This window comes from Microcaecilia unicolor, chromosome 3, assembly GCF_901765095.1.
Source record: "Microcaecilia unicolor chromosome 3, aMicUni1.1, whole genome shotgun sequence".
NCBI classification, from domain to species: domain Eukaryota; kingdom Metazoa; phylum Chordata; class Amphibia; order Gymnophiona; family Siphonopidae; genus Microcaecilia; species Microcaecilia unicolor.
In genome coordinates, this window is record NC_044033.1 from 194,086,412 (window position 1) to 194,230,590 (window position 144,179).

Genomic DNA, 144,179 nt, shown 5'->3' on the forward strand with positions numbered 1-144,179 from the left:
TTGACCTAAAAAGAAACTCAACTAAGTGAGAATGCAGCCTGGAACAGAACAGAAATGGGCCTAGGAGGGTGGAGTTGGATTCTAAACCCCGAACAGATTCTGCAGCACCGACTGCCCAAACCGACAGTCATGTCGGGTATCCTGCTGAAGGCAGTAGTGAGATGTGAATGTGTGGACTGATGACCACGTTGCAGCCTTGCAAATCTCTTCAATAGAAGCTGACTTCAAGTGAGCCACTAACGCAGCCATGGCTCTGACATTATAAGCCGTGACATGGCCCTCTAGGGTCAACCCAGCTTGGGCGTAAGTAAAGGATATGCATTCCGCTGGCCAATTAGAGAGTGTGCGTTTTCCGATGGTGACTCCCCTCCTGTTGGAATCAAAAGAAACAACTGGGCGGACTGTCTATAGGGCTTTGTCCGCTCCACGTAAAAGGCCAATGCTCTCTTACAGTTCAAGGAGTGCAACTTGTCTTCACCAGGGTGGGTATGTGGATGGGGAAAAAATGTTAGCAAGACAATTGACTGGTTCAGATGGAACTCCGACACCACCTTCGGCAAGAACTTAGGGTGAGTGCGGAGGACTACTCTGTTATGATGAAACTTGATATAAGGTGCATGCACTACCAGGGCTTGGAGCTCGCTGACTCTACGAGCTGAAGTAACAGTCACCAAGAAAATGACCTTCCAGGTCAAGTACTTCAGATGGCAGGAATTCAGTGGCTCAAAAGGAGCTTTCATCAGCTGGGTGAGAACGACCCCATGAGATCCCATGACACTGGTGGAGGTTTGACAGGGGGCTTTGACAAAAGCAAACCTCTCATGGAGCGAACAACTAAAGGCTGTCCAGAGATAGGCTTACCCTCTGCACGTTGATGATAAGCACTACTTGCACTAAGGTGAACTCTTACGGAGTTCGTGTTGAGACCAGACTCTGATAAGTGTAGAAGGTATTCAAGCAGGGTCTGTGTAGGACAAGAAAAAGGATCTAGGGCCTTGCTGTCACACCAGACGGCAAACCTCCATTTGAAAGAATAACACTTTTTCGTGGAATCTTTCCTGGAAGCAAGCAAGACTCGGGAGACACCCTCTGAAAGACATAGAGAGGCAATTTCTAAGCTCTCAACATCCACGCCGTGAGAGACAGAGACTGGAGGTCGGGATGTAGAAGCGACCCCTCGTTCTGGGTGATGAGGGTCGGAAAACACTCCAAGGGTAAATTAGACCTTACCTGCTAATTTGCTTTCCTTTAGTCCCTTCGGACCGGCCCAGAATGTGACTGATGGGTTGTGTACGCCTTCCAGCAGGTGGAGACAAAGAAAAAAAGCCAATAAGAGCCCTTGCCAGCTACAGAAAGATCCAGTAATAAAGTACCAAAGCAGAAGTAAAGCCATAGAAGAAATACATAACCTGTGCATCCAAAAACCTGAGCAGCCACCGGCACGTTTCCAACAAAGGGTGAGTGCCTTCAAACATATCAGGGTCCTTCAAACAGGACATTTCAGTAAACCAGAAAACATTTCTTATCCTATATAATAATTCTCACTTCCAACGTTCTAATGTGCCTGGTACCGTGGCTCCCTTGGAGGTGGTCTGCTAGGCAGTTTAGAATGCACTGACGTCAGTGATGTCACTGACAACTGATTCCAAGGCAAGGGGAGGAGTAGGGAAACATGCGGAAACACACGGAGGAGGAGCGGCTGCAGAGATGACAGTCAATGCCAGATGGCTGTCTACGGTGCCGTGTTTCAGGTTTAAAGTCTTTTTTTGGCATTTTTCTTTTTGTACCGGCCATTGCTGCTCAACAGGAGACGCAGCAGCGGCCGGACAGCATTAGTATTGGCGGCTGCGGGTGGCGAGGGGGTTGATGTGCCCGAGGGGGGGGTAGGGGCTTGGGTGATGCGCTGGGGTGGAGGTTCGCTGGACATGGGTGGCTGGAGGGGGGCAGGGGGAGGGGAGGGTCGCTGGACATGGGTGGCTGTAGGGGGAGAGGAGGGTCGCTGGACATGGATGGTTGCGGGGGGGGGGGAAGGGAAGAGGGAGGTGGGGAGGGGATCCTGAGACCAGATGGGTGGCTGCAGGGGAGGGCAGGGGAGACAGAAGGGACACTGCAGGGGGGGGCAGGGGGAGAGAAGGGTCACTGGACATGGGTGGCTGCAGGGAGGGCAGGGGAGAGAGGTGGGTCGCTGGACATGGGTGGCTACAGGGGGGGAAGGGGAAAGGAGAGGAGGGTCGTTGGACATGGGTGGCTGCAGGGGGGGCAGGGGAGAGGAGGGTCGCTGGACATGGGTAGCTGCAGGGGGAGAGGAGGGTTGCTGGACATGGATGGCTGCAGGGGGGGCAGGGGGAGAGGAGAGTCACTGGACATGGGTGGCTGCAAGGGGAGCAGGGGAGAGAGGAGGGCCGCTGCACATGCGTGGCTGCAGGGGCAGGGGAGGGTTGGGGGGGAGGGGGTCCTGAGACCAGATGGGTGGCTGCAGGGGGGGCAGTGGAGACGGAAAGGATGCTGCAGGGGGGGGGGATTACCTTGCTAGCGCCCGTTTCATTGCCTACCGAAATGGGCCTTTTATACTAGTATATATATAAAAGGCACCTCCAACGTTCCAATGAAGCCTCAAACCGGATGATGAGGCGCCCGAGATATCCGGTTTGGCCTGCAGTCACTGTAGCTCCGCCCTCGCGTCAAAACACGATGACGTCGAGGGCGGGGCGCCGAAGGCACAACGCACGAGTTCCACGAAGTGACAGCAGCGGGGAACGGGGAGAGCAATGTGAACTTCCATCACAAACTCGCAACCAAGGGAGGGAGGGGGGGGCTGGAACTCGGAAGGGAGGGACGGAGGGGGGGATTACCCTGCTAGTGCTCGTTTCATTTTTTTCTGAAACGGGCATTTCTTACTAGTGTGTGTGTATGTATGTATATATATATATATATATATATATATATATATAGTAGAGAAATAAACTAGCAACACAGCTCCAATAAAGAACTCTTAACTTCTGAAAAAACACAGATACCTGAAGGGAGGGATCTGGGCCGGTCCGGAGGGACTAAAGGAAAGCAAATTAGCAGGTAAAGTCTAATTTACCCTTGGAGTGTTTTCCAACCCTCATCACCCAGATGGGATGGGAAGTAACAAAGCAGTGAAATTATGGGAGGGACCCTAGCAGCCCCATCGACAAAACGCGCACTCCAAAAGCAACCTGACGACAACTGAGGCCATCTAAACGGTAGTGCTTAGAAAAAGAATGCAAAGACGACCAGGTTGCCACCCTACAAATGTCTTCTGGAGGCACCAGACAACGCTCTGCCCAAGAGGCTGCCTGACCTCTTGTAGAGTGAGCCTTAATATGCTCTGGAACAGGTTTCCCAGAAAGAAGGTAAGCTGAAGCAATCGTTTCGTTAAGCCATCGAGAAATAGTGGGCTTAGAGGCCATGAACCCCTTGCGCACATCTCCGATCAGAACAAACAAACGATCAGATCGCCGGATGTCATCAGTAGACTTAATATAGTGTTTCAACACCCGTTTGACATCCAAACACTTCAAAAGCCGCTGCTCCTCGGAGCCAGAAAAAGAACCTAATGCAGCCAATACTACCGGCTGAGAAATATGAAATCGAGTTACTACCTTGGGGAGAAAGGAAGGAACAGGCCGCAACACTACACGATTGGAACAGAACTCCAAGAACGGCGATCTACACGACAACACCTGCAACTCCGAAACTCGCCTAGCCGAAGCAACAGCCACCAAAAATACTGTCTTCAGAGTTAAGTCCTTCAGAGTACAGGACGACAAAGGCTGGAAGGAAGGCTTAGTAAGGACCGTGAGCACCAAATTCAGATCCCACCGAGGAAAAGAACATTGCGAGGGGGGACGAAGGAGATTAACCCCCCTCAAAAAACGTACCACATCCGGATGATTAGCTAGAGACCTCCCTTGGATATGACCACTAAAACAAGTCAAAGCCGCAATCTGCACCTTAAGAGAAGCCAAAGCAAGGCTTTTGTCAAAGCCCCGCTGCAAAAAATCCAAAATTTGCGGAACCCAAGCACTAAAAATAGGCTAAACTCCTTACATCAGTCCTCAAATATCCTCCAAGTGCGCACATAATTTAAAGAGGTAGAACGGCGACGAGAACGAAGCATAGTAGCAATGACCTGAGCGGAATAACCTTTCTTAATCAGCTTAGCCCTTTCAAGAGCCAGGCCGTAAGACAGAATCGATCCGGATGAACGACCGGACCATGCGACAAGAGATCTTGCGTGACCGGAAGCCTGAAGGGAAGATCCACCAGAAGACGTCGAAGGTCGGCGTACCACGGCCTTCGAGGCCAATCTGGTGCCACCAAAATCAGACGTCCCTTGTGTATCTCGACCTTCTGAAGAAAACACCCTATCAGAGGCCATGGAGGAAAAGCATACATTAGACCGGCTGGCCAGGATTGAAGAAGAGCATCCATGCCCTACTACTACTACTACTATTTAACATTTCTAGAGCGCTACAAAGTGTAGGCAGCGCTGTACAAACACAGAAGAAAGACAGTCCCTACTCAAAGACCTTACAATCTAATAGACAAAAAGTAAAGCATTTAAATTTAAAATATTTAAGCAGTCAAGCACAAGAGAACAGTCACAGAAGGACTGAAGATGTTGAAGGGTGGTCAGTGTGATTAGGTGTAACTCTGGTTGGAATAGTGGGAGAAGGTGAGAGAAGAATAGAAATGGGTGAGGTAAAAGTAATGAGTGGGTTGATAGGGAGGTTATATAAGACGCCCTGCGCTTTGGGATATCCTTGCGACGACTGAAGAACAGAGGAAGTTTTGCATTGCCGGCGGAGGCAAATGGATCCATCCTGGGAGACCCCCAACGATCAACCAGCAGCTGAAATGCCACTTCGCTTAGTGACCACTCTCTGGGATCGAGCATGTGACAACTGAGAAAATCTGCTTGAACATTTAGGACCCCTGCTACGTGAGCCGCTGATAGAGCCACCAGATGGACCTCCACCCATTGAAGCAGCAGTGACTCCTCTCGCTCCAATGGCAGGCTCCTCGTCCCTCCTTGCCGATTGATATATGCTATCGCTGTGGCATTGTCTGACATTACTCATACTGCTCGGCCTCTCAGAAGATGAAGAAACCTCTGGAGTGCCAGACGAATCGCTCTGGTCTCTAACAGGTTGATTGAAAACAATGTCTCCTAATGCGACCAGAGATCCTGAGCAAACTGCCCATGACAGTGAGCTCTCCCCAGCTGTGGAGACTGGCATCTGTTGTCACTACAGTCCAGCTGGGCTGATCTAGAGGCATACCTTTGGTCAAATTGGCCTCCCGAAGCCACCATCGTAGACTGGTCTTCACTTGGAGCGAAAGTGGCAATCTTTGATGAAGCGAATCCTTCTGGGACGACCATCTCGATAGAAGCGACCTCTGAAGAGGCCTCATGTGAGCCCTGGCCCAGGGCACCGCCTCAATCGCTGCCGCCATGGATCCCAAAACCTGTAAATAGTCTCTTGCTGACGATCTTGAATTCTGCAAGAAGAGACGAATCTGAGCCTGCAACTTGAGGACCCGGGCCGGCGGAAGAAACACTCTATCGACTGAGAAGGCTGAAGATGGCTCTTCTGCACATTATTATTATTATTATTACATTTGTATCCCACATTATCCCACCTTTTTGCAGGCTCAATGTGTCTTACAATTCATCGTGGATACTGGAAATAGGAAAGAATGTACATTTGGTTTTACAGCAAGTTTTGGGTACATGATGGTGAAATACATGATAGTGTTAAAGCCATAGACATTAGATGCATGATAGTGTGAAAGCAAAAGACATTAAAGAACATTCCTGGATATCTTAAAGAATGTAGAGTTACGCGTGTTGTTCTTTATGATATATTTTGTCGAAGAGATAAGTTTTCAGGAGTTTGCGGAAATTGGTCATTTCGTAGACCGTTTTCAGGTTGCGTGGCAACCTAGGGACTGCAAGAATTCTACCACCCGAGCTGTCACCTGAACATTCTCATGGTAAGACTTTGCCCGGATCAACCAATCGTCTAAGTAAGGATGAACTAAAATGCCTTCTGTTCTGAGAGCCGCAGCTACAACTACCCTGACCTTGGTAAACATACGAGGAGCAGTCGCAAGTCCAAAGGGAAGAGCCCGAAACTGAAAATGGTGGCCTAGCACTGCAAAACAAAGGAAACGTTGATGTGCAGGACGAATAGGAATGTGGAAATAGGCTTCTGTAAGATCGAGAGAAGTCAGAAACTCCCCGGACCGCACTACAACAATGACTGACCGCAAAGTCTCCATACAAAAGGAGGGCACTTTGAGGTTTCGATTGACCGCCTTGAGATCTAAAATCGGACGGAAAGAACCCTCTTTCTTGGGTACCAGAAAGTAAATTGAGTAACGGCCTTGACACTGCTCTGCCCAAGGGACTGGACAAAATGCTCGAAAGGCCAGAAGTCTGCGGAAAGTATCTCTGACAGCTCCGGCCTTGATGCGAGAATGGCAAGGGGATTCTAGGAAAGCATCTGACAAAGGGTGAGCGAACTCTAATGTGTACCTGTCTTGAATAACCTCTAATACCCACTGATCCGAAGTAATCTGGGCCCACCTCTCCTGAAATTGTGCCAATCGTGCTCTGCGAATACCTTTGACCAGCAAATCGACCTTTGTGGGCTCCAATACCTGAAGATCCTGATCATCAAAACGCAAAGTAGAAGAAACCTGAGAAATAAGCTCCTGAAGATCATATTTATGGAAAGTCCTTACCACTGAAGGATCCTCTCCCACAGGAAGAGATTCCTCACCTTCTACTGTCTGCTCCAGCTCCTTTGAAAACTGCTCCTCAGGAAAAAATACCTTCTATTCTAAGGATGGCATGTCCTGGTCATGAGAAAAAGACAAATCCTGTTCAGCTTCTTCAGGGAACCTAAACCGTTTCCTAGCCACATAGGTCCCCTCCATAGACCGCCTCACCTGAGACTCCATAGGCGCAGCCTTGTGCAGAAGAAAAGCCTGGTACATCTGTACCACGAATTCAGGAAGGAAACCTCCTTCCCCCGCTGGCAAAGCTGGAGTTTGAAAAGCAAGCACAGGCCCAGCAGCTAGAGAGGCCTGAGAAGCAACCAACGGCATGGTATTCAAAATAAATTCGGCACCGGAGAGGGAGACGCGACCGCTGCCAAAACGATGGACTCGGACACCCTCCCCCCCCCCCCCCCCGGCGGCGCTGACAATTTACCGGATCCTGCACCCTGGTCCTCCACAGCAGTGCAGTACCGACACACACCAGCGGCCCCCAGACCCCGCCGCTGACAGACAGAACAGCGGCGGAGTTTTTTCCGACATTGCGAAGGAAAAAAATAAACAGTTGATCGCTCCGACGCGAACCGCTAAGGAGCTGCCCTGCTCGTTAATAGTGCCCAAAGATTGCTCTGCCAAGACAGCAGAACGAGAGGCCTCTTTTTTTTTTTTTTCCAGTAGCTGCCTCTCCCCACCTCTAAAGCTTCCCCCTTGAGGAGTTTGAGGTAAACCTTTATTGCTTTTAAAAGCAAAAAATGCTAGCAGACCCAACTAAACACGAAAAGTGGGAGAGCGACCAAGGCTACCAGAAACTGGAAGATGTTCTTTGATTAAAAGTTTATTGAAAATTAGAAGACTCAACAGACACAGCAGACCCAACTAGCCAGCACCTACAGCAGCCGGGGAGGATAGGGGGGGAGGGACTCGGCCTTCCGAGTGTGGCACCCCTGAGGCACTAAGAGACCCCTACGGGCCTCTAAAGAGTTTTTTTTTTAATGCACAGGGAAACAACAAAAATTTAGACAATCAAACAAACTTTAACCAAAAGAGAGAAAAGAATAGAATAGACTGAGACTGAAGGGCTCACCACCTTCCACCTGCTGGAGACTGAGATTACTGGATCTTTCTCTAGCTGGCAAGGGCTCTTATTGGCTCGCTAGAGTCACAGCTTTTTTTCTCAGTCTCCACCTGCTGGAAGGCGTACACAACCCATCAGTCACATTCTGGGCCGGTCCAGAGTGACGCTAAGGAATCTCCACAGTTCTTCAGAGGACAACTCCAGAAGAAGAGGGAACCAGATCTGACGAGGCCAAAAGTGAGCAACCAAGATCATTGTTCCGCAGTCTTGCTTGAGTTTCAGCAAAGTCTTCCCTACTAGAGGTATGGGAGGATACGCATACAGAAGGCCTGTCCCCTAATGCAGGAGAAAGGCATCTGATGCTAGTCTGTTGTGGGCCTGAAGTCTGGAACAGAATTGAGGGACTTTGTGATTGATCTGAGTGGCAAAAAGATCCACCGAGGGGCTGCCTCACACTCGGAAGATCTTGTGGACAACGTCCATGTTTAGCGACCACTCGTGAGGTTGCATGATCCTGCTCAACCTATCGGCCAGACTGTTGTTTACACCTGCCAGATACGTGGCTTGGAGAAACATGCCGTGACGGCGCACCCAAAGCCACATCTGGACAGCTTCCTGATAGGTTGAGATCCGGTGCCCCCCCCCCCCCTGCTTGTTGGTGTAATACATAGCAAACCTGATTGTCTGTCTGAATCAGAATGATTTGGTTGGACAGCCGATCTCCTAAAAGCATTTGCGAGCGTTCCGGATCGCTCATAATTCCAGGAGGTTGATCTGAAGACCCTTTTCCGGAAAAGACCAAGCCCCTTGAGTGTGAAGCCCATCCATATGGGCTCCCCACCCTAGGAGGGATGCATCAGTCGTCAACACTTTTTGTGGTTGAGGAATTTGGAATGGACGTCCCAAGGTCAAAATTGGATCGAATGGTCCACCACTGAAGGGATCTGCAAAACTCGGTGGAGAAATTGATCACATCCTCTAGATCCCCTGTGCCTGGCACCACTGGGAAGGTAGGGTCCATTGAGCTGATCTCATATGTAAGCGTGCCATGGGAGTTACATGAACTGTGGAGGCCATGAGGCTCATTTTCAAAGCACTTAGCCTCCCAAAGTTCCATAGAAACCTATGGAACTTAGCCTCCCAAAGTGCTTTGAAAATATGCCTCCATGTGTCCTAAGATTCTCAACATCTGCCGAGCTGTGATCTGTTGAGACGCTTGAGCATGGACACGAGGGCCAGGAGATGCCCTTGCCTGGGGAAGATAGCTCGAGACGTCCAACAGAGCTCCAATGAACTCAATTTTTGAACCGGGACAAGATGGGACTTGGGATAATGATCACGAACCCCAGTAGCTCTAGCACTCGAATAGTCATCCGCAGGGACTGTAAGGCGCCTTCCCTCCGAGGTGCTCTTCACCAGCCAATCGTCAACAGCCAGGCACTTTGTGAAAACCCTGGGTGCAGACCGCGAGGCCAAAGGGCAGTACACAGTACTGAAAGTGCCGAGTTCCCAACCGAAATCGAAGATACCTCCTGTGAGCTGGGAGTATCGAGATGTGGGTATAGGCATCCTTTAAGTCAGACAGCATAGCCAATCATTCTTCTGAATCATGGGAACAAGGGTGCCGAGGGAAACCATCCTGAACCTTTCTCAGACAAGGAATTTGTTAAGGGCCCTTAGGTCTAGGATGGGACACATCCCCCCCCTGTTTTCTTTTGCACAAGGAAGTACCTGGAATAGAATCCTTCCCCTGGTGGAAACGGGTTCGACCGCACTGGGCCTTTAGAATGGCGGCGAGTTCCTCTGCAAGTACCTGCTTGTGCTTGAGCTGTAAGAATGAACTCCCGGTAGACAATTGGAGGCTTGGATTCCAGACTGAGAGTGTATACTAACCGGACTATTTGAAGAACCCACCAGTTGGAGGTTATAAGAGGCCACCTTGGTGAAAAAATATTAACCTCCCCCCAACCAGTAAGTCGTCTGGAATGGACACTTGCACTGTGGCTATGCTGCACTGGAGCCAGTCAAAAGCCCGCCCCTTGCTGTTGACGAGAATGAGTACGCTGGGAGTGAGCCTGAGTAGGCTGCCGAGAAGCAGGAGTGTACCTACGCCTATTATAGGAATAGGGAGCACTCCACTTCCCTCCAAAAACCTCCTAGATGAGGAGGTGGTAGCAGAATACGCCTGGCGGAGAGAGAATCCATAGCATCATAGTGCTTTTTGATCCTGATCGACCACATCCTCTACTTTTTCCACCAAAGATTATCCCTTGGCAAGGAACATCCGCCATTCGTTGCTGGATCTTATGATCCGGTCAGAGACATGCCAGCCATGAGAGTCTGTGCATCAGTATACCTTGAGCAGCTATTCTGGATGGTCACATCAAAAGTGTCGTAAAGTACACCTGGCCAGGAATTTGACACGCCTTCTGCTGCCTGACCACCTGGTGAAAAGTTTGGCCAACTCTGGAGGAAGAGCTTTGACCAAACTAGACAGTTGCCTCAACCAAGTTCTGCCAAGTGGATGCTTGTGTAGAGCTGGTATGTCTGAATTTTGGCTGCGAGCATAGCGGCCTGATACGTCTTCCTTTCAAAGAATCAAGGTCCTAGACTCTCTGCCTGGGGGCGCTGAGGCATAGTCCCTAGTACTCTTGGCTCTCTTGAGAGCTGAGACTTCACCATAACCGGTTCTCCATGGACTCTGTACTGGGACTCAGCTTTTTGGGGACCACTGGCTTAGAGAGAGGGAAAGACCAGTTTCGCGTAAGAACTTCCCTGAGTGGTTATGCAAAGGAGCCATTGCAACCTCTGTAGGTGGAGAAGGATACTCCAAGACCTTGAGCATCTCGGCCCAGGGCTCATCCACAACCTCCATAGGGAAAGGAATATCCTTAGACATTTCCCGGACAAAGGATGAAAAAGAAAGGCGCTAAGGCGGAGACATCCTTCTTTCAATGGGTGGAGTAGGATCAGAGGAAACCCCATAGGACTCTTCTTCAGAAAAGTATCTGGGATCTTGCTGTTCCTCCCAACTAACGCTCATCCTCGGTATCGACAAAAGCTCTCTAAGAGCAGCCCGAACCCAAGCCTGTCTCGACCATCGCGGAATGACAAACCTCGAGGACCATGTCGAGACCCTTCACTGGCTCCCTATCCGTTTTCCGCATCCTGTTCAAACTTCTTATACTAACCTATAAATGTACTCACTCTGCTGCTCCCCAGTATCTCTCCACACTCGTCCTTCCCTACACCCCTTCCCGTGCACTCCCGCTCCATGGATAAATCCTTCTTATCTGTTCCCTTCTCCACTACTGCCAACTCTAGTCTTCGCGCCTTCTGTCTCGCTGCAACCCTACGCCTGGATAAACTTCCTGAGCCTCTACGTCTTGCCCATCCTTGGCCACCTTTAAATCTAGACTGAAAGCCCACCTCTTTAACATGCTTTGACTCGTAACCACTTGTAACCACTTCGCCTCCACCTACCCTCCTCTCTTCCTACCCGTTCATAGTAATTGATTTGATTTGCTTACTTTATTTATTTTTGTCTATTAGATTGTAAGCTCTTTGAGCAGGGACTGTCTTTCTTCTATGTTTGTGCAGCGCTGCGTATGCCTTGTAGCGCTATAGAAATGCTAAATAGTAGTAGTATTAGTATAGTCGACCCCTGCCTGGACTGCGCCGAAGCTTCCCCTCCGTTGAAGGAGAGTTGACCCGGGTGGCAGCTGACGTCAATGCTGCAAGCAGCACCAAGGTCGGGACCTCACCACAGGCAAGGACCAGATGCCGCTTCAACAGACGGTGCAGAAGGCGCAAGCACCCCTGGCACCGAAGTAGACTGGCGCAGCAATCCCTACAGAAGCTCTGGAAGAAGGGCCCTGATGTGCTAGTTGAGAGCCGCCATTGGAAAAGGCTGCGTGGGCCGGTGTAGGGGCCGTAGGCAGAATCTGTGGGGTTGAGAGCCCGGTACCAGGCTGCCAGAAGACCGACGCATCGGCACCTCCTTTATAGAGGGTGAGTGGTCCTCTCGGCGCCGACGCTTCTCGGGTGCTTAATCCCTCGGCTCCCCAGAGCACTCGGTACCTCGCATGGAGGAGATTGATGACGGTGCTTCTTAGCCTTCGCTCGACACCAGTCATTGAGACTCCTCAGTACCGAAGAGGAGGACGTGGAATCGTCACGCCTCCTCGGGGCCGGGTCTGATGAAGGTCGGTCCCAGAGGGCCTGCATAACAGTAGGCCTCAAGACAGGTGGAGACCCACTCGATTCCTCCGCTGCTCCCAGTGCGATGTGGTCGTTTAGCAGCCATTACCTGTGCTCTTGAAGTCGCTTCCCTCGACGTCATGCTGCTGACCTCAGAACCGATGCCAGACATCAAAGGACTGGACCAGTCCGCAAAAAGTTTTTCTTGTTGAGCCTCCCGAGAAGTTGGGTCCATTTTTCATCAAAGGACACAGCTTACAAGCAGCTGGTAGATGATCGGGTTCCAAGGCAACTGGAGACACCACTCGTGGGGGTCGGTACCGAGATGGTCCGGTTGTACCGCGTACAATGCTTAAAGCCACTGGGTGCCCTCGATGACAAGGACAGGAAAACGGCATCTGCAAAATTAAAGGACACGATTGTGCCAATTAAAAAGGCACCAAAAGGGAAACAAACCCGGCCACGCGGCCTAAAAGACGGCCACGGCAAAAAGAAAAGAAACTTAAACTTTTAGTGTCTAAAACTAAAGAAATTACTCTACCTTTTTTTTTTTTTAATTTGTAAAAAAGTGAAACAAAAGAAGAATGAAAAAAAAGAAGAAAAAAGCTATCCTATCTCACACAGACTCTTCCCTGGGCCGAAATGAACAGCGGAAACAAATGTGTACCCTCAAGACGCGGGAGAAAAAATTACTGAGGTCCTTACTCACGCGACGGGTGGGAAACCGGTCCGCGCATGCACAGTGCGCACCTCTCGCGCGCCAGAAGACTCTGGAAGATTTTGCTGGCAAACTTCTGATCCTGGCCCACGTGGACCCTGACCCAAGTGTGAGAACAAGCAGCCTGCTTGTCCCTCGGAGAATATTTTTTTCTTCCTTGGACAGTGCTGGTGCTGTGGAGGTTAAGCTTCTATATAGCAGTGTGGAGAGGGTGCAAGACACAGACGCTCTCCATGCTTATGGCAATCATGAGGGTTCGGTTGGGGTTTGCAACTATTAATAGAAGTTTGACCAGCACTTCTGGGGGGGGGGGGTAGTAGGGAGGAAGTCTTTCTGTATGCTTCACTGTTTGTGTAAGAAGGCTTGGGAGGGCAGGGATGAAAATTGTAAAAAAATGTTGAATTATTTGTTACTATTGCATATATTGTGTTTGGTTTCTTGGTCATCAATAAAAATGTTAACTAAAATATGTGAGAGTTGTATGAGCTGCTTCAGCTATATGCAAATCTAACGCATACATATTCATGATGGAGATCCTGAAAATGAGACTGACTGGGTGCATTCATATAACTACTTCTTTCAGCGTGTTAATGATTGTGTGCTCTGAAAGTTGGAATTGCTGCTTTCAAAATGCATTGAGCCGATTAATTTCTCAGGAACTCCTGGTCTGATCTTCCCATTTTTAGCTGGGGGGTTTTTTTTCCTCACAAAATTTTGGTCCTGTTACATTCATTTTTGGAGTGAATTTGTCCCCCTAGACAGGCATGTATTCTTAACCCCATTATGTGTATTTGCTTTCCAACATCCATGAGCTTAATTAGGATTTTTTAAAAAAATAAAAATGGTGCCTGTTTTCTTTTTCTTTTTTAAGAAATTCAACCAGGTGGTCAACAGTAAGTATAACCCAGTATAAACAATTACAGTATTCATACATTCAGATAACAGTTCACAGTAATACAGCATTGCTGCATTGGCCTCAGACTTGGACAGGGCTGTGTCGCTCCCTGGTGGGTTTTATGAATTTACTTTTGTCTGAATGGAATTTGGTGAGGCTTGTGGCTGAATCTGGGGAGCGGACTATGTTTTATATTTTGCCTTTTCCTAGAGTAAAATGATATCCTCACCTAATTATTGGGAGGCTATTAAACTAAAATCTACAGGTAATTACCTTGCTAGAAAAATAGCTTTTTTTCTAAGTAGTTGTTAGGATCATCAGAAGCTGATACCACAAGAATATCATTGGACAACTTGTTGTAAGATACTTGGAGAGAGGCCAAGTTACCCAGTTCTAACTCATTTATAGTTGGCTTCTTGTATGCTTGAACTTGTGTGGATTGGTTTGTGATATTGTTTTTGTCTTAAATTTATTGTTAAACTACCTTGACCTGTTCATCAGAGAAAGTGGTGTAACAAGTTTTATTAACATTTAGGGCAGTCCTGGATTTCTAATCACCCCATCCTGGTGTATTATGGGACTTGCAGCACTGATTTCAAAGGGCAGGATCAAGCACTACATAACATAGCATAGTAGATGACGGCAGAAAAAAGACCTGCACGGTCCATCCAGTCTGCCCAACAAGATAAACTCACATGTGCCATTTTTTGTGTATACCTTACCTTGATTTGTACCTGTCTTTGGAGGGCACAGACCGTAACTAGTAGATGACGGCAGAAAAAAGACCTGCATGGTCCATCCAGTCTGCCCAACAGATAAACTCACATTGCCGTTTTTGTGTATACCTTACCTTGATTTGTACCTGTCTTTTTCAAGGCACAGACCGTATAAGTCTGCCCAGCACTATCCCCGCCCCGCCTCCCACCACCGCTCTGGCACAGGACCGTATAAGTCTGCCCAACACTATCCCCCGCCTCCCACCACCGGCTCTGTAGAAATCCCACACCTGCTTTGTGATGCGAGTTCAAAACCAGGACTGGCTGAAAGGCTCTTTAGGGAACTTGGCATCTCCGTACTTGGTCCCCGTAACTTCTCATAGGTCCACTTTTGTAATTCATAAAATCAGAAAAAAGTGTTTTCTGTCTCAGTCTCTCAAGATGGTTGCTTTTCCCCATGTGATAACATCCATTAAATAAAGCTGTACTCTTTTACTTTTCTGTAAATGTGAAGCTGTATAGTGGAGGAGTAGCCTAATGGTTAGCAGCCCAGGAGCCAGTGGGGCCAGTTTCAAACGCCTACTGCAGCTCCTAGTGGCCTTGGGCAAGTTGCTGAACTTGCTGTTGTTTCGGGTCCTAACAGATTGCAGTCCTCCAGGGACAGAAAGATACCCTACTCTACCTGAACGTACACTAGCTTGTAGGCAGTATACAAAAAAAAAAAAAAAAAAATCAAACCATCCCTGTTAGTGACCAGTGTCCTGCTTACCTTGATCAACTTTCTTCCTCTTCCTGGTGGAGCTGAAGGAAATAGAGAGCATGGGAGGGATTCAGGATCAGTAAATATAAATCAGAGGCGATGAGCTTCACATGATTCAATATGAGACGCAGAGAGTAACACAAAGTTTCTCTTTCGGTGGGTGGAGGAGAATTAAAGTACTTGGGAGTGAAAATAACAAGAAACTGGAAGGACATGTTCAGAGCAAACCTGTCCTGTTATCGACCTCACAGCATAAGGATCTTGCAAAACAGAAATATGACATTTCCTGGATCAGGAGAATACGTGTGTTAACATGTATGTGTCGTGCAGTCCCAACTAAGGGCCTTGTTCCTTCTCGATTCTGGAGTCCACGGGAAGGACCTTGCCTGCAGCCATCCCTAATCCTTATGCAATCTCTGCAGGAGACTGAGGGCTTCTCCAGGCAACAGTAGCAGTGCTCTGCTTCCTTCCTCTATGACAGTTCATCCACTGAGGAAGATGATGATGGCAGAGTAGGTGTGCAGAGCTTTGAACCGTGCAGGCAGACAGGCTCCAAGTGTTAGGTGGGGAAGGATAAAACAAGAAGTGCTGCACTGTCATTATCCTCCCCCTCCTTAGCGTGAATGAGGGGATCAGATGAGGAGGAGAAAAGAGCAAGAAGGGCATTGTAGGGGAATCTGGGTAGGGAGTGATGAGATTCAGAACAGGTGAGGGGATCCAAGGTTGTTTTCTGGAAGGTCAGTGGGGACCGGAGGTGGCAGGTAAGGAGAAGGGGATCAGAAGGGTGTGAGGAACTGTTCCTCTCCTAATTCCCTTCCAGCCAGGGATCCCGCTTTCTAAGATTCACATAAAAATAAAAAAAACAGGATAAAACTTACAACGGAGTAGTAACAAAGGTACAATTTTTACATGTTTATCCACTCCTTCCCTAGCTGACATAATATTTAACCATCTCTCGACCTCATGTACAACTTCCTTTAAATCAGTCCACCTTACTTTCTAACTCTTCTTACTCTCTTACCTATCTATATGTTCCCACCTTTGCTTTACCCTTTGCTATCAATTAAAATGTTCCATTATGTATTGTGTTGACATTGTAAGTAGTATACCATGCCATACTTTGTATTGTTATTTGGAATATTTTTACTGCTGTAATTGCCTATTGCTCATGTTTGATTTATTCTTACTGTACACTGCCTTGAGTGAATTCCTTCAAAAAGGCGGCAAATAAATCCAAATAAATAATAAATGAAAACATTATAGTCTACAGAAAGGAAAATGAGAAAGGTAATTTCCAGGTTGTCGTTCCTATTGTGAGGGGTAAAGGGTCATGTATGTGATATACCATCTTTTCTGTGGTGCAAGTAAAGTGCTTTACATTATATATAGATATAGTGGTCATATTTCTTTCCATTTCCTACCCCCCCCCCCCCCCCATGAATCTTCTCTTCTTCCCTCTCCATCTGATACATTAATTTTTCCTATCCGCAATCCCTCTGCTTGTCCATTTCCATCTGAGATCATATCCCCTATTCACTATCTCTCTCCCCCCTTTCTAACACCAATCCCTAAGATCCCCCTCTCCCAAATAAAAGAATTCAAATAGATTAGGTGGACACAGAAATTATGCCATAAAATTAGACATTTACTATGCAGATGCATACAGGTGTATGAAAACCTGTGCTATATGTAAGCATATGTATGTTTATTTTTATTTATTTCACTTGTATCCCACATTTTCCCACCTATTTGCAGGCTCAATGTGGCTTAAAAAGACCTGTTGTGGCAGCGCCATACAGGATAAAGTGTACATATGATGTTACAAAGTAGTCAAGGAAGACAAAAGAATTTGATCAAGTAATTGTGGAGAGATACATTCTGCCTGAAGTTGAAAGGTGCTGTGTTGAGGTTAGCTATGGGTTCTCGTTATAGGCTTTGTCAAAGAGGTAAGTCTTCAGAGATTTGGCAGAAGTTAGTTCGTTGATCGTTCTCAGTATTTTAAATCTATTTTAGTATTTATATATCGCCTAGACCTAAGCTATTTACAAATTTCGGGTTCTGGTACTGTCCCTAATGGGTTCACAATCTAGTATTATATTGTACGCTAAGTGACTTCTCCAGGATCACACAGAGCTGTAAATAGAATTGAACCTGGATTCCCCAGGACCTGCCTTTCTCATCCGCTCCGCTGCTGCTCTTTTGTGCTATATATAAGTGTGACAGAATTTGCAAAACTTACAGTGGAATCTTGAAAAACCTGCTGGAAGAAACTGGGCTGTGCTGCAGGCAAAAGTGTTTCCTTAGTTATGGAAGAGAGTTCTGGCATGGTGAGAAAATGGTGATGTACAAGTGCAGGGATCAGTGGGTGGGGGGGGGGGGTGGGTGGGGGGGGGGGGGAGTTGGGGGTTTCCAGTTTCATGTACTAGTATATTTGCACAAGCCAGCACAGTTACCAGGCAGGAAAAGCAGTGGATGTGGACAGGGTAGGTAGGATTAATCCAAACAAAGGCATTGAGCCTTCCCATTGTAATATAAACATATTTAAAAGACCCTCGGACGTGGCCCTGCATTACATAGGAAGAAGCATAGTAAGAAGTGGCCTTCACCGATTTCTGTGTTCTGGAAGTCAATGTACATGGGATGGAGATAATAAACAGCTCTGCCAGCAGCAGTGGGTATGATCCCTCCTGCCTGCAGCTGTCTTAAGGAGAACAAACATCAGGCCTTGAGAATCCCTGATAGGGCCTAGTTGGCTTCTGCTTTAACCCTGCCCTGGATGTGGTATTTTGTCTGATGGTTAGAGCGCCTAGGACTAGGGTAAATCCCACTGATGTTCATTGTGAGCATTACTGGGGTACAGACTCCTTGAGGGGAGTGAAGGTAACTGGCCTTGGACTAGTACTGAAAAGGCTTCAGCTAAATACGAACATTATATAATATGTATAATTAGATTCAGTTTCTCTTTATATATCTTTATGTTTATTACGACACTTACTATACCACCTTATCTACTGAGCAGGTTGGAGGTGGTGTAAATCTAAGAGTTAATTTCAAAAAGGAAGGGATAAAAGAAAAACAATCAAATTAAAGTTGACACCTTTTTCAGTGGTAGTTCAAGGTGAGTTTGCTACAGGGCTCATTTACAAAAGAGAAAACAAAGTGGCATAAATCTGCATTTGGATGTTTTTTCTCACAAAAATGTCCAAAAGGGTATTTTCAAAGGCAATTTATACCCATTTTTTCAATTAAGTGTGTCAGAAGTGTGTTCTTTAGTGGAACATAGCACTTCTTTCATTGGGAGCTCACTGCTGTAATGATGTGAATGTGCTATGAGTGCTCAAAATAAAGTGCAAAACACTATAATGCTTATTTATATACTTAAAATGCACTTGTTGATGTCACAGAAGTGTGCTGGAATACTCTCTGGATGGAACAGTTAAGATATAAACACTAAATGATATGATAACTAGTAATATAAAAGTACTTATCTGGTGAGCCCGGCGTCTTTCAGTGCGATTTAGTGTCGAATGGAACAGTTATAGCATCTCACTGTTGGGAGCTTCTGGCGTCTTGGGAAAGCCGGGCTCACCAGATAAGTACTTTTATATTACTAGTTATCATATCATTTAGTGTTTATATCTTAACTGTTCCATCCAGAGAGTATTCCAGCACACTTCTGTGACATCAACAAGTGCATTTTACGTATATAAGCATTATAGTGTTTTGCACTTTATTTCGAGCACTCATAGCACATTCACATCATTACAGCAGTGAGCTCCCAATGAAAGAAGTGCTATGTTCCACTAAAGAAAGGTCTTATTTGACTTGTATGTGGCTGAACAAAGGTCTGAGGGAGCTCCTCCTATTTGAGTGTATTATAATTTACACAGTGATTTCATATACACAGTACTTTGTTCCTGGTTCTTTGATGGTGGTCTTTATGATTTACCAGTGAATTAAAGATTGATTTTGTATCCTGGATTTATGCCCTCCAGGATACAAAATCATACACTGGACCAGAAATGAAAAGAGAGGTGGAGGTATAGCACTAATCTATCGATCCCACTTTACCACCAAAACCATTACCGAGTCCATAACACCCCAACTTGAAATTGCCTCAATCAGAATCCACAACAAAACCCTGCGTGATCACTTGAACTGTGTCTTGTTTTATAGACCACCAGGTAACTGGAACGAAGGCCAGACAAGCTTCATGGACTTCATCTCAAATACTTGTGAAACCAACTCCAATATACTACTATTAGGAGACATTAACCTTCACCTAGAAGACCCAAACTCTATCAACGCACGAGAATGTAAGGAATTCCTCCACTTATGGGATCTCAAATGGCCACATATGCAAGCAACCCACATCAAAGGGCACACACTCAACCTCATTTCACACAAACTGTCAACAGACCAAAACCTAACAATAACAGATATTAAATGGACAGAAACACCATGGACCGATCACTATAAACTAAACCTATCCCTAAAATGGCGGAAGAAGGGATCATACCGTATACAAGAACACACAACTTACAGTACGAGAGGTCAAGTAGACTCAAAAATATTCTGGCAAAAAGATATGCAATAACGAATGGGTAACACTAGCGGACTCCATACACTACATCAAAGAATGGGATAAAAGATGCAGATGCATACTAGATGAAATAGCACCCCTACGTACAAGAACCTCACGTAGACATAATGAAGATACATACCTGTAGCAGGTATTCTCCAAGGACAGCAGGCTGATTATTCTCACAGCTGGGCCGTCGTCCGCAATGGCCCAGCAGACCGGCAACTAATGCAAAGCAAAAAGAAAGAGACTTCTGGAACGCCGCATTGCTCGGCCTGAACGCACTACGCATGCACGAATGGCTTCCCGCCTGCAACGCGAGCGTGCTCTACTTAGTTAAGTAAAAAGCAAACTAGAGAAAAGGAACAACTCCAAAGGGGAGGAGGGAGGGTTTGTGAGAATAATCAGCCTGCTGCCCTTGGAGAATACCTGCTACAGGTATGTATCTTCATTTTCTCAGAGGACAAGCAGGCTGTATTATACTCACAACTGGCTCACTCAAAACAATGAACATTGGTCAATTGGGCCTCGCAACAGTGAGGACATAACATAGATTGACCTAAAAAATAAACACAACTGAGAGTGCAGCCTGGAACAGAAGAAAAATGGGCCTAGGAGGGTGGAGTTAGATTCTAAACCCTGAACAGATTCTGCAGCACCGACTGTTGCGTCGGGTATCCTGCTGAAGGCAGTAGTGAGATGTGAATGTGTGGACAGATGACCACGTCGCAGCTTTGCAAATCTCTTCAATAAAGGCTGACTACAAGTGAGCCACGCTGCCGCCATAGCTCTAACATTATGGCCTTCCAGAGTCAGTCCAGCCTGGGCTTAAGTGAAAGAAATGCAATCTACTAGCCAATTAGAGATGGTGCGTTTTCCGATGGCGACTCCCCTCCTGTTGGGATTAAAAGAAACAAACAGCTGGGCGGACTGTCTATAGGGCTTAGTCCGCTCCACGTAAAAGGCCAATGCACTCTTACAATCCAAGGTGGGCTACTTGTCTTCACCAGGGCGGGTATGAGGATGGGGAAAGAATGTTGGCAAGACAACTGACTGGTTCAGATGGAACTCTGACACCACCTTCGGCAAGAACTTAGGATGAGTGCGGAGGACTACTCTGTTATGATGAAACTTGATATAAGGTGCGTGCACTACCAGGGCTTGGAGCTCACTGACTCTACGAGCTGAAGTAACAGCCACCAAGAAAATTACCTTCCAGGTCAAGTACTTCAGATGGCAGGAATTCAGTGGCTCAAAAGGAGCTTTCATCAGCTGGGTGAGAACGATGTTGAGATCCCATGACACTGGTGGAGGTTTGACAGGGGGCTTTGACAAAAGTAAACCTCTCATGAAGCGAACAACAAAAGGCTGTCCAGAGATAGGTTGACCTTCTACACGTTGATGATAGGCACTAATTGCACTAAGGTGAACCCTTACGGAGTTGGTCTTGAGACCAGACTCTGATAAATGTAAAAGGTATTCAAGCAGGGCCCGAGTAGGACAAGAGAAAGGATCTAGGGCCTTGCTGTCACACCAGACGGCAAACCTCCTCCATTTGAAAGAATAGCACCTTTTCGTGAAATCTTTCCTGGAAGCAAGCAAGACTCGGGAAACACCCTCTGAAAGACCTAAAGAGACAACTTCTAAGCTCTCAACATCCAGGCCGTGAGAGCCAGAGACTGGAGGTTGGGATGTAGAAGCGACCCCTCGTTCTGGGTGATGAGGGTCGGAAAACACTCCAATCTCCACGGTTCTTTGGAAGACAATTCCAGAAGAAGAGGGAACCAGATCTGACAGGGCCAAAAAGGCGCAATCAGAATCATGGTTCCACGGTCTTGCTTGTGTTTCAGCAAAGTCTTCCCTACTATAGGTATGGGAGGATACGCATACAGAGAAGGCCTGTCCCCCAATGAAGGAGAAAGGCATCTGACACTAGTCTGTCGTGGGCCTGAAGTCTGGAACAGAATTGAGGGACTTTGTGATTGATCTGAGTGGCAAAAAGATCTACCGAGGGGATGCCCCACTCTCGGAAGATCTTGAGGACAACGATCCTGTTCAGAGACCACTCGTGAAGTTGCATGATCCTGCTCAACCTGTCGGCCAGACTGTTTTTTACGTCTGCCAGATACATGGCCTGGAGAAGCATGCCCCCCCCCCCCCCCCGCTTGTTGGTGTAATACATAGCAACCTGATTGTCTGTCTGAATTAGAATGATTTGGTTGGACAACCGATCTCTGAAAGCCTTGAGAATGTTCCAGATCACTCATAATTCCAGGAGGTTGATCTGAAGATCCTTTTCCTGAAAGGACCAAGCTCTTTGAGTGTGAAGTCCATCTACATGAGCTCCCCACCCTAGGAGAGATGCATCCGTCGTCAGCACTTTTTGCGGCTGAGGAATTTGGAATGGACGTCCCAAGCTCAGATTAGATCGAATGGTGCACCAATGAAGGGATCTGCAAAACTCGGTGGAGAGATGGATTACATCCTCTAGATTCCCTGTGGCCTGACACCACTGGGAAGCTAGGGTCCATTGAGCTGATCTCATATGTAGATGTGCCATGGGAGTTACATGAACTGTGGAAGCCATGTGCCCTAAATGTCTCAACATCTGCCGAGCTGTGATCTGTTGAGACGCTCGAACCAAGGACACTAGGGCCAGAAGATTGTCTGCCCTTGCCTGGGGAAGATAAGCTTGAGACGTTTGTGTGTCCAACAGAGCTCCAATGAACTCCAATTTCTGTACCGGGACAAAGTGGGGCTTGGGATAATTGATTACAAACCCCAGTAGCTCTAGCAGTCGAATAGTCATCCGCATGGACCGTAGAGCCCTTGCTTCCGAGGTGCACTTCACCAGCCAATCATCGAGATAAGGGAACACATGCACTCCCAGTCTGCGTAGCAATTCTGCGACACCAGGGAAACCATTCTGAACCTTTCTCGGACCAGGTAATTGTTCAGAGCCCTTAGGTCTAGGATGGGACGCATCCCCCCTGTTTCTTGTGCACAAGGAAGTACCTGGAATAGAATCCCAGCCCTTCTTCCCCTGGTGGAACGGGTTCGACCACATTGGCCTTTAGAAGGGCGGCGAGTTCCTCTTCAAGTACCTGTTTGTGCTGGGAGCTAAAGGACTGAGCTCCCGGTGGGCAATTTGGAGGCCTGGATTCCAGACTGAGAGTGTATTCTAACTGGACTATTTGAAGAACCCACCGGTCGGAGGTTATAAGAAGCCACCTTTGGTGAAAAAATATCAACCCCCCCCCCCCCCCCAACGGGCAAGTTGTCCGGTACAGACACTTTTTCCAAGGCTATGCTGCACTGGAGCCAGTCAAAAGCCCGTCCCTTGCTTTTGCTGGGGAGCCTTAGGGGCCTTAGGCGCACGGCGTTGATGGGAACGCGCATGCTGGGGGTGAGCCTGAACCGGCTGCCGAGAAGCAGGAGTGTACCTACGCCTATTATAGGAATAGGGAGCACTCCTCTTCTCTCCAAAAAACCTCCTGGATGAGGAGGTGGTAGCAGAAGACGCCTGGCAGGAGAGAGAATCCATAGTATCATGGTGCTTTTTGATCTGATCGACCATGTCCTCAACTTTCTCTCCAAAAAGATTATGCCCCCAGCAAGGAACATTCGCCATTCGCTGCTGGGTCTTATGATCCTGGTCAGAGACACCCAGCGATGAGAGTCTGCGCATCACTATACCCTGAGCAGCTACTCGGGATGCTACATCAAAAGTGTCGTAAGTCCCCCTGGCCAGAAATTTGCAACACGCCTTCTGCTGCCTGACCACCTGGTGAAAAGGTTCAGCAAGCTCCAGAGGAAGTGCTTCAACTAAACTAGACAGTTGCCTCACTGAGTTCCATAAGTGGATGCTCATGTAGAGCTGGTAAGTTTGGATCTTGGCGGCGAGCATAGCAGCCTGATACGTTTTCCTCCCCAAAAGAATCTAAAGTCCTAGACTCTCTGTCTGGGGACACCAAGGCATAGTCTCTAGTACTTTTGGCTCTTCTGAGAGCAGAGTCCACCACCATGGAATCGTGAGGAAGTTGGGCCTTCACCATTACAGGCTCTCCATGGACTCTGTATTGGGAATCGGATTTTTTGGGGACCACTGGATTAGAAAGAGGGCACGACCAATTTCGCATAAGCACTTCCCTCAGTGTATTAAGCAAGGGGGCCGTTGCAACCTCAGCAGGCGGAGAAGGATATTTCAAGCGGACGAGTCGGAGAAACTTACTGACTTCACGGTAAACCTGGAGGACGTAATGGGGCAGTTCGGCAAACTGAAGAGTAGCAAATCTCCTGGACCGGATGGTATTCATCCTAGAGTACTGATAGAACTGAAAAATGAGCTTGCGGAGCTACTGCTAGTGATATGCAATTTATCCTTAAAATCAAGCGTGGTACCGGAAGATTGGAGGGTGGCCAATGTAATGCCCATTTTCAAAAAAGGTTCCAGGGGAGATCCGGGAAATTATAGACCGGTGAGTCGGTGCCGGGAAAAATGGTAGAGGCTATTATTAAAAACAAAATTACAGAGCACATCCGAGGACATGGATTACTGAGACCGAGTCAGCAAGGCTTTTGTGTGGGGAAATCTTGCCTGACCAATTTACTTCAATTCTTTGAAGGAGTAAACAAACATGTGGACAAAGGGGAGCCGTTTGATATTGTGTATCTGGATTTTCAAAAGGTGTTTGACAAGGTACCTCATAAAAGGCTACAGAGGAAATTGGAGGGTCATGGGATAGGAGGAAAAGTCCTACTGTGGATTAAAAACTGGTTGAAGGATAGGAAATAGAGAGTGGGGTTAAATGGGCAGTATTCACAATGGAGAAGGGTAGTTAGTGGGGTTCCTCAGGGGTCTGTGCTAGGAGTGCTGCTTTTTAATATATTTATAAATGATTTAGAGATGGGAGTAACTAGTGAGGTAATTAAATTTGCTGATGACACAAAGTTATTCAAAGTCGTTAACTCGCGACAGGATTGTGAAAAATTACAGAAGGACCTTACGAGACTGGGCAGCTAAATGGCAGATGACGTTTAATGTGAGCAAGTGCAAGGTGATGCATGTGGGAAAAAAAAAACCCAAATTATAGCTACGTCATGCAAGGTTCCACGTTAGGAGTTACGGACCAAGAAAGGGATTGTCATGTTTTCAAAGCTGGAAACTGGGTTTGTGAGCCCTTGGGCCACTGCCGAGAAGCGGCAGTGGCAGGCAAAACCACCCCACGCTAGAGACAGGGCAGATCTCTGACAAACAGTTAGGCTTCACCTGCACCTGGCCACTTTCCACCAAGAGTTGAGCTCAAGGCTTCAGGTGGCTGGCAGGACTTACTGGACAGGGCAGGACTGGCTAATAGCTAGGCAGCACAGGGACAGCAAGGCAGGGAAAGGATAGGCTAAAGGACAGGACTGAAAGCTGCGAGCAGTCACTGAAACAGGGAACAAACACAGCCAGACACAAGACTGAACTGAAACTGAACTGAAAGCTGTTAAGCAGCCACTGAAGCAGGGAACAAACACAGATAAACCCAGAACTAGGCAAGACATACAAACAAGACACAAGACTGGGAAACAAGCAATACAGGAAACAAGCAATACTCTAAGCTAAACATAGACTAACTAGAACAGGCAAGACTTCAGGCAAGAACTAGAGCAAGGAAACAAACTCAGGCTGAAGTGCAAAAGCACCAACATACTAGGGCCTTAGACGCAATGCAAAGGCAAAGCAGCAAGGTTTCAGAATGGCTAATAAGCCCAGCAGCACCTGGAGCTCAGCTGCAACAATCACCAGGAAACCATGGGTGCTGTGTAGGTTCAATCCAAGCAAGCAAGTCTGGCAGCCCGGAAGATCCGGACCGTCGTCGATAATACACTGAAACCTTCTGCTCAGTGTGCTGCTGCGGCTCGGAAAGCGAATAGAATGTTGGGTATTATTAGGAAAGGTATGGAAAACAGGTGTGAGGATGTTATAATGCCGTTATATCGCTCCATGGTGTGACCGCACCTTGAGTATTGTGTTCAATTCTGGTTGCCGCATCTCAAGAAAGATATAATGGAATTGGAAAAGGTGCAGCGAAGGGCGACTAAAATGATAGCGAGGATGGGACGACTTCCCTATGAAGAAAGACTAAGGAGGCTAGGGCTTTTCAGCTTGGAGACGAGACGGCTGAGGGAAGACATCATAGAGGTGTATAAAATAATGAGTGGAGTGGAACAGGTGGATGTGAAGCGTCTGTTTATGCTATCCAAAAATAATAGGACTAGGGGGTATGCGATGAAACTACAGTGTAGTAAATTTAAAACAAATCGGAGAAAAATTTTCTTCACCCAACGCGTAATTAAACTCTGGAATTCGTTGCCGGAGAACGTGGTGAAGGCGGTTAGCTTAGCAGAGTTTAAAAGAGGGTTAGACGGTTTCCTAAAGGACAAGTCCATAAACCGCTATTAAATGGACTTGGGAAAAATCCACAATTCCGGGAATAACATGTATAGACTGTTTGTACGTTTGGGAAGCTTGCCAGGTGCCCTTGGCCTGGATTGGCCGCTGTCATGGACAGGATGCTGGGCTCGATGGACCCTTGGTCTTTTCCCAGTGTGGCATTACTTATGTACTTACTAGTAAAAAAGGCCCGTTTCTGACACAAATGAAACGGGCGCTAGCAAGCTTTTCCTCGGAGTGTGTATGTTTGAGAGAGTGAATATGCGAGTGTGTGTGTGTGTGAGAGAGAGAGAGTGAGTCTGGGTGTGAGTGTGTCTGTGAGAAAGAGAGTGTGTGCAAGTGCGTATGTGAGACACAGTGTGAGAGAGAGAGAGTGTGTTTCACACAGATACAGTGTGCGCGAGAGAGAGAGAGTGTGTGTGAGACACAGACTCTCTGTGAGACTGAGTGTATGAGACCAAGAGAGTGTGTGAATGACTGTGTGACACATAGAGAGTGAATGAGAGACAGTGTGTGAGAGTGAGAGAGAAAGACATTGTGAGAGAGAGAGTGTGTGTGTGTGTGTGACAGAGATACCTCCCCCCCTCTCTGGTGTCAGCCCCCCCCCCCCCCCCCCCCGCTCTCTCTCTGGTGTCTGAGCGTTACTGTGCAGGACGCTGAGCTCTGGCTGTGCTTCAAGGAACTGACCAATGCTATTTAATAGAATGCACCTCCAACATTCTGAAGCCGAGAAACCTCGTGTGGTTGGTCACTTCTGCTTGTGACAAACCCAGAAGTACGTGATGTCAATTCAGGAGATGGATACAGAGAGCAGGAATGCCTCAGCCATGCAGTCAGCTTCAGAATGTTGGAGGTGCGTTTTATTATATAGGATGAAGCCCCGGGATACATGACAGACCTTATAGACCTACCAACCAGAAACACATCTGGATCAACACGAACATACCTAAATCTCCACTATCCAAACTGTAAAGGACTCAAATACAAATCAACTTATGCACCCAGTTTTTCCTACATAAGCACCCAACTGTGGAACGCACTACCAAAAGCCGTGAAAACAACCTACGACCACCTAAACTTCCGGAAATCACTAAAAACTATCCTGTTCAAAAAGGCATACCCTCCCGATCCAACTTAAATCCCTGAACTCTGCACCACAACTAAATCAAAGCACATAATTGGACATAACATAACTCTACGCTCTATGATTCCCTAATATGTCTATTCCACACGATCCTTATCTTACGACATCACCTTGTATTTGTTCATACCGGAGTCGGCGAACGCCTCTCCGGTACCATGTAAGCCACATTGAGCCTGCAAAAAAGTGGGAAAATGTGGGATACAAATGTAACAAATAAATAAATACATTTATTAATAGTTTTGGTATACCTCATAGTAACATAGCAAATATCGGGAGATAAAGACCTGCACGGTCCGTCCAGTCTACCCAACAAGGTGGCCAGAGTTGATTCTGGCACTCTGCACAGGTTCCACTACATTACTACAATTCTTATAACCCCCTGCATCCTTTACTGAGGATTATACACAAGAAGGCCTGGGCAATACCAGGGAAATATAGTGCTACATATATTAATCCCTTTTCCCCAATATCCATTAAAACCCTTAGTTATAAGGAATTAACTTTTATTAGTTAGGAAAGCAAAAAGGTCCTTGCTGCCTTTCTGAAAGTGTAACAATCACACATTACTCAAATACTATATCAGGACATATTTATCCACTCCTCCCATAGCTAAGATAATATTCAAGTACTTTTCTGACATCATTTGCAACTTTTCTTTAAACTAGTCCCTTATTTTCTTGCTCCTGTTACCCTATTTTATCTATCTATATGTTCCATCGTTACACTCAATGCTATCTGTTAAAATGTTCTATTGTGTATTGCATTGACATTGTAATGTAGCATCTTTGACATACTTTGTAGTGTTGTTTTAATATTTTTTTACTGCTATAATTGTCTATTGCTTATGTTTGACTTATTCTTGCTGTATACCGCCTTTTGTAAATTCCTTCAAAACGGCGGTAAATAAATCCTAATAAATAGAGGAAGGTAATGAGTTCAGAGCCTGATCCCTTGGTTTGATATAGACCAAGAAAAAAGGTTCTTGGATTTTTAAAATTGTTTTTATTTATCACATTATACATTTGTATAACCAAGCAGTAACACTTGTACAGCAAAGTGAAAAGAAAAAAAATAAATAAAAACTTACTCTGATATACAATATCCAATTAGATTAGGAGAACTCCACTTGGATTTATTTTATTTTTGTCAAACTGGGAAAACTTCATCATTTGATTTTGAAGACTATATTTATCGCTCCCTGATAAAACTAGTATCATAGACTTCATGTATTCTGGGACAAAACCATATAGAATTTTAAATATAATCCTGCAAACTTTAAACGCTACCCATGCCTCCACTGGCAACCAGTGTAACAGGACTAATACTGTCATACCAGGAAGCTGACAATATTAATCTGATGGCCGAGGAGTGGCCTAGTGGTTAGGGTGATGGTTTCTGGTCTTGAGGAACTGAGTTCAATTCCCACTTTAGGCACAGCTCCTTGTGACTCTGGGCAAGTCACTTAACCCTCCATTGCCCCAGGTACAAATATATGTACCTGTATATGTAAGCCGCATTGAGCCTAAAAAAACACTTAACCCTCCATTGCCCCAGGTACAAATATATGTACCTGTATATGTAAGCCGCATTGAGCCTAAAAAAAACACAACGAAAACGGAAGACCAAACTAAAATCACAAATGTAAAAAAGCCAATATCATTTATTAAGACCCTTAGTAAATGATATTGGCTTTTTTACATTTGTGATTTTAGTTTGGTCTTCCTGTGCATCTTCCGTTTTCGTTGTGTTTTTTTGGTGCTTTTTACGGGAGATTTGGACTCTCTTTGTCGTAGCCGCATTGAGCCTGCCATGAGTGGGAAAGCATGGGGTACAAATGTAACTAAAATAAAAATATTTTGTATAGTTTGCAAAGACAGATCTAGGCCATCCTGAGTAAATTATATTACAATAATCAATTTCTGAAAACAAAAGTGACTGAACTATAATTCTGAAGATATTGGATGCAAAATATTTTCTAATTACTCAGTTTCTTGACCATATAAATTAAGATTTCATGGCTTTATTTACTCACAGAATTATGGACATCTTATCTACTCGCCCCAGAATCCTTGCAGAAGATTCCATCATACAGTTAACAGCATTAATGCTAAAAGATTGAGAAAATCAAATGTTTGATGTCCAATCATCTATTAAATCTAAACTTTACTTTATCTTTGCTAGAGTATTTTCTTGATCACAGGGAAGGGAAAACATAATTGACATATCATCTGTATATATATTAACCTCCATCTCTAAGGGCCCTGGGGGTCTTCTACTTAGGCCCGCTGGTGTTTTTAGCACACGTTAAAAAGAGGCGCGCGCTAAATGTTAAAGATACCAATGCATTCCTATGGGTGTCTTTAGCATTTAGCGTGTGCCTATTTTTAATGCGTGCTAAAAATGCTAGCGCACCTAAGTAAAAGACCCTCCCTGTTTAATATGCCATGCTAAGGGTGCGCTATCATTTTTAGAATGCGCTAAAAATGCTAGCGCACCATAGTAAACAGGGCCCTAAATATTTTCCCATAGAGTTCTATTAAACATAGAACATTATATAGGACAGTTGGGGATCACTGAGGGACCCCACATTTAGCATGCATTGTTCCTGTTTTACAAGACATCTACCTTCATTCTAAAATAATTAATTAATTGATCAGCTTTAGGTGTAATCAACTCCACAGGAGATAGCAGATCTTTACTTGGTTAAACCATCAACTACTCTGATAGGAAGAGTAGATGGCAAGATTGGGCAGACTGGATAGACCATATGGTTATCTGACTTCTAGCATAGCTCAGAGACGTAGCCTACTTGTTAAAGTACTACCCTACCAACCGGGCGGGGGGGAACCTGGGTTCAAATCCCAGTGTTGAACTGTGTGAGCTTCGATAAATTCCTTAACCTTCCATTGCCTCCTATACCAACTTAGATTGTAAACCGTCCAGGAAGAGGGAATTAGTTCACCCTGAGCCAAAACATTAATAAATATCTGTGGCAACATGTGTACGATTGTCTTTGCCAATAAAGTTATCAGATTCAGCAGCAGCTCCTATGCATTGTTTCTTCATTGAAAGCAGCTTCTCAGATATTATGAATGAATCAGCTTTGCCCCTCCTTTATTGCTTCATAAGGGTGCTCCCGCCGGGCTGCGCGAGCCATCCTCACAACTGATTGGGTGGTGCTGACCTCTGGTTGACGTTGACATTCTTGTCAGAGCAGCGACTGTACTGGATTGAGTTGCTGTTATCCAATTGGGAGAAATGCGTGGGCGGTGGCTCCGCCAATGGGAACGTGGTGTGGGCGGGCCGGGCGGCGAGCCGAATAAAGTGTTGCGGCGATCATTGTTGCGGAGATTTAAAGGGACCGCGGCGGAGGAAGAAGAGAGGCACTGCCAGAACCGGCACCGGACATGGAGGCCACACCGCCCCCACCCAAGCGCCGCTGCACCGGACCCGAGCTCAGCCTGAGCCACCCGCACACGCTACTGGACCTGAGCGCCCGCAGAGTAGCCGAGAGCTGGGCCTATGAGCAGGTGAGAGCCTCCCCCGTGATGAGCATTCACCAAGAGACACCCCAGAACCCCCCCCCCCCCACACACACACACACCCCAGGAACACTGGGACACAGACTCTCCAACTCAGAAACACAGAGTCACCCTAGAGATCTCCAATACTGAGACAACCCAGAAACCCCAAGACATCCCACAGCCCCCAACACTGAGACCCCCAAACTAAAGGTACTGAGACCACCCAACCCAGAGATCCCCAAATCCAGAAACACTGAGACACCCTAGAGATCCCTCAGAGACACCTCACAGACTCCCCAACTCAGAGACACGAGACCTCCCCCAACTCGGAAATTGAGACACCCCAGAGGACCCCCCACGAATCCAGAGTTATGAGCACCTTAGTGGCCTCCCTTGAACACCCCTTTTCCTAAGGGATACGTGCCTGCATTTCTTAGCATCAAATCCCAGTTGTCAATTATCAGACATTTCTTCAAGCTTCGCAAAGTCCTTCCTCTTGTCATCCACACCCTCTGGGTGTCCACCCTATTACAGAGTTTGGTATCATCCCCCAAGAGACAAATTTTGCCAGATAGCCCTTCCACAATATCACTCCTCACAACGATCTTAAAAAGAGCAGGCCCCAGGACCGATCCCTGCGGTACACCACTGATAACATCCCTTTCCTCGGAGCAAGCTCCATTTACCACTACCCTCTGTCTCCTCCTATTTAATCAGTTTTTAACCCAGTCAGTCACTTTAGGTCCCATACCAAGGGCATTCAGTTTATTAATCAGTCGCCTGTGCGGAACTGTGTAAAAGGCTTTGCTAAAATCCAAGTACATCACATCTAGTTCCCCTCCCACATCCAATTGTTTGGTCACCCAATCAAAGAAACCAATCAGATTTGTCTGACACAACCTGCCTCTAGTGAAACCATGCTGCCTCGGGTCCTGCAGGCCATTTGATTTGAGAAACCTCACGATCCTCTGCTTTAGAAGCGTTTCCATTGGTTTACTCACCACTAAGGAAGTGTTGAAGAGGTCTGACAGCTGAGCCGCCAAATCATCTCCGAGTTTCTTGACTACCCTCGGATGTAGCCCATCAGGCCCCATTGCTTTGTCTACTTTTAGTTTAGCTAGCTCCTTACAAACACGGTCTTCTGAGAATCGGTTCCGGTCTACCATCCATCTATCCACATTAGCATTTGTTTTCTGCGGTCCTAGTCCAGGCCTTTCATCTGTGAACTCAGAACAGAAGTAATTGTTAAGCAGTTCAGCTTTATCCTTATCAGCTTTTACTCGAAGTGCTACAGTTCCAGTGACTAACAATTAGCGGAATAAATCCATGAAAAACTTCTCAGAAGACATCAAGATGTCTTTTGGCCTGGACAAATGAGCTATGGCAACTTTCCTTAGAGAAAAATTAAGCAAAACTGAAAACATCGCTTTGAGTGATGACTATGATATAAAGGAACTTGAACAAGAAGATAAATATCTAGGAGTGAAGGAAGAAACATAAATCACTGAGAGAAAAGATCAGTAAATAATATCACAAGAGCTAAAATTAATATTGGAATAAGATACGAGTCATTAATCATCTGGTAATCTCTGCACTCTCATACAGCTTTGGAATTATAGACTGGTCCCTTAAAGATCTTACTGAATGTATGAACAAGAAAACTCCTCCATGCCCACAAGGTCGTGTATAAGAACCATTGTATGCCAAGACTGTACATTCCTCGAGCTGGAGGAGGAATAGGCCTCACAGAAATAGTTATACTTGTCGAGCTACTGTCCTAGGCCTCCAGGCTTATTTAACAACATCATCAGATCCAAATTTGCAACAGGTGTTGAAATATGAAACTAAATGTCCAGACTCTATCTCCATCATTAAACTTGGACAAAAGTTCCCATGAGTAGAAGGAATGAAAGATAATCCACTGGTACTAAAAGGGAAGGAAGTGACAGCATTTGCAAAAGATGAGAAAAAGCTCTCTTCAAATAGATCGGCAAGTGCTAAGCAGGAAATACAGGAGCCATTCATTGATCAGATCTGGACGTATGAGTGATTAAGAAGAGGAGAGAACTGAAACCTAAGGATGAGCAATTAATAGCTGGAGCCCAGGGCAGTGGACAAGTTGGTTCACAGTAAACTTAGAAGAACATTGGGAAATGTGATCTCTGTAGATTCTGTAAGGAAGAGCTAGAAACAGTTGCTCATCTCATAGCTGAATGAAGTTCTTATGGTAGAACTCTCTATACAGAAAGGCACAGTAAGGTGGCAGGTCTCATCCATTGGCCAGAAAACCGCTGGGTTCATGACCCGAAGAGAGAAGAGGTTGTGATCACTGGGACATCCCCATTCCGACTGATAAATAGCTGGTTGCAAGGAAACTGGACATGCAATGAAGCTACAATGTAAATTTAAAATGAATCGGAGAAAACTTTTTTTTATCATTCAACGTGTAATTAAACTCTGGAATTCATTGCCAGAGAATGTGGTAAAGGCGGTTAGCTTAGCGGAGTTTAAAAAAGGTTTGGACGGCTTCCTAAAGGAAAAGTCTATAGACCGTTATTAAATGGACTTGGGGAAAGTCCACTATTTCTGGGATAAGCAGTATAAAATGTTATGTACATTTTTGGGATCTTGCCGGGTATTTGTGACCTGGATTGGCCACTGTTGGAAACAGGATGCTGGGCTCAATGGACCTTTGGCCTTTCCTAGTATGGCAATACTTATGTACTTATGGATAGTGATGAAGGAGAAAAACACAAGAAGCGCAATGAAGGAGAAAAACACAAGAAGCACATTGATGATAGAGGTGTCAGTGCCATGTGATTTCTGTACGTTGTGTGGAGAGAGAGAGAAGATCCTCAAATACGAAGAAATGCAGTCCGAAACCAAGACAATGTGGCAGAACGATACAGAAATATTTCTAATTGTATTGGGTACCACAGGCCCTATTGAAAGGCATTTTCAAACCCAGCTGGATAGGTTGGCTAGGGGGCTCATTTTCAAAAGAGAAAAATGTCTACAAAGTTGCATAAAGCAGCATTTGGACGTTTTTCTCTCCAAAACGTCCAAATCGGTATTTTCGAAACCCATTTTCCAGACGTTTTTCTATGCTGTTCGCCTGCAGTGCATCCAAATCTCAAGGGGCGTGTTATGGGTGGGATTTGGTCATTCCTAAGACTTGGACATTTTTCAGCCATAATGGAGCAAAACAAAAACGTCCAGGACTAAAACTAAGATGTTAAGATGTTTTGAGCTATTATGTTTTCCTTCTACTAGATGGGTTATTAAATGTATAGTGTTTGACTCCTCCCTTCATTATCAAGCTGTTTCTTTATGGAATGTGTTGCTTCGCAGATTTGGGTCCTGACAAGTTATTTGATTTTTAGAAAGGCACTTAGGACATTTTTATTTAATGAGTTAATATTTTTACTTATGAAGTTCTTAGTTGTTATGATTTCGCTTCTTTTCTGGTTAATTCTAATCTTTTGTGATCCACAGTGAACCATTTGTAGTATTTGTGGAATAAAAGTACCGTATAACATAACCGGTTTTACTCTTCCAATGATCACTGACCCCTCCCCCCCCACCACACATCAACCAAAGATGTGAAAGAAACAGTACATACCAGGCTCTATGATAGCTTCAGATGTTATAGCCAGTCCTATTAGAGCAGCAAGCAGGTCCCAGGAGTAGCCTAGTGGTCAGTATAGTGCACTGTAGAGCAGGGAACCCAGGCCCATATCCCACTCTAACTGTTACACTTGTGGTGGGGTGTGTTAGCCCTCCAAAACTCACCAAAAACCTACTGTACCCATATATAGGTGACTCCTTCACCCATCGGGGCTATTGTAGTGGTGTACAGTTGGGGGCGGTGGATTTTGGATGGCTCAGTAGACAAGATAAGGGGGTAGTGGAGAGATGTGTACCTGGGAGCAGGGTCCCATTGCTTTCCTGGGATGTCTGTGTGGCCAGTCTACTTATACTACTGGCTCCTCCTACATCCCAATGGCTTGATTTTGTGCCTTTTGCAGTTGGATTTTTTTTTAATGGTCCAAACCGATAAACACACAGAGCACAAAAACATCTAGCATGTGGCCATTTTTTAATACAAAAGATAAGACATTTTGTTGTTTTTTTTTGTAAATAGCTCTATTTGCTATTCAGATTCTGAAAGTTTTGAGCAAAATGTCCAAAGTCGGACTTAGATGTCATATCGAAAATGCCACTGCAGAGTGAAACCCTTTGTACCATTCGAGATCTACAGTGAGTGTTGTTACTTCCAGAGACACTGAGACACTCCACTCACCAGAGACACCCTCACCTGAGACACTGAGATGCCTCTCCCACTGAGACAGCCCCAATGATACCGAGAAACCTACCCCCACCCTACTGAGAGAGATTGAGAGCAGGGCCTATGAGACACACACACGCTACCTAAAGTACACCCCCAGGAGGTCTCACCCTCACTCACTGAGACATTCCCAGAGAAACTAGAGAGAGAGACACTGGTATTGCCCACAGAGACACCCTACCTTTTCTTAGAAGACCCCCCCAGAGAGATGACTCTTGGCATCCCCACTGAGACCCCCCCCCCCAGAAAGACCTCACCACATTCACGCCCCCCTCTTTCCAAGAGATCTCCACCTCACCCATGTCACTGATGCCCACCTTCACCTTCAAAATACTTCTCCCACCTCCCAATATCGAGGTACCTTATCTCATCTATATATTATCTTCCCTTCTAAGACACCTTTGTCCCTCACCAATACGAGACAGATCCTATTAAGACCTCCCCAACAGACCCAAGACACCCCACTCCCCATTGAGACCCTCCATAGAGACACATTTTTATCTTTTCTATTAATAATTTTGTATCCTGTCTTTCTCAATAAAGCTACCAAGTGGTTTACTGCAAACCTAAAACAATTATAATACAGACACTATGAACAGTTTAATCAATATAAAATATAGATAACCACGCTTTAACACTGCTTCCAAAGAGCTTTTTTATGATGTTTTTTAAACAAATCTAACGGTATTGTGGTCCTAATGAAGAAGTGACAGAAGAAAAGTCCCTCCACATACGTATTAATGCAATTCCGTCTGAGACCTACAGCAGGGCCTGTTGCAAGGAGTAATTGACAATCAGGAATATAGTATGAAAAGTGAGATGATAAATGCACAGAAACCTGCAGGCCAACAAATTGTTACATGTAAAAAATAAGATCTTAAAATAATTCTCCCCATTCCTAGCCTAAAACCCCTGTAAGATATCATCTCTCTGAGTACAAATAGAAAGTACAGATAAAAACACAGAAACAAAAAGTAGCCAATAAACTGCTAGAACAGCGCTATGAGGAGGGGGCAAATGGAGAGTGCACTGTTGGTGATATTACTGCCTGGATTGCAGCATATGGAGAGTCAGCTGTGGGAGGGGGGTGACTGCATGAGAAAGGTGGACAGGTGCCAGGTAGGGATTCATGAGCAATGCTGGTACCTAGATGTGTGCTATACAGAGATATTTTCATGGTTCAGTTGATGTCTGAAAATGCTCCCCATTAACTCTGCACAGCACACTTATCTGCATTTAGAGGTGGCGGCCTGGAGTAATATATAGATTTCTTTCAGATCTGTGCCTGTTTTCCATGAAAGGAGCACATGCACAAACATGTACCCACATGTAGCTTGAAAGCAAAATACAGTGAAAAGTGCCAGATTTTGGCTTATCACTGCACCTTGGATTAGGGGCAGAATTCAAGACCTTTTCCCAACCTGTGATAAGATAACCCATTGCTAAAGGTGCTTTTGCTCTGTTAGTAGTCATGCATATACCATTTCATTAACTCGGGAGGTACTGGTCCTGCACTGTGGCAGGGGACAGTAAAATCAGACCGAGCCTAAACAGTGAAGCATGAGCTGTCTCTTCAGAGCCCAGGGTGTTTGTTAGTGCTTAACTCCTGGCCCTGCCGTGGCAGAGCTGAGTTTGTGTGTAGTATAGAAGACTGAATGTATCGCATTTCCTCTCCCCCCGCCCCCCCCCCCCCCCCCATTTCTAGGTAGAAGAGCGCTTTTCTCGCGTCCCTGAGCCAGTGCAGAAGCAGATTGTGTTTTGGTCATTCCCTCGAAGTGAGCGTGAGATCTGTATGTATTCATCTCTGGGATACCAAGCCCCTGAGGGCGAGCGAGACTCCCGTGTCCCCTTCAACAGAGGGCTGCAGCTGCTGCAGATGGGAGCAGTCGATAAAGTGCTACAAGTTGGTGAGTATGAAGGTTTAGTACTCCCCTTTCACCCCCTGGGGTTTGATTCTCACTGGAGAGAAAAGATACTGGGAGACCAGACTGTTCTCTCTCTCTTTCTCTTCCCCCTCTACATGTCTGTCCATTAGAAAGGCAGAGTGTCCTGCATAGGGAATCCTCCACACAACACTCATTGCTTTCTACCTGGATTATAGTAGCTGGTTAGGGTACTGGGGATGGAGTTTGAGGCAGGTAGTGCCAGGAGCTGGGGGGACGTGGGTACTACCTTGGTGGAGATACCAAAACTTGGTGTGAGGGCTCTGGCTGTGGTGTAATGGGCAGGACTTGGAATGGGGAACAGCCCTGGTCTTTGAGCAGGCAGGACAGACTGCTGGCTCTGAATTTCTGACTGACCCTGCCCTATGAGGTAGTGTGCCGGAAGTCAGGGTGTTAGCAGATAAAGGTATTTTTATCTTTCTAATGCTAGGTGTCTTCTGAGTCACTGGTAGGATTGGTTCTGATTGCTTGGAATGTGCTTTCTCGGTCTTTACTGCTTTTTGGACTTGTCTGGGCAGGTTCTTGCCTTTCTGCCATGTTTTCATACTAAAGAGGTGACAGGTGGCTCCACTCCTCCCATCCCTAACACGGGTACAGAGGTGCTGGCCCCTGCATGCTAATTTCAGGCTTCTTTCTGAGAGCTTCCCTCAGACTGTTCTGTCTCTCTATTGCAAACCAATAGACGTGCAGAGTGCAGAATCTAAAGATCTCTCCATCAATAATTAAGAAATATTAAAAGGAGGAAAAGACCTCAGAGGTCCCGAACCTGCCAACACAAATGGCACTACGGGGACACCACTGTTTCTTTCATAGGTCAAAAGTCTCCCACAACTCTTTATTTCAACAATATAAAATTATTTTCTTTTGTTGTTTTTTTTAAACAATTTTAAATATTGAAAAAATACATTTTGAGCTAATGTTATAGGCACTTAAAAACAAAATGAAAGCAGCACATCTTGAAACTCAATGGGGCTGCCGTTTTGCCTTGCAGCTTCTTCTGGTGTATTAATCTGCTCTCTTCTTGCTCATATTTATGAGTACGCTAGCAACTGTGCTATTCCTGTAACATACAAGCATCGTGTTTAATATCAAACAAAATATACTCAAAGAAGAAAGATGAATACATATGTACTTGCATAAAGTGAAGATACTTACCTGTAGCAGGTATTCTCCGAGGACAGCAGGCTGATTGTTCTCGCATGTGGGTCAACGTCCGCGTCGGTCCAGGAAATGGCAAATTTTCACTAGCAAAATTTAAAAATTTGGCCAGAGTCTTCTGGTGCGAGTGTGCGGGCGACTTCCCGCCCGTCGCGTGAGCGTGCCGCCTCAGTTTAATAAAAAAGCATAAAAACAAATAATAACTCCAAAGGGGAGGTGGGCAGGTTTCTGAGAACAATCAGCCTGTTGTCCTCGGAGAATACCTGCTTCAGGTAAGTACCTTCGCTTTCTCCGAGGACAAGCAGGCTGCTTGTTCTCACATATGGGGTATCCCTAGCAACCAGGCTCACTCAAAACAATGAACATTGGTCAATTGAGCCTCGCAACGGCGAGGACATAACAGAGATTGACCTGAAACCATAAACAACTAACTGGGAGTGCAGCCTGGAACAGAACAAAAGAACAAAAATGGGTCTAGGGGGGTGGAGTTGGATTCTAAACCCCAAACAGATTCTGCAGCACTGACTGCCCAAACCGAATGTCGTGTCGGGTATCCTGCTGGAGGCAGTAGTGAGACGTGAATGTGTGGATGACCACGTTGCAGCCTTGCAGATCTCCTCAATGGAGGCTGACTTTAAGTGAGCCACTGACGCAGTCATGGCTCTAACATTATGAGCCGTGACATGGCCCTCTAAAGACTGCCCAGCTTGGGCATGTGAAGGAAATGCAATCTGCTAGCCAATTGGAGATTGTGCGTTTTCCGATGGTGACTCCCCTCCTGTTGGGATCGAAAGAAACAAACAAACAAACAACTGGGTGGACTGTCTGAAGGGCTTCATCCGCTCCATGTAAAAGGCCAATGCTCTCTTGCAGTCTAAGATATGCAAACTGCTTTCGCCAGGGCGGGTATGAGGACGGGGAAACAATGTTGACAAGACAATTGACTTCAGACACCACCTTCAGCAGGAACTTAGGGTGTGTTCAGAGGACTACTCTGTTGTGATGAAGCCTGATATAAGGTGCATGCACTGCCAAGGCCTGAAGCTCACTGACCCTACGAGCTGAAGTAACAGCCACCAAGAAAACGACCTTCCAGGTCAAGTACTTCAGATGGCAGGAATTCAGTGGCTTAAAAGGAGCTTTCATCAGCTGGGTAAGAACGATGTTGAGATCCCATGACACTGGTGGAGGTTTGACCGGGGGCTTTGACAAAAGCAAACCTGTCATGAAGCGAACAACTAAAGGCTGTCCAGAAATAGGCTTACCCTCTACACGGCGATGATAAGCACTAATCACACTAAGAACTCTTACAGAGTTGGTCTTAAGACCAGACTCTGACAAGTGTAGAAGGTATTCAAGCAGGGTCTGTGTAGGACAAGAAAGAGGATCTAGGGCCTTGCTGTCACACCAGACAGCAAACCTCCTCCATTTGAAAGAATAACACTTTTTCGTGGAATCTTTCCTGGAAGCAAGCAAGACACGGGAGACACCTTCTGAAAGACTCGAGGCAAATTCTAAGTTCTCAACATCCAGGCCGTGAGAGCCAGTGACTGGAGGTTGGGATGTAGAAGCGACCCCTCGTTCTGAGTGATGAGGGTTGGAAAACACTCCAATCTCCACGGTTCTTCGGAGGACAACTCCTGAAGAAGAGGGAACCAAATCTGACGCGGCCAGAAGGGTGCAATCAGGATCATGATTCCGCAGTCTTGCTTGAGTTTCAGCAAAGTCCTCCCCACCAGAGGTACGGGAGGATACGCATACAGAAGGCCTGTCCCCCAATTCAGGAGAAAGTCATCTGACACTAGTCTGTCATGGGCCAAGCCTGGAACAGAATTGAGGGACCTTGTGATTAATTTGAGTGGCAAAAAGATCCACTGAGGGGGTGCTCCACGCTTAGAAGATCTTGCGGATTACACCCATGTTCAGTGATCACTCGTGAGGTTGCATTATACTTCTCAGCCTGTCGGCCAGACTGTTGTTTACGCATGCCAGATAAGTGGCTTGCAAAAACATGCTGTGATGACGCGCCCAAAGCCACATCTGGACGGCTTTGTGACACAGACGGTGATATCCGGTGCCCCCCTGCTTGTTGGTGTAATACATGGCAACCTGATTGTCTGTCTGAATCAATATGATTTGGTTGGACAGCCGGTCTCTGAAAGCCTTTAGAGTGTTCCAGATCGCTTACAATTCCAGGAGATTGGATCTGTAGACCTTTTTCCTGAAAGGACCAGGCTCCTTGAGTGTGAAGCCCATCTACATGAGCTCCCCACCTCAGGAGGGATGCATCCATCGTCAGCACTTATTGTGGCTGAGGAATTTGGAATAGACGCCCCAAGGTCAGATTGGATCGAATCGTCCACCACTGCAGAGAATTCCGGAAGTCGGTGGACAGTTGGATTACATCCTCTAGACTCCCCGCAGCTTGATACCACTGGAAAGCTAGGGTCCATTGAGCCGATCTCGTGTGTAGATGTGCCATGGGAGTCACAAGAACTGTGGAGGCCATGTGCCCCAGAAGTCTCAACATCTGCCAAGCCGTGATCTGTTGAGAGGCTCGAACCATGGACACCAGGGACAGGAGGTTGTCTGCCCTTGTCTCGGGAAGATAAGCTCGAACTGTCTTTGTGTTCAACAGGGCGCCAATGAATTCCAACATTTGCACTGGAGTGAGATGGGACTTAGGGTAATTGATTACGAACCCCAGTAGTTCTAGCACCTGAATAGTCATTCGCATGGACTGCTGAGAGCCTGCCTTCGAGGTGCTCTTCACCAGCCAATCTTCAAGATAAGGGAACACATGCACTCCCAGTCTGCGTAGCGACGCTGCGACTACCGCCAGGCACTTTGTGAATACTATGGGTGCAGACGCCAGACCAAAATGCAGCACACAGTACTGGAAGTGCTGAGTTCCCAGCCGAAATCGAAGATACTTCCTGTGAGCTGGAAGTATCGAGATATGTGTGTAAGCATCCTTTAAGTCCAGAGAGCATAACCAATCGTTTTCTTGAATCATGGGAAGAAGGGTGCCCAGAGAAACCATCCTGAACTTTTCTCGAACCAGAAATTCGTTCAGGCCCCTTAGGTCTAGGATGGGACACATCCCCGCTGTCTCTTTCTGCACAAGGAAATACCTGGAATAGAATCCCAGCTCTTCTTTCCCTGGTGGAACGGGTTCGACCGCACTGGCCTTTAGAAGGGCAGAGAGTTCCTCTGCAAGTACCTGCTTGTGCTGGGAACTGTAAGAATGAGCTCCCGGTGGGCAATTTGGAGGTTTGGATTCCAGATTGGGGGTGTATCCTAACTGGACTATTTGAAGAACCCACCGATTGGAGGTTATGATAGGCCACCTTAGGTGAAAAAAACATCAACCTCCCCCCAACTGGCAAGTCGTCCGGTACGGACACTTTTATTGAGGCTATGCTGAACTAGAGCCAGTCAAAAGCCCGTCCCTTGCTGGGCCTTAGTTACACGCTGTTGATGAGAACAAGCGCGCTGGGGTTGAGCCTGGACAGGCTGCAGAGAAGCAGGAGTGTACCTATGCCTAGAATAGGTAAAGGGAGCACTCCTCCTCCTGCCAAAAAACCTCCTAGATGAGGCAGTAGCAGAAGGTGCCTTGTGGGAAAGAGAATCCATAGCATCATTACGCTTCTTGATTTGATCAACTAGATCCTTTACTTTTTCACCAAAAAGATTGTCCCCCTGGCAAGGGACATCCGCCATTCACTGCTGGACAGAATGATCCAGGTCAGAGACATGCAGCCATGAGAGTCTGCGCATCACTATACCCTGAGCAGCGACCCTGGATGCCACGTCAAAAGTGGCAAAAGTACCCCTGGCCAGGAACTTGTGACACACACACCTTCTGCTGCCTGACCACCTGGCGAAAAGGCTCGGCCAGCTCCGTAGGGAGTGCATCAACCAAGCTGGACAGTTGATGTATCGTGTCCCGCAAGTGTATGCTCGTGAAGAGCTGGTATGACTGGATCTTGGCCGCGAGCATAACGGCCTGATATGTCTTCCTTCCAAAAGAATGAAGAGTCCTAGTCTTTAATCTTTGGATCCATCCTTGTTCTCTCTTTCAGTTATAAAGTAATCTCATACATTTTATAATGACCAATGATTTTATCAGTCTGTGTACTGTATGTGACTTAAAAGCTCCTTTAAGTTTTTATTTCTAGAAAATGCTACCCTAAGCTGTGAATCTGAAAATAGAGTGTGCAATTGCTTCCATTGCTTTCTCAGTATAGCAGCCGCTTCATTACTGCCTGTTGAAAATGTCATCACATAGGTTTGTATCTGATCTTCACTACTGTGAATAATATTTTTTGTAGCAACAAATCTCTATTATATTTTGCTGTTTGATAGGCTTTCTTGTCTTCAGCTGGCCAGTTGTTTGAAATTTCTCTGATTAGTATGCCTCTTTTTGTAACTTAAAAATTGCAAATATGCTAGCAGGACTCAAGGAAAGGAAGTCAACAGATAAGGATAAATTTCGCCTTCTGGTTTTTCCCATCATTTTGGCTACCTTACGATAATCAGATGTGATCACTGATCACCCCTTATACTGTACCACTCCCTTAGGTTTTTGCAGCTCAAATGCATGAACCTGCATTTGTTTAGTTTAAATCTAGTAGCAGATTGTAAATTGCATAAATTCGCTGACACAGGTAGTTTTTGTTTATTTTCAGAGCTGTTATACCACCTACACCTAAGCAGTTTACAAACAACCAATGCAGGTTGTTTGAAAATTCCCCCAGAGCTCTCTTCCTTGTACGTGGTTTAGACGTTTCCTTCTTAAGCTCTGCCAGGTTCCTCTAGTGATGCTTTAATTGTAGTGTAATGGGACGGTGGGGGGGGGGGACCTTTATTTGAAATGTTTTATTAATACTCGTTTGTCAGTACAGAATAACAATTTTACAATAATGCAATAAACTGAAATAAAGTATTTTATTTTTAAACAAAGAATATTGTCTATATTTTTTATTTAAACCCCTCCCAAACCACACGTTTCCAACCTGAGCCACACTGTATCTGAAGTAGAGAGTTGCACGGGGACAGAAATCCTACCCATCCCCGCCCGTCCCTGCTGGAATCTTACCCGTCCCCACCCATTCTCGCTGGAATCTTACCCATCCCCACCCATCCCCGCAAAAATTTAAACCATCCCAACCCGTCCCCGCAAGAATTTAACCCATCCCCACCCATCCCCGTAAGAATTTAATAGTACATAAAAGAAAGTTCCAGTCAGCTCCCTTTCTGGATTTGAGCCACAGCACTGTAGGCAAGGAAGGAACGGAAGTTGGAACTTGGAACACTCTGGTGCGCACATGTAAGATTTGTCTCTGATTCACTGGCAGTGTGTGCTGAAAGGTCGCCACATGCACGCACCAGTAGGTCAGGTGACATCTGATTCTCGTGCCTGTGTCAGAGCTGAGGTCTGTGCACCAGCCTGGGAGCAAAGAGGATTAATAGTAACATAGTAAGTGACAGCAAATAGACCTGAACGGTCCATCCACTCTGCCCAATAGTCACACTCATGATCAATTCATCATTAAATCAACGAGTGTGATATTATATACTTGATTATGGTCTTTCTTTCGTGTTTCTGGAACAAAGACCACAGGAGTCTATCTGGCCCCATCCTTATGTTCCAACTGCTGGAGTTGCCATCAAAGCCCACTCCAGCCTATTCATGTTCTCATTTCTGGAACACAGACCGTAAAAGTCTGTCCAGCACTGTCCTCATGTTCCAGCCACTGAAGTTGCTGTCTAAGCCCTTTCCAGCCCATCTTACACCAGATTGCCATGTATGAGACACAGAACATACAAGTCTGTCAGGTATCAGCTCTAGTTCATCACAGCCAGAGTCGCCATCTAAGTGTCACTTGACATATCCACACACATGCAGCCATTTAAAGTTAGTTTTTATATAACTTCCATTTTCTAATTAGAGATCCTCTGTGTTCATCCCACGCCTTTTTGAATTCCGTCATCATTTGTGACTCTACCACCTCCTTAATGGAAGACTTTCCACATTTATGCTGTTAAAGCAAGGAAGAAGAGGAGGAGGAGACAGCACTCAAATAAATTGGTATTCGGTAGATGAGAGGCTAGTGCAGGTGCAGCTTACACTTCCACGGGAACCCCGCAGAACTGCTTCCATCCCCGCGGGAACCCCGCAGGAACTGCCTCCGTCCCCGCGGGAACCCCGCAGAACCGCTTCCATCCCCGCGGGAACCCCGCAGGAACTGCCTCCGTCCTCGCGGGGGGGACGGAAGCCGTGCAGCTCTCTAATCTGAAGCAAGATTGTGTGGTTTAGAGAGGAAAACTTTAAGTATAAAGCTGAGAAATGTCCAAATTACCCAACAAAAGATTACAAATACTTTCTATAGCTTCAGCTGCCACACACATAAGTACTCTTACAGATTCTTGTGTGTCGTTATAGCCAGCTTAAAATAGAAACATTGAAAAATGTAGGCAGATAAAGACCAGTCGGCCCATCCATGCCATCTACTCTCCCTTTCACTCCCTTACAGATGCAATGGACTTGTTCCAAGTTCTCTTGAATTCAGATTGTTTTCGTATCCGCTACTTCCACCGGGAGGCCGTTCCACAAATTCACCACCCTTTCCGTGAAGAAGTATTTCCTCAGGTTACTTCTGAGTCTACCCCTTTCACCTTCATCCTATGCCCCCTTGTTTCAGAGGTATTTAAATGTCTCTATCGTATCTCCCCTCTCCCTTCTCTTGTGCATTTATACCACGGAGGTATTTAAATGTCTCGTATCTTCCCTATCCCTCCTCCTGTGTATTTATACCATAGAGGTATGTAAATGTCTCTACCACATCTCCCTTCTCGCTCCTCCTGTGCATTTATTCCATGTAGCTATTTAAAAATTTCTATCCTATACTCTCCTGCCTTTCTTCCAAAGTATGCGTATTGAGATATTTAAGTCTGGCCCCATATGCTTTATGACGAAGACCACAGACTATTTTAGTAGCTGCCCTCTGAGCCGCTTCCATCCTATTTATCTTTTTGAAGGTGCATCTCCAAAATTGTACATAATATTATAAATGAGGTCTTCATCTCAGGTCAACACCTGAATAGTCTGATGTCTGCTTGACTTAGGAAAATTATGACCTTCTGCTTTGCATTTTCAACAGAATTTGCTTGTAGGGTCCGTGATTTGCAGTTGGTCTTCAGCAGGATCAGGATTTCTTGCAGACCACCAGGGATAAGAGTTAAAGGATTAATAGTCAAAGCCATTTACATGGATGGCATAGTGCTTTTTACCTGGCGTGTAAAAGTGCACATGAAGTACTGTCTTCCCCGTGCTTTCACGAGCTGTGGCCTCCTGGAACTATATGCATGCTGCTTGAAGTTTGGAAGTAAATGTGTATCTTTACAAATTAGCAGATGTTATTGTGTGCAGGTACTTTTTCTGGGTCAGTTTTCAGTAAAAATGTGCATTTAATTACTTTGGAACTACTAGAGGATATGATAGTGCCCCACAGTGCCCAGTGTCAGTCCTGAGGCTGTGTCGGGCTGTCTCTGATGTAGGGTGGAGTTCACCCTCACAGCTTGTTTGCTCTCTCCCTACGGAAGAGTTTCTCATTACTGTTTCTTTTCCAGGATTTCACCTCAGTGGGACTGTCTCAGAACCGCCAGGCCCCGGTGAGCAGGAGAAGAATTACCAGGTGTCGGTCAGCTTTGATCGCTGCAAGATCACCTCAGTCAGCTGTGCTTGTGACAACCGAGACCTCTTCTACTGTGCACACGTGGTGGCGCTCTCATTGTACCGCATTCGCAATCCTCGGCTGGTGGAGCTGCGGCTGCCCATTTCAGAGACTCTTTCACAGATGAACCGTGACCAGTTGCAGAAGTTTGTGCAGTACCTGATCAGCGCCCATCACACAGAGGTGCTGCCCACAGCCCAGCGACTAGCTGACCAGATCCTTATGCTTGGCTCCGAGATCAACAGAGTGCATGGTGAGTTGGGTGCTAAGTGTACCACATTCTACTACCCCAGGGCTGGGTGTAGAAGAGGCCCTGGAGAAGAGTCTCCATGAGACATGGACTTCCTTCAGCAGAGGGCAATGCATCATCGAAGAGGAATGTTATATTTAGAGGAAAGTCTGATTAAATCCCCTTCCTCCCAATTCTCCAGTCACTCTACTGCCTGAGCTACTCCCAGGGAGAGATGGAGGCTCACTTCCTTCCCAGTACATGAGTCCTCCGAGAAGGAGAATACTAGCAGCTTCTCAGTGAGCGATTTGGAAGTTTATATTGCTGGGTGATTACTCTCAGTAACGAGAGATTGGGCCGTCTTTCTTGCTGCAGGTGCTCCTGACCCTACGGCAGGTGCTGGCATTGAGGATGACAACTGCTGGCATTTGGATGGAGAACAGATCCAGGAGCAAGTGAAACAGCTGCTCTCCAACGGAGGTTACTATGGTGCCAGTAAACAACTGCAATCCATGTTTAACAAGGTAACGCCTGGCTCTGCTTGGGTGGGGGCTCACGCCAGGCTTTGGGACCTGAATAACAGGGCGACATTTGTCTTGGCCTGATGAAGGAGGGACTTAATGTTGACCTCCGCCCCCTATCACATACCATATTCACGTTCCTCACCAGTCACGTGACACTGCATTTTTAATCCTGCTTAGCCCTCATGTATCCATTTGCTACACTACAGGTGCGTGAGATGCTACGTATGAGAGATTCAAATGGTGCCCGGATGCTGATTCTCATGACTGAGCAGTTCCTGGAGGACCCACGACTTGCACTCTGGAGGCAGCAGGGAGCAGGAATGACAGACAAGTGTCGCCAGTTGTGGGATGAGCTGGGTAGGTATATCCCTTAGCTCTGGAGGCTGCAGGTTGGTTGGGGGTTGGGCTGTAAGATGAAGACATTTAGCTTGTGAATTATTTATGTTGTGAAGTGGTGGGATTTGGTATGTATGTGGGCTTTACCACATGGTTTGGTTATGAGGCGAGAGGGCATGGTATGGTGAATCTTGGGGGTTGGGTGCCTGCAGGGGTGGTCAGCTGATGAGGAAGACTGGTTCTGGGTTGTGCTGACGTATTGTTTTTTTTTTTTTTGGCTTTCTTGCTGAGTTCTGTTGATGCCTTCCAGGTGCCCTCTGGGTCTGTGTTGTCCTGAGCCCACATTGTAAACCAGAGGAGCAGAGTACCTGGTTGGAATTGCTGAGGAAGTGGAACAATATGGACGTCTGCCCCCTGGAGGAGGGTAACTATTCCTTCGATACCCCAGGAGCTACGCCAGGCTCGCAGCCTCCCTCCAGCCAGAGCCAAGGTGGGTGAACTGTGTGTACATCTGTAGAGAGGGAGCTTCAGGCTGTCCCTCAGTCTAATAGCTCCCAGAGGGGTTACTGCAGGGAAAGAAACAAAGAAAAATGCAGGCAGATAAAGACCATATGGCCTATCCAGTATGCCCATCCATGCCATCTACTCTCCCTGTCACTCCCTTAGAGATCCTATGGACATGTCCCAAGCTGTCTTGAATTTATACCACCACTTTCACTGGGAGGCTATTCCACGTATTCACCACCCTTTCCCTGAAGGATGGTCCGTCCTTGCAGTCCATGCTCTTATCCAATTTCTGACCATCATTAGACTTTACATTGACTTAGGTTCCTCTAAGTGATTGAAGTGGTTCCATCCTGCAGCTGCCACACACAGCTTAGTCTGTTACAAGCAACAAGCCTGGCAGGTAAAACCAGGGCTGTCTCTGAGAGATGGCCAAATTAGACACAAAAATACAAGTCTGCAGTGTGAAAAACTATCTTGGATGCAGTCTGTCTGCCTGTCAGCATACTTAGAGAGTCTCACCTTTTTGCTTAGTGCAGTGAGTGACGTGAATTTGTGTTTTATTTTGGTAGCAGGCTTCCGGAGAACGGTATTTGGACGTGCCATAAAGGCAGGAGAGCTGCACTGGGGGGATCCACACCTGCAGAAGATAATTAGCAGTGACTTCTACAGTGCCAGTGAGAGGGACATTGGTGATAAGCTCTTCTTTGACCTCCAGGGCCGCCCACTCTGGCTTGGGGACAACTTCCCTACTGCCTGCGCACGGGTAGATGCACTGCGCTCTCATGGCTATCCCCGAGAGGCGCTGAGGCTGGCTGTGGCAGTGATGAATACCATCAGAGTGCAGTATGTCCACCAGCTGGAAGCCTACAAGCAGCAGAAAAAAGGTGGGTGGCAGAGCATTGAGAGGGGATGGCAGGGGCATGGGGTAACCTGAGAAGGGGCTAGAAGCCAGGAAAAGTGGGACCAGTGGTGACTTTCAGCTGTGTCAAGCCAGGCCATTGCCTGGAACTTTAGTGAACTACAGCAGATTCGCTTTTTACAGATTTACCGTGACTCAGGAGACAAGGGAGAAGCATTAAGATTTTAAATACCTGAGGGCTGCTACTTCCTAGGGGCTGACCTCACGAGATCAGCATTTCAGGATGTGCTGGTGTCTAGCCTATGGAATCACATTGTAGGAATGGGGCAGGTGTTGGAGCTAATTCCACTAGCCAGTGAAGGAAAGGCTCACACTACCAGTAAAGAATTGGGGTGTGTGGGGGGACTCGTGCATGCTGCGAGTTCAACATTCCACTGTAAATTTTAAAAATCCATTAAAACATGGTAGTTCCAAATGTTTTTTTTTTCTACCTCCTAGACAGTCATTGGGAGCTGTATTTACTTTCCTTCCTCACCCCCCTGTACTCTCACTCTTCTTACCACCCCATAAACTTCACTTCTTTTGCCTGTCTTGTTTTTTCATTAACCTTTTCTCCCACATGCAAATCTCTCCCATTTTTTTGATATTCTATAGTAAATCACCTTGCTATGCCTTTGGGAGGGAGGGTGGGATAGGGATGTTTGTCAGCAGTTTCCGGGAGGGGTACCTGTGACAGGTTGCTAGTCCTCTGCCATTTGAATAGGCTGAAGTCCTTACAGGGTAGGACAGCAGTGAAAAGATATATAATTTCTGTGTTTCACCTTCAGAATTGCTACAGAAAGCCACAACAACCATCACCAATTTGGAAGGCTGGGTGGGTCATCCACTGGACCCCATTGGTTGCCTCTGTCGCACTTTTCTAGAGGCGTGTCGGGCAGATGAGGAAGGGCTGTTGCCCACTGCAGGTAAGTTGGGGGGGGGGGGGGGCTTAAGGGAATTATTTTGTAGTTACTGAGGTGAGGCTTGTCTAGTTGTGTACAGGGGTGGGGGGGCAGGATACTGGTGGGATAGTGACTAGGAGGGGCATAATCGAACGTCGCCGGCGATCTATTTTGGCAGTGGCGCTACAGCTGGCCGGAACCGTATTATCAAAAAAGATGGCCGGCCATCTTTTTGTTTCGATAATACGGTTTAGCCCGGCCAAATGCCAGAGTTCGCCGGGTTTGAGGTGGCCGGTCTTGTTTTTCAGCGATAATGGAAAAAAATGCTGGCGATATCCAAGGCATTTGGTCATGGGAGGAGCCAACATTTGTAGTGCACTGGTCCCCCCTACATGCCAGGACACCAACTGGGCACCCTAGGGGTCAGTGCGGTGGACTTCAGAAAACACTCCCACATGCATAGCTCCCTTACTTTGGGTACTGAGCCCCCCAACCCCCCCCCCCCAAAAAAAAAAAAAAAACCCACTACCCACAAATGTACACCACTACCGTTGCTCTTAGGGTGAAGGGGGCAACTACATGTGGATACAGTGGGTTGTGGAGGGCTCCCATTTACCAGCACAAGTGTTACAGGTAGGGGGGAATGGGCCTGGGTCCTCCTGCCTTAAGTGCACTGCGGTACCCACTAAAAGTGCTCCAGGGACCTGCATACACGCAGGCCTCTAAGACTTGTTGCTGCTGTATAACCTTGGCACACCAGTTGAGACCTGAAGACTAATCTCTTTGAAAAAGTCCTTTATTTGAATAAGCGCGTTTACTCACAGTTAACTGCAGATCAGAGGTTGTGCCCCACTGGCAAAGAGTCTCCCTGGTACTGAGATTAGCAGTAGGTCAGAGCTGGCACAATGGTGTACAATGCCCTCTTTCAGCAACATTCAAGGTAATAACTAAGTTCTCTAACTTGGGTAACACATGAAAGGGATCTAAAACTGGCTTACAAAAATGGCCACTACCTCATGGACTACCAGAAACAAAACTGGACACACTCTGACCCAGTTAGGGGGAAAAGCACCATGGGAGTAGAGCCTACTACCCTACACCCACCACAATGCATTGCTCTGCAGTACGCCTAACAGAAAAGGTGTCATACTCACCTGAGAGCCACATCACAACCAGGGAAAGGCTGTCAGAGGATAGAACACATTCTGCTGTCATGGAGGTGGGTACGGCATTTGAGGCTGGCATACAGGCTGGCAAAAAAGGTTTTTAGTTTTAGTGTGGGAGGGGGTTGGTGACCACTGGGGGAGTACGGGAAGGTCATCCCCGATTCCTTCCGGTGGTCATCTGGTCAGGTGGGGCACCTTTTTGAGGCTTGGTCGTGAAAATAAAAGGACCAAGTAAACCTGGCAAAATACTGCTGAACGCCGGGTTTTTTTTTCCACTGTCCGTGAAAGCCGGCCATCTGGTAGCCATGCCCATGTCCCGCCTTCGCTTCGCTGCCGACATGCCCCCTTGAACTTTCGCCGGCAAGGTGACGGGAAAGTGGCGATGCTGTCAAAAAAGCCGCTTTCGATTATACCGATTTGGCCGCTTTTGCGAGATCGCCGGCCATATGTCGGAAGATGGCCGGCGATTACTTTAGAAAATAAGCTGGTAGGTCTCTCTGAGTTGCTCGCTTGGCTGTTTGGTAGGCGTTATTTGTGGTGCAGTTGCTGTGGGGGGGGGGGGGGGTTTGTGGCCTGGTTCATGGGTGTCTAGGCTGATTAGTGATTCAGTTCTTGAGCAGGTAGTTTTTTTCTTTTTCGCTCTCTGTCTTAGCCGGTGGATGTCTTGTTTTGATCTTTCTCTGCAGATTATGCTATTGAAGCAAGGAAGGCTGGATACCAGCATGCCCCGGTGTTTGGCAGCCATGGTTCAGCAGAGTTCTATTGCATGCTGGCCCTAGAGGTGGCGCTGTTGGGCCTTGGGCAGCAACGGGCCATGCCAGAGGGACTGTATGCCCAGGATAAAATGGTGCGCAATGAAGAGCAGATTATCGGGCTCCTGACAGAGGTGCAACTGGATGAGAAGATGGCTGAGGTCTTGCGGAAGCAGGTGCAACTGCTGCTGGAAGGTAGGTCTCTCAGAAGGGAGAGATGAGTATTGTGTTGCTGTATGTCTCTTTGGTGGGAGTTGCTAGATGGCATACACTAAGAACCTAAGACTGTGCCAGTGCTGACATAAAGGGATTCTTATAGCTGAACTTCTGTTTTTGGTCTGATATCCCCTTGGAAAAGATGCCAGGTGTTGGGGTTGTGGTGAGTTGGTTGATTGGAGCAGAAGGGGTCCAGTTACAGTACAGTCTTACCCCCCCTCCCCCCACACACACACACCCTTACCTTACCTTTATACCAATATTCTCATTAGGATAGGAGTTGGTTCAGTCTAAACTGTTTGTGTGTGATACTGCAACAACAGAATTTTTAGCTGTTGGCTTGTATAATGTTTCCTTGGGAATACAATTTGCAGCGTTCAGTTCATCTTAGAGAAAGAGACCTAACCTGATAGTGCAAAATCCTTTCTAAGCTTTGATTAGTAAAGGAAACTTCGACCAATTTTAGATTTGATATCACTAAGACAGCAGCTTGCATGTTGATTAAATGTCCATGATGCCACCCTATGCCCCCAGTACTGAAAGCTCTGCATTCATTAGCAAAGGCAGTTTAAGATCTTAAGCCTCAAGTTTAAGGTCATGTTAGGGGGAGGAAGGCAGTATCCAGAGTTCGAAGGGAATGTTATGAGGTAGATATTCAGCCGGTGATGGTCAGTGGATTTTTTTTTTTTTTGGGGGGGGGGGGAGGCCACCAGCTGCATTCTGCCTGGATATTCAATGGCGGGTTGTATCCACATACCGGCACTGAATATCTGTTGTTTATTTATTTATTTATTTGTTGCATTTGTATCCCACATTTTCCCATCTATTTGCAGGCTCAATGTGGCTTACATAGTACCGTAAAGGTGTTCGCCAATTCCGGTATAGCGAACATACATACCTTTAGCAGGTATTCTCTGAGGACAGCAGGCTGATTGTTCTCACAATTTTTGGTCGACGTCCATGGCGGCCCAGGAACGGTAATTTTCCACAGCAAAATTAAACAGAAGTTTTGCCAGAGCCTTCCAGTGCGTGGAGTGCACACACCGCGCATGCGCGGCCGTCTTCCCACCTGTCGCGCTAGAGTTCCACTCAATTATATCAAAAAGCAAAAAAACAAACAACAACAACTCCAAAGGGGAGGTGGGCGGGTTTGTGAGAACAATCAGCCTGCTGTCCTCCGAGAATACCTGCTACAGGTATGTATCTTCGCTTTCTCCAAGGACAAGCAGGCTACTTGTTCTCACGATTGGGGTATCCCTAGCAACCAGGCTCACTCAAAACAACAAAGAAAAGTCAAATGGGCCTTGCAACGGCGAAGACATAACAAGGAATGGGCCTAGGGGGGTGGAGTTGGATTCTAGACCCCGAACAGATTCTGCAGCACTGACTGCCTGAACCGACTGTCGCGTCAGGTATCCTGCTGAAGGCAGTAGTGAAATGTGAATGTGTGGATTGATGACCATGTCGCAGCCTTGCAAATCTCTTCTATAGTGGCTGACTTCAAGTGGGCCACTGACGCTGCCATGGCTCTAACACTATGAGCCATGACATGACCCTCAAGATTCAGCCCAGCTTGGGCATAAGTGAAGGAAATGCAATCTGCTAGCCAATTGGAAATGGTGCGTTTCCCGACTGCGACTCCCCTTCTGTTGGGATCAAAAGCAACAAACATTTGAGCGGACTGTCTGAAGGGGCTTGTCCGCTCCATGTAAAAGGCCAATGCTCTCTTGTAGTCCAAGGTGTGCAACTGACGTTCAGCAGGGCGGGTATGACAACGGGGAAAGAATATTGGCAAGACAATTGACTGGTTCAGATGGAACTCCGATACCACCTTCAGCAACAACTTAGGATGCGTGCGGAGGACTACTCTGTTGTGATGAAACTTGAGATAAGGAGCATGCACTACCAAGGCTTGAAGCTCACTGACTCTACAAGTTGAAGTAACAGCTACCAAGAAAATGACCTTCCAGGTCAAGTACTTCAAATGGCAGGTATTCAGTGGCCCAAAAGGAGGTTTCATCAGCTGGGTGAGAACGACGTTGAGATCCCAAGACACTGGTGGAGGTTTGACAGGGGGCTTTGACAAAAGCAAACCTCTTATGAAGCGAACAACTAAAGGCTGTCCAGAGATAGGCTTACCTTCAACACGACAATGAAAAGCACTAATTGCACTAAGATGAACCCTTACGGAGCTGGTCTTTAGACCAGACTCTACAAGTGTAGAAGGTATTCAAGCAGGGTCTGTGTAGGACAAGAGCGAGGATCTAGGGCCTTGCTATCACACCAGACGGCAAACTTCCTCCATTTGAAAAAGTAACACCTCTTCGTGGAATCTTTCCTGGAAGCAAGCAGAACCCGGAAGACACCCTCAGAAAGACCCAAGGAAGCGAACTCTACGCTCCCAACAGGCCATGAGAGCCAGAGACTGGAGGGTGGGATGCAGAAGTGCCCCCTTGTTCTGAGTTATTTATTCATTTATTTATTTATTTATTTATTTCACTTGTATCCCACATTTTCCCACCTTTTTGCAGGCTCAGTGTGGCTTACAAAGACATGTTGTGGCATCGCCATACAGGATGGAGTATACATTTGGTGATACAGAAAGGTAAACATTTGGTGTTACAAAGAAGTCAAGGAAGACAAGAGAATTTGATCAGTTAGTTGTAGAGAGATACATTCTGCCTAAAGTCGGAAGGGTGTTGTGTTATGGGTTCTCGTGGTAAGCTTTGTCAAAGAGGTATGTCTTCAGAGATTTGCGGAAGTTAGTTAATTCTTTGATCCATTCTCAGGTGAGTTGGAAGTGCGTTTCACAGCTGTGTGCCCATATAAGAAAAGCTGGTTGCGTGAGTTAGTTTGTATTTTAATCCTTTACAACTGGGGAAATGTTGGTTGAGAAAGGTGCGGGAAGATTTTTCTGCGTTTCTGGGTGGTAGGTCCACTAGGTCTAGCATGTAGGTCGGGGCATCTCCGTAAATGATTTTATGAACAATCATGCAAATCTTGAACGTGGTACGTTCTTTAAGTGTGAGCCAGTGTAATGTCTTCCTTTTTTTAAAATTTGTCGAAGTCTTTATTGAGCAATATAAACAGAACACATTGTATGCAAAGTACGGCTCGTTACATCTTATTCCAAGTGAGCCAACCATAGTACAAGTTTTAATCAAGGGATACCTTATACAATCCTCGGTCCCACTATAAACACATGTTTTACTTCAAAAATTGTTTCCATTTTGTGGAAACCCTCCCCTCCCCCCCCCCACCTTATTAGCCTACTCCCCCTTCTCCCTCCCCCGTCAGACCAACCTTCTACTATCACAAACATTCATTCAAAAATGGCAGCCACACCTTTTCCCGTAATTTATTTCTTAAGGGTTTTGCACTTTCATATTTTGTTTTCCCGAATATGAGTCTAGCTGCGGTATTCTGGGCTGTTTGAAGTTTTTTGATGGTCTGTTCTTTACATCCAACATAAAGTGCATTGCAGTAATCCAGGTGACTTAATACCATTGACTGTACCAGGTTCCAGAAGATGGTTCTTGGGAAGTAAGGTTTTACTCTTTTGAGTTTCCACATGGAATGGAACATTTTCTTAGTTGTATTCTTCACGTGGTTTGCAAGTGTAAGATTTCGGTCAATGGTCACACCCAGAATTTTCAAATTGTTTGAGCCGGGGAGGGAGAAGTTTGGGGTGGTTATGGTGGAGAATTTATTTGTATTGTGTTGTGAGGTGATTATAAGACATTGTGTTTTTTCTGCATTGAGTTTTAGTTGGAATGCATCCGCCCATGAGTGCATGATTTGGAAGCTTTGGTTGATTTCGTTGGTGATTTCCTTTAGGTCGTGTTTGAATGGGATGTAAATCGTGACATCGTCTGCATATATGTATGGGTTGAGATTTTGGTTTTCTAGTAGCTTGGCTAGTGGTGTCATCATTAGGTTAAAGAGGGTTGGTGAGAGGGGGGATCCTTGGGGAACTCCACATTCGGGTATCCATGGGGCTGATATCTCCGCATTAGTTGTTACTTGATAGGATCTTGTTGTTAGGAATCCTCTAAACCAGTTAAGCACATTGCCTCCCACTCCAAAGTATTCCAGGATGTGTAATAATATACCATGGTTGACCATGTCGAAGGCACTGGACATGTCAAATTGTGAGAGAAGTATGTTTTTGCCAGTAGCAATTGTTTGTTTAAATTTATTCATTAAAGTTACTAGTACTGTTTCTGTGCTGTAGTTCGATCGAAATCCTGATTGTGATTCTTGCAGTATTGAGTGTTTATTTAGGTGGTTAGTGAGTTGTTTCATCACTATGCCTTCCATAAGTTTGGTTATCAGCGGGATAGATGCTACTGGGCGATAGTTGGTTAAGTCATTAGTGCTTTTCTTAGCGTCCTTAGGTAAGGGAGTAAGTAGTATAATTCCCTTATCTTTTGGGAAGAGGCCATTTTGTAGCATGTAGTTTAGGTGCCTCGTGAGGTCTGTTATGAATTGTTGGGGGGGGGCAGATCTTATCAGATTGCTAGGACAGATGTCCAGTTTGCATAGCGATTTGGCGTATCTTTTGAGTGATTGAGAGATATTTTCGATCGATAGTGAGTCATCAAAGTTAGTCCATGATCGTTCTGCTGGATATTCTTCATGTGTTGGGTCTAAGCATTCAAGGAGGTCTACATAATCAATTGTGTTGCTGGGTATCATATTTCGTAGCATTGTGATTTTCTCTTTGACGTAGTTCACAAGGTTGTTTGCTGATGAGGTATCATTATTGTTAGAAGTGATCGGTGTAGTATTTAGTAGATTATTTACGAGTTGGAAGAGTTTATGTGTATCCTTGTAACCTGGTCCGATTTTCCGATTTTATGTTTAAAGTAGGATCTTTTGGTCTGTCTAATGGTGTATTTGTATTTTCTTTGTAGTTGTTTCCATTCATTGTCAGTCGTCTTTTTTCTTATACCATGTTCGTTCTAATCTTCTGACTTGCGTTTTTAGTTCTTTCAGTTCTTCATTAAACCATGGTATAGCGAAATTTCTTAGGTATTCTCCGAGGACAGCAGGCTGGATATTCTCACGTGTGGGTGACATCACGTCGGCCCCCGGAGGATTTACAGCAAAATCTGTAGAAATCTCTTCTGGAGCGTTCTACCGCACTACGCACGCGCGCACGTAATTTCCCGCCCTACGTGCGGTCACGCTCCTCAGTTTCTTCTTTTCCGCATCTGAGGAGACACGGAGTTCTTTTCAGCGCTTTGCGTTTCCTTGCTCCCGGAGTGAAGTTTCTTCTCTTCGTCGAAGACCGTTTGACTTGTTCCTCCATACGAGGACTAATTTAAAAAAAAAAAAAAAAAAAAGTTTTTTTCTTTTATTTTCTAGTTTTTTCGAATTTCTAAGTTTCCTTTATTTTTTCGTTGCGACCGCTGTTAGGTCGCTCGGTTGGGATTCTTTTCCTTCCTTTGTGTCTATTTTTCTGACACAATCGCGTCTTTTGATTTCGCAGAGGCTATTTTCCCCGCCATGTCATCGAAGATGCCCAGCGGCTTCAAGCCATGCGCCCGCTGCAACCGGACCATCTCTGGCACTGATCCGCACTCCTGGTGCCTTCAGTGCCTTGGGCCCGACCATCTTCCGGAGACCTGTAAGTTGTGCCTTAAAATGAAGAAACGCACTCAGCTCTCCAGAGAGGCCCAGAGAGAAAAGCTTTTTGGGTTCGGTACCTCGGCGTTGACATTGGTACCGTCGACGTCGAGGGCAGCTTTGGCGTCGGGAGACCAGGTAAAGACTGCCAAAAGACCGATGCACGCTGGGAGCAGTGATGCATCGAGCGGGTCTCCACCCGCCTCGGCACCTCCTGCTTTGTAGGCCCCCCAGGACCGACCTGTATCGGACCTGGCCCCGAGGAGGCATGTGGATTCCACGTCCTCCTCACCGGTACCGAGGAGTCTCGATGTCGGGCGAAGGCCAAGAAGCACCGTCATCGTTCTCCTTCTCGACATGGTACCGGGAGCTCCGGGTCATCGAAGCATTCGGCACCCGAGAAGCGTCGACACCGAGAGGATCGCTCTCCCTCTGTGATGGAGGTGTCGACGCAATGGTTGTCTAGCAGCCCGGTACCGAGCTTGTCCTCGGAGAATGAGTTTTTTTCTATGTGAGGTTCTGGTTTGGAATGGTGCTATGTTGTCTAATATGATTCTGCATCTATTGTCCCAGACATGGAGAAATTGGGGTGAGTCTGTTATTGTTGACCATTCGTTGTCATAGAATTGTTGCCAGAATTTTAGTGGGTCTATTTTGCCTCTCATGGTATAGGTTGATTTTTCTTGTTTGTGTTGTGAGTGTTTTGTTCGCCAGTGAAGGGATAGGTTCGCTTTGTAGTGATCAGACCATGGTATGGCTGTCCATTTTGTGTCTTTTAGTGTGATATTTAGTTACTTTGAGAATTTGTATGTAATTATGTCCAGTGTATGTCCTTTAATATGGGTGGGTTGCATGTTTGGCCACTGGAGCTCCCATAGTTGGAGGAAGTCTTTGCATTCATTCACATTTGTTAGGTTAGTATCCTCAAGGTGGAGGTTGATGTTGCCTGCTATAATAAGGTTTTGGGTAGTGACACATGTATTTGATATGAAATCCATGAAGAGTGTTTGGCTGTCTTGCCAGTTGCCTGGCGGTCTGTAGAAAAGGATAAGGTTTAGGTGATCCTGTAGGGTTGAGTGGTTGATTCTGACTGAGGCGATTTCAAGTTGGGGAAGTATGGATTCAGCTGCTGTTGTAACGGTGAATTGGGATTTGTAGATTATAGCTAAGCCACCTCCTCTTTTTCCGTTCCTTGTCCAGTGAGTGATTTTGTACCCTGGAGGGCATAATTCTAGGATTATGGAGTCTTTGAGGTCGTGAGGGTTGGAAAACACTCCAATCTCCACGGTTCTCTAGAGGATAACTCCAGAAGAAGAGGGAACCAAATCTGCCGCGGCCAGAAGGGAGCAATCAGAATCATGGTTCCGCGGTCTTGCTTGAGTTTCAGCAAAGTCTTCCCCAGCAGAGGTATGGGAGGATATGCGTACAGAAGGCCCTTCCCCCAATGAAGGAGAAAGGCATCTGACGCTAGTCTGTTGTGGGCCTGAAGTTTGGAACAGAACTGAGGGACCTTGTGATTGACTTGAGTGGCAAAAGATCCAACAAGGGGGTGCCCCACGCTCGGAAGATCTTGCGTACAATGCCCGAATTGAGTGACCACTCGTGAGGTTGCATAATCCTGCTCAGTCTATCGGCCAGACTGTTGTTTATGCCTGCCAGATACGTGGCCTGCAGAAACATGCTGTGACGGCGAGCCCAAAGCCACATTTGGACGGCTTCCCGACAAGGGGGCGAGATCCGGTGCCCCCCTGCTTGTTGATGTAGTACATGGCAACCTGATTGTCTGTCTGAATTTGGATGATTTGATTGGATAGCCGATCTCTGAAAGCCTTTAGAGCGTTCCAGACCACTCGCAACTCCAGGAGATTGATCTGAAGACCTGTTTCCTGGAGGGACCAAACTCCTTGAGTGTGAAGCCCGTTGACATGAGCTCCCCACCCCAGGTGGACGCATCTGTGGTCAACACTTTTTGTGGCTGAGGAATTTGAAAAGGATGTCCCAAGGTCAAATTGGATCGAATTGTCCACCACTGAAGGGAATTGTTAAAATCGGTGGACAGATGGATTGTATCCTCTAGATCCCCTGCAGCTTGATACCACTGGGAAGCTAGGGTCCATTGAGATGATCTCATATGAAGATGGGCCATGGGTGTCACATGGACTGTGGAGGTCATATGGCCTAGAAGTCTCAACATCTGCCGAGCTGTGATCTGCTGAGACGCTCTGGCCATGGAAATTAGAGACAGAAGATTGGCTGCTCTCGCCTCAGGAAGATAGGCACGTGCCGTCTGTGAGTCCAGCAGAGCTCCTATAAATTCCAGTTGCTGAACAGGGAGAAGATGGGACTTGGGGTAATTTATAACAAACCCGAGTAGCTCCAACAGTTGAATAGTCATCTGCATGGACTGTAGAGCTCCTGCCTCTGAGGTGTTCTTCACCAGCCAATCGTCGCGATAAGGGAACACATGCACTCCCAGACTGCGTAGCGACGCTGCAACTACTGCCAGGCAATTTGTAAAGACCCTGGGCGCAGATGCCAGACCAAAGGACAGCACACAATACTGGAAGTGCTGCGCTCCCAGACGGAATCGAAGATACCTCCTGTGAGCTGGAAGTATCGGGATATGTATATAAGCATCCTTTAAGTCCAGAGAGCATAGCCAATCGTTTTCCTGAATCATGGGAAGAAGGGTGCCCAGGGAAACCATCCTGAACATTTCTCGGACTGGGAATTTGTTCAGGGCCCTTAGGTCTAGGATTGGACGCATCCCCCCTGTTTTCTTTTGCACAAGGAAGTACCTGGAATAGAATCCCAGATCTTCTTGCCCTGGTGGAACGGGCTCGACCGCATTGGCACTGACAAGGGCGGAGAGTTCCTCTGCAAGTACCTGCCTGTGCTGGAAGCTGAAGGACTGAGCTCCCAGTGGGCAATTTGGAGGTCTGGAGATCAAATTGAGGGAGTATCCTAACCGGACTATTTGAAGAACCCACCGATCGGAGGTTATGAGAGGCCACCTTTGGTGAAAAAATTTTAACCTCCCCCCAACCAGCAAGTCGTCCGGCACGGACACCTTTTATAGCAGCTATGCTTAGCTGGAGCCAGTCAAAAGCCCGTCCCTTGCTTTTGCTGAGGAGCTACAGGGGCCTGCCTTGGCGCACGCTGTTGATGAGAACTAGCGCACTGGGGATGAGCCTGAGAAGGCTGTCAAGAAGGAGGATTGTACCTACGCTTGTTATAAGCATAGAGAGCGTTCTTCCTTCCCCGGAAAAATCGTCTACCTGATGAGGTAGTAGCAGAAGGCGCCTGGCGGGAGAGATTGTCCATAGCGGTTTCCCGCTGCGTGATCTGATCAACCACTTGCTCGACTTTCTCACCAAAAATATTATCCCCCCGGCAAGGGACATCCGCAATCCGCTGCTGGACTCGATTGTCCAGGTCAGAGGCATGCAGCCATGAGAGTCTGCGCATCACTATACCTTGGGCAGCGATTCTGGATGTAACATCAAAAGTATCATAAGCACCCCTGGACAGGAATTTACGATACGCTTTCTGCTGCGTGACCACCTCCTGAAAAGGCTTGGCCTGCTCTGGAGGGAGCTTATCAACCAAGTCTGTCAGTTGCTTCACCGTGTTCCTCAAGTGGATGCTCGTGTAGAGCTGGTAAGATTGAATTTTGGCTGCGAGCATAGAGGACTGATACGCCTTCCTCCCAAAAGAGTCCAGGGTTCTAGATTCTCTTCTCGGGGGCGCCAAGGCAAAGTCTCTAGAACTCCTGGCTCTCTTGATAGCGGAATCCACAACCATGGAGTCGTGAGGTAACTGCGACTTCATGAGCTCAGGTTTTCCGTGAATCCGATATTGGGACTCAGCTTTCTTGGGAATGGTGAGATTACTTAGTGATTTCATCCAGTTCCGCATAAGTGTCTCCTTGAGCACATTATGCAAAGGAACCGTGGATGACTCCTTAGGTGGGGAAGGATAGTCAAGGACCTCGAGCATCTCAGTCCTGGGCTTATCCTCAGATACCACAGGGAAGGGAATAGCCACAGACATTTCCCCGACAAATGAAGAGAAAGAAAGACTCTCTGGGGGAGAAAGCTTTCTTTCTGGTGAAGGAGTAGGATCAGAGGGAAGACTACAAGACTCCTCAGAAGAGAAATACCTGGGATCCTCCTCTTCATCCCACGAGGCATCCTCATCAGTATTGGACAAGAGTTCTTTAACTGTTTTAAACCAGGCCTACCTCGACGCCGAGGAACCATGTCCTCTATGGCGATGTCGAGAAGTTGACTCCCATGCCGGCGGTGATGAAGCTCTCTCCAGTGATGTCGATGGGGAGTCGACTTGGGTGGCAGCTGATGCCGCAGGCGGCACCGGCGTCGGAGACCTCACCACAGGCATAGAGCCAGCTGCCGCTTCCACCGACAGTACGGAGGGCGCAAGCACCCCCGGTACCGGAGCAGCCTGACGCAGCAGCCTTTCCAAAAGACTTGGAAGAATGGCTCTGATGCGCTCGTCTAGAGTCGCTGTCGAGCAAGGCTGTGGGGTTGGTGCAGGACTCTGTCAGAATCTGTTGAGGTCGAGGAGGCGGTACTGGGCTGTCCGGAGACCGATGCACCGACACTTCCTGAATGGAGGGTGAGTGCTCCTCCCAGCGTCGGCGCTTCACGGGTGCCGAATCCTTCGATGCCCCGGAGCTTCCAGTACCGTGCTTGGAAGGAGACCAATGATGATGCTTCTTCGCCTTCTCTTGATGCACATCATCGATACTCCTCGGTACCGACGAGGAGGACGTGGAATCCACATGCCTCCTCGGGGTCGGGTCCAAGAGTGGTCGGTCCCGGGGGGCCTGCACAGCAGGAGACTTCGAGGCAGGTGGAGACCTACTTGACGGCTCACTGCTCCCAGCGTGTGGTGGGCTCCAGACAGCCATTACCTACGCTCTGAAGTCGATGCCATCTCCGGTGCCGATATCGACGCTGCCGACCTTGGTACCAATGTCAATGTCAACGCCGAAGAACCGGTCAAAGCTCCAAAAAGACGGTCCTGAAGAGCTTTCCTCGACGCCTGTGTCCGCTTTTTCAAGCTAAGACACAACTTACATGCGTCTGGGCGATGGTCGGGCCCAAGGCACTGAAGACACCACGCGTGGGGATGAGTACCTGAGATCGACCAGTTGCACCGAGTACACATCTTGAAGCCGCTGGGAGTCCTCGATGACATGGACGGAAAAATAGCGGCAGCGAAGTCAAAACTCGCGATTGTGCCAAAGAAAAAGGCACAAAAATGAGAAAAACGCGTACGCACGGCCTAAGAAGACCACGCCGAAAACGAAAGGAAACTTAAAGGTTTTTTTTTTTTTTTTTTTTTTTTTAGTTTTGAAGGCAGGAGTAAGAGGGAAAAGAAACCAAAAAGAGAGAGAATATCTCTCAAAAACACAAAGGCTCTTTTCTCTGGGCTCGAAGAGAGAGACTGACAAGCAGGCACTCTCCACCGCGGTAAAGAAAAAAACTGAGTGAGACTCTCGTGCGATGAGCGAGAAGACGGCCGCGCATGCGCGGTGTGTGCACCCCACATGCTGGAAGGCTCTGGCAAAACTTCTGTTTAATTTTGCTGTGGAAAATTACCGTTCCTAGGCCGCCATGGACGTCGACCCAGTCGTGAGAACAAGCAGCCTGCTTGTCCTCAGAGAAAAACAGTTGCACAGTGATGTTATGGTAGAATAAGGTTCATGTGGAACAGCCATAATTATGGAATCGTATAGAGGAAGAGTTAAGTTATATTCATTACATTCTTTGGTTTCGTAGTGTTGCAGGGTTCAGGTATTTAAGTGGGGTCGGTAGGGTATGCCTTCTTGAACAAGTAGGTTTTTAGTGATTTCCGGAAATTTAGGTGGTTATAGGTTGTTTTCACGGCTTTTGGTAGTTTGTTCCATAGTTGTGTGCTTATGTTATCCAATTAAATACCGATATTCAGCACTTAACTAACTAGGACAGAGTTTTATGTGATCTGATTTGTCCAGTTAACTTAAGTGATTAAATGCTGAATGTTGACACTTGACTCTGCCCCTGGACCACCCACTAACAGTGATCTACGGCTTCAGTGGTTATTGCAGAAATTCAGTGGCTATCGGAGCATAGTGCCACAGAAGCGATTTAGCCGACCAGGAGCCTCTCCTGCCCAGTGAAATTGCTTTGAATATTGACACCTAAGCTTATAAATTAAAGACCTACCATTTGTTTGGTTAGATTAATGAGCGTAGTGCTGAGCTCCTAATTTTTTTTCCCTGCCCTAAATCCGTCTCTGTTGCCAGCCACCTTTTTAATAATTTTGAGTATAACCCTAATAAATTTTCAAAGAGGCCAGTTTAGAAGCCTAACTCTCAAAGTTAGGAGAGGATATTTCAGTATTGGGCTACATTAAATGGCACAGTCCCAGTACAGATTCTTGCCTTTGTTGAGGGAATTGTCCATTTAACCCTATTCTCTGTTTTCTACCTTTTAATCAGTTCGCAAACCATGACAGGACATTGCTTCCTATCCCCTGACTTTCTAATTTCCTCAGGAGTCTCTCACGATTGACTTTGTCAAATACCTGGTGAAAATCAAGATATATTATATTGACCAGCTGACCCTTATTCATTTGTCTAACCCTTTCAAAGAAAAATCTAAACACTCTGTAAGGCAAGTCTTCCCTCTGCTAAATGCAGGTTAGCTCTCTCTCATTACTCTGCTTCCATTTCTACACCCAGTAATTCTGTTAAGAGTTTCTACAACTTTACCCAGCACCAGTGATCTGTGGCTGTCTAGACTGCCATGGAGCCCTTAAAAATTTATACTGGCTCCTTTTCAGTCTCCTGTCAGTATCTGCAGTGGATTTTGTTTTTTGTTTTGACAGGGGGACCCTTCAGCGGTCTCGGTGAGGTAGTATTTAGGGAGACTGTCCCCATGCACACCTTTGCCTGTTTCCTGTTTACTGCTCTGCTGCCGTACGACACCGAGCTGGCATACAGAACTGGCCTGAGAGCTATGAGGTGCGTGTTTTATTTGGGAGTGGGATGGGAAAGGGCAGGGTTGTAGTGAAGGATCAGGGGCATTTGATGTGTAGGAATGGAAAAGAGGATGGTGAGTGCATCTTGGGCAGAATACATGAGGGTGGGTGTGTAGTGGAAAGGAGTGTAGGTGATGCAGGAAGTGGGGGGATGTGGTGGTTGCATTTTGGGGAGGAGGTGTTGTGAGAGTGGGGGGGGGTGTAATGGAAGGAGAGAGTAGGGTTGATGCAGGAGGTGAGGATGTGGTTGGTGCATTTTGGGGAGGAGGCATGAGGGTGAGTTGGGTACTGCACGAGGAGGGCGCTGATGGGTGGAGGGAGCATGTGCTGCTTTCTTGGCCCCTATTTAGGATGGGTGGGACAGTGCTAGTTACTAATATTTATTTCTCTAGTGACTGTGGTTGCACATTGGCCAGTCTCGGATATCCCTTACCAGTTCCTGTTTCCCGTGCATTAGGCTGCCAGTGTTAGAGACAGTGCTGTCGGCTACAGATCTCTTACAGCAGAACTTGCTGGACTCTATGATGGCTCATCGCTTCCCCCGCTGGTTCATCCTGGGACATCTGGAAACAAGGCAGTGTGAGCTGGCCTCTGCCATGCTCACCACAGCAAAAGGTAAAGCATGCATCAGTGACTGCCTAAAGCCAGACACTATGGGGAGCTGGGTGTCCTGCTCACTCATTTATTTATTTATTTATTTATTGGGGGTTACCATCAAGGTGATGGGCAGCAGGTACAATTTAACATAAGACTTACAATTTTAAAGTAACCAAATGTAAGCTTAAATACACTTAATAAGGTAATCGTCAGATTACAAATTGAATCTAGAAATAGGAGAGAGATGATACAGTATCAGAAATGTAACCATTTAACAGCACTGCAGAAGAATTACATAATAGAAAGATAACATACATCTACTATAATAAAACGCATCCTCAACGTTCTGAGGACACTGACGTCACTGCAGGCACTCAGACACCGGTTTGTAAGTTCATGGTGGTGAAGCCACAACACTCACCATTCCTTCATGCCCCGCCCTTGCGTCACACGTGATGACATCGAGGGCGGAACACGTACACAACAAGGCAAATGAACGCATGGGGAGCAGTACCTACTCCTCCCCTTCCAACAAATCGCAGCCGCCGAGGACATGCCCATCACCCCACCCCTTTCGCCCCATTGCCCTGCCCCTTTAAAGGTACCGCCCCGCCCCCGGTCGCCCCCTCTTCCCCTCATCACCTTCTCTCCCCCCTGTCACCTCCCCTTCCCTTACGCCACTATCCCTGGTGGTCTAGCGGTACCTGTTCGCTCAGGCAGGAACGAAACAGCCCCCGCTTTCCAGCCCGGAGCGCTGCTACTAGCTGCCCGGCTGCATCGTGTGTGAGTCCGGCTCTCGGCGTTTCAAAATGGCCGCCGAGAGTTGAAGCTGCCTCGCGAGACTTCAACTCTCGGCGGTCATTTTGAAACACCGAGAGCCGGACTCCCACACGATGCAGCAGGGCAGCTAGCAGCACTGCTAAGGGCAGGAAAGAGGGCGCTCTTTCTTTCCTGCCCCGACCGAACAGGTACCTCTAGACCACCAGGGAGACTAGCGTAAGGGGGAGGGGAAGGGAGTCCCGTGCCCGCTAGCGCCCGTTTCATCACAGGCAGAAACGGGCCTTTTTTACTAGTAGTAGATAAATGGCAGTACAATACATATAATACCAAAGTTATCATGGAAGAACATTCAAATACCATGGATATAATACACTGTCAGCATAACACCAATGAAACACCTAAGAAGCACACATTAGAACATTCAAATAACATAGATATAATATGTATATAGGGCACTCCCTTCTTGCCTCTAAAAGGGAGCTGAACAGAAGAGACTAAAAAAAGCAAGCCCTTCTGGCAAAGGAAAAACATTTTAGAGTTCAGTTTTTCTCTTTTGTAACAATGCTAAAATTTATTAGAGTAAATAAATGGTTACAATAAAAATTATTTTATCCCAGTATTACAGAAAATTGAATTCTTATTTATATCAGTCCATACTGAAGCTTAATTTTGTCCAGTCACTTAATGCCTTAAAGATTGGGGTTTAAAGGAGGAATTGTAGGTTAGTGTTAGGCAAAATAAAACTAATCTCCATAGTCTTTTCCACTTAGTTTTAAAAATTTTGTACCACAGCATTAACAGAATCTAGCAGGCACTTCAGGATCCAGTTTAGTCTTCCCACCCCTAGGACAACTCTTCATTTATAGTCAGTTATTGTAATTAGGGTAATAAGCAGTGGCAGTGGGGGTGGTCCGCCCTGGGTGCACGCGGCTGGGGAGGGGGGTGCCGCGTGCCTGTCAGCTCTTCGTTTTCATGCTCCCTCTGCCCCGGAACAGGTTACTTCCTGTTCCGGGGCAGAGGGAGCATGAAAACGAAGAGCCGGCAGGCGTGCGGCACCCCCCCCCCCCAGCAGCGTGCACCCGGGGGGGGGGGGGCGTCGTGCTGTTCCGGGGGGAGTGCTGCACCCGGGGGGCGGGGCGCATCGGCGGTCCGCCCCGGGTGTCAGCCCCCCTAGGAACGCCACTGGTAATAAGCAAGGAGTGCTCTTACAGAGTTTTAAATACATTTCATTACCATCTAAGATGGAAACACTAAATAAATCATGCAATATACTATATAATCTAAAAGACACTTTTTTATATTAGGCTGATATCCTTAATACTGTAGCAAGTTTTAAATTATTGAAAAACTCAAAAACACTAAGATGGAGTCAGCAGTCCAGCAGCAAGAGGGGTGCTATCCAGTCTTTTGCATTGAGTGTCACATGTATGATTATCTCCCAGTTGGTGAGATGTCATATGTGTGTGCCCGATGCAAATAGGTTCTAGCTGTCAGAGAACATGTCCGTTCCATATCATCAAGCTGATCAATCCATAGACTGGTGGGTTGTGTCCATCTACCAGCAGGTGGAGATAGAGAGCAAACTTTTGCCTCCCTATATGTGGTCATGTGCTGCCGGAAACTCCTCAGTATGTTCTCTATCTCAGCAGGTGGTGGTCACACACAGCAGCAGCTCTGGCTAGGCCTCCAAGCCTAATTTTTAGGTTTTGTTGAGTGCCTGGGGTTGAGGGCTCTTTTGAGCAAGTGCAAACCTGGTGGTGCCAGGTCCCTCCTTTTCTCCCCCCTCCCGCTGGCTCCGTTAAAAAAAAAAAAAAAAAAAATTTTAAACGTCCTTAAAGGCGTTTATTTCGACGTTTATTTAAACGTTCATTGCAGCTACTCACTGGGACACCAGTTCGTTACAGCTCGGAGCGGACAGCAGGTAATTTTTACCTTTTTATAGCGGGCAGGGGGTTCCCCGATTCTTCTCCTCGTGGCATATGGCGTCGGAGGGCAAGGGCGCAAAGGGTCGCTCCCCGGATCGCTTGAGCGCTTCTAGAGGGGATGCGGGGGTCTTACAGCCTGATTCGCCCTTGTTGGGTGACAGTTTCGTGACCGATGAATGTCCCGGTCCTTCCTCCGGCGTGGCGGTTTTTCCCGCCATAAACGCCCATCCCCCGCTCCTCGCCTCCGCCATCTTGGCCGGCCACGCGGCTCGGACGGCTTCTTCGTGGGCCGCCCTTGAGGTTGGAGACATTAATGCCATGAACGCCCTTAATTTGGGCGACGGCACAAAAGCGGCTAAAGTTAAGCGCCGTTCTTCCCGCGCGGCTCCTTCGCGGAGTGTCGCGCCGGACGCCATTTTGGATGCGCAGCATGTCTCTCCCCCGCTCTTGCGAGCGCCGGTTGAGGGTGCGTCTAGGGCTGTTGCCCAGGCTGCGGAAGTGCACAGTCTGGGGGGTTTCTCCCCCGAGTTTGTTTTGCTGCTGCATCAGGCTTTCCTCATGCAAAACGCTGCCCCTGCTCCCTCGTCTGGTAAAGAGGTTGAGGTTCCCAGAGGTAAACGCCCTCGGGTTGATTCCCAGGCCTTGGAGGAATTTGTCTCCTCCGATGTAGATGAGGGCAGCGTGTCTGAGATCTCCCAACGGTCCTTTGCGGATTCCTTGGAGGAGACGGATCCCCGCTCGGATGGAGCGGATGACCCCTCTGCAGCGCGGCTTTTTAGCCCAGGGGATTTGCCCAACCTGTTGTTACAGGCCATGGACACTTTGAAGATTTCCTCTCTGGAGGACGTCTCTCCCTCAGCCCCTGTTGGCTCTGCCATTATGCTGGGGACGAAGCGCCCGCCTAGAACCTTCCACGTGCATGATGCCATGCACACCCTAATTTCGGCTCAATGGGATGTCCCAGAAGCGAGCCTTAAAGTGGCTAGGGCTATGTCCCGCCTCTATCCTTTGGCTGTGAGTGAACGTGAGGCCTATCTGTGGCCTACCGTGGATTCTTTAATCACTGCGGTGACTAAGAAAACGGCGTTGCCGGTGGAAGGTGGCACGGCCCTAAAGGACGCCCAAGACAGAAGATTGGAGGCGGCCTTAAGGTCGTCCTTTGAGGCGGCTGCTTTAAGTTTGCAGGCCTCAGTTTGCGGCTCCTATGTGGCCAGGGCGTGCCTGACTATGGTGCAGCGGGCTTCCCCCTCGGATCATTCCTTGAGGGCTGATTGGCCGGCCCTGGAATCGGGCTTAGCCTATTTGGCAGACTTGCTGTATGATGTCTTGAGGGCCTCAGCGACAGGCATGGCTCAGTCAATCTCTGCGCGGCGGTGGCTTTGGCTGAAACATTGGTCTGCTGACCATGCCTCTAAATCCCGCCTGGCTAGGTTGCCTTTTAAAGGCAAGCTGCTCTTTGGGGTCGAGCTGGACAAAATCGTGACCGATCTCGGCACGTCTAAGGGCAAGAAATTACCAGAGGTCAGGGCTCGGGCTAGTTCTCGTCCCGGTACCTCCAGAGGACGGTTGCAGGAAGCCCGTCGGTACCGCCCGGGCAAGTCGGGTTCCTCTGCCCCCTCTTCCTTCAAGAGGAATTTCTCCCCCAAGCAGCATTCCTTTCGCAGAGACCGCCGTCCCGGAGGTGCTCCCTCCGGTCCTCCCCCAGGGTCTCGTACCCAATGACGGGGTCTTGGTCCACGACCCAGTGCAGATTGGAGGACGGCTGTCCTCGTTTCTGGGCGAGTGGACCACAATAACTTCAGACGCGTGGGTGCTGGAAGTCATCAGAGACGGCTACAAACTAGAGTTCTGCCGACCCTTAAAAGACGGGTTTGTACTCTCTCCCTGCAAGTCTCCGGTCAAAGCTGTGGCAGTGCAGCAGACCTTGGACAATCTGATCCGCCTGGGCGCGGTCGTTCCGGTGCCAGAAAGTCAGCTTGGCAAGGGACGTTACTCCATTTACTTTGTGGTACCAAAGAAAGGAGGTTCTGTCCGGCCTATCCTCGACCTCAAAGGGGTCAATCGGGCCTTGAAAGTGCGGCACTTTCGCATGGAGACTCTCCGCTCTGTTATAGCGGCAGTGAAGGCAGGAGAGTTCCTGGCATCCTTGGACATCAAGGAAGCGTACCTGCATATTCCCATCTGGCCTCCTCATCAACGCTTTCTGCGTTTTGCAGTCCTGGGACGACACTTCCAGTTCAGAGCCCTCCCTTTCGGGTTGGCTACTGCTGCGCGGACCTTTTCCAAAGTAATGGTGGTCATCGTGGCCTTCCTACGAAAGGAAGGGGTACAAGTCCATCCTTATCTGGACGACTGGTTGATCCGAGCCCCCTCTTATGCAGAGTGCGGCAAAGCTGTGGACCGGGTAGTTGCTCTTTTGAGCTCCTTGGGATGGATCATCAACTGGGAGAAGAGCCAGCTGCGCCCGACTCAGTCCCTGGAGTACCTGGGAGTTCGATTCGACACCCAAGTGGGCAGAGTTTTCCTGCCAGACAATCGGATTGTCAAACTTCAGGCTCAGGTGGACCAGTTCCTAGTAGCCTCTCCCCTTCGGGCTTGGGACTATGTGCAGCTGTTGGGCTCTATGACGGCCACGATGGAAGTTGTGCCCTGGGCCAGGGCTCATATGAGACCACTTCAACACTCTTTGCTGCAGCGCTGGACTCCGATGTCGGAGGATTATGCTGTGCGCCTTCCCTTGGACCCAGCAGTGCGCAAGGCGCTGAGCTGGTGGATGCAGACAGACAAGTTGTCTGCGGGAATGCCTCTGGTGACCCCAGAGTGGATTGTCGTCACGACGGACGCCTCGTTGTCGGGCTGGGGAGCCCACTGCTTGGGAAGGACAGCGCAGGGGCTCTGGTCTCCTGCAGAGGCAAAGTGGTCTATCAACCTCCTGGAACTCAGAGCCATTCGGTTGGCGCTTTTGGAGTTCATCCCGGTACTGGTGTTGAAGCCTGTACGGGTCCTGTCGGACAATGCCACGGCTGTGGCCTATGTCAACCGCCAGGGAGGTACCAAGAGCGCCCCTCTAGCCAAGGAGGCTATGAATCTTTGCCAGTGGGCGGAAGCGAACCTGGAGCAGCTTTCAGCGGCCCACATTGCCGGAGTCATGAATGTCAAGGCGGACTTTCTCAGTCGCCATACCTTGGAGCCCGGAGAGTGGCAGCTATCTGCTCAGGCGTTCTTGGACATCACGAAGCGCTGGGGCCAGCCGAGCCTAGATCTGATGGCGTCATCGGCCAATTGCCAAGTGCCGCGCTTTTTCAGCAGAGGACGGGACCCTCGATCCCTGGGAGTAGATGCTCTTCTCCAACAGTGGCCGACACAAGAGCTTCTCTATGTGTTCCCGCCCTGGCCCATGTTGGGCAGGGTGCTAGACCGGGTGGCAAAGCATCCCGGCAGGGTAATCCTGGTGAGTCCGGATTGGCCCAGGCGTCCCTGGTATGCGTACTTGATCAGGCTCTCAGTCGACGATCCTCTGCGGCTGCCAGTGGAGCAGGGCCTGTTACATCAGGGTCCCGTGGTGATGGAGGATCCCTCCCCCTTTGGTCTTACGGCCTGGCTATTGAGCGGCAGCGTCTGAGGAAGAAGGGCTTCTCAAACAAGGTCATCGCCACTATGCTGAGAGCGAGGAAGCGCTCTACTTCTACTGCTTACGCCAGGGTTTGGCGTATCTTTGCAGCGTGGTGTGAAGCAGGCTCACTTTCTCCCTTCACTGCTCCAATTTCTTCAGTGTTGGCGTTCCTGCAAGAAGGTCTGTAGAAAGGCCTGTCGCTCAGTTCCCTTAAAGTCCAGGTAGCGGCTCTGGCTTGCTTCAGGGGCCGCCTGAAGGGTGCTTCCCTGGCTTCGCAGCCAGATGTGGTGCGCTTTCTCAAGGGAGTTAATCACCTGCGCCCTCCTCTGCACTCAGTGGTGCCTGCGTGGAATCTCAACCTGGTGCTAAGAGCATTGCAGAAGCCGCCTTTTGAACCCTTGTCGAGGGCATCTCTGAAAGACCTGACGTTGAAAGCAGTCTTTTTGGTGGCTATCACTTCAGCCAGAAGAGTTTCCGAGCTCCAGGCGCTCTCATGTCGAGAGCCTTTTCTGCAGTTCACTGAGGCAGGAGTGACTATTCGCACAGTGCCTTCCTTCCTGCCCAAGATTGTTTCTCGCTTCCATGTGAATCAGCAGCTCTGTCTCCCTTCCTTTCGTAGGGAGGACTACCCAGAGGAGTACTCTGCTCTTAAATATCTGGATGTGAGACGAGTCATCATCAGATACTTGGAAGTGACCAATGATTTCCGGAAATCGGATCATCTGTTTGTCCTGTTTGCAGGTCCTCGTAAGGGTCTGCAGGCTGCTAAGCCTACAGTGGCAAGATGGGTCAAGGAAGCCATTGCAGCGGCTTATGTGGCCGCGGGGAAGGTGCCGCCTATCCAGCTGAAGGCTCACTCCACGAGAGCTCAGGCGGCCTCGATGGCAGAGGCCGGATCCGTCTCCTTGGAAGAGATATGCAAGGCGGCAACTTGGGCTTCGGCTCATACATTCTCCAAGCATTACCGTTTGACTGTGGCTGCACGGGCGGAGGCCCGGTTTGGAGCTTCAGTGTTGAGGTCAGGGATTTCAATGTCCCGCCCTGGGTGAGTACTGCTTCGGTACATCCCACCAGTCTATGGATTGATCAGCTTGATGATATGGAAGGTAAAATTATGTATAATCATACCTGATAATTTTCTTTCCATTAATCATAGCTGATCAATCCATAGCCCCTCCCAGATATCTGTACTGTTTTTATTCTGGTTGCATTTCAGGTTCAAGTTTAGTCTTCAGTTACTTCAGAAAGACTTCGTGTTCAAGTTTTTTCACTTGGATTCTTCAAGAGTTAAGACGAGTTTGTGTTACAGTGAGCTGCTGCATTCCTCTCCCCTCCGTTTTACGGGGCTGGATTGAGACTTAAAATTCTGCCGGCACTCCCTCCCGCTTCGTGCGGCTGTAGGGCAGCTTTGTACCCCTCCCGCTTCGGCGGTGTTAGGGTCAGTCAGCTCCTCCCGCGGTTGCGGTTGCAGGATAAGCCAGATCCCCCCGCATCGGCGGGTGTGGTGTCCCTCCCCCGCTCCGCGGGGATGAGCTGGACGGATTCCCCTCCCCCACTTGTGTGGGGATGAGCTGGGTTAATTCCCCTCCCCCGTTTCGGCGGTGGTGAGCTGGGCAGAGTGTCCCTTCGTGGGTGTAATTCTCTAAGTGCTGAGTCCTGCGGATGGAGCTTTGATATCGACATACTGAGGAGTTTCCGGCAGCACATGACCACATATAGGGAGGCAAAAGTTTGCTCTCTATCTCCACCTGCTGGTAGATGGACACAACCCACCAGTCTATGGATTGATCAGCTATGATTAATGGAAAGAAAATTATCAGGTATGATTATACATAATTTTACCTTCTCTTGAGGCTAGAGTAGCAGACTTGATGGAGCTGAGGGAGACAGAGAGGTACATAGAGGAGACCTACAGGGATGTTGTAGAGAAGTCCCACCTCCAGTCTGGTAGCCTTTGTGCTACCTTGGAGGAGGGAGGCCTCCTAGAAGGAGAGCATCACCCTGGTGAAGTAGGAAGTACTCCTGTAGCCAGGACCTGTCCCACCAGGGGATGTACTATCCTCTCGCACCGAGGAGGGAAAGGTTAGGACAGCTGTTGTAGTTGGTGATTCGATCATTAGGCATATAGATAGCTGGGTGGCTGGTGGACATGAGGATCGCCTGGTGACTTGCCTGCCTGGTGCGAAGGTTGCGAACCTCACGCCTCACCTAGATAGGATTTTAGATAGTGCTGGGTAGGAGTCGGCTGTCTTGGTACATGTGGGTACCAATGATATAGGAAAATGTGGGAGAGAAGTTCTGGAAGCCAAATTTAGGCTCTTAGGTTTTCTGAAATGCTACCCGTTCCATGTGCAGGGCCCAAGAGACAGGCAGAGATCCGGAGTCTCAATGTATGGATGAGACAATGGTGCAGGGAGGAGGGTTTTAGATTTGTTAGAACTGGGCAACATTCTGGGGAAGGGGGAACTTATTCCGAAAGGATGGGCTCCACCTTAACCAGGGTGGGACCAGGCTGCTGGCATCGGCATTTAAAAAGGAGATAGAGCAGCTTTTAAACTAGAAATGGGGGGAAGGCCGACAGTCGCTCAGAAGCGCATGGTTCGGGATAAGGTATCTTTCAAAGATATCACCAAAACAGGGAAGATAGGGTATCCTGATAGTGAGGTTGCAAAAGAGACCGTAGTAGATCAGGTGTCCTTAAATAAAAATCAGACAAAAGATTGCAAATTAATACTAACACAAAACCTTGTAAGAATAGATATAATTTTAACAAAATCCACTCTTTATTAATATTAATTACTCATCATTATTTTAAAAATCATATTTTACATAGTCCATTCCAGTTGTACTCATGTTCTTCCAAAAGTCCAAAAGTCTATATCGTAAATTGAAGCTGTTTTAACTTGTTATCCATCAGTTCTTTATACAGAAAAATCCTTTCTTGCAGCTCTACACAGTGCTGTGTTTCACCAACGGCGTCCTCAGGAGCTGTTTAAACATCGCATTAGCATAGCGATATATCACTCTAATTCATTCTTTGTGCATATGACAACTGCAATGGCTGCAAATATATGTTACACCATCAATCTCATGTCTATTAATTTCATCATTCTAATTCATACACATCAAATTTACTTACAATAACAAATTGTTCCCTTGTGGTAGTTCATATCTGTATAGAATTGGTAAGATAATTGTTCCCTTGTGGTAGTTCATATCTGCAAATTAATACTGTCAAGTACTGAGCATGATGTAATAGGAACAACAAACATAGTTTGAAATGTCTATATGCGAATGCCAGGAGCCTAAGAAATAAGTTGGGAGAGAATATATTGCACTAAATGAAAAATTAGATATAATAGGCATCTCTGAGACCTGGTGGAAGGAGGATAGCCAGTGGGACACTGTCATACCGGGGTACAAATTATATCGTAGTGATAGGGTGGATCGAATTATTAACGAGAGCCTTGAATCAAATAGATTGAAAATTCTGCAGGAAACAAAACACTTCTTGGAATCACTGTGGATTGAAATTCCATGTGTAAAGGGGAAAAGGATAGTGATAGGAGTGTACTACCGTCCGCCTGGCCAGGATGAACAGATGGATGCAGAAATGTTAAAGGAAATTATGGACGCAAACAAACTGGGCAACACAATAATAATGGGTGATTTCAATTACCCCGTTATTGACTGGGTAAATGTAACATCGGGACACGCTAGGGAGGTAAAATTCCTTGATGAAATCAAGGACAGCTTTATGGAACAGCTGGTACAGGAGCCGATGAGAGAAGGAAAAATTCTAAACCTAGTCCTTAGTGGCGCGCATGATCTGGTGCGGGAGGTAATGGTGCTGGGGCCGCTTGATAACAGTGATCATAATATGATCGGATTTGGTATTAGCTTTGAAGTAAGTAAAAAAGGAGTGTGATAAAATGAGAAGAACAGTGAAAAGAAAACTTAGAGGAGCGACTGCGAGGGTCAAAAATTTACATCAGGCGTGGATGCTGTTCAAAAACACCATCCTGGAAGCCCAGGCCAAATATATTCCACGTATTAAGGAGGACGGAAGACCAAATGACAGCCGGCGTGGTTAAAAAGTGAGGTGAAGGAAGCTGTTAGAGCTAAAAGAAAATCCTTCAGAAAATGGAAGAAGGAACCAACTGAAAATAATAAGAAACGGCATAAGGAATGTCAAGTCAATGCAAAGGCTAAGAGGGACTTCGGAAAAAAAGATTGCATTGGAGGCAAGAACACATAGTAAAAATGTTTTTAGGTATATTAGAACCAGGAAGCCGGCAAAAGAATCGGTTGGACCGCTAGATGACCGAGGAGTAAAAGGGGCGATCAGGGAAGACAAAGCCATAGCGGAGAGATTAAATTAATTCTTTGCTTCGGTCTTCACAGAGGAAGATTTGGGAGTGATTCCGGTGCCAGAAATAGTATTCGAAACTGACGAGTTGGAGAAACTTAATGAATTCTCTGTAAACCTGGAGGATGTAATGGGACAGTTCTAGAAACTTAAGAGTAGCAAATCTGGACCGGATGGTATTCATCCCAGAGTACTGATAGAACTGAAAAATGAGCTTGCAGAGCTATTGTTAGAAATATGTAATTTATCCTTAAAATCGGGTGTGGTACCGGAAGACTGGAGGGTGGCCAATGTAACGCCGATTTTTTAAAAAAGGTTCCAGAGGAGATCAGGGAAATTATAGACTGGTGAGTCTGATGTCGATGCCGGGCAAAATGGTAGAGACTATTATTAAGAACAAAATTACAGAGCATATTCAAAAGCATGGATTAATGAGACAAAGTCAACATGGATTTGGTGAAGAGAAATCTTGCCTCACTGATCTACTACATTTCTTTGAAGGGGTCAACAAATGTGGATAAAGGTGAGCTGGTTGATATTGTGTATCTGGGTTTTCAGAAGGCGTTTGACAAAGTACCTCATGAAAGACTCCAGAGGAAATGGGAGAGTCATGGGATAGGTGGTAGTGTTCTATTGTGGATTAAAAACTGGTTAAAAGAAAACGGAGAGTAGGGTTAAAAGGTTAGTGGGTAGTTAGTGGGGTTCCCCAGGGGTCTGTGCTGGGACCGCTGCTTTTTAACATATTTATAAATGACCTAGAGATGGGAGTAACTAGTGAGGTAATTAAATTTGCTGATGACACAAAGTTATTCAAAGTCGTTAAATCGCGGGAGGATTATGAAAAATTACAAGAGGACCTTACAAGACTGGGCATCTAAATGGCTGATGACGTTTAATGTGAGCAAGTGCAAAGTGATGCATGTGGGAAAGAGGAACCCGAATTATATGCAAGGTTCCACGTTAGGAGTCACGGACCAAGAAAGGGATCTAGGTGTCGTCGTTGATACGTTGAAACCATTTGCTCAGTGTGCTGCTGAGGCTAAGAAAGCAAATAGAATGTTAGGTATTATTAGGAAAGGAATGGAAAACAAAAATGAGGATGTTATGCCTTTGTATTGCTCCATGGTGCGACCGCACCTCGAATATTGTGTTTAATTCTAGTCGCCGTATCTCAAAAAAGATATAGTGGAATTAGAAAAGGTGCAGAGAAGGGCGACGAAAATGATAAAGGGGATGGGACGACTTCCCTATGAGGAAAGGCTAAAGCGGCTAGGGCTCTTCAGCTTGGAGAAAAGGTGTCAGAGGGAAGATATGATAGAGGTCTATAAAATAATGAGTGGAGTCGAACAGGTAGATGTGAAGCGTCTGTTCACGCATTCCAAAAATGCTAGGACTAGGGGGCATGCGATGAAGCTACAATGTAGTAAATTTAAAAGGAATCAGAGAAAATGTTTTTTCACTCAACGTGTAATTAAACTCTGGAATTCGTTGCCAGAGAATGTGGTAAAGGCGGTTAGGTTAGCGGAGTTTAAAAAAGGTTTGGACGGCTTCCTAAAGGAAAAGTCCATAGACTGTTATTAAATAGACTTGGGGAAAATCCATTATTTCTGGGATAAGCGGTATAAAATGTTTTGTACTTTTTTGGGATCTTGCCAGTTATTTGTGATCTGGATTGGCCACAGTTGGAAACAGGATGCTGGACTTGATGGACCTTTGGTCTTTCCCAGTATGGCAATACTTATGTACTTATGTAATTTCTCTCTTACTTATCTGGTATTCTTTAACTCTGACCTCTAAGGTCACCTTCACATAATTCTGTTTCTTTGCTATTTTTCTCAAATATTCATCATTTGCCCTTTGTAATCTCTGTCCCTTGAATACCTATCATTCATTCTGATCCTTCACTGAAAATGGCTCTGTGTTAATTCAGAGTCTGTTTTAAGCAAACAGACACTTGTTAAAGTTTATGGCCCATTACTAGGACTAAGCAAGCCTGTCTATGGTCTGTGAGAAAACCAAGACACAAGCTAGCTAATTGCCCTACTAGATCAAAAATAAAAGAATGTTATATATATATACAAAGCTGACTGATCTGAAAGACCAAACAACTCTATCCAAATACAATGTCAGCATGATGCCAATGAAACACACAGAACATTTAAATAACAAAGATTCTCCGAGGACAAGCAGGCTGCTTGTTCTCACTGATGGGTGACGTCCACGGCAGCCCCTCCAATCGGAAACTTCACTAGCAAAGTCCTTTGCTAGCGGCTCGAGCCGGCCAGTCTTCTTTTGTCCGCACTCGGTACGGTCGTGTTTTCGCCGTGTCGAGCCCCGGAAAGTCGACCTCGCGCGTCCAATTTGTTTTGAACGTGTTTTTTTCCTTCGGGAAAGCTTTGTCCTAGTCGGGAAGTGCTCCGGAAACCCCTCGCCGGGTTTCGTGTAAATCCTCCCCGTACTTCTAGCTTTTTTGCCCCGGTAAGTTTTCTTTCGTCGTCGGGGTAGGCCTCTTTTCGGCCTCGGTCGAGATTTTTTTTCTCCCTCTAAATTTTGGTGCTCCAAATTTCGCCATTTCGGCTTTTGATTTCGCCGGCGTGATTTTTCCGCCCATGACATCGAAGCCTTCCAGCGGCTTCAAGAAGTGCACCCAGTGCGCCCGGGTTATCTCGCTCACTGATCGACACTCGTCGTGTCTTCAGTGTCTGGGGGCCGAGCACCGCCCTCAGAACTGTAGTCTGTGTTCCCTGCTTCAAAGGCGGACTCAGGTAGCGAGACTAGCCCAGTGGAACGTGTTGTTCTCGGGCTCTTCGTCGGCATCGGCACCGGGATCTTCGAGTGCATCGACGTCGTCAGCGTCCAGACCATCTTCCTCGGCCGCCCCTGCATCGAGTGCATCGAGGCATCGGGCCTCTGCATCGGCGCCGAGACATCGGATAGCTGCATCGACGTCGGTGGTACCAGGACCTCGTCTGCTGATGTCGTCGGACGGTGGTGCATCGGGTGGAGTGCAGGTGAGGGCTGTCCATTCCCCTGCTGGTGGCGGTGAGCCCTCGGGTGGGTCTCCTCCTACCCTGAGGGCTCCTGCGGTACAGCCCCCCCGAGATCGACCTTCTTCAGTCTCGGCCCCGAGGAAGCGACGGATGGATTCGACGTCCTCCTCGTCGGTGCCGGGGAGCTCCGGTGACATGCTTCGGAAGAAATCGAAGAAGCATCGACACCGGTCTCCTCCCCGTGTCGGCACCGAGAGCTCTGGGTCGCCGAGGGATTCGGCACCCAGCAGGCATCGGCACCGAGAGGACCGCTCACCCTCTGTTCAGGAGGTGTCGATGCGCTCCGCTCTGGACAGCCCGGAACAGCCTCCACGCCCGGAACAGGTTCTGACGTCGACGCCTGCATCGACCTCTCAGCCTTTCTCCGCAGCCACTCTAAACGAGAGCCTCCGGGCCGTTCTCCCAGAGATTCTGGGAGAGCTGTTGCGCCCTACCCCTCCGGTACCGGCGGTGCTTGCGCCTCCGGTACCGTCGAGCGTGGCGCCGGCTGGCCCATCGCCCAGGTTGAGGTCCCCGACGTCGGTACCGCGTGCGGTGCCGACCGCGGCCACCTCCCAGGAAGGCTCCCCGACTACGTCGGCGGAGGGAGCTTCGCCGATGCGGGCCAGGGAGTCTACCTCTCGACGCCCCCATCGTGGACGTGGCTCCACAGAGTCGAGCAGGGCGAGGTTGCAGACACAGGTCCGTGAACTTGTGTCTGACACCGAGGGTGAGGCCTCGTGGGAGGAAGAGGAAGATCCCAGATATTTCTCTGACGAGGAGTCTGAGGGTCTTCCGTCTGATCCCACTCCCTCTCCTGAGAGACAGCTTTCTCCTCCCGAGAGTCTGTCTTTTGCCTCCTTTGTCCGGGAGATGTCTACGGCCATCCCCTTCCCGTGGTTGTGGAGGACGAGCCCAGGGCTGAAATGTTTGAGCTCCTGGACTATCCTTCTCCACCTAAGGAAGCGTCCACTGTTCCCTTGCACCATGTCCTGAAAAAGACATTGCTTGCGAACTGGACCAAGCCATTAAGTAATCCCCACATCCCCAAGAAGATCGAGTCCCAGTACCGGATCCATGGGGACCCAGAGCTGATGCGCACGCAGTTGCCTCATGATTCTGGAGTTGTGGATCTGGCCCTAAAGAAGGCTAAGAGTTCTAGGGAACATGCTTCGGCGCCCCCGGGCAAAGACGCTAGAACCTTAGACTCCTTTGGGAGGAAGGCCTACCATTCCTCTATGCTCGTGTCCAAGATCCAGTCTTACCAGCTCTACACGAGCATCCACATGCGGAACAATGTGCGGCAGTTGGCGGGCTTGGTTGATGCTCTTCCCCCCGAGCAAGCCAAGCCTTTTCAGGAGGTGGTCAGGCAGCTGAAGGCGTGCAGAAAATTCCTGGCCAGAGGAGTTTATGACACTTTTGATGTTGCGTCCAGGGCCGCTGCTCAAGGTGTGGTGATGCGCAGGCTCTCATGGCTGCGTGCCGCCGACATGGAGAATAGACTCCAGCAGCGGATTGCGGACTCGCCTTGCCGTGCGGACAACATTTTTGGCGAAAAAGTCGAACAGGTGGTAGAGTCTCTCCACCAGCGGGACACCGCATTCGACAAGTTCGCCCGCCGGCAGCCTTCAGCTTCTACCTCTACAGGTAGACGATTTTTCGGGGGAAGGAAGACTGTTCCCTATACTTCTGGCAAGCGTAGGTACAATCCTCCTTCCCGACAGCCTGTGGCCCAGGCTAAGCCCCAGCGCGCTCGCTCTCGTCAGCAGCGTGCGCCTCAGCAAGGCCCCGCGGCTCCCCAGCAAAAGCAAGGGACGAGCTTTTGACTGGCTCCAGCAGAGCATAGCCGACATCCAAGTGTCCGTGCGGGGCGACCTGCCAGTCGGGGGGAGGTTGAAAGCTTTTCACCAAAGGTGGCCTCTCATAACCTCCGACCAGTGGGTTCTGCAAATAGTCCGGCAGGGATACACCCTCAATTTGGCCTTAAAACCTCCAAATTGTCCACCGGGAGCTCAGTCTTACAGCTTCCAGCACAAGAAGGTACTTGCAGAGGAACTCTCCGCCCTTCTCAGCGCCAATGCGGTCGAGCCCGTGCCATCCGGGCAAGAAGGGCTGGGATTCTATTCCAGGTACTTCCTTGTGGAAAAGAAAACAGGGGGGATGCGTCCCATCCTAGACCTAAGGGCCCTGAACAAATATCTCGTAAAAGAAAAGTTCAGGATGCTTTCCCTGGGCACCCTTCTCCCCATGATTCAGCAAAACGATTGGCTATGCTCTCTGGACTTGAAGGATGCCTACACACACATCCCGATACTGCCAGATCACAGACAGTATCTGCGATTTCAGCTGGGCACACGCCACTTCCAGTACTGTGTGCTACCCTTTGGGCTCGCCTCTGCGCCCAGGGTGTTCACAAAGTGCCTAGCTGTGGTAGCAGCGGCGCTTCGCAGGCTGGGGGTGCACGTGTTCCCATATCTCGACGATTGGCTGGTGAAGAACACATCCGAGGCAGGAGCCCTGCAGTCCATGCAGATGACTATTCGCCTCCTGGAGCTACTGGGGTTTGTGATAAATTACCCAAAGTCCCATCTTCTCCCAGTGCAGAAACTCGAATTCATCGGAGCCCTGCTGGATTCTTGGACGGCTCGCGCCTATCTCCCAGAGGCGAGAGCCAACAACTTGTTGTCCCTCGTCTCGCGGGTGCGAGCGTCCCAGCAGATCACAGCTCGGCAGATGTTGAGATTGCTGGGCCACATGGCCTCCACAGTTCATGTGACTCCCATGGCCCGCCTTCACATGAGATCTGCTCAATGGACCCTAGCCTCCCAGTGGTATCAGGCCGCTGGGGGTCTAGAGGACGTGATCCACCTGTCCACGAGTTTTCTCGAATCCCTGTATTGGTGGACGATTTGCTCCAATTTGACTCTGGGACGTCCCTTCCAAATTCCTCAGCCACAAAAAGTGCTGACCACGGATGCGTCTCTCCTGGGATGGGGAGCTCATGTCGATGGGCTTCACACCCAAGGAAGGTGGTCCCTCCAAGAAAGCGATCTACAGATCAATCTTCTGGAGTTGCGAGCGATCTGGAACGCTCTGAAGGCTTTCAGAGATCGGCTGTCCCACCAAATTATCCAAATTCAGACAGACAACCAGGTTGCCATGTACTATGTCAACAAGCAGGGGGGCACCGGATCTCGCCCCCTGTGTCAGGAAGCCGTCAGCATGTGGCTCTGGGCTCGCCGTCAAGGCATGGTGCTCCAAGCCACATATCTGGCAGGCGTAAACAACAGTCTGGCCGACAGGTTGAGCAGGATTATGCAACCTCACGAGTGGTCGCTCAATTCCCGTGTAGTGCGACAGATCTTCCAGGCGTGGGGCACCCCCCTGGTGGATCTCTTCGCATCTCAAGTGAACCACAAGGTCCCTCAGTTCTGTTCCAGGCTTCAGGCCCACGGCAGACTGGCGTCGGATGCCTTCCTCCTGGATTGGGGGGAGGGCCTCCTGTATGCTTATCCTCCCATCCCTCTGGTGGGGAAGACTTTGTTGAAACTCAAGCAAGACCGAGGCACCATGATTCTGATTGCTCCTTTTTGGCCGCGTCAGATCTGGTTCCCCCTTCTTCTGGAGTTATCCTCCGAAGAACCGTGGAGATTGGAGTGTTTTCCGACCCTCATCACGCAGGACGAAGGGGCTCTTCTGCATCCCAACCTCCAGTCCCTGGCTCTCACGGCCTGGATGTTGAGGGCGTAGACTTTGCCTCTTTGGGTCTGCCAGAGGGTGTCTCCCGCATCTTGCTTGCTTCCAGGAAAGACTCCACCAAGAGAAGTTACTTCTTTCATTGGAGGAGGTTTGCCGTCTGGTGTGACAGCAAGGCCCTAGATCCTCGCTCTTGTCCTACACAGACCCTGCTTGAATACCTTCTGCACTTGTCTGAGTCTGGTCTGAAGACCAACTCCGTAAGAGTTCACCTTAGTGCAATCAGTGCATACCATTACCAAGTGGAAGGTAAGCCGATCTCAGGACAGCCTTTAGTTGTTCGCTTTATGAGAGGTTTGCTTTTGTCAAAGCCCCCTGTCAAGCCTCCTACAGTGTCATGGGATCTCAATGTCGTTCTCACCCAGCTGATGAAACCTCCTTTTGAGCCACTGGATTCATGCCATCCGAAGTACTTGACCTGGAAGGTCATTTTCTGGGTGGCAGTTACTTCGGCTCGTAGAGTCAGTGAGCTTCAGGCCCTGGTAGCCCAGGCCCCTTACACTAAATTTCATCACAACAGAGTAGTCCTCCGCACTCACCCTAAGTTCCTGCCAAAGGTCGTGTCGGAGTTCCATCTGAACCAGTCAATTGTCTTGCCAACATTCTTTCCCCGTCCTCATTCCTGCCCTGCTGAACGTCAGCTGCACACATTGGACTGCAAGAGAGCATTGGCCTTCTACCTGGAGCGGACACAGCCCCACAGACAGTCCGCCCAATTGTTTGTTTCTTTTGATCCCAATAGGAGGGGAGTGGCTGTAGGGAAACGCACCATATCCAATTGGCTAGCAGATTGCATTTCCTTCACTTACGCCCAGGCGGGGCTGGCTCTTGAGGGTCATGTCACGGCTCATAATGTTAGAGCCATGGCTGCGTCGGTAGCCCACTTGAAGTCAGCCTCCATTGAAGAAATTTGCAAAGCTGCGACGTGGGCTTCTGTCCACACATTCACATCCCATTACTGCCTGCAGCAGGATACCCGACGCGACAGTCGGTTCGGGCAGTCAGTTCTTCAGAACCTGTTTGGGCTTTAGGATCCAACTCCACCCCCCGAGGGCCCTGTTTGTTCTGTTCCAGGCTACACTCCCAGTTAGTTGGTAAATTTTTTAGGTCAATCTCTGTTATGTCCTCGCCGTTGCGAGGCCCAATTGACCATGGTTGTTGTTTTGAGTGAGCCTGGGGGCTAGGGATACCCCATCAGTGAGAACAAGCAGCCTGCTTGTCCTCGGAGAAAGCGAATGCTACATACCTGTAGAAGGTATTCTCCGAGGACAGCAGGCTGATTGTTCTCACCAACCCGCCCGCCTCCCCTTTGGAGTTGTGTCTTCCCTTGAAGTGTATTGTCTTGCTACATACTGGACTGGCCGGCTCGAGCCGGTTTCGGGTGGGAAGACGGCCGCGCATGCGCGCGAGGGCTAGCAAAGGACTTTGCTAGTGAAGTTTCCGATTGGAGGGGCTGCCGTGGACGTCACCCATCAGTGAGAACAATCAGCCTGCTGTCCTCGGAGAATACCTTCTACAGGTATGTAGCATTCGCTTCAGTGTCACATAATACCAGTGAAACACCTAATAAGCAGCATTAGAACATTCAAATAACACAGATACAATACACTGTCAGCATATTACCAATGAAACACCTAACAGGGCCGGTTTTAGACAGAGGGGGTCCCCCTCCCCACTACTGCTGCCACATACGAAACAACTTTAAATGACTTCTTCGCACACAAAACAAAGACAGGCCTTCACCAAATACAGAACAAGGGATCAGAAATTAGAAAAATGGAAATATGAACACCAAAACTGAAACCTGGCAATACTGTAACACTAAAGAAATAAAAACAGAAATGCACTTCCTTTTTTATTGAACATAATTGGTAGTATCACTACGGGGGAGGGGGGGGCTGTGTCATTCCCTCACTTTGGGCTCAGACTCCCCAAAATTAGCCATCACCCATGCTGTGGCTGGCAGGGATCCCCAAACTGTGCCAGCTGAAGACCACCTCCTCTGGTCCGGCAGCCAGAGCTCTGCAGCTGGTGGCTTATGTTCTCAAGCTGCTGCTGCCGCCATTGCTACCCCCCCATACAGGCTCAGTTTTCATGTATGCAGAAAAACCAAGTATTTACAGGTGTGGGTCAGCAGTGGTAGCAACAGCTCAAGGACACTGCCACTGGCTACAGAGCTTGGAAGAGTTCTGGCTGTCAGAGCAGCAAAGGAAGAAGAAGTCTTCACCTGCTAGTTCAGCAGTTCCCTATCAGTTAGTAGCACACATGAGTGCACATCTCCCACAGAACCAGAGGAATGTCAGATGGTGGGGACAGGTGTAAAACACTGAAATACATGAAAGTGTCCCTTCCTTAATGAAAATGCCCAAGGCTGGTTTACATAAACACTCAGACATTAGTGTGATGGAGACGGCAGCCAAACAGCACAGAGAGAACAAAATCAGGTCATCGAGCTGTGGCCCTGTTAAATGGAAGCTTCTGTTGTGGAGAGGGAGGAGGGAAGAGGGCAGCATGGCAGTTAATGCTGGAAGACACCTGCAGGTGGAAATTTAATGTTAGCATGAAGCTGTGAGTGTGACAGGCCTTTGAACTGAACTCTGGAAGAGGTAAGCTTCTTCCCACTTTTTAGATTACAATGTAAATCACCGTGAATCCCTACTGGAACAAGTATGTAAAACCCAGATTAGATTAGGTGTAGATTCTCTTTCAATCATAGTGAGTTAAGGGGGGGGTCTTGGAAGAGCAGATCCTATGTCTGTGCAGAGAGCACTGGGGGCTGGGCATGGAAGAACAGGTCCTGCCTAGGGGACTCTGAAGAGAAGACCCTGGGAGAGTTAAGTCTCCAAAGATTCTTTTGGGCAGTAGCTGATGAGAAGCCCATCCTTCCTGCAGGAGCACTGAACTAATTGCCCCCCTGCCCTTTCTTCCCCTTCCTGCAGGAGACCCTGAGTGGTTGCACACTGTGCTGGCATCGATTCAGCAGAACATACATTCACCAGCACTGCTCTTTAAGCTTGCGCAGGATGCTTGTAAGACAGCTACGCCTGCCAACGCCCCACCAGACAGCACCCTGCTGAATCTGTCCTTGGAGCTGGGCCTACAGGTAAGACCCTGAGCAAGAGGTGAGAGACGGAGATCTGATAAACAGGGCTCATTCAAGACTTGTCTGCTTAACTATGATGTTTAATTTTCACACCCCTCGCAGCAGCTAAATTATATTTGCATAACTCAAAAGCTGTGTGTCAAATAGGTGTACATAAGTTCAGAGGAGGTTGGAGGTGTCCCGGTTGTGTTCATAAGTTTGTGCGCTCCGTGCTTGTACGCCATGTAACATTAATCGCATAATTGTAGACCATCCTGAGTCATCGGAATAAGCTACCTACTTGTTAGCTTCTTGTGTTTGAAACCTTCACCCCCTCCAATTTTTTTGGCTGCACAAAATTTAGCTGAATCCAGAATGTTTTTGCAGTAGCACAGTTAAGAGTTTTAGCCAGACAACTCTGGTCATGTCCTGCACCTATTCTAAAATAAAGTGGATATCGTCATGCAGTTGGATTTATTCACTTTTACCCAGGTAAATGCTGCCGAGCTTTGTTCAGCAAGATTTACCTGTATGTTCAGTGGCAGACTAAAATTGGATTAGATAGAAACATAGAAACCATACAGCCTATCCATGCCATCTACTCTCCCTTCCAGATCCTGTGTACCTGTCCCAAGCTTTCTTGAATTCAGATAGTCAGTCATAGAAACTAGATTAATGTTCCTCCCCTCTATGAAGATGGTGAGGTGTGGGTGGCACAGGGAGGTGCACACTTTGGGGGCGTAGTATGGCATGAGGCAGAAATACTGTTTAATACACAGAATATTTGGGGTCTCTCTTTACAGGTAGTGCGAATGACACTGACCACCATGACCTGGCGGCGGCGGGAGATGGTCCGGTGGCTTGTCAGCTGTGCCACAGAGATCGGTAAGAGCTGAAAGGACTCCTACAGGGACATCCCCACCACTCCTCCCATCCAGCAGTTGCTCCTTGCACTCTTGTGCTGCATCTAAACCTTCACTGGGGAAAGATCAGCGTTCTCCCTCCTCCTCCCCCCCCCCCCCCCCCCAGTGGGTGTTGGGAGGCTGGTCTTTTCTTTCCTATTCCCATCATGCCTTTGGCTGGTGTCATGAATATTCACAATCATACAGGAATTATATTCTTACAGCAGACACTGTCTCATTTAACAAGAGGCAATGTGGGCAGGTGTGTTTCTGTGATTTGGATCCTGTTCACTGCTCTGCATACAGGTCTTGCAAGTATCTGTCTTGTCTCCCATAACTGAAGACAGTAGTCCAGACTGCAATTACACTTAGAGGCAGATGCACTAAAGCTAAATGAGCCTTTAATGACCCTCCAACGAGGAAAATTTGATCCGTTGCATGCATCAAAGGGCTTTTACCGAGGAAGCCAGCAGCTAACGAAAACGGAATGGAGATGAGCAATTAGTGTGAAAATCCCATTGAAACGACATGCACTAACCTTTTCCGATTGGCTTTACGCAGGAAAAAGGCAGGAAATCTAACGAGAGGTCTGGACCTCTCGTTAGGACAGCTCTGTGCCAGGAAAAATAGAAAAGTGAAAAAATAAACAAACTTTGAGCCAATCCCAGCGCATTAGCAGAGCTAAAAGCGCTGTGATTGGTCCAAAGGACGTCAGAAAACACATCAAATAAAAAAAGGATCGGGAGGGGGCAAGGGCGCTCATCAGGAGCGTCCTGTATGGACGGCCTTGCCCCCCCCCCCCCCGCTGCTCCCCACTTTCCGCCGCCCCCCCCCCCCCCCCGAAAAAGCAAAATGCTAGCTGCCCCGGTCCCCCTCCCTTCCCTTCCTGTTCCTGTGTTCTGCAGAGCTAACTCCGCCTCCCGTCATTCTTTCGCACCGTGCCCCGCCCCCGCTGCCCCCCCTGAGGTCGACTACGCTGCTCCCCCCCTCCACCGAGACCCCCCTCCCTATTAACGACCCGAGCAGCGCCTCTCACCTCTTTCAGAAGCGCTGCACGGGCAGGAAGATCTATTGTGTTGGTTGTAGAGTCTCCATGACGTCTCTTCTAACCTGGCCCAGGCCCCACCTCCTTCTGACGTACTGGGCCAGGTTAGAAGAGACGTCATGGAGACTCTACAACCAACACAATAGATCTTCCTGCCCGTGCAGCGCTTCTGAAAGAGGTGAGAGGCGCTGCTCGGGTCGTTAATAGGGAGGGGGGTCTCGGTGGAGGGGGGGAGCGGCGTAGTCGACCTCAGGGGGGGCAGCGGGGACGGGGCACGGTGCGAAAGAATGACGGGAGGCGGAGTTAGCTCTGCAGAACACAGGAACAGGAAGGGAGGGGGACCGGGGCAGCCAGCTAGCATTTTGCTTTTTCGGGGGGGGGGGGGGGAGCGGCGGAAAGTGGGGAGCAGCGGGGGGGGGGGGGGGGGCAAGGCCGTCCATACAGGACGCTCCTGATGAGCGCCCTTGCCCCCTCCCGATCCTTTGTTTTTGGATTTTGCTGACCGGGTAGCCACGTGTATGTGTTGTGGCTTTTTTTTTTTGTTTGTTTTTACGTTTGCAGCATGCGCAGAGCAGCCAGCAAAACGCTTGGCTGCTCTGCGCATGATTTAGGGGCCGATTACCGATGTGTATTGTGATTCTTTGATACATTGTACGTTTGAATACCGATCTGAGCATGTGTGACTTTTTTTTGGTGCATTCTTCGTTTTTTAAAAATCATTAGGGACTTTAACGATTTCGATTTTTTTACGTTTGGTTGCTGCATCTGCCCCTTAGTACATTTCTTAAATCTACCTCTGGGATCTCCTGAACAGAAAAGGGAAGGAACTGATCTCAGATATCAGTGTGATGACACATTCATACTTCTGCTCTCACTGCCGGCCACACAGAGAACAAATGAGCATAAAGAATCGAGCATTAGTGAAAGAAAATGGAATAGACAAGGTTTGTGTCTATTTAAGACTCCCGAGTGGCCCTCAGCAGTTTATTTGTGTACCCCTCCCCCCTCCCTCTATGATGTAATGCCTTTGGTTCATTTCTCACCCTGCTGTTTCTTTGCAGGAGTCCAGGCTCTGATGAACATTATGCAGAACTGGTGCTCGCTCTTTACCCCCATCGAAGCCACTACGATAGTGGCAGTGACGGGCACCACCCATGCTACACTACTGCGGCTGAATCTAGACTTTGCGCAGCGGGAAGAGATCTGTAGCTGTGCCCGAACTGTCGCTGTGCAGTGCGCAAGGAGGGACCCTCAGAACTGTGCTCTGTCTGCCCTGACGCTATGTGAGAAGAACCACGCTGCCTTCGAGGCTGCCTACCAGATTGTACTTGAGTCGGCGAATGCTGGCATGGGCCACTCGCACCTCTTCACAGTGGCACGATACATGGAGCATCGTGGTCTGCTTCTGCGTGCCTACAAACTAGCCACCCTGGCACTCTCCCACCTCAATATCGCCTTCAACCAGGACACGCATCCAGCTGTGAATGATGTGCTGTGGGCCTGCTCCCTCAGCCAGTCGTTGGGAAAGAGTGAGCTGGCCGCACTAGTACCACTGGTGATCCAGAGTGTGCAGTGTGCACCAGTGCTCTCAGACATCCTGCGACGCTGGACCTTGCCTTCTTTGCCCAGCCGCAGGAGCGCCGGCAAGATTCTGAGCACGGACAAAGCCCCGCTCTGCCAGCTGCTGGATGCGGCTATTGCTGCCTACATCAGCACCACCCACTCACGGCTCACTCACATCAGCCCACGACACTACACAGATTTCATTGATTTCCTGTGCAAAGCACACGAAACCTTCCTCCTGGCTCCCAATGGCCACCTGCAGTTCAGCCAGTTCCTGGAGAACTTGAAGCAGACTTACAAGGGCAAAAAGAAGTTACTGCTGTTGGTACGAGAGCGCTTCGGCTGAGCTCACCTCACTTTATCATTAACCTTTACTAGATGGGTTTTATTGTCTACTATTTATTTATTTAAATGACCTGAAGAGGAGCACAGAGGACGTAGATTTACTTGTTTTTAAACTGCAGTGAGAAATCTTCAGTGTTAACTATCCACAGGACACTTCGACAACTTGAAGGAGCACAAAGGAGGAAAAAGGTGGGAATTCCTGGTCTCTGTTCACAGGAAAAGAACAGGGGCCTGGGGAATCCCAGCAGTCGGTGGAGGGAGGAGGAGGAAACAGATCCTCAGTGTATAGGGTGGGGAGAGAGAAGAGGAATCGCCCAGCCACCTCCTCGCTGGCCCTCTCCTCCTAATCGGCTGTGATACCGAGGTCATTTCTGCCTAAGTGCATTCCTCTGCCCTGCAGCCCTCAAGCAATAAAATGTCTTTTCCTCGAAGGGCGAGGGTTAGGGGTTGGCAGGATCTTTAATGCTCATAACATGAAGTTTATTATCCTAAGCATAGCAATGTGTATGTATGAAGAAAGATGTGAATTCTTCCGTGTCCTTTCTCTCTCCTTTTTGTAAAGGAATGGGGGAGCTCTCTGTCCCCACCCCATGAGCAAAACTCTTGTCCTTAGCAGCAGGTATTCCCACCCTGCCACTCTCCCGCCTGATTCTGGAGAGAGTGTCCAGTTTCAACAATACACCTCACTCCCCTGGGCCCTCCAGCTTATACCTCACACTGCAACCAGTCGGAGGACCCTGAGCCCCAACACCCTACCCCTCAGCCTGTACTCAGGAACACTGCTCTGCTTTTGACTCTTCCCATCGTCCTGATCGATGGAGGACCTGATATCGGAGCATCCAGTGAAATAGGAAGGAAATGTCTGCTGATACTTAGAAGCGTTTGGGTTCATGTGCTGTTTGAAAAATCTGCTAGCCAGTTTTTATTTTCTGCTTTTTTGCTTTCTGATTCCAATACAATGTGTTTTGTTTTTCTATTTAATTTTGTGTTTTTGTAAAGTAAAAGTATAAGATAAAAGACAGTTTCTGGAATTTTTCCAGTGTCTTGTAATGGGTGGAATAGTCTTCATTCAGGCATTGGTGACAGTGAGCATTTACATGTGTGATGATGTCTATTGATTACCAGTGACTTCAAAGTAGAGCACGTGGAGATGGGGATTTAATGAGACACCTACACCTAATTCCTATTAGTTGGTGAAAGATAGGCTGATGTGTTGGATGTTTTTTTTTTTTTTTATTTGTACCCCGCACTTTTTCCCACTCATTGCAGGCTCAATGTGGCAGGCAATGGAGGGTTAAGTGACTTGCCCAGAGTCACAAGGAGCTGCCTGGGCCGGGAATCGAACTCAGTTTCTCAGTTCCCCAGGACCAAAGTCCACCACCCATTATTCTCTCACTTCAGAAACTGCTGTGGGAGAGACTCTGGGCCAGATGCACTAAACTTAACGAGCCATTAACGAGCAAGTAGTAAACCCTGGCATGAACTAAAGACTTTTTTCTGACGACGGTAGCAGCTAACGAAAACGGAGTGCAGATGAGCAAATTGTGTAGAAACCCTATTGTAATGAGATGCACTAACCTTTTCCGATTGCCTTAACGCTGGAAAATCTAATGAGAGGTCTGTACAGGATAAAACTTGGCCCAAAGTAACAAAAAAAAAAAATTGGGGAACAAAAAACGCTCTGCTTAAAAAAAAAAACGTCATCCCCCCCCCCCCCCCCAGTCTTTAACCCTGCTGCTGAACCCTGAAAAGAAGAGGTTTCCCTGCTCATCATCCCCCCCCCCCCCCACCCTGCAATAATAAAAACGTCTTTTTTGGCAATGCTTCACTCAGCTGAGAGACCTGGAAGTCTCTGAGCTAATTACAGCACGTTTAGCTCGGCTAAATGCGTTGTGATTGGCTCAGGGACTTCCAGGTCTCAGCTGAGTGAAGCACTGCCAAAAAAGACGTTTTTATTATTGCAAGGGGGGAATGACGGCCAAAATGGACGTTTTTTTTGGATGGGCATCCATTTTGGCTATCATTCCCCCCTTGCAATAATAAAAACGTCTTTTTTGGCAGTGCTTCTCTCAGCTGAGAGACCAGGAAGTCTCTGAGCCAATCACAGCGCCTTTAACTCGGCCAAACGTGTTGTGATTGGCTCAGGGACTTCCAGGTCTCAGCTGAGTGAAGCACTGCTAAAAAAGACGTTTTTATTATTGGAGGGGGGGGGGGGGGATGACGGCCAAAATGGACGCCCATCCAAAAAAAACGTCCATTTTGGCTGTCATTCCCCCCTGCAATAATAAAAACGTATTTTTTGGCAGTGCTTCACTCAGCTGAGACCTGGAAGTCCCTGAGCCAATCACAACGCGTTTAGCCGAGCTAAATGCACTGTGATTGGCTCAGAGACTTCCTGGTCTTTCAGCTGAGTGAAGCACTGCCAAAAAAGACGTTTTTATTATTGCAAGGGGGGAATGACGGCCAAAATGGATGTCTTTTTTGATGGGCGTCAACTGCAATGTCCTCTGGATCAAGCCGCATCGGAGGGGGTGAACAGCGCAGCGTCTTTGGGCGGCACAGGGAGGCGTATTTTGCATGCACAGAGCAGACAGCATAACGCTTGGCTGCTCTGCACATACTCGACCGGCCGCTTGGCCGACTGTTTAACGATGGAATAGAGAATGCAAGTGAGCTACAACGAGCAGCTCATTTGCATTCCCTTTCCTTAATGCATGCCCGTTCCTTACTGATTCGCTAAGGGAATCGGTAAGGGAAGGGCTCTAAGGATTGTTCAGTTCATCTGGCCCTGTGTTATTCACCCTAGGCACTGGGAATTGTTTGGATGAGATTGGGAACTTCCCATGAGATGACGAGTAATTTTCAGTTTTCATAAGGGTGTAGAGCAGGGGTTCTCAACCCAGTCCTTGGGACATACCTAGCCAGTTGGGTTTTCAGGATCTCCATAATGAATATGCATGATATTAATTTGCATACAGTGGAGGTAGGGCATGTTGGTCTATAAAAGTTCAGTTCACATCATGTAAGTTTGCCACATGGATTTTTCACATCATGAAATACAGAAGCCTTTTTCAACCATCAGGCACTATTTTATATTTAAGTACTTATAGTACATCTAAAATGTTAAGTGAATTACAAAAATACATGTATAATGTGGATTTAAACAATGTGTAACAGTCTGATGAACATATGGCAGCTGTCACCCTTCAAAATGTTAAAGACAAACATAAATAGGAATGGAGGGGTGGTAGTCACGGAATTATATTCAGAAAACTGTGTTTGTGAGGAGCTGACTAAACTAAAGGTGGACAAAGTGATGGGACCGGATGGCTTACATCCAAGGGTACTGCAGGAACTTAGGGAACTTCTAGTGACTCTACTGGCTAAGCTTTTCAATGCTTCTCTAGAGTGAGGAGTAGTGCCGGGGGACTGGAACAAAACAGATATGGTCCCTCTCCACAAAAGCTGAAGTAAGGACGAAGTTGGGAACAACATTTTGGCAAGTCTGATTTCTGTGGTAAGTAAATTAATGGAAATGCTTTTAACACAAAGAACAGTAAATTTTTTGGAATCCTACAGGGCTAGAGGCAGGTCTTGTCAGACAAATCTGATTAATTTCTTTGGGTGACCAAGTAGTGTGTTGGATTGAGGGATAGCACTAGATACGGTGTATTTAAATTTTAGCAAAGCCTTTGACATGGTCTGCATAACACAGATGACTACACTAATAAATCTGGGGGGGGGGGGGGGGGGGTTATTCAAAGTTGAAAAATTACAGGAGGACCTTACAAGATTGGGAGACCGGGCATCGAAATGGCAGATGACATTTAATGTGAGCATGGCGCCATCTTGGATCTCCCAGATTTTCAAAGTGCTGAAAGAATCCCGATATTCTGTTAATCTGATGTGGTTGAAAAGAAGGAATATCAAGCAGTAAATATCTGCACAATGCAAGTTCTGAGAGGGACGATAGGTTCTCAAGGAGCTGGCAACAATGATAAGAGCATCATTTATTCAGTGCCTTGAAAATCAGTGCCATAAGATCCTCAACTGGAGTGACCCAGTTGTTCCAGATCATGGCTAGACTCAGTTTATCATATTTACTGCTTCTATTGAAATCAAAATGGTTCACAATACATTAAAACAGAATAATAGAAAAGCTAATACTGAGAAAGGAATGCCATCATATGAATAGGAAAGCACCTAAAGAGAACAGGTACAAATCAAGGTAGGGTATACACAAAAAGTAGCACATATGAGTTTATCTTGTTGGGCAGACTGGATGGACCGTGCAGGTCTTTTTCTGCCGTCATCTACTATGTTACTATCCAGCTTATTTTTGAAAGTTATCGCCGGCCATTTCCCATAAATCGGGAGATGGCCGGCGATTTCGGAAAAGCGGCAAAATCGGTATAATGGAAAGCGGCATTTTTGACAGCATCGCTGCTTTCCTGTTGCTTCGCCGGCGAAAGTTCAAGGGGGCGTGTCGGTAGATTAGCGAAGGCGGCCATGGGCGTGGCTACCAGATGGCCGGCTTTCGCCGATAATGGAAAAAAAAAAGCGGCGTTAAGCAGTATTTTGCCGGCTTTACTTGGTCCTTTTATTTTCACGACCAAGCCTCAAAAAGGTGCCCCAACTGACCAAATGACCATTGGAGGGAATTGGCGATGACCTCCCCATACTCCCCCAGTGGTCACCAACCCCCTTCCAAACTAAAAAAATAAAACTAAAAACCTTTTTTGCTAGCCTGTATGCCAGCCTCAAATGCCGTACCCACCTCCATGACAGCAGAATGTGTTGTATCCTCCGACAGCCTTTCCCTGGTTGTGATGTGGCTCTCCGGTGAGTGTGACACCTTTTCTGTTAGGTGCACTGCAGAGTCACATTTCCAATGCATTGTGTTGGGTGTAGGGTTCTGGGTTCTACTCCCATGGTGCTTTTCCCCCCTGCCAACCAGGTCAGAGTGTGCCCTGTTTTGTTTCCTGTTGTAGTCCATGCGGTAGTGGCCATTTTTGTAAGCCAGTTTTAGTTCCCTTTCCTGTGTTACCCACGTTAGAGAACATAGTTCTTACCTTGCATAGTGCTGAAAGAGGGCATTGTACACCATTGTGCCAGCTCTGGCCTACTTCTAATCTTAGTACCAGGGGACTCTTTGCCAGTGGGGCACAACCTCTGATCTGCAGTTAACTGTGAGTAAACGTGCTTATTTCAAGAAAGGACTTTTTCAGAGAGATAAGTCTTCAGGTGTGAACTGGTGTGCCAAAGTTATACAGCAGCAATAAGTCCTAGAGGCTGTATGCAGGTCCCTGGAGCAATTTTAGTGGGTGCAGTACATTTGTGGGTAGTGGGTTTGGAGGGCTCAGCTCCCAAAGTAAGGGAGCTATGCATGAGGGAGCTTTTCTGAAGTCCACCGCAGTGACCCCTAGGGTGGCTGGTTGGTGTCCTGGCATGTCAGGGGGCCAGTGCACTAAAAATGCTGGCTCCTCCCACGGCCAAATGCCTTGAATTTGGCCGGGGTTTGAGATGGCCGACATAACTTTCCATTATCGCTAAAAAACGAAGCCGGCCATCTCAAACCCCGGCCAAATTCAAGGCATTTGGCTAGCCGGAACCGTATTGTCGAAACAAAAGATGGCCGGCCATCTTTTTTGAAAATACGGGTCTGGCCAGCTGTTTGCGGCGCTGCCAAAATACATCGCCGGCCATGTATTTCGCCGGCGTCGTTCGATTATGCCCCTCTATGTTACTTGGTACAGGTCCTAAAGTGACTGACTGGGTTAGGAGCTTGTTGACTGGAAGGCGACAGAGAGTAGTGGTACATGGAGCTCAATCAGAGGAAAACTGATGTGTTTCAAGGTTCGGTTCTTGGGCCAGTTCTTTTTAACAGTTTTGTATAGTCAATCTCTTAACCCCCTCAGAGGTGAAATGTTTTTGGGAAAGTGATGATTGTAAAACAGAATTCAGTTTCTTTCTAAACAATTTACTATGTTTTATTGGAGAAAAACACCTTGCTAGTTAATCTCTAATAACAGTTCCACAGACCTCTCAACAGAGAAATCTGAATAAAAAAATGATACCCATACTAGGTGTACAACCTCTGGAACTATAAAAATGGGCAAGTAAAAACATTAGATCCAGAATATGACAATGAGTAGCAGACAGTAATTCATTTGAAATCTAACACATATTTATGGACTCCTGGTCTAAAAAAACCCAAACACACACACTATCGAGCTGCACATTAAAATCCTTGAGCATTGTAGTCACAGTTATATCATAATTAGCGGTACAAGTAGTTCTGGAATACAATAAGTTGCCAAGTGAGGAGGCTGAAACAGACACTTAAATTCTTTGACCATAAAAGTAATCCATCAATAGCCCTTATTTCTCCAGGTCAAATGTGAGAAAATGTAAGACCAGATTTAAATATCACCAAAACCCCACAACCTCTGCAATCTTTATGTGATTAATGGAGGGCTGCTCTATATTTTATTGATTGATTGGGATTTATTAACGTCTTTTATGAAGAGATTCACCCAAGATGATGTACAGCAAGTACAGTTTAACATTAAATGTACAATTTTGTTAACAGTATATCTATCCTACTGGATAAATTTGGTAGAATTTGACACCCTCAGAACTAGTCAACCACAGCTCATTAAATATTAAGTAATTATTTTGAGGCTTTCATTCAGTTTGTTTGCAAGCTTCTGTTTCTAGACTGTAGTCCCTTATTCTGTATCTGGTAAGGGTCTATCTATGATTGAGATGAAAGTGCAGTTTCTATGGAGGGATCTGTCTGTCCAGCTTGCTGTTTTCCCAAGAGGTGGCCTGTTGATGTTCCAGGATCAGTCTGATGTTTGCAGGGCTGCCTTTTCATAGGTAGGGTTGTTGCTGTGTGAATTCTGCCAGTTAATGCTATTATAGTGTGAAGTATGGAGTGTTGCCATGATTTGCCAGGTACTTGTGACCTGGCTTGGCCACTGTTTGGAAAACAGGATACTGGGCTAGATGGACCATTGGTCTGACCCACTATGGCTACTCTTATGTTCTTCTATTTGCTCCATATGATCTGAGCATGTGTTTTTCAGGGTTTTGTATTGGGTCATAGTGCCTGGCAATAGAAAATGTGTGTGTGTGTGTGTATTACTCAGATGATGCTGAAATTTGAATCCATTCCTGTGAGGATGTCAGAGAATACTTTGAAGGCGTGCTATGAGACTTGGAGGTGTTGTTAAATTATTTCTTTTCCCCTGACGCAGCCATATAGTGGCAAAACAGGGCTTCCCTGTCGGGAATCGGGGAGTGAGGAGAGTGCAGGAACGGACTTTGAGAGACACTGCACTGACCCGAAGAAAACTACTTTGGTTTCACTATCCAAGCTAAGTAACTGCTTGTTGCCGAATTTGTTTTGTCTTCATTAATGAGTGTTTGAAAGGGTGTTAAGGCACACACAGTATGAAAGAAGTTTATGTGGAGTTTATTTTTTTTAGACTGATGATTAAGGAGGTCCCCTCTCTATCTAAAAGGCGTGTCCTTTAAATAAGAGGAGTGTCCGGTTTCACTGAGGTCTTTTTTTCTCCACCAACTTTCATGTTTGCAAGCCTATATTCACCCTTGATCACTGGTGTAGTGTAGAATTTTTGAAGTAGCAGTGATTATATTCTACAAATTCCAGATATTGCAGTGAAATTTGAATCCTCTCATTTTGTCCTCTGAAAATCTTCCTCATAGTAACACAAACATCGATGGCTGTTTTTCACTCTGCTAGCCAGTCAGCTGGCTAGATTTAAACAATTTGCCTAGCCTGGCTTCCTAAATTCCATTCCAATGCACACAGCCCAATTTTAGGCACCTATTTAGTCACAGAGCCTGTGTTTTTAAGAGCAATGGCTCAGCAAAGCCTTAGAGATCTTGTGTGTGGTCCTGTGAGGAACATCCCTATTCCTTCTATTTCTCCTCACTAGAGGGTGCAATTGATTTAATAAAAGACTCGCAGCAAAAACTCATATCAAAACAATATAACATTTTCCAATTGATAATGTTTAAAAAAAACCTCCCTTACTCCAAAGCTTTATACAGTCTACATCCTCCCTCCTTCACTTTCTTCCTGAACTCACTTTAGCCTACTTCCTCACAACTAGCTCCTGCTAATAGGCTTCAAGGCGAAGGCCACTGATACAAATACATTAGCCACTGAGTGCTTTCGAAATGTATCACTGACACTGGCAGTAGTGTCAAATACTTCATCTGGGAAGAACGCAATATCCTGACAGGAATGGGCTAGGTCAGCAATGCACACAGATATACAGAGCAAGAGTTCCGCACAGACTCGTAGGTTAAACACAACAACTTCAATCAAATTTGCTTCTCTAGCGATAACCAATATAGAGCTGCCAATAATGGTTAATATCCCAATAATTTCCAGGCAGCAAAATGCTTATAAAGTCCAAGGTGTAGAGCAGCTGTCCAAAAACCACACACACAGCCAAAGGTATCCGGTTCAAATCCTGCTTTTTCACCTGTTCAGCACCCATGTTTCTGTAAGTAATTCCCTTATCTCATATTTGGCCTGTTTGTCTGTCTTGATTAGATTGTAAACTCGGTCAAGCACTGCATACGTCTTGTAGCGCTATAGAAATAAATAGTAGTAGTACGATCGCAATTCTGTGCAATTAAAGTTGAATAAGAATACAAAAATGCCAACACCATGTATTGATGGAAAAACAGTGGAAGTGAGCAGTTTGTTGGCTCGCTTTAATATGACCACTTCAAATGGTCTTTAATATAAATATTAATGATATTATAGAAATATACATAGTGTTTGTTATTTTTGTATTGTTATTCAACTTAGTTGCACAGAATTATGATCTTAATTCTTTTAAATATTATAAGCATTTTGTGCCAGGTAATTATTGGGATGTGACTTTAAACCCTGCAAACTATAATTTTTACCCACTGAATTTGACTAATAGTAACGTCATCTCTATTGCATGGGCAGGTTAAAATCCTAGCTGCTGTATTTTGTACAATTTGCATCCTATCTACTTGATTCGTTGTGAAGGCTACAGTACAGGGAATTACAGTAATTCCAATTTAGACTCAGACTAAAGCATATGCAGATGACAGATGGCTTGGCTTGGGGGGGGGGGGGAAGAATACTTTAGCAACATCTATGGTATACAGCTACACTACGAAGCTGGTTACTTTAGTTGCTTCCCTTTGGGGGGGGGGGGGGGTTCACCTGTTTAATTTTTAAAGGTGGACTTCTAGCACTTACTGCTGTAGAAGGACCTGGGGTAAAAGGAGATGGATTCAAGGAAGAGACTTATAGCACTCTGAGAAAGTGATGGAACATAAGGCTTTCTAGACTGGGACAGACCAGAGGTCCATCAAGCCCAGTATCCTGTTTCCAAGCGTGGCCAATACAGGTTACTACCTACCAAGACCATTACAAGATCCCATGTGCATGCAAGATCTGGATAAACGAATTAGAACCAGTTTTAAGCAAATGCCCCAAATACGTAATACTTGGTAGCAATAATGAAACAGTGATGGAATATTCATATAGCAGGCAGCAAACAGATTTTCCACTGAAAATAATTAACTTTGTATGAACTTGGTGGCTAATAGTGTGCTGCTTGCATTTCCAGCCAAACATACTAAGTAGAAATAAATTTATACAACTGAACTGGTACATTTAAACTGAGTCTGGACTAGAGAAAGACGTGGGGACAAAGGCCGTCCCCATCCAGTCCCCCATCTCCTAGATGTGAAGGGAAAGCCAGGGATTAACTAGGGTCTGTGTGAAGTAGGTCTATGAGAACTGGGGAGACCAGATGGAATTATCATACTCTATGGCAGTGTTTAGGGACGGTCCTAAGGTGGATTGGGGATGCGCTAGAGCAACCAGAAGTACCCTGTGCTTTATGCTTGTAGCAGCAGATTTTCAGGGATGGCTGGACTTGGGATGGGACAGGATCAGCTTCTCAGGGATCACTGGGCACAGGATGGTGCTCGCCTTTGTGGGAGTAGCCGAGCTGTACTTTACACATGCATGCAGGATTAGATTTACATGGATATTCTGGATAAGGGTGGGGGTGAACAGGTTGTATACAGAGATAATGCTTGCATGGTCAGGTTTCCATGGATATCCTGGGTCAGGGTAAGGGTTAGCAGGTTTTATTCAGAGCTAATACTTGTAGGCTCAGGTTTTCCAGGTGGCCTAACATGGGAACTCAGATTTGCAGGGCTAGCTTGGCTGTAACAGTTGGTGAGGCTTTCAGGATTGGACTGTCAGGGCTGGCCAGGCTGTACTCAGAGCTTGTGTTCATGGGGTCAGATTTTCAGGGGTGGCTGGGTTTGAGGTGGGTGACATCCTGGGTTGGGATGGGAGTAGTGGGGATATATTTGGCACTTGTTTATAGGGGTCATATTTTTAGGGGTGGCTGGTGATGATGCCTGGCTGGGAGTAGTGGAGGTGTATGCGGTGCTCATGTTTATGGTGGGGAGGGTTAGATTTTCAAGGGGGCTAGGTTTTGAGGTGCTGATGGCCTGACATGGGATGGGAGTATATTCAGTGTTTATGGGAGAGGGAGTCATATTTTCAGGGATGGCTGGGTTTGAGATGGTGATAACCTGGCTTGGGATGGGAGTAGTAGGGGTGTTTTCAGGGGTGGCTGAGTTTGAGGTGGTGATTGCCTGGCTAGGGATGGGCGTATTAGGGGTAAATTTGGTTCTTGTGTTTATTGGGGGGGGGGTCATATTTTCAGGGGGGCTGGGTTTGATGTGGTGATGGCCTGGCTTGGGAGGGGAGTATTGGGGGTATACGCAGTGCTTATGTTTATGGGGGGGGAGGGTCACACTTTCAGAGGGGCTGGCTTGGGAATTAGCTAGGCTTCAGTTGGTGGGATGGGAGTAGCAGGGCTGTACTCAATGCTCCTGCTTTTGCAGGATCACTTTTTTTTTTTTAGCAGACTCATTTTCCGGCCTAGATATTTATAGCTGACATTTCAGATCAAAATGCTCAAGACAGACCAGAACTTCCTGAAACTCTGCCACTGTGCGCCATACGTCACTCTGTCTCCACATCCTTTCTACGCTCTGTACAACTAGCTTGAAGATAGGGCTGCTGGAGGTGTGTGTGTGTGGGGGGGGGGGGGGGTACCACCCCTCCCTGTGTCTTGCGCACATGCAGCAAAGTATTATGGCTGCTTTTGATATGCATGAAGGGCAATGAAGCTGCAGCTCTGTAGCACACAGGGCCTAAGTCTATTTACATCTGTCTATCCTAGTGGCATTTGCTCATGCTGTCTCTCTATTTCAAAACCAGGGGAAAGGAGTAACGTTCTGCTGAAACTCTGAGGTGAAGGGTGCTGGGAAAAATGTTCATGATGGTCAGACACTCATCTTAATATATTATTCAGTGTATAGTAAAATATGCCTCCCTGGGGTTAAGGAAGCTGTGCCTGAGGATCAGGTGAGGTGTGAAGGGCCAAAGATGGGCTGAGCTCATCTCTCTCTGACCAGGACCCTTTCACTGCTGGGCATAGACCTGAAGTTTTTGCTTTACTTCTGCTATCAGGTTTAAGGCCACACATTCCATAAGAAGCAAGTAAATATCTTTAGGGAGAGATTTCTTCAGCGTAGCTGCATGCAGTGACATCACAGAGCACACACTGCTATCTTGAAACAGCTTTGAGGTTGACAGGGTGGAACCAGGCCCATCTATGCAAGCTCTTACAGTAAATGTGCTGTAATTCCTGGCAGGGAATGTGAATATATAGATATACCCTTTCAGTCCCTTGTCCATGCTTGCTTTTGAACCAAGAAACCATGATGCTGCCTTAGCAGGGCAGCAGCACTGGACTGCACCCATGTGCCATTCTCAGTCACCACTTGTGGATCTGTGTTCAGAAGGGTTTATATGTGAGGTGACTTACATTTAGAGGCCGCTGCCAAATTATGATTTTGCAGTGTCGGCAGCAAGAGAATGCCACTGAAAACTCTGGCTCTACGCAGTTGGTAGCAGGGCAGAGTGAGGGTGTTCTGCTTTGCTATTTCTTCAGTGGTGACTACTCAGCTACTCTCAAGTGCTTTCATGTAGGCCAGAAAAAAAAAAGACTGTCCTAAATCAAACAGCTTAGCTCTATGTACAGTGGCAAGCAGCTAGTGATTCTCACTTTGGATGCAATGCTGTCACCTGTCCCTGTAGCAGCACTGAATTTACTTATTCTTAAAATGCTCTCGTTGGTGATTCTTTCTTTTTCTTTCAAACAAAGGCTTCCACTTGGGTCTGAATATTTTTACCTTTTACACATGAATTTTCAAAGCCATCTACCAGCAATTAATAGGGGCCGTAGAGACACTGCTTCTCTAACCCTTACCCCTCTGCCATGGGGCTAAACGCAGGCTTCTACCTTTCAGCAGAATTTCAATGCGGTTCACAGAGAGAAAACAACCCATGGTGCTTGTACTTTGAAATCTAGGCCTGATTTTTATGAAGAATTACAGAAAAAGCAAGGGGGTACTGGGAAAGTAAATGAGCCTGGAAACTGAATTTTGTCTTGCTCCAGCTGATTTGAAATTTACCCTTTCCTTGGGGGTGAGAAATAAGGCCGTGCCCTCTTGTTCCTGTTGAAAAATGCCATCTGTGTCACAGTGTGGGAACAGGGAGACACACACTGCTGCAATTTCTATCTGCAAATCGTGGCTAGCTGTGTGTGTATGTGATTCGTATGCCACACCGTTCTCCTGGCAGTTTAGTACATTGTACAACACCCTCCACCATGGCTAAAATCAGAGAGCGGTTTTACACAAGAAAACACATTTAACCAATGCTTATAACCTATTCCACACACTCCTTGAATCCTTTGTAGCATGCTGAATGCCCCTACCGTTGCTTGTAGCTGCTGGAAGACTGGTTGCCTAGGGCAGATGCCCTCTCCCAGATGCAGCCCTATGGCAGAGAGCAAAGGGGCCCCAACCAGCACCCGCTTGCTCTAGCCCTATAGTGCCAGGTGCTAGTGTTAGACCTTTACCAGGGCGTGATGCAGTGTTTCCACCACTGCTTCCTCAGTGTTAGTCCTGGTACTTTAATGCAAGGCTAAGATTAGTGTTTCCTTTTCAGTAAGTGTTGGGCGCCTTATGCCATGGGTGGTATCCTGGAGGAAACTCCCTTCCTTATGGTTCTTGTACTGACAAGGAGCATCTGACTCCTGTTCCTGCTGAACTGAGCCAGTTTTAGCATAGTGACTGCCTTTCAGTTCAGTAGGCACGGGAGGCAGAACCCAGCCAGGGGCCCCCACTCAACCTTCCTGGCTGAGGAGACAACAGCTGGATGCACTTTCTGCCACGATAGTAGCTTCCAGAAGGCCTCACTGTAGTTGACTTCAGCACAGCTGGGTAAGGGACGCACAGGTGCGGAACTTAGCCACTGTGAACACGACAGCAATCTCACTGTTCACTTGTGAGCTAAGTCCTGCAGCCCAGAGCCAAGTGAAAAATGGGCAGGGGTCACTGCACCCTAAACAGACATGTTGGTCTCTGGATCTCGGTCAAACAGTTGCCTCCAGAGCAAGGTTCCAGGTTTGTTGCCCTCCTGTGCCAGTATTTTCTTCCTGCTGGTGCTCCACAGCGTCTCTGGAACAATGCCTCTTCCAGGCCCCTACAATGTGCTGCTTGCTAGTAATTGGAAATCCCTGGCAATGTGATTTTCAGTGTTGAAAAAAAATCGCATCACCAGGAACCCCAGCCACCCGCAGCAGGAGGGAGTCAGGAACCCAGTGAGGGTGAAAAGGGGGTGACAACAGTCCGCTGTCCTCCATGTTTCAGTGACTAGCGTGGGGCAGGTTGGGGTAGTGTATCTGCAACACAGGAGAGAAAAGAAAGGTGTTAAAAAATAAAACAGCATCTCCTGTTCTGTTTCACCGTCCGTGCTACAACTGGGGCTTCCATTTCCACTAAGCCCAGGTCTAAAAAGGGGTCGTGGATCATAGCAGAGAGAGAAGCCAGCTGTGTAACCTCTCTTAGCTTGGTGCTCTCCTATAGCAAGTGGGGTGAGGAAAAGGGTAGCCAGACACTGGCATTTAATCTTGCATCCTTATGAACTTGTTTGCTGGCTGTCCTGCCCCAGAGGCACAAGAACAGTATCCCATCCCACCCTCAGTCTCTAAGGAAGTATCAGGCTTGGTCCATCTACATAAGTATTGCAATACTGGGACAGACCAATCAAGCCCAGCATCCCTGTTTCCAACAGTAGCCAATCCAGGTCACAAATACCTGGCAAGATCCCAAAAAAATAACAAAATATTTTATACTGCTTATCCCAGAAATAGTGGATTTTCCCCAAGTCCAATTTAATAATGGTCTATGGACGTTTCCTTTAGGAAGCAGTCCAAACCTTTTTTAAACTCCGCTAAACTAACCGCATCGCTATAGCATCACTATTTACTTTATGCCCTGTTCTTTAAATTAAAGAAAATGAATTCTGCCCTGTGTCGTAAGAGTTCCTAGGACCCAAAAGACAGAAAATGAGCTGCTTTTAAGCAAGAAGCTACTTTTCCAGCTCTCTGCCCTCAGTAAGCTCTGAGCCTTGGGCTGGCAGTGGTACCTTCTGGCCAGGGGCGTAGCCAGACAACAGATTTTGGGTGGGCCTCGGCAAGAATTCGGTGGGCATCAAGTGTTCTCACCCCCTCCAAAAAAAAAAAAAATCTCAGCTGGAAGGAAAACGCTTCTTTCCACCTTGGCAGCAGTAATGCACTGAAAACTGAGCATGCGCTGGTGCCGGTGTCGTGGAGAGTAGCATTTTTGTTACCATCAGGGGGAAATCTTCAGTTGGCAGAGCTTGGGATTCCCACCAGCTACCACTAAACATGTGCTACTGTTGGGTGGGCCTGAGCCATACCTAAGCCCACCTGTGGCTACGCCACTGCTTCTGGCCCCTGGCTGGGTGGGCTAAGCAGCGCTCAGGTAGTAGAGGATAGTTCAATGTAAAGGAATGCGATGTATTCAGCCTGAGTCCTGCCTTCCCCCTCCCCACCTATCCTGAAAAAGAAACAGAGAAACATGACGGCAGATAAAGTCTGCCCATCCTCTGTAACCCCTAATTCTTCCTGTTCCTAAGCGATCCCACCACTCAGGCCCATCCAAAATTGTGACACTCTTGCTATGGCTGGTGGGTATTCCCAAACCTTGCCAGCTGAAGATTTTCTGTCCTTGGGCAGCCAGTTTTCTTCCAAAAGTCAGCCAGCAGCACTTGCCTTGAGCTGACTCTAAGACCGGCCCTTCTGCATATGCTCAGTTTTCACACATGCAAAAGCCTGGCAGCAGCAGCATCAGTTTGAGGCAAGTGCTGCTGTCTGCCATTTGGAAGAGTGCTGGCTGCCCAAGTAGTAGGCGGAAATCTTCAGCTGGCAGAGTTTAGGGACCCCACCAGCTCAAGTATTTAATATTTGGGGTTTGTGGGCAGGGAGGGGTGGAGAGAAGAGCAAACTGGAGGGGCTGGGGGGGGGGGGAAATTCCATGCCCACCCACCTTGGGCTCAGGCCCACCCAAAATTGGCTATCTGGCTATGCCCCTGGATCCCACATGCTTATCCCATGCCTTTTTAAATTCTGGAACAGTCCTCGACTCCACCACCCTTTCTGTGAAATAATACCTCCTAAGCCTCTTAACTTTGTCGTATGCCCCCTCATTCCAGAGCTCTCCATTTGAAAAAGGCTCTCTTCCTGTACATAAATGCCCTTGAGATATTTAAACTTCTCTATTATATCTCCTCTCTCCCTCCTCTCTGCCAGCGTATACATGTTGAGGTTCATAAGCCTGTCCCTATAATTTTTGCATTCAAGATGGAGCCTGATGCTTTAATGCCTCAAGACAAAACAAGTGGAGTAAGAGTCAAAGTCCCCCACAGGACTACAGTGTTTCATCACCTTTCCTTTCTACTGGTTCCAGTTGTGGTCCCTCCAGAGGTCTGGCGAAGACTGGTAACTGTCCAGAGGCACCCAGAGGAGGGGAGGGGGGAATGATATTTCAGGGTCGGTCCCTCATAACAGACAAAAAGGAGAAACCAGGTGTACCTGGTACTGCAGAAGCATCACCCGTTTTCTGCCAAGATGGGGTTTAGCCTGGCCCAGTCTATGGGAGAAAGGGGACAACCAATGCTGCACCTACCACCCCCTCTCCCCCGCCAATGCAGAGGGAGGGATCAGCAACAACAAATAATTAGGAAACAGCTGAGGTGGGGGTGTCTGTCCCACTATTACCTGCTTTTGGGAAGATGGGGGTAAGCTCCATGCCCTCAGAAAGGCCAGCCCCTCCCCTCCCCCCATGTAGGGAGAAACAGGCCCCATGGTCAAATTGTGCTATCTGAAGGTCCTCTCGATGTTTATAAGGGGGGAGGAAGAGCATGGGAGTCAGTCTGTATCCACCAGCCCCATCCATGTACAGCACCAGCTATGAAGATGAAAAGCCATGTCCTAGAGCAGAAAGCAGGAGAGAAGGAGAGCAGATCCTGGCAGTAAACCGCAGGGCAGCCGAGAGGTGGGGGACAGGGGGACAAAATTCCCCGGGCCCGGGCCTCCAAGGGGGGGCCCGGCGCCAGGGTCTCTCTCCTGCTCCCAGGCCACCGGTGCCACAGTCCCCAGTCTCCACCTGCCTACCCTCAGCACCGTCAACAGCCCCCTTCTGTCTGCCACCGGGCCCCCTGCGTTTAAAAAAAAAACATCTCTAATTGGCAGCGCAGCGCCTTGTGTCTGTGTGAAAGTGGCAGATCACCTCGGGCCTTCCCTCACTGTGTCCCGCCCTCGTCTGATGTAACTTCCTATTTCCGCGAAGGCGGAGCATAGTGAGGAAAGGCCCGAGGAGAGGCGATCTGCCACTTTCACACAGAGGTGAGGTGCTGCTCTGCCAATTTAGAGATTTTTTTTTTAATGCTGGGAGCCCAGTGGCAGACAGAAAGGGGCTGTTGACGGAGCTGAGGGTAGGCAGGTGGAGACGGAACTGTGGCGCCGGCAGCCTGGGAGCAGGAGAGGGAGACGACAGTAGTAGTGATTGGGAGGGGCAGTGGCGGGGGCCCTGGGGGTGAGGTGGCCTTGCCCGAGCCCGGCTCAGTCTCTTGGCGGCCCTGGTAAACCGGGCCCTTCCTGTAGGCCCATGCCACCTCTCTATCAGCTTCCTGCACAGAGAAAGGCATAAACAGCAGAAAAAAGGAGGTGTTGTTGACCCTGCACAAGTTGTTGATGAGGCCTCACTTGAAGTATTGTGGTCAGGTCCTAAGACAGCCAGTGAAAATAGCCAAAGGTATTAATTGTTCTGGTGGAACACTATGAGAGAAGTCCTTCAATTCTGCATATAGGTAATACCCAACAAGGGCCGTGTTTCGGCATCCAGGCCTTTGTCGGGGGTCCTGTAAAGCAGTGACTACAGTTTAAGATGAAAAGGCTCAAATGAATAAGCCCGTACACAAACTAATCTAAACAGCAGTACAGCACACTTTTATTTATTTATTTATTTATTAATAAAACTGAGCTGAGCCGCTATGCATTTGTGGAGTATGACATTTTAAGTGTGCTGTACTGCTGTTTTGATTAGTTTGTATGTCCATGAGGTGTTATTATTTGAGCCTTTCCATTTCAGTCACTGCTTTATAGGAACCCTGACGAAGGCCTGGATGCTGAAATACAGCCTATGTTGCGTATTACCTGTATGCAGAATTGAAGGACTTGTCTCATAGTGTTACAACTGAAGAATAAATACCTTTGGATATTTTCACTGGCTGTCTTGCATTTTTTGATTACTTCCGCTCTTGTTTCTGCTTGCACCAGAGGAAAGCGACAAAAGTGGTATAGGGTATGCACCATAAGACGTATGGGAAGAGACCTGAATATGTATGCACTAGAGGAACGGGGAGAGGAGATATAATACAGATATTCAAGTACTTGCAAGGTATTAATATATAAACAAACCTCTTCCAGAGATTTGGAGGTGGTAGAACTAGAGAAAATGAATGGAGATTGCAGGGTGGTAGACTAAGGGGTAATTCCTCCTACTTTTTTACTCATCTATATGTTACAACTTTGCCTTACCCGTCACTACCAATTATAATGTTCTATTACGTATTGTGTAGTCATTGCAAGTAGTATACCATGCCATATTTTGTATTGTTACTTGAATATTTTTACTGCTGTAATTGCCTATTGCTCATGTTTGATCTATTCTTACTGTACACCGCCTTGAGTGAATTCCTTCAAAAAGGTGGTAAATAAATCCTAATAAATAAATTACAGAAAATACTGTTCCAGTGATAGGGTAGTAGATACCTGAAACACTCTTCCAGGAGAGGTGGTAGAGTTAAAAACCGTGAAGGAATTAAAACATACTTGAGAGAAGCACAAAGGTTGCCTATGTAGAAGGACAGAAACAAAACACAGCTGTTGAGGTACGATGTTGGACAAGAGGAGTTGGGAACTAAGGCCAATGCCAGACAGACTTTTACAGTCTGTGTCTGGCAAATGGCAGATGAAGATCATGTCTGAGAATTGTATATCACTTTATTATCAAATGGTACGAGTGAGGGTGCTGTGCGTATTAAGGGGGAGGGAAAATATCACCCCGGTGCACAACAGAAGTCTCAAATGCAGAATTTGCTCAGTAAAACAGTCATGGCCATGCTCCACAACCACACTGCAGAGATGCACGTGCAATACTATTCTGTCTCACAACATATGTGGAGATCTGTGTCTGCTTCCAGATGATGGCTGTGGTACCCAGGTTATGAGAAGCACACACTGGCGGTAACAAATCCTTTCTGCTCACCTCAATCATTTCTTCTCTAGTCCAGTCCTGTATTTTGGTGCAGCAAGAGCTGAGCAGAAACAGAAGCTCTGGGCTTTGGTCACTGAATGTGTCACTCAAAAGCTGCTACTGCTACATGTGATGCCTGCACTTGCCCTTCCTCACTGTGATAGCTCTAGTCCAGCCCAAGATACAAAAGGCCTGGCAGGATGTTTTGATGCCATTTCTTAAGTGTTCTCAGAAGAGCCTGAGAAAGGGAATGAATCCATCCAGTAAAGAAGAGGCTTGGTCAGGAAATGCACAAGGTTAAAGAAGAAAATTCCCAGAAGAGACCTTTGTCAAGCCTTGACAAACCCTACTTCTAGCAAAGTTTCCCTTCTCCATACTGAAGCCCCTTTCAGAAGGATTTGAGAGGGACAGGGCACCACCTTCAACTCATTCTCCAGCACAAGTTACTGCACAATCATCTTACTGTTTCCATCACCCCAGAAATGGGCCCAGTTGTGCACAGCCAGAGGTGCCCCTCTCATCACACACATAGTGCCACTCCCATCACATCCACCAGTGTATCACAGCCCCCACTGTGCACAACTCCCTCACACACACAATAATGACATGAGGGTGCCACTCCCATCCCATCCCCTATTGTACATAGCCCCAACATACACACAGTAATACGACCAGGGTGCCACTCCTATCACATCCACCAGTGTATCCACAGCTCCATCCCACACACAGTAATACCTGCAAGGATGCCACTCCCATCACATCCCCCACTGTGCCCAGCCCCATCACACACAATAATACAATAAGGGTGGCACTTCTACACCACCCCCACTGTGCACAGCCTTATCAGGAACATGGCAGCACCTATAGGGTGTCAATGCAGAAGTTATAGGAGCTGAATGCCACTCACTCCCTCAATGTGATCCGCCTGCAGGGCTTGCAGCCCTCCACTAACTGATGAACTGATTGCCACAGAACTAAGAGCCTGACTGTCAAATTACTTCAAAGTCATCCACAGGCCTCATATTTTGCTAGTCTTATAGCCACATCCCTCCTTCTTACTGGGTAAAGACAAAATCTGGTCACTCTTACAAACAGGCCATAAAATCAAATGAACAGCAAGAAAAAAAAAAAAACCGTATATAAAGTCTGCAGAGTGAGTAAAGGTATTTTCCCAAATTGGTGCACATCCTCAGAAGACAGAAATCCCTCTGCTGCTTTCTTTTTCTCTAAATGGTTATGGGTACTCAGCATTTACTATTGTATATAGTGATCATGAGCATTTATATTGGATAGCTGGTTTTTAATTCTGACTAGATTCCACTTCAGGAAAAGCAGTTCTCTGTCACTTCCTGACTTTGTAATTTGTGTTTCCTGGGGACACAGGCAGGCAGTGATGGGACCTCAAGAGCAGAGAGCTGTCCCATAACCAATGATGTCACAGAGTGCTGGTGGGGCAGCTGTATTAATCTCCTAAATTCCAGGAGAGTGTTTATTTCAGACACAGGAACAGTAAGCAATGGGGGTGAAGCAATAGTCACCTTCCAGCCTCTGGGCTAATCCACCGAGACCCCATCCAGCATACAAACAGATTATTCCTAAATCTCTCCTCTTTCACCTTCATTCTCTGGTCCGTCATTCCAGATCTTCCATTCAATTGAAAGAGACTTGCCTCTTGTGCATTTATACTACAAAATTATTAAATGTCTCTATCCTATCTCCCATCTTTCCAATACATATTGAGATCTTTAAGTCTGTGCCCATATACTTTATCTTACAGGAAGGCATCCAGTCAGTGCATTTTGTCTGCGAGGTTGCTCGTGATATCAATCAACATAGACCAATCAGTTTTCAACACGGGGCAATTTCTAATTCATGCAAGATATGTCTCGTGCAAGACAAACACAGCATCACCCCAAGAGTGCACAAGCTTCCCACTGATCCAGGTCACTCTGCATGCATACACATCAGAAACACTGTGCGCCCCCTCATCACAACCCATAACATCTCTCAGGAAAGGGCACAGAGTTACCACTTCCAATTGATGCAACTGGATATCTCAAGGGATATCTCACCTATCCAGGCCTTCTGAACCCAATCAGGAAGGCCATTTCTGGGGACAGCTGGACAAAATTGGGTGCTGACTGACTGGTCAATTTTTCTCAAGGTCCCTGTGTAAGGTCTGTGATTCACAGCTCCTCAGACGCCCATGATTCTAGCTGGGGCTGGCATAAGGGGAAAGATTTGCAAATAATCCTAGTAGACACTATCTAAAGATTAGGATTTTAATTAACCATGTTGCTGAGGTGGAGGGTTTATGTATATCTAAAGGTGCTAGAAGCATGGAGAGTCAAGGCCAACTTAACAGATGTTGGACATTTAATTGAGCTCAGGCAGGATAGCACTGGGCAAGCTTCACAGCAAATTTAATTCTCATGCACGTTACATGCTTGCGCATGCTCTGAGAAGGTACTATGCAACTGAATGCCACTACAGGTTTGTAGTGCAGCAGTAGAGGTAGGCAAATCCCAGAATTCAGCATCATTTCTCAGTAAGTCAATGAAGAAACAGCAGTCACGCTGCCAAACCCCAAGAGCATCCCACAAACTGACAAAAGGCTATGGATGGCCTCCTAGAGGCCATGCCACTCTATAGGTGGGTCTGGGCGTGGATGAAGAAACATTTGGATTAATGTCATCCTCTATATGCACACACCTGAGCCTTCAGAAACGTGTGGGATGTGGTAAGCAAACTGAAGAAAGTGCTCTCCCTGATGAAATGGTTTAGATAAAGGATTTCCATTTTCCATGGCCCTCATTCACCTACTGTCCCAGAATTAATCATTTTACTGCACACAATGTACGTCACTCTGCCTTTCTCTAGAATATCCATCACCTACATCCACTTAACTCAGCAGTGGTTATTCACCCGTCTAGACAGTAAAATTCCTGAGCTGCAGAAAGAGCTGACTAGCTACAGTATTTGCAGGCCCCGGCTCGGGAGAGATAGTTATATGATAGCCTATCTATTAATAGAGACTTATTATGCCTACCTGATCTAATTGTTTACAGTTTTATAAACTGATCTGTTCTCTGCTTTGATTTTTGTTTTTTTTTTTTAAAGTAGGTTCTAAGTAAATTAAATTAATGCATGCAATGTCTATTACAGGTTTTTTTCCCTCACCAGTCACACCTTTTCAGACACCAGCTGACTGTAGACAATGTCTGAACAGTGCTAAGGACCTGCAAGAAAGGCCCTCTCTAATGTCCAAAAGAGGCAACCAGGACCATCCCACCACACCCTTCTTCTGCCCTCTTTCCCTCATCCACAACAGATCCAAGAGGATCTGAGGGACAGAAGTGTCAACTCTCAGCCTGAGCCATGGGGGTCACCCATGAAGGTGTGTGAGAAAAAGAATACACCTCAAATTGCAAGAACAAGATGTCCACTTTCTGTATGTCCTATACCTGTCTCCACCTGATGACAGATGCTTCCAATGTCCTCCTTTAACAAGCACAACTTTAACAAGTTCTGGCAGAGCCTGAAAGACTTTGCTCCACCTCATGGTTTACTGGATATACTTTGCAGTCTGTAAATTAAAATAAAGCAGCCGCTCAATGAGAGGTGGGGGCTTCCAACTCCCTCATCATGTAATTTTGTGGTGTGAAGAATGGGTTGTAATCTTGTATAAAAGTGAAGGGGGGGGAAAGGGTAATGGGACTTGATATACTGTCTTTCTGAGGTTTTTGCAACTTCATTCAAAGCGATTTACATATATTCAGGTACTTATTATGTACCAGGGGCAATGGAGGGTTAAGTGACTTGCCTGGAGTCACAAGGAGCTGCAGTGGGACTTGAACTGAGTTCCCCAGGATCAAAGTCCATTGCACTAACCACTAGGCTACTCTTCCACAAAGATTAGTTAACTTCTTGGTTGAATGTTTGAATATTGTCTTTCATTTTTTGACGTTCCTTTCTGTTTTAATTCTGTATTGTAAACCACTCTGGTCATGTGAAGAGTGGTATATCAAATACTGAACTATTACTTAGGGGAACAGCCTCACCCCAATCCCTCCTTGGGACCAGCCTCATTGCCCAGCTGTGGCCTCCTGTACCCACCCCAGCACCTGTCCTACAGTCTCCATTTTCCTGGAGTACCTGTGTCCTCAGTCCATATCATATATACAGTTGTGTGGTGGATTACATGAACTGCTCAAGTACTTGCTCAGCTCTGTGGCTGGGGGCTCCTGGTTCTTGCAACAAATATATAAGAATGGAAGGGAATTGAGAGACGTGAAGGGGCATAATCGAACGGAAACGTTTATCTCCGAGAACGGGTCCGTGAATGGGCGGACCGAACTGTATTTTCGCAAAAAATAGACGTCCATGTTTTATTCGACAATTTGTGAGCTGGGCGTTTTTGTTTTTCAGCGATAATGGAAAATGAAAGCGCCCAGCTCAAAAACGAATAACTCCAAGACATTTATTCGTGGGAGGGGCCAGGATTCGTAGTGCACTGGTCCCCCTCACATGCCAGGACACTAACTGGGCACCCTAGGGGGCACTTCTACAAAAACAAAAAAAAAAGGTAAAAGAGCTCCCAGGTGCATAGCACCCTTCCCTTGTGTGTTGAGCCCCCCAAATCCCCCTCAAAACCCACTGCCCACAAGTCTACACCATTACTATAGCCCTAAGGGGTGAAGGGGGGCACCAACATGTGGGTACAGTGGGTTTGGGGGGGCCGTTTGGAGGGCTCCCATTTACCAGCACAAGTGTAACAGGTGGGGGGGGGATGGGCCTGGGTCCACCTGCCTGAAGTCCACTGCACCCCCTAATAACTGCTCCAGTGACATGCATACTGCTGCCAGGGAGGTGGGTATGACATTTGAGAGTGAAAATAAAAAGTTGTGAAACGGCATATTTTGTGGTGGGAGGGGGTTTGTGACCACTGGGGGAGTCAGGGGAGGTCATCCCCGATTCCCTCTGGGGGTAATCTGGTCATTTAGGGCACTTATTGGGGCCTTATTCGTGGAAAAACAGGGTCCAGGAAAAGTGCCCTAAATTCTCGCTACAAACGCATATTTTTTTTCCATTATCGGCGAAAGGTGCCCATCTCTGATCGGCCGATAACCACGCCTCAGTTCCGCCTTCACCACGCCTTCAACACGCCCCCATCAACTTTGTCCGCATCCGCGACGGAGTGCAGTTGAAAACGTCCAAATTCGTCTTTTGATTATACCGCTTTATTCGTTTTTGTGAGCTAAACGTCTATCTCCCGATTTGGGTCACAATATAGGCGTTTTTCTATTTCGATTATAAGCAGGATAATCTCTTTTCTCTCACATGGCTTCTTGAAGCATTGTCAAACTTATTCCACTGTTCCAACCCCATTAATATTCTACATCTTCTGTCCCCCAGCACTTCTGGCCTGTCAGGTTCCCATGCTGATCCAGACCAGCTCTTCTATGCAAGAACCAGTCACCAACTTGGGCCCTACAGAACGTATCCCCCCTCCCCCAATTCTCTGCATATCTCTGGTGTCCTTGTGATCTTCATGAACCAAATCTCTCTGAAAGATTATGAACCATGGGGGAACCATGCATGCTCATCCTACCAGGTCAATAAGTGCAGAGAACCTTCCATAGCAGTCACGATCATGCCCAAATGTTCACACCAATCTATTTCAGCTCCTCCTGGAATCCAACTAACGTCATCACCTCTCAACACTTTTTCAAAGTGACATGCTTCTATTATAAATATAAAAGTCCTATATCCACGCTGGTCCTAGTGATGTGCTGGCAGCCAGGCTTCTCTGGAGATTGCAAGGTCTTTCAGGGAACCAACATGGAGACACCCTGAAACTCACAAGCAGAATTTCTCCGCTGTATCTCAGTCAGAGATGAGATCTGAGGCATTTCCTGCCCTTATGTTCAATGTGCTGACACAGATTCACCACACTCGATGGTGGCACTGCCCTGCGGAAGGATCTGGACTTGCTTTTCATCTCAGGTTCTCCAAGGCTGGAGAATTTGTGACGTGTGTACTCAAAGTCTCTGGGCAGTGTTGTATAGTAACTAAGTATGTGCAACTAATTACTGTATTTAAGTAAAAGTTTTTTTTCACTTTTACTTGTAAAGAAGTACAGGATAACATTTGTTACTTTTACTGAATTAATAATTTCGCCAATGTTTACTACTTTTACACAGTTACATCTTATGCTTGCAGTTAAAAGTAAAAGCAAGATGTAAATGATGATTCCTCAGTAAACTAAATAAAATAGCAAAACTGGGAACAGGATTTTGCTATGCAAACCTCGTCACACAAACAGTGGATCATCTCATTTAAAAATTTTCTGTTTAGTGCATATAGTCTATAGGAACAGTGGAGTTGCTTGCGATTATTGAACTGGTTACTGGTCTCCAGCCAAACAGAACAGTGATGAGTTCAGTCACTTTAAAGTGGCGATGAAGCTGAAGCTGGTTGCAATTCTTTATGTCTCTATCACAACATGGAAAATTTTACACTGGGGTGACTGCCCACTAGATTGATAAAGTCTTTACAGTCTGCTTGTCTGGCCTTAAGACTGAAGGACTTGCACACATTTGAAGTTCTTGCATCAGTTCTCGAAGATATTCAAACAGAGTTTACCATCAGATGAAAAAATGTTAGAAAACATCATGATTCCAACTTTGTGAAAGCCTTCTCTGTAATTGGACAGCATGACAATGATACCGAAGATAAAGATGAAGATACAAGTGATGAATTAGCACTACTTCTAATACAAATGATATTGTCAATAATGATGATAGAGTATTTTTTGCTATATGGAAATCAAGTGTTTCAGAGATTCCCTTGATCAATACCTACAGACTCAGTCAGAAGGCTGATACAAAAGAACATTTTATGAGACTGACCAATCCACTTCCTGTTAGTGCAGTTGTTGGACTCCTTTTTAGCTGTGCCGGATTAATGACTCACAAGTGCACTCACATGAGTGACAGTCATTTTCAAAATTTAGTTTTACTAAAAGCAAAGTGGATTGAAGAGCAATAAAGTTGTTGACAAAAAAAACGTTAACAATTGTTGCATCCATTGTAGTTATGGTAGGTTTACTTTTAACTCAAAAAGTAACTTTTGCATTCTTCACTGTACTTTTACTTAAAGTACTTTGACCTAATATTTTGAACAACATTGTCCCTGGGGGCACAGGATTCATTGCCCATGTGCAATAGTGACACCCAGTGGCTGGATTAACTGCCCATGGTTGCAGGATTCCAGGAGTCTTGAGGCATAGTGCCCCCTCCAAGTGGCTGTATTCCCCCCTTCCCTGGACAGATGAGGCAGCTCCCTCTAACACCTGTCCTTCATTCAGGCTTGAATCACTTGGGGACTTTGTGGGCTCCCAATTTGCATGTGCTCAGGGCTTCTAGTGATATCCCCCTCTGATACAGTGCCCTGCTCATCCTCTCACCCTACCTAAACTGCTCCAGGTGCGAGTCCCCTAGCCAAGGAGTTCTACTATTATTAAAGTTAGGAGAACATACAAAGAAGAAAAATCCTCTCAGCAAAGGAGTCTGTGGATCCAGCCTCAGTTACAACTGAATGAGACACCAAAATGAGCAGAAGGAATCCAGATCAAATCAGATCCCTTCTGCCCCAAAGGATGCACCTAACACTGCTAGTGACACCCACACACTGCTACCAGAGTGCCTGGGGACTAAGGGTGGGGTTGTGAACATGAAAACAGAGAGGGAGGTGGGGATTGTACCCACCTCACTCTCAGGGGTCCTCTCTACTCAACACCCCCAGCAGGAATACCAGTGAGGAAATCAGAGGGCTTTATGACAGTGCCAGACAGCAGGTGTGTGTGGTACATGGCCCTGTACTGCCCTCCACCATGGTCACACTGGGTCACTTATATGTGGCACTGGATTCCAGAATAGCACAACCAGTGGCATTTGAGTCTCCCTTATCCAACTGGTAGAGTGACAAGAACCGAGACAACCAGTAGGCTAGGCCATGCTATATCTCCACTGTGGGAGGCTTCTCCCTTCAAAGAGAAGAGTGGGAGTTATTTTTGCTGCCCTTTCCTCAGCAAACATGAAACCAAACTAGTCCTAGGCCAAAGGCCCTCATCTTCCCTGTAGAAGAGCATGCACCTCCACCCCGCTGCTACACCAAGAGGGTCTTTGAGAAACACTGAAGCTCTTTCCTCTTAGGTTGTACATTACTAGTTCACTATGCCACATCTTCAACAGGCTATTAAACCACCCACATTGAGCTAATACCCTACCACACCCTGAGCACCCTCTGGAGGAGAGACCCACCCCCACATCATAGAGCACTGAGAATAAAAGCTTACAGGCTCTGGCACTCCCTCTTTTCTGGGTGGATCAGGAGGGAGGAGAGAGAAAGGAGGCCACATTCTGGACTCTTGAAAAGTCTCCCTCCTTTTCTGGATGAATCAGGAGGGAGGAGAGAGGTGGTAAGCCATTTTCTGGAACTCTGGAAGTGTCTCCCTCCTTTTCTGGGTGGATCAGGAGAGAGGTAGGGGGCCACGTTCTGAGTATTTCCCTTCTTTTCTGGATGGATTGGGGAGAGACAGAAGAGGGGTAGAGGATTGCATTCTGAGTTTCTGTGAGTCTCTCCCTCCCTTTCTGGATGGATTAGAAGGGACAGGAGAAAAGTAGGGGCCAGCGTTACTGGGGCTTTCAGAGAGTCTAGATGGCTAAAGAGAGAGGAGGAACGTAAGAGACCATGCCACAGGGCTGCGGGATTCTCTGGCAAAAAAAAAGACTAAAAGTTGTGTCAGAGCCCCGGCCGACAGCTCAGAGCTAAACTTTAGGAGAGTGAGAAATGAAGATTCCCCTTTTCACTGTCCCTGGGTAACTGATGCCCCCCCCCCCCCTCTAAATAACTCCAATTAAATACATTCTATATCGTCTGTACCCGGTACTTACCCGCAGCTCGGGACATCATGAAGCCTCGGAAACCTTTTCTGCTACATATCCAGGGAGTAAAAGAGCCCTGACTGCAACCGAGAACTTTAGCTGCCAAACTGTGCGCCTTGTAGTGAAGGGAAATCCTTTTAAAGACGGTCCTCTCCCACCCTGTAATTACTGACGGACTCGGCGGGGCGGAGCCGGGCAGCGCCCGTACTGCTGTGTATAGCAGGGCAATGCTGAGCTCTGCCCCTCTCTCCATCCCCAATCTCTTTCCTCTCCTCCTCCTTTTCTCTAACCCTCTCCATCCCCAGCCCCTCTCCTCCACATCCCTAATTCCTCTCCTCCTCTTCCATATCCATTCCTTCTCTTTTTCTCCTCTAACCCCTCCTTCGCAATCCCCAGCTCCCTCTCTCCCCCTCCTCCCTAACCCTTTCCCTCTACATCCCAAATTCGTCTGCTCTCCTCTTCCCTTTCTCTATCCCCCCTCATCTCCATCCCCAGTCCCTCTCCTGTCCTCCTCCACATCCCTAATTCCTCTCCTTCTCTTCCATAGCCATTCCTTCCCTATCTTCAGTCCATCCTCAGCTTTTCCCCACCCCATCCCTTCTTTCTCTTCCTCTTCTCCTGTAACCCCTCCCTCTCAATCCCCAGCACCCTCCCTCTTTCCCTCATCCCTAACCCCTTTCCTCTACATCCCAAATTCCTCTGCTTTCTGGCTCCCTTTCTGTAATCCCCCTCCTCTCCATCCCCAATTCCTCTCCTTTTCATCTTTAATTCCTATCTTCTCCTCCTTAACCCCTTCCCTATCCATCCCCAGCCCCTCTCCTCCTCTCCCCTGCACTAACCCCCTCATTATCCCCAGGTCCTCTCCTCCCTTTCTCCTCTCTTCCACTCTTTTAGCCACCCCCCCCCCCCACTCTCTCTATCCCCAACACTCCCCTCCTTCTCCATTCCTCTTATCTCTTTCCATCCTCCCTCTCCATGCCCAGATCTTACCCTCCCACTCCGGTCCCCAACCCTCCAAGCTTGAAGAGTGGCCTAATGGTTAGAACAGCAGGTTGAGGATCAGGAAAATTAGGGTTTAAATCCCACCACAGCTCTTTACAACTTGGGCAAGTCACTTAACCCTTAACTGTGAGCCCTCTGGGAAATACATACTGTACCTGAATGTAACTTCCCTGAGCTACTAGCGAAAAGGCCTGAGCTAAATCCAAATAGACACCATCATACCTCTCCATAGCTGTTATCCTTCCTTTCCTGTAAATAGCAACTCTCCCATCCATAACCACTTGCCTCTGGTGACATCCATACTTCCTCTGCCTCCTTTCTTTTCCTTCTCTTCATACTTTCCAGGTTCCTCTTTGCTCCTCCCTATAACTACTGTACTCTCTTCCAGTCACACTCTCCGCTCAGTTTTCCATTCCTGGCTCTTTTCCCCATACACCCTAATTGCTCTTTTCTGCCCGTCCCGGGTTCTTTTCCACTCATCTCCTGCTTCTCGGCATGCTCTTATTCAGAGTTGTGAATGGAGGAGTAGAGAGGGCCTGAGCTGCTAGTCATGAACTCAGCACATGTCCCTGACAGAGGAAAACAGAAAGCAATATTCTCTTTCTTACTGGTATATATTTATCCATTTACAAACAGTGTGTACAGAATTATTTATGATTGCTAATCTGAGCTGCATTAAGGCACGAGTGAGCGCACATTGCTTGGAAGGGAAACCATACAATATTCAAGGTCACAATGGTAGATTTGCAGAAAGTTGACTGACAGCTAGGTCTGCACATGGGATTGGGACTGGAGTCAAGTCTGCAGATGTCAGCTCTGTGACTATGCTGAAGTTCACAAAGTGCAAGATGGTAGTAGAGATGGGATTAGGGACCTGGGTCTGCAGGTGTCAGATCTCTGAGAGACTCCCTGCTGAAGAAATGAACTAGCTTCCTGTCTTTCTAGGTACAGTACTGACACAAACTGTTGCACCCTAAAAAGTCTTTACAAAAGAGTAAAATGCTAGAAACCAGGGGAGGCAAACAGCAACCACGTTTTGAGTTTTACAAGCACCTGAGGCATGTTCTTCTCTGCACCCAGCTGTTTTCCTGGCATGGCTGGGTTGTGGATATTAGGATTTGTACGGCAGCGTTGGGTTCCTCTTCCGTCCCAGCCACTCCTCTGCAATTCAGCCTTTACTGGGATAGTATACACAGACAACAGACTGAAAACAGTAGCTGAAGACAACACTGCCTCCAGGCTGGGCAGACAACACACCCAAACGTCACACACTTCTTAACACGTAAGGCAGAACAGTGGTTCCCCAGCAACCCAGCAATACAAACTCAGCAAAATCCATTCTGGGAAAGGAAACAACCCTGCTGAGAAAAGAAGTGAATGAAAGTCTGGGGGCCCCTTTACGCAGATGAGGTCAGTGGTAACACCTTCTGCTATGCAGAGATGGTGATGCCTGTTTTTAAAGTGTGTTCATGTGTTCAGTACAGGGGCATAGCTAAAAGTGGGCCTGAGACCATTCACTTTTGGCTAAGGCCCACCCAGCTGCAGCACATATCATCAGTGGATCTGGTGGGGATCCCCAAGCCCTGCCAACTGAAGACGTCCTCTTTCAGAACCCCTGGGCTGTCATGGGATTGTAGCAGTTGGTGGCCAGGCTCCCAGCCACTAACACCGGCACTCCAAACATGTTTCGTTTTTGCATATGTTCAGTTCATGCACGAAAACTGAGCAAGCACAGGGTGCTGTCACTGGCGGTTGGGAGTGCGGCCACCAACAGCAACAGTGTTGTGACGACCTGGGGTTTTCATGGAGGATGTCTTCAGCGGGCAGGGTCTAGGGATCCCTACAGCCAAGGTATTATTTTTTAATGTTTGGTGGTGGTGCTGGGAGGTGGGGGGGGGGGGGAAAGAAATTAATGCGCCCACCCAGAACCTGCCTTCTAGCTATGCCACTATTCTAGTAGGAAGTCATATGGCCTGGAAAGGTCATGTACAGTACCATCTCTGGAAAATTCTCCTAAAGGTTCAATCAAAAACGTCACAGCAGAGTGTGAAACTGATCTGGCCAGGAGAAACCTACCCTGATAACAAAGAAGCATCAGAACATTGAGGGGTCAATAGTCAAACGTTTAAAGAATCTAATCTAAGCCAGATATACCGCAAAATCCACAGAGGTCCTAAGCAATTAATAATATTATAAAACTATATATATTCAACATCACTGTCTGGATGGGCAACAGTACAACATATACACAGAAAGCATTCACTGCGAATGACTATGCATAATGCAGTCAGATTCAGCTGCCATACATAGAGTTAACTAGTTTGATATAGGACTGCTCTGTTGCGGACTTATATTAAACCACTTGACTATATATATAGTGGCTGAATAGAGCCACTTTATGTACAACTGGGTGGAATATCCTCTACTACTACTACTACTACTTAGCATTTCTATAGCGCTGCCAGGGTTACACAGCGCTGTACAAGTTTAAACATGGGGAAGGACGGTCCCTGCTCAAGAGAGCTTACAATCTAAAGGTAACAAACTATGTAGTCAGTGTAGGTATCATGAATGGGGAAGGTGGTTAGGCACCAAAAGCAAGGGAGAAGAGATGGGCTTTGAGTAAGGACTTGAAAATGGGCAGGGAGGGCGCATGTCGTATGGGCTCGGGAAGTCTGTTCCAGGCATAAGGTGATGCGAGGCAGAAGGGGCGGAGTCTGGAGTTAGCGGTGGTGGAGAAGGGTACAGATAGGAGTGATTTGTTCTGAGAGCGGAGGTTACGGGTGGGAACATACGGGAGAGGAGGGTAGAGAGGTAATGGGGGGCTGCAGATTGAGTGCACTTGAAGGTCAATAGGAGAAGCTTGAACTGTATACGGAATATCCTCTCTCCTTTGTAATTCTGCTCTGGCACTATCTGGATAATAAAATAAAAATATACAATATACATAAAAATAGAAAATATACAGATAGTACAACGGTTTCTAAAACAAAGTAGTCAACATAAATACTGAAACCAGAAGGGAAAGATACGCCATTGAAAGGTCTTAAGAGACTATCTGGATAATGCCAGGACATTTACATGGTTTTTCAGTGGTTTAACCATATAGTGCCACTGAAAATCAGACCACAGGGGATTTATATGTTTAGTGATGGCCTTTCAACTCACAACTCCATTTGAATGCTAGGCTGTCTGTGTTTAATGTGGGGAGAGCTGATGAGCCCAGGCCCCGGCAGTGTGCTATGCAGCAGGAGATCCCTGCCTGGATGTCCCAACTGCCAGAACCAGAAAGGAATGGTAATGCCGCAGACTGCACAGCGTGGGCTATGTGTACATTGTACAGGTGATGTCACAGACTGCGCAGTGTGAACATACTGCGTCAGACCAATGGTCCATCTAGCCCAGTATCCTGTTTCCAAGAGTGGCCAATCCAGGTCACGTGTCCAATCCCAGGGCAAGCAGTGGCTTCCCCATGTCTGTCTCAATAGCAGACTATGGACTTTTTCCTCCAGGGACTTGTCCAAACCTTTTTAAAACCCAGATATGCTAACCGCTGTTGTACATCCTCCAGCAAAGAGTTCCAGATCTTAATTATTTATTTGTGAAAAAATATTTCCTCCTATTTGTTTTAAAGGTATTTCCATCTAAGTTCCTTGAGTGTCCCCTAGTCTTTGTACTTTTGGAATGAGTAAAATATCAATTTACTTCTACTCATTTTACACCATTCAGGATTTTGTAGACCTCAGTCAAATCTCCCTTCATCCATCTCCTTTCCAAGCTGAAGAGCCCTAACCTCTTTAGCAGGGCCGGTCTTAGGGCGAGGCAACCGCATAGGGCCTCGCGCTCAAGGGGGCCCCGCGCGATGCGCCTGAAGTCGCCCCACCCCGACCGCCCAAGCTCCAGTCCCCCCGCCCTCTGAATTTTAAGTTACCTCGTCGTCGACGTCGGAGCAGCCGGCAGGTAGCAGAAGCCGTGAAAAGCGTGCGAGCTGCTGGGCGGCACTTCGGGAGCCTTCCTTTCCCTTCCCTCGTTCAGCTCTGGTCCCGCCCTCATTTTGAGGGCGGGACCAGAGCTGAGTGAGGGAAAGGAAGGCTCCCGAAGCGCCGCCCAGCAGCTTGCATGCTTTTCACGGCTGAGGCTACCTGCTGGCCGCTCCGACGTCGACGATGAGGTAACTTAAAATTCAGAGGGAGGGGGGCCTTGGAGCTGGGTGGGAGCTGTGTGTGGGGCCTTGGAGCTGGTGGGTGGGAGGGAGGGGGGCCTTGGAGCTGGTGGGTGGGAGGGAGGGGGGCCTTAGAGCTGGTGGGTGGGAGGGAGAGAGAGAGGAAAGCGGCCAGCCGGCTTTGGAGCTGGGAGGGAGGGGGGCCTTGGAGCTGGGTGGGGGGCCTTGGAGCTGGGTGGGCGGGAGGGAGAGAGAGACAGGCCTTGGAGCAGGGAGGGAGAGAGAGAGAGAGAGAGACCGGCCAGCCGGCCTTGGAGCTGGGAGGGAGCTGGGGAGCCCAGCCCTGGAGCTGGGGAGCCCTGGGAATGGCCCGGGAGCTCGGAGGGAGGGGTGGCCGCCCTGGAGCTCAGAGGGAGGGGTGGCCGGCCTTGGAGCTAGGGTGGGGGCGGGGCTAGGATGGGGCCCCATCAGATTGGTCTGCATAGGGCCCCGCACTTGCTAAGACTGACCCTGCTCTTTAGCTTTTCCTCATATGTGAGCTGGATGTTGGTGATGCCAAAGACTGAGCAGTGTGGGCTGGATGTTGCATGGGTGATGTCATAGACTACATAGTGTGGGCTGGATGTTGCATGGGTGATGTCACAGACCTCACAATGTGGGTTGTGGTATACATCTGTGATATCTTAACACATTCTGAGGCTGATTGCTATCCTATAAGTACTCAGTTTTACCTCGAAATGGCTGCATGTTTTCCATATAATGGCCTGGATGTAGAAATTGCTATGCTGGCACTATTCCTCATTGGGAGAGAAGGGAGTTCCTTTTTTTCCTCCCAGTTTCCCTTCTGAAGTTCCTGTAATTTTCCCTAAATAGCAGAAAGCTAGATGTGTGTACACGTAGCTACACACAGAGAGTCGGCACCGGTGTTTGCATGTGATTTGTTTCCATGGCAGCAGAGGGATTGTAGGAGGAGGTTGTCAGACTGGAAGTGGGAGGGTGGACAGGCAGCCAAAGGCAAGGACAGTACTTCCTCTAGTGGAGATGAGGGAATACCTGGGAACTCCTTCCCTGAAAGCAGCAGACCATCCCAGCAGTCCTTCCCCCCCCCCCCCCCCCCAGTCCCTCTGACTTAAATTTTCCATAGAGCAGGTCAGATACTCAAAGATACAGACATACATGCAAACACACAAAAATATACAGACATTTACAACTATACACCCTCACACATATATATACAGACACCCACAAATACACACATGGAAATGCATAGTGATCCACAAACCTAGTACAAAAGGGAGATCTCACACACACACACACACATCACCATAGCAACCCTAGACACAGGCATATTACATTCGGCAGTGGATGGGAAGCAGAGATGTCCCAGCACGTCACTGTGGTTTATTCAGCTATGTGCTGTTATAACGTAACACTTAATTCACTGCAGATTACCAGGGTTGAGCTTCAGGAGGTTCCCAGTATGATCTTAGTTCGTTCCACTGTCTAAAGAATGCTACCCCCCAGGACATAGGCATCAACATTTCAAAATGATCGAAGGGGGGGGGGAGGGTGACAAACAGAATCCTCCTGATATTCAATGCTATTTAACTGGACAGAATGGCTGCGTTTAACTGGCTACCTGCCGATATTCAGCGAAGGATAACTAGCTATATTCCCTGTTGAATATCTGTGGCTAGCAGATAGCCAGTTATATCGCCTAATATAACCAGCTGTCGATTTTTAAAGCTGGTTTAGCAACCATATTTGGCCGCGTGAAAACATGGGATATCTTTGGCCAGTTTAAAGAATATCTGAATATCGATTTAGCCAGTTATCTTTTAAAATAGCCAAAAATAAACCAGATATTCAATGCCGTCACTGGAAACAGCCCGGCATTGAATATCCATGCTCAGCACAGACCATGGCAGTGAGCCAGTCTAACTCCCACGGTTTGAATATCGGCCCCAATACAAATTATTCCTCCCTGCTCAATATTGGGGGGGGGGGGGGTCAGCACCCACAGAGCTGGGTCCTATGTGCTAGGGCACAGATCTCCTGTTTCCATGTCAACCACCTCTGGATGTCCTTTATAGATTATAGAACCCACCTCTGGGTCTCTTTTACAGATAATATGACTCACCTCTGGGTCTCCTTACAGATTATATGACTCACCTCTGGGTCTCCTTTACAGATTACAGAACCCACCTTTACAGATTATATGACTCACCTCTGGATCTCCTATACAAATTATAGAACCCACCTGTGGGTCTCCTTTACAGATTATATGACTCATCTCTGGGTCTCCTTTACAGATTATGGAACCCACCTCTGGATCTGCTTTACAGATTATAGGATCCACCTCTGGATCTCCTATACAGATTATAGAACCCACCTCTGGATGTCCTTTACAGATTATGGAACCCACCTCTGGATCTCCTTTACAGTTTAAAGAACCTATCTCTGGATCTCCTTTATAAATTACAGGACCCACCTCTGGATCTCCTTTACAGATTATAGGATCCACCTCTGGATCTCCTTTACAGATTATATTTGTTGCATTTGTATCCCACATTTTCCCACCTTTTTGCAGGCTCATTATAGAACCCACTTCTGGATCTGCTTTACAGATTATACGATTTACCTCTGTGTCTCCTTTACAGATTATAGAACCCACCTGTGGGTCTCCTTTACAGATTATAGAACCCACCTGTGGGTCTCCTTTTCAGATTATAAAACCCACCTCTGGATCTCCTTTACAGATTATTGAACCCATATCTGGATCTGCTTTACAGATAATAGAACCCACTTCTGGATCTGCTTTACAGATAATAGGATCCACCCCCGGATCTCCTATACAGATTATAGAACCCACCTCTGGATGTCCTTTACAGATTATGGAACCCACCTCTGGATCTCCTTTACAGATTATAAAACCCACCTGTGGGTCTCCTTTTCAGATTATAAAACCCACCTCTGGATCTCCTTTACAGATTACAGAACTCTCCTCTGGTTTTACTTTACAGATTATAGAACCCAGCTCTGGATTTCCTTTACAGATTATAGGACCCCTATAGCCCTTCAAATTTAATGGAGAGATCAGAAACCAAACCTTTGAAATCATGCTCCAGTGAAAGTCTGACGATAGTTGTGTGTTAGGATGGGATTGAGTGACCTAGCGATACGTTTGGGTGCAGTTCCCCTTCTTATTTGCCATGAATTAGCCTCTCAGATTGATCACATATCATCAGTGGATTTATTATAAAAAGGAACCACAGGAATTGTATGAGTGGAAGGCGACAGACAGTAGTGGTAAATGGAGCTCATTTTGAGGAAAAGGATGTTACCAGAGGTGTGCTGCAAGGTTTGGTTCTTGGGTAGGTTCTTTTTAACATTTTTGTAAGCAATATTGCTGAAGGGCTGTCTGGTAAGGTTTGACTCTTTGCGGATGATACAAAAATCTGTAATAGAGTAGACACTCATCTGCTCCAGCCTTCGGTCCTACTGTTCCAGTCCTGCTCGTCTTCAGCCTCAGCTGCTCCAGCCTTCGGTCCTACTGTTCCAGCCTGTTCCAGTCCTGCTTGTCTTCAATCTCGTTTCCATCCTCCCTCCTTCAGTTATTGATATTTCAATTGCTGTTTCTACTTAGCATCTGAAAATTCAATTGCTTTTCCTGCCTAGCACCTGAAAGTACCTCATACTTTATTTATGGCCCCTATACACATTTTCTTCCTAGCCCTGTCCCTCACCCCCTACCACTGTCCTTTACAGGAACTCACTGCCCATCCTTTGATTTCATCACCTCACCTTCTCTTTTACCCCCTTCCTCCTTCTCAGTTTTTAATCTTCATCTCTTTCTTCCCTCCATTGTGCCTTCCCCATTCTACCTAAGTACCTCTCGCCTTCGACGCCTTCATGGCCACACCTCTCCTACTCTCCTCTGCTCTTTTACTCCTTCTCTTACTCTCAGCTGGTGACATTAATCCCAATCCCGGTCCTCCACTTCTGCCTTCTTCTTACCTATGCAGGCCACATCGTGATGTCTCTAATCTCATCTCTATTCCTCTTCTTCCCCCTTCCTCCTTCCCCTTCTCTTGTGCCCTATGGAATGCCCGCTCCATCTGCAATAAACTTCCCTACATTCATGACCTCTTCATTTCTCATTCCCTCCATCTACTTGCCTTAACTGAAACTTGGCTCTCCCCTGATGACTCTACTTCTGTCGCGGCCCTTTGCCATGGTGGTTATCTTTTTTCTCATACCCCTCGCCCTGCCGGCAGTGGCATTGGATTGCTGCTCTCTCCCTCCTGCAAATTCCAACCTCTTCTTCCAGCCCAATCTCACTGCTTCTTGTCCTTTGATGTCCATTCCATCTGCCTTTTCACTCCTCTGCCTCTCCGACTAGCAGTCATTTATCGACCCCCTGATAAATCTCTTTCATCCTTTCTCACTGACTTTGACGCCTGGCTTTCCTTCTTTTATGAACCTACATCCCCCTCCATCATCCTTGGTGACTTCAACAACCACGTTGATGATTCCTCTGACTCTTATGCTTCCCAATTCCTTGCCTTAATGTCCTCATTCAATCTTCAGTTGTGTTCCTCTGCACCCACTCACCAAAATGGTCACTGTCTCGACCTTATCCTCTCCTCTAACTGCTTTCCCTCTAGCTTCTGTTCCTCAGATCTCCCCCTTTCTGACCATCACCTATTAACCTTCACACTTAAGCACCCTCCTCCCCAGTCCCACCCAATCTCAACCCCCACATCTAGGAATCTTCAGGCTATTGACCCCCTTACTCTATCCTCTTGTGTCTCTAACCTTTTCTCTACCACCACTCTATCTAAGTCTGTCAATGAAGTAGTTTCCTCCTATGATATTATTCTCTCCTCTGTACTGGACACTCTTGCCCCCCCCCCCCATGCCCCGTCCTACTAGGTGTACCAAACCCCAGCCTTGGCTGACCTCTAAAATCCGCTACTTTTGTTCCTGTGTCCGCTCTGCTGAACGTTCTTGGCTTAAATCCCGCACCCTTGCCGACTTCATTCATTTCAAATTCATGCTTAACTCCTTCCAATCTGCCCTTTCACTTGCCAAACAAGATTACTTCACCCAATTGACAAAATCCCTTGGCTCCAACCCTCGACTTCTCTTCGCCACACTGAACTCTCTTCTCAAGGTACTTCCGCCCCCAATTCTCCCATCTCTTTCTCCTCAGACCCTAGCTGAGCACTTCCACGATAAAATCCGTAAGATTAACCTTGAATTTTCATCCAAACCCTCCCCACCTCTCTCTCCCTTAGTCCTCACCCCCTACTCTCCTTCTCCTTCCTTTTCCTCCTTCTCAGAAGTTTCTACTGAGGAAACTGCCCTTCTTCTTTCCTCCTCTAAATGTACTACCTGTTCTCTGTATCATATCACCCCTGTTTCTCCTTTCCTCCAGAGTGTACATGTTCAGGTCAGCAAGTCTGTCCTCATACGTCTTGTAACACAAATCCCATACCATTCTCGTACCTTTTCTTTGCACCACTTCAATTCTTTTTACATCCTTAACAAGATGCGGCCTCCAAAACTGAACACAATACTCCAGATGGGGCCTCACCAACGACTTATACAGGGGCATCAACACTTCCTTTCTTCTGCTGGTCACACCTCTCTCTATACAGCCTAGCAACCTTCTAGCTATGGCCACCGCCTTGTCACACTGTTTCATCGCCTTCAGATCCTCAGATACTATCACCCCAAGATCCCTCTCCCTGTCCATATACAGTATATCAGACTCTCACCGCCTAACACATACGTCTCCCATGGATTTTTATTCCCTAAGTGCATCACTTTGCATTTCTTCGCATTGAATTTTAATTGCCAAACCTTAGACCATTCTTCTAGCTTCCTTAGATTCTTTTTCATGTTTTCCACTCCCTCCCGGGTGTCCACTCTGTTACAAATCTTAGTATCGTCCGCAAAAAGGCAAACTTTACCTTCTAACCCTTTGGCAACGTCACTCACAAATATATTGAACAGAATCGGCCCCAGCACCGATCCCTGAGGCACTCCACTACTCACCTTTCCCTCATCAGAGCGAATTCCATTAACCACCACCCTCTGGCGTCTGTCCGTCAACCAGTTCCTAATCCAGTTCACCACGTCAGGTCCTATCTTCAGCCTGTCCAGTTTATTTAAGAGCCTCCTCTGGGGAACCGTGTCAAAAGCTTTGCTGAAATCTAAGTAGATTACGTCTATAGCATGTCCCTGATTCAATTCTCTGGTCACCCAGTCAAAGAATTCAATGAGATTCGTTTGGCACGATTTCCCTTTGGTAAAACCATGTTGTCTCGGATCTTGCAACTTATTGGCTTCCAGGAAATTCACTATCCTTTCCTTCAGCATCACTTCCATTACTTTTCCAATAACCGAAGTGAGGCTTACCAGCCTGTAGTTTCCAGCTTCTTCCCTATCACCACTTTTGTGAAGAAGGGACCACCTCTGCCGTTCTCCAATCCCATGGAACCTCTCCTGTCTCCAAGGATTTATTAAACAAATCTTTAAGAGGACCCGCCAGAACCGCTCTGAGCTCCCTCAATATCCTGGGGTGGATCACGTCCGGTCCCATGGCTTTGTCCACCTTTAGATTTCCTAGTTGTTCATACACACTCTCTTCCGTAAATGGTGTTCTATCCACTCCATTCTCATATAGAAGTACATAAGTAATGCCACACTGGGAAAAGACCAAGGGTCCATCGAGCCCAGCATCCTGTCCACGACAGCGGCCAATCCAGGCCAAGGGCACCTGGCAAGCTTCCCAAACGTACATTCTATACATGTTATTCCCGTAATTGTGGATTTTTCCCAAGTCCATTTAGTAGTGGTTTATGGACTTGTCCTTTAGGAAACCGTCTAACCCTTTTTTAAACTCTGCCAAGCTAACCGCCTTCACCACGTTCTCCGGCAACGAATTCCAGAGTTTAATTATGCGTTGGGTGAAGAAACATTTTCTCCGATTTGTTTTAAATTTACTACACTGTACTTTCATCGCATGCCCCCTAGTCCTAGTATTTTTGGAAAGCGTGAACAGACGCTTCACATTCACCTGTTCCACTCCACTCATTATTTATATACCTCTATCATGTCTCCCTTCAGCCGTCTCTTCTCCAAGCTGAAAAGTCCTAGCCTCCTTAGTCTTTCTTCATAGGGAAGTCGTCTTATCACCGCTATCATTTTAGTCGCCCTTCGCTGCACCTTTTCCAATTCCACTATATCTTTCTTGAGATGCGGCAACCAGAATTGAACACAATACTCAAGGTGCGGTCGCACCATGGAGCGATATAACGGCATTATAACATCCTCATACCTGTTTTCCATTCCTTTCCTAATAATACCCAACATTCTATTCGCTTTCTGAGCCGCAGCAGCACACTGAGCAGAAGGTTTCAGTGTATTATCGACGATGACACCCAGATCCCTTTCTTGGTCCGTAACTCCTAACATGGAACCTTGCATGACGTAGCTATAATTCGGGTTCTTTTTTCCCACATGCATCACCTTGCACTTGCTCACATTAAACGTCATCTGCCATTTAGCCGCCCAGTCTCCCAGTCTCGTTAGGTCCTTCTGTAATTTTTCACAATCCTGTCGCGAGTTAACGACTTTGAATAACTTTGTGTCATCAGCAAATTTAATTACCTCGCTAGTTACTCCCATCTCTAAATCATTTATAAATATATTAAAAAGCAGCGGTCCTAGCACAGACCCCTGAGGAACCCCACTAACTACCCTTCTCCATTGTGAATACTGCCCATTTAACCCCACTCTCTGTTTCCTATCCTTCAACAAGTTTTAATCCACAATAGGACTTTTCCTCCTATCCATGACCATCCAATTTCCTCTGTAACCTTTCATGATGTACCTTGTCAAACGCCTTTTGAAAATCCAGAGACACAATATCAACCGGCTCCCCTTTGTCCACATGTTTGTTTACTCCTTCAAAGAATTGAAGTAAATTGGTCAGGCAAGATTTCCCCACACAAAAGCTGTGCTGACTCGGTCTCAGTAATCCATGTCCTCGGATGTGCTCTGTAATTTTGTTTTTAATAATAGCCTCTACCATTTTCCCCGGAACTGACGTCAGACTCACTGGTCTATAATTTCCCAGATCTTCCCTGGAACCTTTTTAAAAAATGGGTGTTACATTAGCCACCCTCCAATCTTCCGGTACCACGCTCGATTTTAAGGATAAATTGCATAACACTAGCAGTAGCTCCGCAAGCTCATTTTTTAGTTCTATCAATACTCTAGGATGAATACCATCCGGTCCAGGAGATTTGCTACTCTTCAGTTTGCTGAACTGCCCCATTACGTCCTCCAGGTTTACCGTGAAATCAGTAAGTTTCTCCGACTTGTCCGCCTGAAATATCATTTCCGACACTGGTATCCCACCCAAATCTTCCTTGGTGAAGACCGAAGCAAAGAATTCATTAAATCTCTCCACTACGTCTTTGTCTTCCTTGATCGCCCCTTTTACCCCTCGGTCATCCAGCGGCCCAACCGATTCTTTTGCCGGCTTCCTGCTTTTAATATACCGAAAAATTTTTTACTATGCTTTTTTGCCTCTAATGCTATCTTTTTTTTTCGTAATCCCTCTTGGCCTTCTTTATCTACGCCTTGCATTTGCTTTGATACTCCTTATGCTGCTTCTTGTTATTTTCAGACGGTTCCTTCTTCCATTTTCTGAAGGCATTTCTTTTAGCCCTATTAGCTTCCTTCACCTCACTTTTCAACTAGGCCGGATGTCTTTTGGAGTTCCGTCTTTCTTTTCTAATTTGTGGAATATGTTTGGCCTGGGCCTCTAGGATGGTATTTTTGAACAGCGTCCATGCCTGTTGTACAGTTTTTAGCCTCTCAGTTGTCTCCCTAAGTTTTTTTCCCACCATTCTTCTAATTTTATCATAGTCTCCTTAGTCTCCTTTTGCCAGTCAATCGCGGGTCCTTCTCCAGGATTTTCTTCTGTGAAAACAGAACAAAAGTATCTATTTAGCAAATTTGCCTTTCTTCATCATTATCTACATAGCAGTTCGCAGCATCTTTCAGTCTCACAATTCCCTTTTTAGTCATTCTCCTTTCACTTATATACCTGAAGATATTTTTGTCACCCCTCCTAACCTTTCTAGCCATTTGTTCTTCCACTTGCGCTTTCACCAGACGTATCTCTCTCTTGGCTTCTTTCAGTTTCATCCGGTATTCCTCTCCGTGTTCCTCTTCTTGAGTTTTTCTGTGTTATGATTGGGGTCAGAACCCCTCTCAAACTACCTCTTCCTGGGGGTCAGCTTCTTAGCTGGCTTCTGTTTCTTTTCTCTGTCCTTTCTGAGCTGGCTCTGTCTCTCTGTGCTGGCAGCTTCCAGCAGCATGGGGTTAATTGTTTTACTTTACTACAGCTGTGTGGGTGGACTGAGTTAGCTCTACCTCTCTTTGGGTGTACTGGCTTCAAGTGCTTCACGGTGTTGCATTGGTGTGGGTTGGGCCTCTCTGGGTCAGTGTGCTTTTGCCTAGGTCTAGGGAGTGTGACATCATCAGGGAGGGCCTTGATAAGGAAGTGGTGTTGTTTCCTTCAGGGCCTTGCAACGGTGGTGTTTGCTTTAGGTAGGGTGGTGCAGTGCGCACTTCTGACTTTGTGTCTAGTTTCCCTGCTTGCTTTTGCTAAGGTCCAGGTTAGTGTTAGTGCAGTGTGCACTGGTGACTGTTGTGTTAGCTTTCCTGCTTTTCCCTTATGGTTCCCCTGCTTTTACCCTCTTGGTTTTGGAAGCATTGCTATGTGTAGGGCTTGGAAGCTCTGTTGCTGATAGAAGTACTTCAGGGTTTGGTGTTGTTAGGAACACTGCAGAGTTTGCTGTTAGAAGTACTTCTGGTGTTTGCTGCTATTGGGAGCATTGCAGTCTTTGCTGTTGGTGTTTGGTGATTTAGAATCACTTTTGGCTTATGTGTTAGCTTCCCTGCTTTTTTCCTTGTGGCTCCCCTGTCTTCCCTTTAAATGCTAGGAGCTATTCTGGTTGCTTGCCAGAGTAGTGCTTAGGAAGCTCCTTGTTAGTTTTGTATCTAGCTTGCTAGAGCAGTGCTTAGGTAGCTTGTTAGTTTTGTGTTTAGCTTGTTAGTGTAGAGCTCTGCTTGTAGCTTGGTGCTTAGTAGCACCTGTGTTAGCTTGTGTTTAGTTCCCTGCTCTGTTAGTTTAGGGCTTAGGAAGTCCCTTTCTTGAGCAGGGCTTAGGAGCTCCTGTTTAGTATAGGGCTTAGGAAGTCCTTTTGTCAGTTTACTGGTAGGAACACTCCTGCTGGTTTAGGGCTGGGAGCAGGTAGATCAGTTTAGTGTTTAGGAGCACTTCTGTTTCCAGTCCTGGCCCTGTGTCAATCCGGTATCCAGTAAGTCCTGCCGACTACTCGAACCCAGGAGCTCAACTCCTGGGGGACTTAGCTAAGTGCAGGTGAAGCTGTGTGGACCAGTCCAGTGTTCCAGTCCCATGTCCTCCAGTCCGGGGATTCCAGTCCAGTGTTCCAGTCCGGGGGGTTCCAGTCCTGGTCCTCCAGTCTGGGGAATTCTAGTCCAGTGTTCCAGTCCATGTGTTCCGGCTCGCTGGGGCGGTGCCTGCAGTACCCTGCTGGTGTCGGTGTGCTTGCCCAGCGTTGGTTGGTGGGTTTTGGCCTGCTGCTGTCACTCCTCGGCAGCAGCCCAAGGGCTCACGTTTGCTCCAGAGCCCGGCCCCGCGGGCTCTGAACCTGAGAACCTGACATTCTGTATTTCTGGAACACCAACTCTTTAGCCTTTATTTTCTCAGGCCACTTGCTTGGAGAACCATATCGGTTTCCTCTTTCTCTTGCTTTTATGTACTTTCCTTACATAAAGGTTTGTGGCCCTATTTATAGTTTCTTTCAGCCTGGGCCACTGCCTTTCCACTTCTCGTACGTCCTCCCAGCCCATCAGCTCCTTCCTCAGGTATTCCCCCATTTTACTAAAGTCAGCATGCTTGAAATCCAGGACTTTGAGTTTTGAGTGGCTGCCCTCCACTTTAGCTGTCATATCAAACCAAAACCGTTCGATGGTCATCCACTCGGACATTTGACACACTATCCCCATTTGTGAGCACCAGATCCAACGTCGCTCCCTCCCTCGTGGGTTCCGTCACCATTTGTCTGAGCAGAGCACTTTGGAAAGCATCCACGATCTCTCTACTTCTTTCCAATCCGCAGACGGAACCTTCCAATCTACATCCGGCAGATTGAAATCTCCCAGCAACAGCACCTCTCTCTTCTTTCCCAACTTTTGAATATCGCGATCAGATCTTTATCTAATTACTCCAATTGTGTCGGCGGTCTGGAGACAACACCACGTGGACAGAGGTTCTATCATCTCTTTTTAAGGTGATCCATATCGCTTCTTCCTTTCTCCAGGCCCTTGTCCATTTCAGTCGCTGCAATATCATTTTCTCACATACAGAGCTACTCCTCCACCTTTACGCCCATCTCTATCCTTGCTAAATAGATTATAGCCTGGTATGTTTGCATCCCATTCATGGGAATCAGTGAGCCACGTCTCCGTGATTGCAACGGACGTCTAAGTCTGCCCGTCCAGGGTTTGAAGGTCATTAACTTATTGCTTAGACTGCGAGCATTTGTGGTCATCGCTTTCCATCTACATTTCCTGGTATGTGTTTCAACATTAGTGATTTGGGGGTGTCTTTTCTATTTGTGTACCTTCATATCTTTTGTTCCACCTTCATTGCTTTTCTTCCGCCCTCAGTTCTATTTTCAGGAACATCACAGTGCTGTAATGGAGCAAAGAATTCTGTAGGGGCGACACTTTTTTTTTGTTACATTTGTACCCTGTGCTTTCCCACTCTGCGGCTTACATATTATATACAGGTACTTTTGTACCTGGGCAATGGAGGGTTAAGTGACTTGTCCAGAATCACAAGGAGCTGCCTGTGCCCTGAAGTGGGAATTGAACTCAGTTCGCAGGACCAAAGTCCACCACCCTAACCATTAGGCCACTCCTCCACTCACTTGTGAGGGCAGATGCTTCTGTGTCTGCCTGAGCCTACCATGAACCATCTATACTTAGGTGGTTTTATCCTTTGAGGCAGTGGTGAGAATTTGATATGATTCTGTGCAGTATGATTTTGTGCAGTCCTAGAAGCTGCTTTAAGTGCATCCAATTCCTGCTTTACTTCACTGAGCTCCTGTTTTAAACTAGCGAGCTGAAGACAGATAGAACAAGCTTTAAGTCTCCAGATGATTGGCCTTGAAACTAAAGCACTACAATTATTACAGAGAATAAAAGTCATCCTGACTGTTGAAATGGGTATGAACAGGTGTACTATGATGGGGTTAACAGTCTGCAAGATTGCCTGTGTGTGACTGAGGAGTAAAGTTAATGAGTTTTGGCTTGTCTATTATGACTGGAAAACCATGGGGTGGGTGGGATTATAAGTCCCAGTGACTCAGCCAAGTGCTGTATCAAAAATGTTATCTAGGTATGATGACCAGAACTGATACAGTCTGATCAAAGAATTTCCAGTTGATTTAACTTTCAAATTCCACTAGAATATAACTAGGATTGGCAGAACCTATCCACAAAGTTAGAATGTTACAGGATCCAGAAGCAGTTAGAAAAGCATATCCTCTATCATAGCTAGGCAGGAAAGGAAAGAGGGTAAATCTATGGGTATAGTTAATTAATAATGATTTTTATTATCCTGCCAATGTGGTACTGCCAACAGTGAGAGAAGCTTGATGAACAATTTTAAGGAAGAGAAGGTAAAATGGTAACCTATGTGATATATAATGAGAATAGCAGCCAATGGATATGTCACCCTATGCTTGGAACAACCTTCCTGAACCCTTACGCCAAGCCCCCTCCCTGCCCGTCTTCAAGTCTTTGCTTAAAGCCCACCTCTTCAATGCTGCGTTCGGCACCTAACCCTTACCGTTCAGTGAATCCAGAATGCCCCAATTTGACTGCCCCTATCGGACCGACCGTTCACTTGTCTATTAGATTGTAAGCTCTTTGAGCAGGGACTGTCTCTCTTGTTAAATTGTACAGCGCTGCGTAACCCTAGTAGCGCTCTAGAAATGTTAAGTAGTAGTAGTAGTAATAGAGGTCCTTTTATCTAGAGCATTAAGCTCTGATGTGAGCTGAAGACTGGGGATTCCTGTGATAATGAAGGGTTTACTTTTCAGAGACAGTTGTAAATAGGGTGGAGTAATTTGTGATAAGGAGTGTATTTAGGAAAGTTATTTAGGAAGTGTCAGTCTTGGGGTGGGTGGGCTTAAACTTAAAACCTGTGGAATGTGTTTGCTGTAAAACCTCTCTCTAGAACTGTATTAAGCCTATTATCTACACAGCTGGTTGGGATACATCAGCTACATGGACACCTGAATGCGGAGTCCCACAGGGATCCCCCCTCTCACCGACCATATTCAACCTAATGATGACACCATTGGCCAAACTACTATCGAATCAGAATCTAAACCCTTACATATACGCTGATGATGTAACGATCTTTATCCCATTCAAACAAGACCTAAGGGAAATCTCTAATGAATCAACCAAAGCCTACACATCATGAATTCATGGGCAGATGCATTCCAGCTGAAACTAAATGCAGAAAAACCCCAATGCCTAATACTCACCTCGCAATACAATAAGAATAAATTTACCACCATCAACACACCCAAACTAAGTCTACCAGTCTCAGATACCCTACAAATTCTTGGAGTTACCACTGACCGACACCTAACGTTTGAGAATCATGTGAACAACATAACTAAAAAGATGTTCCATTCAATGTGGAAACTAAAAAGAATTAGACCATTTTTTCCAAGGAACATCTTCCGCAACCTGGTACAATCATTGGTACTCAGCCACTTGGACTACTGTAATTCACTCTATGCCGGCTCTAAAGAGCAAATACTCAAAAAACTCCAGACAGCTCAAAACACAGCAGCCAGACTAATATTCGGCAAATCAAAATACGAAAGTGCAAAACCCTTATGAGAAAAACTATACTGGCTCCCACTCAAAGAACGCATCACATTTAAACTCTGTACTTTAGTCCATAAAATCATCCATGGTGACGCCCCAGCCAACATGTCAGACCTAATAGAACTTCCACCCAGGAACGCAAAAAAATCTTCTCGCACTTTCCTCAACCTTCACCCACCAAATTGCAAAGGCCTAAAATACAAATTAATGCACGCATCTACCTTCTCCTATATGAGCACGCAGCTCTGGAACGCGTTGCCACGCAACTTGAGAACTGTCTATGAACTGGCAAACGTCCGCAAACTATTGAAAACCTATCTCTTCGACAAGATATACAACAAAGAGCAACACATGTAACTGTATAACCTCTGACTTACCCAGAAATGCTTTATACTATCTTTTGCATTATTACTATCATTTAATCCAAAACGCTCTGTTAATAATAAATGTATGTTCCCCTCTATTTCCCATATCCACGATGAATTGTAAGCCACATTGTGGGATACAAATGCAATAAATAAATAAAAATAAATAAGGGGAAGTCAAGGTTAAGAGATGCACAAGAAATGTCCAAACCCACAGCTCTGAGTAGGGATAGCCAGAAATAAAGCCAGAACAAGTCTTATCTGTGTGAGTTTCCTTCAGGCAGGAGACAAGCAGAGACCTACCTGGTGGTTAAATTGCCCAGCTCTCTCAGCAGAAGCTTTAGACACACCTTAACTTACAATTGTCTACAGAAAACCCAGGTCGGGGAGGGGAAGAGCCCAGCACACTTTAAGGAAAAGATAAAGAGATCTAATACTTCCTGGCAGTTTTTAAATTTTGAAATTTAGTTCTCATAGATCTAATACTTTCTGGCAGTTATTAAATTTAATTCTCAGATTAACAGATATCAATAAACCAGTTTGAAACACAGCAATCAGATCACAATATCAGCAGAGCAGATAAAACAGTTTTTTATTTTCTTTTTTGGAAAGATATGAATGCAGTGACAAGGACAGACAAGGACTGAAGGGAGAGATGCCCAAACCCACAGCTCTGAGTAGGGATAGCCAGAAATAAAGCCACAAATAAAGCCAGAACAAGTCTTATTTGGGCTTCAAAAACTGGAGGGAATGGTGCAGTTTAGGGACTAAAGAACTTTTGTACATGAAAGAGGAGCTGGATTTGGGTGTGATCACATGTGATGATCTTAAGGTGACCAAACAGGTAGAAAAGGTGATGGCAAAAGCTAGAAGGACGCTTGGGTGCATAGGGATAGAAATGGCCAGTAAGCAAAAGGAGGTGATGATACCTTACCCCCTGGTGAGACCTCATTTAGAATATTGTGTACAATTCTGAAGACCTTCAAAAAGATATAAACAAGATGGAGTCGGTCCAAAGGGCGGCTACTAAAATGGTCAGCGGTCTTTGTCATAAAACATATGGGGACAGACTTAAAGATCTGAATATGTATACTTTGGAAGAAAGGTGGGAGAGGACATTTAAATACCTATGTGGCATAAATGCACAAGAGATGAGTCTCTTTCAATTGAAAGGAAGCTCTGGAACCATGGGGCATAGGATGAAGATGAAAGGGGTTAGACTCAGAAATACTTCTTCATGGAAAGGGTGGTAAATTCGTGGAACAGCCTCCCAGTGGAAGTGGTGAAGATGAAAACAGTATCTGTAAAGTTTGCCTATTTGCGGATTATACTAAGATCTGTAACAGAGTGGACATTCGGGAGGGAGTGGAAAACATGAAAAAGGATCTGAGGAAGCTAGAAGAATGGTCTAAGGTTTGGCAAATAAAATTCAATGCGAAGAAATGCAAAGTGATGCACTTAGGGAATAGAAATCCACGGGAGACGTATGTGTTAGGCAGCAAGAGTCTGATAGGTACGGACGGAGAGAGGGATCTTGGGGTGATAGTATCTGAGGATTTGAAGGTGACGAAACAGTGTGACAAGGTGGTGGCCGTAGCTAGAAGGTTGTTAGGCTGTATAGAGAGAGGTGTGACCAGCAGAAGAAAGGGGGTGTTGATACCCCTGTATAAGTCATTGGTGAGGCCCCACCTGGAGTATTGTGTTCAGTTTTGGAGGCCGTATCTTGTTAAGGATGTAAAAAGAATTGAAGCGGTGCAAAGAAAAGCTACGAGAATGGTATGGGATTTGCGTTACAAAACGTATGAGGAGAGACTTTCTGAACTAAACATGTATACTCTGGAGGAAAGGAGAAGTAGGGGTGATATGATACAAACGTTCAAATATTTGAAAGGTATTAATCCGCAAACAAACCTTTTCCGGAGATGGGAAGGTGGTAGAACGAGAGGACATGAAATGAGATTGAAGGGAGGCAGACTCAAGAAAAATGTTAGGAAGTATTTTTCACGGAGAGAGTAGTGGATGCTTGGAATGCTCTCCCGCGGGAGGTGGTGGAAATGAAAACGGTAATGGAATTCAAACATGCGTGGGATAAGCATAAAGGAATCCTGTGCAGAAGGAATGGATCCTCAGGAGCTTAGTCAAGATCAGGAGGCGGGGCTGGTGGTTGGGAGGCGGGGATAGTGCTGGGCAGACTTATACGGTCTGTGCCCTGAAGAACACAGGTACAAATCAAAGTAGGGTATACACAAAATTAGCACATATGAGTTATCTTGTTGGGCAGACTGGATGGACCGTGCAGGTCTTTTTCTGCCGTCATCTACTATGTTACTATGTAAGAGAGCATAAGAACATAGCTGAGATCATATTTAATCACCTCTCTGACTTCATGTGCACCGTTCTTTAAATGAGTCACCTTATTTTCTAACTCCTCTTATTTTCTTACCTATCTATATGTTCCATCTTTGCTTATACCCTACACTGTCGATTAAAATGTTCTATTACGTATTGTGTTGGCATTGTAAGTAGTAACTATGCCATATTTTGTATTGTTGTTTGAATATTTTTACTGCTGTAATTGTCTACCACTCACGTTTATTCTTACTGTACACCGCCTTGAGTGAATTCCTTCAAAAAGGTAGTAAATAAATCCTAATAAATAAATAAATAAGCGTTGCCATACTGAGACAGACTAAAGGTCTAAAGGATACAAGTACCTGGCAAGATCCCAAAACAGTACCTTACATTTTATGCTGATCCTAGAAATAAGCAGCGGATTTTCCCCAAGCCCATCTTAATAATGGCTTAAGGACATTTATTTTAGGAAGTTATCCAAATCTTTTTTTAAACACTGCTAAACTAACTGCTTTTACCACATTCTCTGGCAATGAATTCAAGAGTTTAATTACACACTGAGTGAAGAAATATGTTCTCTGATTTGTTTTAAATTTAGTACTTTGCAGTTTCATTGCATGACCCTAGTCCTAGTATTTTTGGAAAGGGTAAACAAGCGATTCACGTCTACCTGTTCCACGCCACTCATTATTTTATATAACTCTATCTCCCCTCAGCCGTCTTTTCTCTAAGCTGAAGAACCCTACCCACTCTAGCCTTTCCTCATAGGGGGCTTGGGACAAATACATAGAATCTCTAAGGGAGTGATAGGGAAAGTAAGTGGCATGGATGGGTAGACTGGATAGGCAATATGGTCTTTATCTGCCTACATTTTTCTCTGTTTCTGTGACCTAAAGAAACCTTATACAGATGAGACTCCACTGCCACTCCAAGAGCAGGGACTGCTGCTGCTAGACAGGAGACAGCTGCAGACAGAAACCTCTGACAGTCTGTCTGTTTCTGTTACAGACTGGCATCTCTTTTTCAATGTTTCTTTTGATATGCTCTGGCAGTGTCCCTCAAATACATTCTGTCTCTCTCACTCTCCCCTGTAAACTTTTTCCTGCTGATTGAATCCAGCTTATAAGGAAGTGGTGAGAAAGATTTTCTGATCATTTTTTTTAAGCTGCTGATGAGCTGAAAAAAGCAGTTTGCAGGAACTCTGGCAGCACCGCAGGGCACCTCCTGCTTTCATGGACTGGACAGGTACAAGCAAACTCCCCTGAACTCAGCAGAGGTCAGATAGATGTGCACAGAGAGTCTGTTCGTAAGTACTTCTTTCTTTCAATTGCCAGTCTTTCACTCTCTGCTGCTTGTCTCTCTCTCTCTCTGTTCCCAGCCACCAGGCATTAAACATCTGGATCCATCTCTAACACTCTTCCTGTTGGCTCACAGAGGATGAGAGCTGGAGGTAAAAATAAAATATTGCCTTGGAAAAGTTAATGTGGACAGACCACATTCTCCCGAGAGCCTGTACTGCTGCAGAGACATGTGCTAGCACTTAGCATTGACTTACTTTCCATTTACTAGTTTAAAATATATTTAAAAAAAAGCATACATCCTGTCACACAGACCTATACAAACAGTCAAATACCAATCACACATATTCAAAGACACCAGAGAGGCTGGGAAGGGGCAGTGGCACATGTGAGGCAATGGTCTAGGAAACCCTGGGAAGAGGCAGTAGTACAGGAGAAGCAGTGGTACAAAAGAAGCTGGGAAGGGGCAGTGGCACAGGAGAGGCAATGGTCCATATGAGGCTGAGAAGGGGCAGTAGTATAGCAGAGGCAATGGTCCAGAACAGGCTGGGAAGGGGCAGTGATCCAGGAGAAGTTGGGAAAGGGCAGTGGCACATGAGAGGTAATGGTCCAGGAGAGGCTGGGAAGGGGCAATAGTATAGGAAAGGCAGAGGTCCAGGAGAAGCTGGGAAGGGACAGTGGTCCAGGGGAGGCTGGGAAGGGGTAGTAGCATAGTACATAAGTATTGCTATACTGGGACAGACCGAAAATCCATCAAGCCTAGCATCTTGTTTCCAATAGTGGCCAATTTAGGTCACAAGACCTGGCAAGATCTCAAAACAGTACAATACATTTTATGCTGCTTATCCTAGAAATAAACAGTGGATTTTCCCCAAGTCCATTTTAATAATGGCTTATCGACTTTTCTTTTAGGAATGATATCCAAACCTAAACCCTGCTAAGCTAACCGCTTTTACTACATTCTCTGGTAACAAATTCCAGAGTTTAATTACATGTTGAGTGAAGAAATATTTTCTCTGATTCATTTTAAATATACTGCTTTGTAGCTTCATTGCGTGCCCCCCAGTCCTAGTATTTTTGGAAAGAGTAAACAAGCGATTCAAGTCTACCCGTTCCACTCTGCTCATTAGTTTATAGACCTCTATCATATCTCCCCTCAGCTGTCTTTTCTCCAAGCTGAAGAGCCCCAGCCGCTTTAGCCTTTCCTCATAGGGAAGACGTCCCATCCACTTTATCATTTTTGTCGCCCTTCTCTGTACCTTTTCTAATTCCACTATATCTTTTTGAGATGCAGTGATCAGAATGGCACATAATATTTGAGGTGCGGTCACTCCATGGAGCGATACAAAGGGATTATAACATACTCATTTTTGTTTTCCATGCCTTTCCTAAAAATACCTAACATTTTATTAGCTTTCTTAGCCACCACCACACACTGAGCAGAGGGTTTCAACGTATCATTGACGACGCCTAGATCCCTTTCCTTGTCAGTGACTCCTAATATGGAACCTTGCATTACGTAGTTATAGTTCAGGTTCCTCTTTCTCACATGCATCACTTTGCACTTGCTCATGTCACCTGCCATTTGGATGTCCAGTCTTCTATACAAGAGTATAGGAGAGGCACTGGTACAAAAGAGACTGTGAAGGGGTAGTTGTACAGGAGAGGCTGGGAAGGGGCAGTGAGACAGGACAAGCAGGTTGCTGGCCCTGCAGAAGAGGTATACAAGTGACACAAAGTGTATTTTTCTTGGTCATAGCAACTGTATTTATAAAGAAGAGTATTTCTGTCCTGAGGCAATAGTGCCTCCTCTGTCATGTTCTACACTGATTGATAACTCTGTGGAGACAAAGCTCTATAAATCCTTACAGTCTATATTTTGGCATAGAACTATCCTGCACTGTCATATATCTTATTATGAAATTAGAGTTCAGACTGACATAGTCACTGAAATTCACACATCCTCGTACTTCCCACTGTACACAACACAAGGCATTTTTTTCTGCCATTACTGGGTAAGTGTGACACAGACATGTAGTGATCTCCCACTCCTCCCTGTTCCCAGTCTCTCTCACCTCCCTTCCTGTCCTTCAAACCACTCAACCTGGTCTCTTTAAGCATCATTTTATTACCCTCACAGAATAGAGTCTTACACTGGAATAAACAGGCCAGAGCATAAAATGTAAATATATAAAGTACATTTAGCTTGTTTCATTCCGTCCTATTGGCTGTTGTTATTATTTTTCTCCACACCGTGGAGAACCATGCTCTCTTTAAATACATCTCCAATATCCTGGTTTTTAGACTGTGCTTATAATGTTACCAGCCAGATCCTTCGTGGTCTGAGTACTAGGAGGCATTTTGTAACCATTTCTAGCCCAGGTGCTAGAAATTCGCCCCTTCCTGTCTGAGCTCACCACCCGAACTCTCATCCACTCTCTCATTACCTCTCGCCTTGACTACTGCAACCTACTCCTCACTGGCCTCCCACTTTGCCATCTATCCCCTCTTCAGTCCGTTCAAAACTCTGCTGCACGTCTTATCTTCCGCCTGAACTGGTACACTCATATCACCCCTCTCCTCAAGTCACTTCACTGGCTTCCGATCAGGTACCGCATACAGTTTAAGCTTCTCCTTTTAACCTACAAATGCACTCGATCTACAGCCCCTCCCTACCTCTCTACCCTAATCTCCCCTTACATTCCTACCCGTAACCTCCGTTCTCAAGACAAATCCCTCCTGTCAGTACCCTTCTCCACCACCGCCAACTCCAGGCTCCGCCCTTTCTGCCTCACCTCACCCCATGCCTGGAATAAACTCCCTGAGCCCATACGCCAGGCCTCCTCCCTGCCCATCTTCAAAGCCTTGCTCAAAGCCCACCTCTCAATGTCGCCTCGGCACCTAACCATCATACCTCTATTCAGGAAATCTGGACTGCCCCTACTTGACATTTTGCCCATTAGATCGTAAGCTCCTGGAGCAGGGACTGTCCTTTTTGTTAATCTGTACAGTGCTGGCGTAACCCTAGTAGCGCTCTAGAAATGTAAGTAGTATAGTAGTAGGTGCTCCCCCTCCAATGCAACATGATAGTGCTCACTGCTTCCATCTTTCCTTCTGGCTGGTGAGCTGCCGTCTGTTGCTGTGGTGGGTTCCTCTCCATGATTCTGCCATATGAAGCTTCTTCTCACTACCTTTTCTGCTCAATAGGTATCAAGGTGCTGGTGGTGGTGTTAGTAGGATTCTCTACTATCCATTAAAATTACCTCTCCCCCTTGCAGTCTCTCCATTGTTCCCTCTTTTCTTCCACAACCAGTTGGCTTTGGGTATTTTAAATGCTGCTGGACCCTTGGTAACCTGATTCCTGCCCCCTTTTTGCATTCTACATGTCCGTGGCCCTTTTTAGAGTCAAACAAAACAAAAAAGAACAATCGGGTAGAAAAATTGCTCTAACCGGGCGTGTGAAGAGCAAGTAGAAAAGCAGCTCCTTCTCACGTGGAAAAAAACAAAATTAAGCCGGTGCATTCGTGCAGCAGGTGGGAAGGCACTCACTCATGCACGCTAGAATATGGCGCATGCTTCAAAAAGCTCTGGATTTGTCTTTGGCATTTTTGCCAAGCTGGGTGACATGGGATAGCATCTACCCACTTGTGAGAATAAGTAAACCTGCTTGTCCTCAGAGAATAATAAGTACTTAAGTATTGCCACACTGCTGTATCTCCCCTCTCCTTCCTCCTGTGTATCTATACCACAGAGGTATTTAAATGTCTGTATCATGTATCCCCTTTCCCACCTTTCTTCCAAAGTATACTGTACATATTGAATCAATATTGAGATATTTAAGTCTCTCCCCATATGCCTTATGATAAGACTACACTGACCATTTTAGTAGTCAGTCTTTGGCCTGACTGCATCCTGGTTCTATCCCTTTGAAGATGTGGTCTCCAGAAAT

At 47.0% G+C, this 144,179-nt stretch overlaps 2 protein-coding genes across 4 annotated transcripts in view; both read left to right on the forward strand.

The window, feature by feature from the left end:
- The first annotated feature begins 30,655 nt into the window (after positions 1 to 30,655).
- On the forward strand, positions 30,656 to 90,297 carry ZSWIM4 (zinc finger SWIM-type containing 4). 3 transcript variants are annotated; one of them, XM_030196893.1, is made up of 14 exons: positions 30,656 to 30,875; positions 36,923 to 37,124; positions 45,954 to 46,310; positions 46,662 to 46,810; positions 47,017 to 47,167; positions 47,457 to 47,636; positions 48,223 to 48,537; positions 49,340 to 49,477; positions 51,306 to 51,566; positions 64,116 to 64,251; positions 64,726 to 64,883; positions 85,277 to 85,440; positions 86,223 to 86,304; positions 88,428 to 90,297. In XM_030196893.1, the coding sequence occupies exons 1-14, from the start codon at positions 30,753 to 30,755 to the stop codon at positions 89,273 to 89,275; spliced, it is 3,264 nt and encodes a 1,087-aa protein (XP_030052753.1). In that variant the 5' UTR covers positions 30,656 to 30,752; the 3' UTR covers positions 89,276 to 90,297. The 3 variants fall into 3 exon arrangements, with proteins under 3 accessions (XP_030052753.1, XP_030052754.1, XP_030052756.1); XM_030196894.1 differs by having other exon boundaries at positions 48,226 to 48,537; XM_030196896.1 differs by lacking the exon at positions 48,223 to 48,537.
- Positions 90,298 to 137,494: 47,197 nt separating this feature from the next.
- Positions 137,495 to 144,179, forward strand: part of LOC115464891 (zinc finger SWIM domain-containing protein 4-like) — a 19,339-nt gene continuing 12,654 nt past the window's right edge. Inside the window, exon 1 of the mRNA XM_030195264.1 lies at positions 137,495 to 137,499. The gene's annotated coding sequence lies outside the window, so the exon portion shown is untranslated. The remainder of the gene's footprint in view (positions 137,500 to 144,179) is intronic.

What these genes read in the sequence shown, in the direction of transcription:
- ZSWIM4 (XM_030196893.1), top strand. Translation starts at nt 30,753, where the DNA reads ATGGAGGCCACACCGCCCCCACCCAAGCGCCGCTGCACCGGACCCGAG. An exon ending in ACTGGCCTGAGAGCTATGAG is followed by an intron (nt 64,252 to 64,725) that starts GTGCGTGTTTTA and finishes CCCGTGCATTAG; the next exon opens with GCTGCCAGTGTTAGAGACAG. An exon ending in CATGCTCACCACAGCAAAAG is followed by an intron (nt 64,884 to 85,276) that starts GTAAAGCATGCA and finishes CCCTTCCTGCAG; the next exon opens with GAGACCCTGAGTGGTTGCAC.